Source organism: Haemorhous mexicanus, chromosome 3, assembly GCF_027477595.1.
Source record: "Haemorhous mexicanus isolate bHaeMex1 chromosome 3, bHaeMex1.pri, whole genome shotgun sequence".
Lineage (NCBI taxonomy): Eukaryota > Metazoa > Chordata > Aves > Passeriformes > Fringillidae > Haemorhous > Haemorhous mexicanus.
Window position 1 is genome coordinate 103,397,967 of NC_082343.1, and position 143,290 is coordinate 103,541,256.

The 143,290-nt window shown below is 44.5% G+C and overlaps 2 protein-coding genes across 5 annotated transcripts; one reads left to right on the forward strand and one right to left on the reverse strand.

Moving 5' to 3' along the window:
- Window positions 1-24,110: 24,110 nt before the first annotated feature.
- On the forward strand, window positions 24,111-90,508 carry HPCAL1 (hippocalcin like 1). Of its 3 annotated transcripts, XM_059842870.1 has the most exons (6): window positions 25,634-25,771; window positions 41,339-41,385; window positions 48,742-48,803; window positions 84,668-85,070; window positions 86,188-86,293; window positions 89,304-90,508. In XM_059842870.1, exons 4-6 carry the CDS (start codon window positions 84,693-84,695, stop codon window positions 89,399-89,401), a joined length of 582 nt encoding a protein of 193 aa, XP_059698853.1. In that variant the 5' UTR covers window positions 25,634-25,771; window positions 41,339-41,385; window positions 48,742-48,803; window positions 84,668-84,692; the 3' UTR covers window positions 89,402-90,508. The 3 variants fall into 3 exon arrangements, with proteins under 3 accessions (XP_059698852.1, XP_059698853.1, XP_059698851.1); XM_059842869.1 differs by lacking the exons at window positions 25,634-25,771; window positions 48,742-48,803 and adding an exon at window positions 24,111-24,184; XM_059842868.1 differs by lacking the exon at window positions 48,742-48,803.
- An 18,225-nt stretch (window positions 90,509-108,733) lies between these two features.
- ODC1 (ornithine decarboxylase 1) lies at window positions 108,734-118,532 on the reverse strand. Of its 2 annotated transcripts, none has more exons than XM_059842873.1 (11): window positions 118,352-118,532; window positions 115,295-115,443; window positions 114,955-115,128; window positions 114,614-114,786; window positions 114,190-114,324; window positions 113,939-114,020; window positions 113,527-113,610; window positions 112,190-112,352; window positions 111,989-112,101; window positions 111,500-111,714; window positions 108,734-109,211 (listed from the first exon to the last, which is right to left on the reverse strand). In XM_059842873.1, exons 2-11 carry the CDS (start codon window positions 115,394-115,396, stop codon window positions 109,070-109,072), a joined length of 1,383 nt encoding a protein of 460 aa, XP_059698856.1. In that variant the 5' UTR covers window positions 115,397-115,443; window positions 118,352-118,532; the 3' UTR covers window positions 108,734-109,069. The 2 variants fall into 2 exon arrangements, with proteins under 2 accessions (XP_059698856.1, XP_059698855.1); XM_059842872.1 differs by lacking the exon at window positions 118,352-118,532 and adding an exon at window positions 116,854-117,018.
- Between the last annotated feature and the right edge of the window lie 24,758 nt (window positions 118,533-143,290).

The window sequence follows — 143,290 nt, forward strand, 5'->3', positions numbered from 1 at the left end:
ACCCACGAGCTTTTTGTAACCTGTGGCAAGGAGCTCTAGGGATGTTGTGTAATCAGGTATTTTCTGCACTCTCAAAATTTTGTCCAGCTGGAGTGGATTAAATAAAACTGATAGGAGACAGGCTGAGAAATTATCATCCTGCTTGTCTTCTCTGTCCCACCTGGACTTTGGAGCTCTCTGTGGTGCCTCTGATCTGTTGTCTCACTGGCCTGAGATGACCAGTCTTGAACCTTCCCTGCTCTGCCCTGTGTCCCTCCCAGCTCATCAGTGCTGCTGGAGATGGAGGGCACCTGACTCCCATACCATGACCTGGAGCTGTTCTCTGCATGGCCCCAGCACCACAAGGACAATTTCTTTACTGTTCTTTGCTTCTCTCCTTATTTTTATTATCACTACTTCTAACTGCAACTGTGCTGAACTTTTCTATTAACGTTATGGAAAAAAATAATTTTAAATTCATCTTAGGCAGGATTAGATTTTTTCCATGTGTGTCACTAAGTATTTTTCCATTAATTATCTACCAGCTTGCTGCCCAAGTACTGCTCAATGAGATCCTTCTGAAATTCTTCAATTTTTTATTTCGTTCTAAATAACTCCGTGTCAGCAGCAACATTTTTTGATATCATTATTCAACCTCTTTACAGCTCATTACATCTCTTATAACTTTAGCATCCTTTTCCTGAGTAGTAATGGATTGCTCAGAAACCACTATCATGGAAGTAAAGCAAGAGCTGTTCTTGTCTATTTATCCATATTGAATTTAATTTGCCATTATAGAAAATTATGTTGCTTTAAAAACCAGAAGATATTTATTTAAACCAGATTTTTTAAAGAAGCAAATATTGAAACACAAGGTCTGTTTTGAGATATGAAATTATGAAAAGTGTATTAGGGCAGAACTTGTTATAATAGCTGAGAATTTTAGTGGATATAAATTAAATAGACTATTTAAGAATGATATTGCTTATTTTCAAAGCTAGAAAAAGTAAGACCATAAAGCTCCTAAAAAACACCTCACAAGCACCTGAAACAAAGGGGTTTTTGTCAAAATAAGAAGTTTCACTGTTGTTTCATCTCAGCAGGAATGCAGCAGTGGGGTTTTTTTTCAGCAAGTTCATCTAGTTGAGCTCAAAGAAAAATTAATTGAAAGCTGAAAAACTGTTTCAAAATAGAAAAAAATGAGTGTGAGTTTTCTGCATTCTCACAGAAGTGGGATGTGAGGAGAGCAGTTTTAATGGTTTCAATGTCTTGACTGACCCTGCTGTTACTGATGACCAGTTCAATTAACTTACCACAGAAAATGCCTAAGTTAATAAATAAGAAACTTTTTGAATAGCAATCATGTCTCATTAAGGATTTAAGGACTACACAAACAAAATAATTGTTGTATGATTTTTATTTTTAAGTTGCTATTGTGCTTTATATCTGTATTTTTAGACAAAAAAACTTGATCCCAATTACCTAGGGAAAAAAACACATGCAAAGAATAAATCTTCAGCTTATATTTTAAACCAGGAAATTATGAGCTACAATAAAAATTTGCAAGCCAGATGTACAGATAAAGTTTATCCACCAGTCCTCAGATAGTACCTCATGTATTTCAATCTTTTATTAAGTTTTAAAATGTTGTATCTTGGTGAATGTTGGAAAATAAGAATGATTTGGTTTTTAAATTTAAATAACTTATGCAAGATATGAATAGAATTAATTTGTTTCAATCTGCAGCTGACAGAACCTATTGAAACACGAAAATTGCAGGTGGTCAGAGCCCACCCTTTAGGAGAGAGCTGCTGCCACTGTAGGTCCCCCAATCTCATAATTTTGCTTCCAAGTCTCTGAGCAAGACACCACTAGAGCCAGAGTCACACACAATGTTGGTTTATGGCAATAGGTTAAAATAAAGGCAAGTGGCTGGGTACTTGAGTATATTCTGGCTAAATCTTGCTGCAATTTAGCAGCTATTCCAGCTAAACCTAGTCATTGATAACAGAAGTTTCCTGATTTGGAAGAAACCAGGTATTCCTTTCTTGTAATACCTCTGGTAATGCCTCTGACACACTGAACTTGGGCAAGTTTTGATTTTTAGGGACCTTGGTAGTGACATGCAAATGGCCATCAAATGCTGCAGCTTCTGCTGGGTGAGGTCTGCACTAAGAGCTTCCTTAATTTCCATAGGCTCCTCCTGGGCTCTCTCAGCACCGATCTGGTTCCCAGCCAGGACACTGACTGCAAAGGAGGCCTGGCCTTGTTTATGCACCTGTGTGTTTTACCTCTAACGTAGAAGAAACGTGGTAATTGTTCATGTTGGTAATTGCTCGTTCTGGTAATGGCTGCTCTTTTTCATCTACCCCCTTTGAAGTATGAATTAACTTTCTTGCTTCTTCTCTGGTGAGCTAAACAGGGTGGCCTTCCTGGAGGAGGATTCAATCAACATGCAAATGCCAGATTCTATGGAGAATAGATGACACCTCTGTCTCAACCTTTGGGAACTTAATTCATAAAGCATTGTAGGCAAAATAATTGCTTCTCTTTTGAGTCTGTAATTGCCAAGTACACTATATTTGGTGTTCAGGAAGAAATTATCACTGTGCTATCAGATAAAAATCTGGAGCTAATGGGAAACACAAAATTTCATGTCAGGCAAATACAAAACAAGGTCATGTAATTTCTGCACATAATTGTGATAATGTAAGGCCTAATTCAGTAAGACCATGAAATTCATCCACTGAACAGAAGTCCTGATCAGACAGGTAATTCTGGGAGTGGATTCCAATTTAAATAACCATAGTGAATAACATTCCTAACTAGATTTAAGTTGGGATAACAAGGCACTGTGGTAAGCATTCAGATAAGACACATTAGATTTGATCATAAGATGCATATGTAGATAATAATTTAAAAGTTTCAGGGAGTCAGCTGACTTGTTTTTGTCACATATAGCTTTTTAAAGCAAAATATAAGAGACTGCTGATTAGGGAGATAATATCTCAATTGCTGATTTGAGGCAGAACTTGAGAGCAGATGTTCTCACCCCAGATCAGTGATGTAGTACAATCAGGCAGGTTTCTTTTGACTGTGGTATTTTTGTGGATAGACCAGATCAAGGAGATGGAGCTTCTCTTAAAAAGCAGATTAAACATGTAAAACCAGAAAATACCTCACCTTTTAAGCAAAGAAAATGTGACTAGAACTCTAATGTAAAGGAAGGGTGTTAAATGCTGAAATCTCATGTGCTAAACTTGCCAAAGCAAAATACCTGTAATGCTGTTACCAGCTTCAAAACAAGCCTTGTGTTGGCAGCGTTGCCCCACGAGTTAATGCAGTGCTCCTGCAATAGCTCAGGCAGCAGAACACTGACAAAGCTGATTATTTTTAAAGATGAGATGAGGAGGAGACAAAAAATATCTCTTAATGCAAAACAGGAACAAGAAATGGCATGGGATAAAGTAAGAGGTAAGGACTAGACTTCTGTGCAGGTTCTGCCTCTCTGGGTGGCTTGGAGCAGTTCAGTAAGGACCATGCCCTTCCCTGGGGGCAGCGCCCACCAGGCAGCAGGAAGGGATAACTGGATAATTGCAAGTGCATGAGGATGTGTGGATGAATGTGGGGACAGGTGGAATCACGGCTGTGGTAGGAACACTGCTGGAAACACTTCCCAAGCCCAGCTCTCCCAGCCCTGGCAGCTGGTGGCAGGGAGGGGACAGCTCCTAGCAAAGGGACCAGGCTGGCCACACTGCACATGGCTTGGCCCTTGGGCATGACAAGGTGAAGTGCTTTGCCAGGGTGAATAAAGGTGTCTGTGTGCACATCAAAGGAGACAATCTGCCACAGCAGCTGGGAGCCAGAAACTGAGGCAGCTTGGTGCCCAGTACTGAGCTCACCTGTCTTAGTGCAAAAACATGCTCTGTCCTTCCGTGTATGATTCCCTGATGTGCCATAGCTGCAATCCTTCTGACAGGAGGCAGAAGCACCTCATCTACTCTGCTTTTATTGCCACTTGGTACAGTTCATGGAAATGAGCATGGCCATGCCTTGGACTAGGTGGGGGAGTAAGCAAGCTCTGCCACAAATGCTGCCAACTGAGAGGTAAGATTATCCCTTGGAGAGAGATTTTCATGGCTGTTAGATAAATCTAGTTAGGTTTCCTTGTGCTTATATTTATGAGTATGTTTGAATGAAGAAAAGACATGGTTCTGTTTCAGGATCCCTTGCTGCCTGGGCACTGTGTGTCTCTGCCTGCACCTCACCCACCTGCTGGTACCTGCTGGGAGCAGCCACAGCCTTTGCCAGCTGAAACTGCAGCTTCTCACACAACAGGACCCAAGTCAGGGCATCTGGATGCTACTGTAGGGTCAACAGCAGCGTATGGGTGGAGGTGCACAACATAAAATTTGGGAAAAAGAGGTGTTAATATGGGACATCTGCTACTGCACTCCTGAATTTCAGAAAACAATACCTTCTGCATACACACACAGCTCTGTAACTGGGATTATTGACAGGACTGACAGTGCTCTCACAGCATTGGAGTGACATTGCAGTAATCTTCATCTCTTTCATTACCAACTCCAGAAATAAAGGATATCTTATGTTGGCATCTGCATTATTTGCAAGATGTTCTCACTATTCATCACAATAATTTTGTTTCTTCTCTCTTTCCTCCTCTCCCCTTCTGTGTATAAATGCAGCATATTATCTACGTTCCATGATTTTCTTTCTCTTATTGTTTCCCAGAATTGTATTTCCACATAAGACTGACCATGCAGTCTGATATTGCTTCCTTTCTGGCAGTATTAGATTTCTCAACAGATGAAATATGGACACTATTAGATGGCATTGACTTTTTTAAAGCTGTAAGTAGTGGCTGATAGAATCAGTAACACAGATCATTTTAAGTGACCTTTCATCCTAATAATTCTTTGGCTTTGTCTGATACGGAAATTAATTTTACATAATGTGAGAAGATTTATGTATGGAGTCTTGAAAGAGCATATTTTCTTCGGAGTTACTGAAACTCACAGCTGTAGTTTCTCTTTGAAGTTTGTGTCATTCTTTGTGGTAAATGACTGAAGATGCTCTCTGGCTCTCTGTGTTAAAATTTTGTGCAGTGGAAGATGTGGCTAATGTGCTGTACAGGTATTGCGGTCACATTCTGTGAGTTTTATAACTCTGTGAGGGTCTGCAGGAGGCCATCTGTGGCTGGCCCTGCTTGGCTGTTTGAAGGTGGGTGTTTGCAAGGGTTTATTGTCAGAGACAGCAGCACCTCGACCACAGTGGTGTCAGTAAGGATGATGTTGTGAAGGTGGAGTGGCAAAGGGGCCTCTGCAGTGCTGGAGTCCTCACCGAGGCTGTGACAGCAGCTGGAGAAAGCATGTGTGGCTGAGGATGAGTGTGGTGGGATGAAGCTGCATGCCCAGGGGCTGTGCTGTGCAAAGAGGTCCAGCAACTTGTGATCTTCAAGGAGAAAGGTTTGCATAAAGAGCGGAAAAGAAGGTCCAGCAGATCTGTAACCCAGAGGTATTGGGTTTTCTTCATTTACCATAGACAGATGGGTAGAGTAGATCCCCAAATCCAGAAAAGCCAGTGCCCAGCCTCCTCTGGAAAGGAGCTGCAGGTACTCACTAAGTGGAAGACAGAGCTCCCACTCTTATCCAGAGTCTCTGTCTGCACATGTGAAAGAGGACTGGGTTGGGAAAAGCATCCTGTGGCATTGGGATTGGGGTGGGAATGGAGCCAGAGAGTGCAGTTACTGCTGCTGCTGGAGAGGCACCTGCTTTACCTGAGCCATGGAGGTGGAAGGAGCCAGCTGGGGGAAAGCTGTGCTGGTGGCAGAGCAGTGACACTGTTGACTCACACTGTGGTAAGGTTCAGAGGGCAACTTTTGGGTGTCTCCTCTGTTGAGTGCTGGGTGAACATGTAATTGCCATCAGCAAATGAGAACAAATGTCAGCTTTGCTTTGAGGCAAGAACACCCTTTAAATGAGGGCAAACGAAATCCATGAAAGGCCCAAATTACTTGAAAATATCGAGTTCTGCAGTATGGTGCAGGGTAATACAGAGAAATATCTTTTGTGGTTAACTGAGCATGGATTCCTGAAGCTGTAAATCATGATCATGGAAGGTCTTCCACCAGCTTCTAACTTAATCTTGCATATTTTACTTTCAGAAACTGTAACTGGGCATTTTAAAGGGGCTGAAGATGACTGCTGGCACCAAAATTTGACTTTTTCTATGACACTTGAGATAAACCTTGTTTAGTGTCTAATCTTTTATTTTACTAAATATGAATATTTTTACTAGTAACATGTATTTCATTACCTTTTCTCTGTGCTTCCAGACTCTTGGAGAAGAAAAACATTTAAATTTTCACAGCTATGTGAATTTAGAATTACTAAATAATTTCCATTCTCTACTCCAGTTTTCAGTTGATTCTGCCTTATAAGATTGAATCCAAATTAATGACATATTATACTACCTATCCCAGAGGCTGGTGGCTTTGCAACCTTCAGCAAATTTGATCCATCAAATTTGGAAAAAGCTTAACAAAAACCAGTTTAATTTCCTTAAGTCAGAATTCTTGGAGCTCCTTAGCCTGAACTGCAGTGCCTCATTTCAGAGCAGGAAATGAAGCTCAGTAGGAGGGTTGATTTCCCTCTCCTCAAATCTGGACAAGACATAAACCTCTGAAAAAAAAAAAAAAATCACTATTTCACTTACACTTAAGATATATGGTGCTGAGGGAGAGTTCTCAGGTGATTCCATCTCCAGATTTATGCTCCAGCCCAACATAATCTCAGGAACTCTTCCTCTGTAATCAGGCATGGGAGCCAAGGATGAAGGAGTGCCACACTTGCAGTTCAGGCATATGGATGCATAAGGCAAAGCTGGGAAAAGCAGGTGGAGACAGACCAGGGAGTGGAGAACAGATGTAGAGATAGACAGGGTAATCTGGATGGTAGGAAAAGGAGCAAGGTAAAAAGCACAGTAAGAAGCTGGGATATGAAGCAAGAGAAGACAGTGGGGAGGCGGGTGGGTTGGTAATCAGTGGAACATATGACCTTCTAAGATCAAATTCAGGATGGGTGAGTTTCTTCAGCATGTACCCCAGCAAATGGACTGGGAATAACATCAATTCAAATGTGAATGCCCTCCTACATAGAAGGTGAAGGTTTGCTGCCAGCTCCATGAGCCGAGTTTGAAGGGATCCACAGATCAAAGCAGCCCAGTGGGGTAAGGACTACTTTGGGGTGGAGCATAGAGGTGACTGAGGTGCCTCACACACACAAGAGATGATGGGCTAGTGCATCAGAGGGAAGCAGAAGAGCTTCCCTGAGAATTTCGGTACAAGGTCTCCTCAGGCACTGTGTGGGACAAGCCACCACAGAGGAACACTGCTGCCATATTAAGCAGATGAGTCTCTAGTGATAGCATTTGAACAATACCATCAAAATGCTGGCAGACATGTTTCAGAACACTCTAATATCTTGTATAATATCAGCTAAGGAATGAATTGCTTTTCCAAGCTTCATCAAGAGAACTGGGACAGATTGGCAGAGCACATCATACTGCAGGATGCCTGACACTTTGAAGGAGGGAAGTACAGGAGACAGGATATACTGATTTTAATACCTTTTGTATTAACCCTGACAGCAGAAAATAGAGCTCTGTGTGTTTCTGTGCTAAACCTGAAGTGATCCACTCCCCATATATGCTGAACCCCAGCACTTATTGCCATCTGGGTTAAGGGTCTGCTCCTCTCCTCGAGGAAAGGACTGTGAAGGGTTGACAGCATTTGAGCAGGGTTGATGCAGAGACGTAATTAAAGGACAAGGCAGTATTAAAATGAGTGGGTAGACACAGGGCATTGATCACAGGAAAGTGGCAGTCCTGCAGCTGGAGCACAGACTGAATGTGATGCCTTGGCTGGGAGAAGAAGTGAAAAGCTGGCAAAGAAGTGAGGGATGCAGTGAGTCATGAAGGAAGGAGGATGGGGGGGGTGTGGAGTGCTTTGTGCTTCCATTCAGTGCCAGGGAGATGTGAGCAGCAGTATTTCAGTTGTAAATGACTGATGCAGGCTTGGTTTGAAGAAGTAGCCTTGAATCTCTGCAAAGTATTTTTTGGAGGTAGCATTTGCAAGAGCAGTACATTTCCAATATGAGATCAGTGCTCTCAAATCCAGCTGAGGAGGCTTTTGTGGAAGGTGATTCACCTTGCAGGGAGATCAGGTGCACCCTTGTTGGGGAATGAGGGCCAGGAGACCACTGAGCCGTTTCAGGAGGCCCCCAGAGCAGCCTTGAGGGGCTGTTGGCTCTCAGACCTCTCTTGAGTGCAGTTATGACATTCCTACAGGGAAGGAACCTCTCCTGTGCTGCCAATTATATCCTGAGTTTGACCACCTTGATGGGATGAAATAAAACCATCCCATGGTCACTGAATGGTTGTTTGTAGACTGTTAAAAAAATTATGATTTTGTAAGAGCAAACTCAGTTAATTGAATTTACTCATTTGGAAATTTTTCCTGAAGTCTTGTTTGAGATCTGCATTTAGTATGTGCATATCTCATAAGTGCCAGAAGAAATTGAATATGCAGGTCATGAAACAGACCTTTGGATGGCCTCTCATTTAGGAAATGAACAGATATTTCAAGCAAGACTGAAAAATTTCCCTCCAGGGAGATGCTTTTCTGGCAGAGATGGCCTAAACTGTCCTTTTTGATCACCACATCAGTACAAAGAAGTGTGTTGGGGTCTTACTTTTAAAAGTGGCAGGTTTTAAAACCCACAAATACTGGATTTAGCAGAAGCACATAATGTAACAATTTAATGTTAACAACATGAATTTCATATTGAGCGCTGCCTCATCTGCCCTTGGACTGAGACTAAAACAGAGCAGTTCCTTGGCCCTGTCCCCTTCAGTCTCAGTCCCCAGCTGGAACCAAGCTCAGGGTTTCCCTCCTGCAGAGTGAAGGGAGAAGTTGGCATGACCAGAGTCCTAACATGGGTCTGGGCAATGTCTTGGTCCCTGTACATGCAACAGAGCCTTACAAATATCATGTGTAGGACTATGGGCTTTTTCTTGCCTTGCAAAGATCTGCATTAGAGAAACCAGCCCCGAGACACATTTTCATGGAAGAACTAATGTGCTCAACATACCCAGAGACTTTAGGATTCATCCCAAAGTAACACTTTCCTAAAGACAGTTTCCATGGGATGTTTTCTTTGAATACTAATGATCTGCCTTGGAAATATGATTCTACAACTGTACTCATGTTCTTCATATAAGTGAAAGAACATAAATTATGAGCTTTGGAGTCTGAGTTAGGGCAGATAGGTAACACTTGAGAGGGTTTGCAAACTGGTTCTCCTGCTGGCTGCATCACATTTCTATAAATGCTGGTTTCAGTGCTGATACCATCAGCTTGGGCCTAATGAAGCAACACTGTGTCGAGAGAAGGAAATAGAGAGAGAAGGAAAAAAGCTGCAGTTCAGAGATGAAATTTACTTTTCTTTCTTCTTCTAGTCTCATTAATTTTGTATTACTCATTTAATTCTGTGGTCACTTTTCAAGATCTCCTGCAGGGGATTTTGCCTCCTCCTCTTCCCTGGGTGGAAGGTTATGCAGGAATTTTCCAGCTGTGTTCAAGTACTGAGCAAATATGAAATTTAAAAATGAAAAATCTGTATTTTTAACAGGTGAGAGCCAGACATCTTTGCACAGAGTTGCAGGAAATGATAGATGAAGTTTGGAAGGTTGTTATGAACATGAGTGGTGCTGTTGCCTGATCTATTTATTATGTACTCAATTTGTGGCTTATTTTTAAATGAAGCTAAATGCCAGCTGTCAGTCTAGCTCAGAAATGGTACAAAATCTGGGATTCTGGCTGCAGAACTCGTGTTGCTCAAGGCAACCTGCATTAATAGTCTAAGGTAGCCCATCCTGCTTTTCCTGCAGTACACAGTCAGCCATTTGGGTGATGTATTTGCTACTGTCTACTGTAAGTGTTGGTGATACTTTCCATGTAGAAAATTCCATCAGTGTGACAGATATGCACTGCCAACACATCAAAATGGAAAGCCTGCTGCAATTCAAATAGAATATCCTGGGAGGTTCTCAGCTATGTTGAATTAAGGCAGGAAGAATAGATCAAATGTTTTTTTCTAAGCTCAGTTAACTCCATGAGAACAGGACACAGCTGTGAGTCCCTTCAAGGCAGTACACTTGTCTGCCAAGTTAGAAGGCAATTATTCTTCATAAATCTGTCTTTTTAAATCCAGGCAGATCGATTGACTCGTCCATCCTTTGCCTATGCAAGCACCCAGAAAAGCTCTTTTAGCACCACCTACAACTAAGCACCCCTCTTTTCAGGAGAGCCACACCATGGAGGTGATGGAAGCCCTGGCAGCTCTGCACATTCCTTTACAATGGTGGATGTAAAGGTATGTTCATTTTGCTCACATTTTTAGTGCTTTAACTAAGAAGTCTCTGTTCTGGTTTTAATCATCTTGGCTTTAGGTATCTGACCTCCATGCAAAGAAATAGAATACTCCTAAAAATTTATTGTCTAGCTAATAGGCAGAAAAGTGTTGCAAAAAGACAGGGAGGTTTCCTTACATCCATGTCATGGTTACATCAGTGTAGAGCTTCCAGAGCTGCACTAAAATTGGCTTGGTTACAAGACAGAAATCTCCTAATAGCCTTATTTTGCCAAATCACCCAGGCTCTGAAAGTCAAAATGGCTTCTGCTCTTCCTGGTGACCTGTAATCATGGGTAGACATCCAGCAGATCCAGTGAAAGCAAAATCTGTTTGGTGAAGTTGTAACCAAAGCCTACATAAAAATACACGCTCATTTTCATCTGAGTAACACACTGGTAATTTCATGGGGTTTTTTTCTGCTTTCAGATAGAGAGAATGCTTTTCAGTATTTGCAAAGTGCATTTTGAGATTGTCCTGACTACAGCCATTACTGCTATGGTGTGTCTTGTCTGGCTGACATTTGGCCCTAACACCCCAACAAATGCTATATGAAAGTGAGAGGAGTTGGCATAAATTGTTCTCTCCCATGCTGCAGTGGCACAGCAATGAAAGAAAGGGTGTTCATTTTTCTTCTGTTTGAATTTTATTGATATATATATATCTATTCTGATATCATGAAACAAAGCAAGGAAAGGAGATGTTTGTCCTTATTAACAAGCCTCCAGACAGAATCCAGCAGGAGAAGAGAGACAAAGAGAGATGAGGGGTGGGATGTGATGCAGAACAGATTCAGCAACAAGCCTGGTCCAGCTGCTGGGTATGACTGGGGCAGCCTGGAGACACACCCTAATCATTTGCAATGTAAATACAGTGGAAAAGTATGTTCTAGGTAGGAAAAAGTATGGGAAATTCTGCTGGCACGTAGGAAGTTTCTGATTTAACTCTGCTGGCATCATAGAACAGTCCTCCAGCTCTCAGTCCCACCTCTGATCACAGTAGGACCAACTTAAAAGTTAGGTGATATTGTCCACACCCTCATTCCACTGAATTTTGAAACTCTAGGATGGAAAAAACATTGTTTCCCTGGCTAACACGTCCAGTGCTGGACTATTCACCTTCATGATGAAAATGTCTCTGCTGCATCTCTGACCGCTCTCCCATGTCCTTTCGAGGTGTGTATCCGTGAAGAGGTGAAGCACCTTTTGAGATGCTTTGTCCTTCCCTGTAACCCACCATGCTATTAAGCAGCAGGAGGCTCCTTGCCTCCAAAAAAGCAAATGAAGAAATTAGGCCTAAGCCAATATATTAATAATAGTTTCTGTGAGATGAAAGGCCATGTGAATCTCAATTTGTGAATCATTTCTGCTGCAAAAGCAGAATAAATTCACAAAAGTGAACAGCTTGGCATTGGCACTTCCAGAACAGGAAATTGAGGGGGTTTTCTTTAATCTTGACTTTTAAGAGACTTAGAGATTGACAAGGAATGATGGAAGAAAGAAGGGTTAAACAACCTGGAAGCTGAACAGCAGAAACACTGCTCTTATTTGGACCCATCTGTAATTTGTTGTTTATATTTCAGCTCCACACAAATGGAGAGAAAAGCAATGAGCATTACTTTCTCAGCTCCTGCTGGTGACTTCATGGGGGCTTTGCTCCAAAAGTGGTGAGAAGTCACTGGGCTTAGACAAGAGGGCTCCCACTTTCTCCCAGCATCTCCACTGAGGTGTTGAACTAAATTTTGAAACTGTGAAAATGTAGAAAACTGCAGCTGTGAATCCTCTGATAAATCACAGAAGTACAGGGCTAGAAAGAGTCACAAGGGCTCATTTAATTTTTTCTCCAGCCTCAAGGCAGGTTGTACCACTTCATCATTTCTAACCACCCCCTGTCTGACCTGTATGTAGGATGATGGAAATTTCAATCTCCCTAACTGCTGTTCTTACCTGCAGGATTTTTTTTTTCCAATGCATGCTCTGAATTTTTGCTTGCTTTAATTCAAGCTCATTGCTCCTGCTTATGGTAGATATCCATTTATGACAACATGTTATGCAGATGGGGGATTATGTTTCCCTTCAGGCTTCACATATTTAGGCTAAATCCCTATTCAGTCAGCCTCTGCTCCTGGGGTGTTTTTCAGCCCTGTTTGGCAGCTGGGCTCTCTGCAAGCTCCACTCCTCAAGACCCAGCACATCACTCTGTCTGGTGTGGAAGGGTAATTTCCCATTGTATGGGCTCTTCTCCTACTATATCCACACTAGAACATCTATGCTTTGAATTGCCATTCTGCCCTTTTCCTGCCCATAGCTCCCACCTGCTTTGCTTTATCCATAAGCTTACAGGCATACTTTCCATTTCTCCATCATCTGAACCCTCAGCAGATACTCTTCCCTTTAATTGACCCTAATGTTTTCAGACACAAGGGAAAAATATGGAATGCTTTACCTGCCACCCTCTTTAGAGCTCTAAAAAGCTGAGTTTCAGAGAAATGGATTTTGTTCCCCTTGGAGCAGGAGCCCCACAGCAGAGCTGGATGCATTTTTGGCTGATACAGTAATTCTTGCTTCCTCTCTCCATTTGCTTCATGTTGTTTCAAATAACTCCTGGACTTGCAAACGAAGGAGAGGGTATCTGCCTATGGTACACACCCCTCTTGTGCACTTTGAATGGCAATGGCACAGAGGAGAGCCTTTTGCTTTGGAAGACACCAATGCTCTGAGTAAATGAAGTCTCTGGAAAATAACAGTTCACCTCTATGAAAAGAGCCCTTGTTTGATAATGTGCTAGGGCAGTGCCCAGTAACTTTGTACTGGTAATGAATGATGCCATAGCAGGGAGCTTGTGGGAGCAGGAGCTGACACAGGACAGACCCTCTGCCAATTCACATATGTCCTCAGTCAGGAGGTAGGACTGGAAGTGCCTGGTCCTGTGCCCAACAGGACACTGGACATCAAAACAGCTCCTCTGAAGTAGTGATAATCTCCTAGTTGGTCTGTGAGTAGCCTGTCCCTTCTGGCTTGCATAGAACTGAATTCTCAGGTGATCTGCTGCTGTTACTAAGAAAAAGCAATAGACTCCTGCCTCTCTGTGGGTATGCTCTTTTACCAGAAAACAACAAGTAAAGGAGATTTGGTCTGGGGGATCCTGTGCAGAGTTTAGTGGAGCTCTCTGAGATGCTGAGGGCTCTGGCATTGCATGTCTGCCACAAACCAGTCACCCAACACTGGCTCCTCCAGCACTCAATAAAAACATGCCCAGTACACAGCCTGGCTGCATGTGTTAGCACATAAATTATAAAAATCCCACATCTCCCTGCCTGAGAGGGATGAGTTAAATGGGCAGTCCCAAAGATTCAACATCTAAGTGGGCACAGAAATGACTGACTTTAAACTTAGGAAAATGAAAGAAAACTTCTGTGTTTGCTTGCTGATGACTCAGGGCTCAGGTTTTAATGGTTTCAAACTTGCCATGAAAACTGTGGACTGGAAATATAACTGGTTAGGAAATGGAAGGCCTGTGTCTCCAGGTAACACATTAATTCCAACATCTGGGGCTTTGAAAAAAGCCTACATGTGATATGGTCTGCAAAAAAACTGGGATTTTATGAACTAGTGGTAACACTGTAGACATGGCAGTGGAAGCAATGTAGAAGGGAAACTGGTTAAACTAGCATGTAACAAAATATGTCAGAAAATATCACTCCCTATCTACACCTGGGGCATGAATGCTAACCTGAAACAACTGTACTCCTTTCTTTTATGCTTTCCCTAACAAGCAGTGTTACTTTAGATTTCTTCTCACTTCATCAACTTATCTGGTAGGGGCTGCTATCCCTCCCTGGGCTGAATCCACCCCAGGAGGAGCTGTCTGTAAGACTATGCAATTCTGCCCAGTCTGAATTTGATCCACTATGCTCAGTTGTCCTACTAATGCATCTGTCTTGGGTCTAAGTGCTCTCCTGGCTTGAACTATAATTATCCTAAAACTAGATTTTTCTAAATTTCATTCCCTTGTAGCTTTTTATAGTTCTGTGAATTAATTATTCAGAGCTGTAGAAGTTCTCAGCAGTGCTTTTCCATGGCCTTTATGGACATGGATGCATTTCAGTCATGTAGAGCAGAGAACTTCAGCTGGGGACAAGGGAAAGACTTTGTCCAAATGTTAAACACGCTGAGTTCAGCACGTTCTCCTCTGACACCATCTTCTTGAATCTTTTGAGGCATAGATAATCTCTGAGGCTAAGAGTGTCTGTATTCCCTCCCTGGCTTTTTTAGGCTTTAAAGTCTCCCTTTTCCTGTTACAGGTCGATGGCACTTGTAGCACTGTGGGGCAGGTGGGGCTGCTGTGAGCATGAGGACCAGTGTGGCTGCAGAGCTGAGCACTGCCAAACACACCTCCACATTTTGGCTGGGACAGGGGTGAGGTGAAGCTGGGGTGCAGTGGAGATGGGAGGACACAGGTTTCTAGCCCGGAACCAGAAGCTGGGGAGAAGTCAGCAATCTCATTTTGCTGTTGAGAGAGAGTGGATGTGTGTTTGGGGATGGCCAGGTTCTTGGGGACATGCGTGATGGGTCTCTGGGATGGAGGCTGGGGAAGATGTGTCCTAATGAAACGTAAAGCTTTGTTTGCATTTCACTTGAGCAGGAATATTTGAAGGTTGTGGAGGCATCAAATCACAGACCTATTGGGCTGCTACTGGCACAGCTCCTCTGGCTTGCTCAGGCCTGAGCAGTCCCCAGAGTAGGTGTGGGGGGAGATGTGCCCACATGGAGGTGCTGCTCCTGCCCTCAACAGGCTCACCCCATCTTCCCAGGGAGTTACAGCCCCTTCTTTCATGGACCCTTTCTCCTGGAAAGGGCACTCTGGGGGTTTCCATCCCCTGGAAAGGGCACTCTGGGGGTTTCCATCCCCTGGAAAGGGCATTATGGGGATTTCCATCACCTGGGAAGGGCACTCTGGGGTTTCCATCCCCTGGAAAGGGCATTATGGGGATTTCCATCACCTGGGAAGGGCACACTGGGGGTTTCCATCACCCAGAGCAGGGAAGGGAAAGGTCTGTGCTGCACTGCCAGGCTCTGAGCAGGACCCTGGTTTCCCTGCATTTGGCTCTGCAGAGGCAGCACAGCAGCACCAGCAAATGAGATTGAGCCTCTTCTGCCTCCCACATCCTCCTTTGGGTAAATGCAGAGTGTGTACTTTAATTAGTGATGATACATGAGGGAGACAGGAGATGAAGCAACATTCAAATTAAGTATCTGCAGAGCTGGTGAGAAGGTAAATATGAGCTCCTAGACTTGGGGATTTTCTTTAGTCCCTTCTTTTGCCGCAACTGTTTGAGTTTTAGTTCAAAAAGCAAACAAATTGTTGTTGCAACATTTTTTTTCCACCAAAACACATCTTTGAGGTCCACCTCCACAGGCCTCTGAGCTTTCTGGCACTGCAAAGCCCGGGGTGGGTTGGTGGGGCTCCCACTGCAGCTGGGGGCCAGGCCATTCCAGGCACAGCATTCCATCAGGCAAAAGGCTGTTGGTTCCATGCTGCAAACCCACAGTGAGGGTGGTGGAGTGACACCTGCACCATACCAATCCTCCAGCAGCAGATCTCCTTTGACAGAAGCAAACCACAGCAGGTTTGGAGTTTTTTCTCAGGAGCAGAGGCTTCAGTGGCTCCTAACTGGCCTGGCTCTTCTCTCCCATCCCTTTGCTCTGTCAGGGGAGCTGTGAGGACACCTCTGCCCCCCCTCGCATGTATTTCTGCTCCCATGACCAGGAATCCCCGCTCACAGCTGCGTACTTTGTACCACTGCTCATCCTGGGACACCTGAACAGCTCCTACTGCACACTGAGCATCCTCTTTCCCACTGTCATGGATGGGCCTTCAGACTGAAACTGGGTGGGATGCTGAGCACAAGTATTATACTGGTGCCAGAAGGATAAATGAAGGCTTATTGAAGAATAAATTAACCTTGCATTAAATTTTTTTTGTAAGCGCTAAACTTCCTCTGTGCCTTATATGACAGATTTTTTTTTTTGCTTTAGTAAGTAATAGAGTATTTAATTATTGGACAAAGCACATTTCATAGCAAAACACGTTTTTTAAAGCATTTTGAACTGATAAACAGCAAGTATTCCCACACCCTTTGCTATGATTTCACTTTAATAATGATTTTGGTGTTTCAGTATGAGTCAGGCAACAACAGAGGAATTGCTGAAGAAATTTTGCTAAAACCTCTCTGAAAAAACAGTTATGAGTCAGAGGAAACACAACTGAATTTTACTGGCTCAGGACTGGCTTGGTTGGATCTGTAATTTCAGAAACCAAATTCCACATCTGGAGCTGTCTACAGTTTAGCTATTAATAGGATGTCTGTGTTTTTACTTCAATGCCACCACTGGGAGATGGGACCTGCCCTGAGGAAGGGGTGGCTGCCACCGATGCCAGGCACAGAGAACCCCACCACAACAGGAGAGCTCCTGCAGTGATGACTCAAAACAAGCAGCCTTGTTTCCAGTGGAAAAATGCATTGTCAGTGTGAAAGAAAAACATAATTAGCAGAGGCCAGAAAAGGAAGACACTGGAATACCCCAAAAGCTCCAGAGTCCCTACTTTTGCTTTCTACCCCTGCCAGTGTAATTTGTTCACCCATCTTTTTGTTACCAAAAATTAAATTTTATGTGCCAATAAAGGCTGGTTGTTTCTGACAGGATACCAAAGAAAAGCAGCAGTTGTGTCATTTTTAGCAGTTCATATGTGGAAGGGCAGAAACACGTTCTTTGCCTAGTTGAAGCCAAACTGTATATTAATTAATTAGTGCTGAAACTCTTATAGGAAAGGTGACCCAGTCCAACAATTTTAGGAATACATTGAGTTTAGGAACTTATTGGATGCTCTTAATTATTTCTCAGTTTCTGTCAGCATAAAGGTATCCCTTTAAAACCTCTCTCAGAATAAATTTTGCTCAGATACCACCAGCATGGAGTAAATAGCTGAATTTCTGTTACTTGCCTGGATATAATTTGATATGAAACACCTGGTATAATGATAATATTAAAAATCTGGTGGTATTTGCATGGCATTTGGAGCTCAGAGGAGCTGCTGTGGCTCCAATAAGCTCTGTGCCTTTGAATGCTGTCAGGAGGATCAGCTGAGCGTGGCTGTACCTCGCCAGAACACCAGTGGGATGCTGATAATAACACAGCACCACACATTGTCCAGGATCCTGCTAGTGGGCTCTTTTATTGGATTATTGTCTGTTTGGAGAGGGGAAAATATCCTCTGCTTGAAGCAGATTGCCTCATGGTTTGTGTTGTGATAAAAGGTGATCAAACACCCATGGAAACTGTGAGCCTTTTCAGTTGCAAAGTTGCTGCCCCTCTCTCTGTTGGTTTTATTAAAAAAGTGCATGTTTTGGTAGGGCTGTGGCAAAGGTAGTGCAGGATGCTTGGCAAGGCTGGAAAGCAGCCTGCCCTGGGGAGAAGCCCTGCCATTCCAGCAGGAGCCCCCTGCCCTTGGCTGTCCCATCCTCTGGGCGAGCAGCCCCAGCTGGGGGATCTGCTCCCCTGTGCCTGCCCCAGAGTGGCCACTGTGGCTTTGTGGGATCCCTGTTGGGCACTCCAGTTCATGGGAAGCACACATGGATATTTCAGGCCAGGGAGTGAACGTGGCTGTCTGCATGCTTGCAATTAAGTGTGGTTTTCACTACTTGGAGTCAAAGCTTGAGGCAGGAGAATTGGGACATGCCTGCAGGAGCATGGAGGATCTGGTGATTATCTTAATGTGTAATCAATACCCCCATTTACTTACTAGTGTGCATTTGTCAAATGTCCAACAGTGTGATTACCCTATTTCAGTATTTTCTTCAGGCATAAAGCAACCTTTCCAAAATTACTAACTTTTTTCTCATTGAAAATGTTGTTAATTAATACTTTTAGTGTCCTCCCTTGTGATTTGCTTTCTCTTAATTACCAACATGAGCAATACAAGAGTGCTCCACTGCCAGTGCCAAAATTAAACTGACTTTCTCCAAACTGCACTGACTGATCCACATGGCTGTGCCTTCAGGTACTAAGCAGGAGACCTCAATCCCATGGGAACTGCTGCTCTGTGAGGCACTCTCTTTTCTCAGAACCACAAATTGATTTGGGTTAGAAGGGACCTTTAAGGGTCATCTAGTCAAACCCCCTGAAATAAGCAGGGACATCTTCAACTAGACCAGGTTGCTTAGAGCTGCAATCAACCTGCCTTTAAAAGTTTACAGGGATGGGGCATCCACCATGTTTCTGGTGGATGTGCCAGTGTTTCACCATCCTCATTGTAAAACATTTTTCATTCTGTCTAGTCTGAATATGCCCTCTTTTAGTTTAAAACCATTATCCCAAGTCCTGCTACAACAGGCCCTGCTAAAAGTCTGCCCCCATCTTTCTATAAGCCCACCTTGAGTATGGAAATTAATGTCAATAATAACTATTTCAGGGTGGTTTCATGCAGATGGGAGCAGCATGAGGACATGAGTGTCCCAGCAGTAAGGTTTGAGCTCTGGATGAGAAGTGCAAACATGGTGCAAAGTCCCTTAACCCCAGGGTGCTGGGGAAGCAGCATCCTGCTGCCAGAGGAATGGCCTGGCTTTTGCAGGCTCTGGAAGATGTCCCAGAGCATGCAGGCTGGAAGAGCACTACAGCATCATCTTGTTGGCTCCAGCATCCCAGGAAGCACTGTCAAATCTCTTTCTCTTTTGTTCAGCCATATGAAAAAAAGGGGTCTCAGCAAAACTAAAAGTTGCTGTGGGGAAACACCAGGCTTAGAAGATTATTTTTCATTGCCCTGATTGAACAAAAATACCTGGCTTTAGAGAGGCTTGGCAAGGCAAGAACTAATTTTCATTTAGACACAGAAGTGTTTTTTTAATACTTATTTTCTGACTTTTGCATTCTCCAGTTGTGGTTCAGAATAGAAAAAAGCAACAGTATTGATACTTTCTGCTGCAGTGAAACACTTGAGTCTTCTTACTCTATTTCCCCTTTCTCAGCATAAATTTGCCATGTTCAATGACAAAACCAGAGTTCACTCTGTTACATCTCACAGAAAAGAGTTTTTCAATGGCTACTTCTCTCTGTGGGAACTCATCCATTTCAAGGGCTCTCTGTTATTTTCTGCTCAAATTAGACATGTCATTTTGTGTTTAGAAATTGCTGCTGCTGCCAGCATGAGGAAATAGCCTGGGTGGGAATGCCAAGCCCAGGTGGGAATGCCAGGGTATCATGGGCAGACACCCAAGGCCCTGTGGCTCTGCCCTGATGGTGGATATGTTTGTGCAGAGACCCTGTGGGACAGCAGGGCTGCTGGTAGATGCAAGTGGAAATAATCATGAGCAGGCTATGGAGTGTAGGAAATTCCAATTTTTTTTTGCTAATAGATACAGCTAAAATGCCCCTGGCCCCAAATTTTGTTTGATGATGAATCCCAGCAAATGTTGCAGCAAACCCCAAAGTGAAAATTTCTAGCAAAGCACCATAGCAAGAAAGGAAGCTTTTACATTTTCCTTCTTTAGCAAAGTCTTTCTCTTTTTGCGTAAGAAACTTTAATATTAAAATCTTGTCTAAAACACCTAACTTTAGTGTCTGACATAGCAACTGCAGCCTGGGAGGCAAAATCAGGTCCTTTTTAGGTTTCCATGTAATAAATGGGTAGACAACAGTAAATTAAATGAAAGCGTGTCAGTTTAATTCATAAATTCTTCACCTCTGTCAAGCCTAATTTTTTTTAATATCTCCACCCTCAGTCTTTCTATTATGGGAGAGAAAAACCACGCAGCCAATTTTCCTTTATGTTGGTTTAATTGTTGCTCTTTTTGACTTTGAAAAGGATACCAAGTGTTCTCATGTATGTAAATGTGCCTGATGGCTTTGGCTGTTCAAACACTGAGGGCCCCCCCTGTAGGCACCGGGGTATCCCTGGGGTAACCTTAATACAAATGTAGGTAGAAAGTGCATTTTTGTATTTGTCCAGCTGTGCAGGCTCACATCTGCTGTTCTCAGGCTTGCTGCCAATCATTGCAGCTCTTACCATTTATTTTTCCTCACAGGGGAAGAAAGCACCCAAGACAATCCTGCTAAGAGAAAGAAGAGCAATCATGCAAAGATGGACTATTGACACTATTTTTTTAACTTTCTTTTTTCATCTATCTGATGTTACTGGCATAGTGGTAGGCATAGTAAGTAGGTTGGAGATGAAAAAGCATGCAAAAATTACATTAAATATTGTGTTGTAGCTGCATTCTCTGAACACTCATTTTCCCTTGCTTTATGTTATATTAGTCAAAGTAGACAAAGAGCCTTCGGAGGTTTCCTAGCAGATTTCCTTCTCCTACCTCTCCCCATCCTACAAGGTCATCTAAAATAGGCCAGGGAAGTACACTAGAAAATACTGCAGGGAACAATCTTGCTTTGGCAGGAAAATGCATTGTAAAAGTCTACCTGCTCTTTTTCACTTCCCAGTTTCTGTGATCCAGACGACTGGCAAAACCCCTTGGCATATTTGTTTCGGCAGTACATTAAATACTAGGTCTGCCTGTTCAGGTGATGCTGCTTGCTTGTACAGAAGATAAGAACCATGGATGCAGCTGGCATTTCCCAAGTTATGTTTGCTTGGTTAGTCTGACTTGGAAATGCAAAGGAGCACAAAGAGGGGTTAAAGCTCTTAAATAAAGAGGGGGCAAAGGTTCAAGCCCCAGCATCTGGTAACAAAAATAAGAGGTTTTATAGATGAACATCCATTGGTTTATCACTGGAATTCAAAATCTATCAAAGAAAATAATGTTCTGATAAACAATTTTTCCTCTTATTTCTCCAAGCACCTGCCAACCAGCTTGATTTTATCACAGGTAAATAACACAGGCTCATGTCTCCATTACCGTTCTCATTTGAATTTCTTTAAAGTGATCCCTCATTAAGGGATTTCCAAAAACAAGATTAAAAGAGGATTTAAAAAAACAATTACATTGTCTTTTGAAACGTTGCTTTCTTCTTCATCAAACGCACATTGTGAGGAAGCTCAGTGATGGAGGGGGCCTCAGGGCTGCTCCTCCAACCTCTCCTGCAAGGTTGTTATGCAAATGGCCCAGCCAGGCAGGTGCTCCTTCCCAGGCAAAGCTGCTGGCCAGAAGCTTCCCTTGGGGAAGTGCCTTGTGCTTCCAGGACTGCAGTGTGGGGATGACCAGGATGACCATGTCCCAGCTCAAAGTCAGCAGACATGCTTTTGGCTGTCACTGTTTCCAGAGGAGGCAAGTCCTGGCTCTTCTGGGAGAGGCAGATCAGAGCCAGCCTGACCCACAACAATCTCCCCTGCCAGACACCTGGCCATGTCCGGAGCAGTTTGTCACCTTCAAGGACACCACCAGCACTTTCCATCCCAACAGTCATGACAGATATCAGGATACCAATGGGAAAAGAGGACCTCAATCCTTAATCCTTGCCAGCATTTTCTTCCTTTGCTTTTTGGTGCTGGGCTGGCCAGGTCAAGTCGATAAACTGCTCAAAAAAGGTAAATACCACTTTAATCTCTTCCTCCAGTTAATCATGGCAAACCACAGGAAGGCAGATAGTAATTCAAGATTAGCAATAGCCTTATGAAGCTCACATCATTACGGAAGAAATTTAAAAAGCCACACACCTCAAATACCTTAGTTTCCATCTAATCCTTTGATAATTAAACCAGACAGCAAAAAAAAAAAAAAAATCACACATTATCTTCAAATTCCGCATAGTTGGAATGATGCAAATGAATCAAATTTAATCCTTCTTTGTTTCTCACTCCTAACTGTGGAAACAGAATGAAAAGCAGAAAGAAAAATCAAACAAAAGGTGAGATGCCAGAGCAGTTGTAGATTTAAGTTTGTGAAGGTCCATGCTGGGTCATCATGGGATTATTACAGACAAGCTTAGCAAACACATCCCATCAAAAGAAGAACTTTGAATAAGCCACATATACCCAGTGGGACCAATTTTGCAAATGTTTTCACAGAATCAGAGAATCATTTAGGTTGGAAAAGACCTCTAAGATCATCAGGTCCAACAATTAACCTAACAGGGCCACGTCCACCACTAAACCATCTCCCTAAGTGCTACATCTACGCATCTTTCAAATACCTCCAGGAATGGTGACTATACCACTCCACCCAGGGCAGCCCATTCCAATGCTTAACAATGCTTTCTACAAATAAATTTTTCCTGACATCCAATCTAAACTTTCCTTAGCACCATCCCTTGAGGTTGTTTCCTCTTACTCTACCACTTATTATCTGAGAGAAGAGATTGACATCCACCTAGCTATACCCTCCTTTCCTGTAGTTGCAGGAGGTGATAAGGTCCCCCACGAACCTCCTTTTCTCCAGGCTAAACACCCCATCTCCCTCAGCTCCTCCTCATAACACATGTTTTCTACATCCTTCACCAGCTTCATTGCTCTCTGAGAGGGGAGAAGCAGCCCTCACAAACTCATTGTAGGAATGGATCTGCAACCTCTTTTCATCTCAGATTGTTTGTGAGCAGTTGCCAGCTTTCTATGGCCATTTTTCTTAATTTCCCCAGGGATTTCTGTAACTCAGGAATTGATCTTTAGCAAGCATTAAGACTCTAAATCATCTGTCATCTTGGTGGTATTTCTCTGATTGGCTGTCTATCTGGAGTGAACCAGCTTGCATGCTGGAAAGCTGTGATTCTCGAAGAAAGAAGTTGGACATAAATTATAGCAACATTTCATTTGGATCTTGTTGTGTGTTCCCCAATAGTTGTTGAATACAGAATTATTTTCAGTGTTTATACAATTTCTTGAGGGATAATACACATAACATTAGAGGGTCTGAAGAGAGCAGCAGCCACAGGCATTTCTTAAGTAAGCACTCACTGCCCATGGAATGTCCCTGAGCCTCCCAATGCGGGCAGTTCTGACAGACACGTTCAGAGCTGGGCTGAGCAGGGTGCAGAGCAGCACAGAGACCCATCTGAGGGTCACCCCACACAGAACACAGTACTCAGCTGCCAATCCCCATCGAACCTGGGCAGCCTGGAGAAGAGCCACTGCAGCCCCAGAAATGGCTGCAGGTCTCATCTCAAAAGCTGTCCACCACGGGTCACAGGGCAGTGCCACACAGAGGGTGACAACCACATTGATAATGAAAGTGGGCTTGAGCACCATAAACTGTTTTCTCTCTCCAGACCTGAGCCCTGAGGGCTGTAAATCTTGGAGGAGGCCTCAAGTAGGTACCTGTGCCATTGCCATCTCTTGCTGGGCGGGGTGGTGTTGTCACCTGTGCCAGCCAGGAGAGGCACGGCGAGAGCCACAGCCCCAACCTCGAGTCCTGCCGCGCCTACGTGGGCAATGCTGGCACAGGGAAGGGTTTGCTGGGAAATCAAGGGCATTACTCACATGTCTCCTGCAAGGAGAATCCAGCTTCAAGCAGGTGAAGTTGGCAGTGCTGGTAGTTAGATAGAGTTTTCCATTATATGTTCCTGGTTGAGTTGCTTCTAGTTTAAACTGTTCAAGTGCTTTAGTTTCCAAGTTTGTTCTTTTCCTTGGCTGACATTTTTATTATTTTCTTTTTAAACTGGCAGGATGGTTCAACTATTTTTGAAGGGCCTTGGAGAAAATGATTATTGTTAAGTAACATTTTAATCTCTGCAACATTTTCTTCTCTTTGCATCTACGTATCCAGATTCAAGGTAATCCAGCTTTGTGACAGGTTTGGTTTCTTTGTGTATTTTTGGTTGGTTGGTTTGTTTTGGTGGGTTTTTTTTTATTTTCCCCTGTCCCTATGAAAATCTTTTGGACTTAATGCAAAGATAAGCTTTGAAAAACTGCTTTGATGGTTTTGAAATTTTTCTGTTTGTTTCCCCCCCTGTTTTGTCGCTTAGATCTTTTAGTATCTTTTTCCCAGTGTGGCCTTGATTTCAGCTCTATTCAGTTCTTATCTCAAGACAGCACTGAAGGTGCTCGTGGAGAATTCTATAAGAGGAGGCAGAGTGAAAGCTACCGATAAGGCACAGTGACAACTACATTAAATTCTCCATATATTTTTTACTTGAAAATGTGCTGGGCAGGAGCTGGGAGGGGACAGGTGGGGAGGAATATCCTAACAGGAAGATTCACTTTGTGCTACATGCCGTATTTCTGAGCAATGCTTCCAATCACCTCCCTCAGGAAGCAGATTAGCATCAATCCCTAAATCCCCTCCATTTTGTGATGGGATACGGGGAGAGGCTCTGCAAGTTCATGTCTTGCACAGAACAGTGAGAGAAGGGTGGGCGCCTGTCTCCATCGAGAGGGACGGAGCCCGTCCAGACTCAGCCGACGGCACCAACTTCACCTGTGCCGCTCTCCACCCTCTTGGGGGCCATGCCGACACGGGATGGGGGCACTGCTGTGGCAGGGAGCTTGTCCCATTGCTCTGTTCACCGGGAAGCGTGGGGTCCATGTGCTGGGAGGCGGCTGCGCTCGCTTCCAGCAGTCTCTCCAAGCGGCTGCTGCTGCCGCCGTCCTCCCTCCGTCCCCACGCACCCAGCACTGGACACCTTCAGCCGCGCTACGGGATACGGGCAAGGCCTCGGGCGAGCTGGGGCCGCGGGAGAGGTCCCTGTCTAGCGTTCTTTTGTTTTGGGGGTAAAAACCACAAAAGAAAAAAAAAAGGAAAAAAAAAATAGAAAAAGAAAGCGGGGGGGAGGTGGATGTGAAACCTTCCAACATCAAAAATCAGAACTTTTCCCGCCCTGCTCCCCGTGCCCGCGGTGCCGGTGGAGCCGGCAGCGAGCGCCAGCGGGGCGGGCGCAGCTCCCCGCGGGCGCGCAGCCCCGCGGAGCCCCCTGTCCGCGCTGCCCCCCCGGCCCCGCACTTCCTGCCCGCGGCGGCGGCCCTGGCGGGGCCGGGCAGGGCGATACCAAGTGTCCGGCGCGGCGGGAGCGGCGGCGGCGGGCGGCCCCTGCGCGGGGCTCGGCGCTGCGCACGCCGCGGGGCGGCCGGGGAGCGGCGGTGCGGTGCGCTCCGCCCCCCGGCGCGCCCGCTGCCCCGCCGGGGAAGTTGCGCTCTGTCCCTCGCTCTCCCTGGTCCCTCGGCGACGGCTCCTTCCTCCCCCTCCCTCCCTCCAATGCGCCTCCCGCTCATTTCCTCTTTTCCTCCCCGCTCGCCGCCGCTCCGCAGGCGCGCGGCTCGCCCGGGCGCCGCCGCGGAGTTGTAGCTCCCAGGAAGCCGCCGCGCCCCCGCGCAGCCGCCGCCGCCGCTTCCAGGCCGCCCCGGGACCCCGCTCCGCCAGCCGGGTAAGAAGCCGGGGCTGCTCCGCCGCTGCCCGCGCAGCGGCGCGGAAACTTCGGTAGGGCTGCGGGAGGTCTGCGCGCTCTCTGCTGCCGTGGGGACTGTCGGAGAGCGAAGCTGGAGGGAAGGGGGAGATTCCTGGCTTTTGGCGGGGGTTTTTTCGGGGAGAGAGGGCTCAAAATGTCCTGTGTGGATTGCGGGCGCGGGGCGCTCCGCGCATCTCTCGCATCCCCGCGGGGCGCGGAGCGGGGCGGCTGCTCCCTTCGCCGCCAGGAGGTGCGGAGCGGATCCAGGCGCCCTCTTCGCGCCCGGGGGATGCGAGCGGATCCCCCCCTCTGCCGCCGCGGGGCTGCGGTGTCAGCGCTCGCCTCGCCCCGAGCGGAGGGAACTGCCAGCGTTTCCCCTGCCCTTAAAAAACCCCAAGCCGTGTGTATCTGTGTCCTTGTATGTCTGTGGGTGTATGGATATCTGTACATCTGTGTGTGCATATCCCCGTGCAGCCCGCGTGTGTGTTCGGCTGTGTGTGAGCCTCCCCGATGGTGAGGGGCGTTTCGCAGCTCTGCTTTATGGTGGTTAATGGTTTACCCGGAGAAGTTCCCGACGCATGAATGTTGCAGGGCCCTTTGAGTCAACTCATACAGATCCGGACTTCCTATTACCAACCTTCCCAATCGGCCTTTTAAAAATGCTGGCGTTTGCCTCTGGTGAATTGGCTTTTTTGTCTGTCTCCTCGCCTGAGAGATGTTTGGGGCTGTGCTGGAGGCCAGATGGCTGCGGCCAAGGTCACCCCAGTTCCCTGGAATCTGGGCAAGGGGGGACCCCCTACTCCTGTGAGGTTGTGGCAGCAAAGGCATCTGCCAGCCGTGGTTTGCATCAAGCTGCTGGGGGACCTGCTGGAGCACATGGCTCCAGCACACACTAGCTGCCGAAGCAGGGAGAATTGCAAGAAATAAGAAATAAAACAAGGCAAGTGTGTTTACAAGAAAGTTTCTATGTAAATAAGTTCCTGCTCGGTTTGGGAAAAGGTCACCTAATGCATTGTCAGGAATGAAAGGTTTGCTAAGAAAAACAGCTGGGTGCTCAGTAGGTCTGTGTCTCCTGCTCATAGCTGGGTGATTTATGCCTATGTGACAAAATCCTGAGTTTTTTCACAGGAATACTTGTAGTCAAGCACTGTAGCTGAGCAATGTCCTGTAATCCCATTCGCAACTAAAAATCTGATAGGAAGATCAGATTTTTTCTGTGGGAGGAAGAAAGGAGGAAACAATCACTCCCTCCTTAAAATATTTTCTGTTTTTCCTAATGGGAGCCATTTGTTGTAATTTCAGGTTCAAAAACTCTTCTTGCCTGAGATGAAATTTGAGCAAAGGCTGGGGGACTGTTTCAGCAGCCATTGATATCATGCTGTCAATGCTGGGGTCCACCAGCATTTTTGGGTACTTTGGGCCAGGGAGCAGAGCCAGGAGGAGCCTCAGTGCTTGTTCCAGAGCCGAGTATCTACCTCGCTCCTGACCCCTCAACTATTCTCAGGTGCTTGGATTGAGAACCCTGTGATTCAGATGAATGGATCTTAGAGCTGAGTGTGTTTGCCTTCATGTAGCATGGTGGGGCTTGGGGAAGAAGGTAGATCATCTCACTTTTTCCTTACGTTTGGTGAGGAGGTGTTGGCCAGCCAGCAGGACATGCATCACCTTGTCCTCACACCTCTTTGCATTTCTTTGTTTCTTGCCTTGCTCTGTGTAGAGGTGGAAGTGTAGGAAACTGTGAGGGGAGAAAATGGGTGCCACTGTAGAGTGGCTGTTGCAACACTGTCAGGAGCTCTGCTGAGGAGTCAGCTCTGCTGGCAAAAAAAGTGCTTTTGTTGGCATAGCTTAGTCTGTTCAGGGAATTGCTACAGTGCTGGAGTGGGGTTTGCTCTTGTAGCTGGCTGCTTGCACTGGCAGGAACTTGTGTAGACAAACCTTTCTAGCTCTCAGATGAGGCTGCCACTCTGTCGGTGCAGGCGATGCTTTGCTCGCTGCATGTTGCAGCTGGCACTGTGGTGCCCCCATTCTACCACCCGAGCTCATGGGCTTGGAAGTATCATGGGCCAGTTGTTGGGAGATGGGGATAGAGATTGATTTGTAGCCTAAGCAACATTAAACTTGGATTGTGACTCCACAAAAAAAAAGGCGTGTAACCTGGGTTTAGAAATGTTGCAATTAAAAATACACATGACGTGACTTTTTTTTTTTTTTTTACAAGCAAGGCAACATTCTTCTGAATGTTAAATAATTTGACATGGGGGAGACAAGAATGCTGTAGACCAAGGGGGCAGTGTGGATTAAAATTCTATATCACTGGGTTTTTTACTTCCTTTCAGTGATGTGAAACTGTAAGCAATGATGTTGCACTGTTTGCATGTGCAAGATGCACTGATACTCATGGGAAGAGGATCTCACACTTTTCCAAAGAACTGCTGGTATTTCCTTCAAGCATGACTTTTAGATCAGATTCAGGAGAAAATGCAATGTGTTTCCCAGTCAACAGAAGAAATACAGACTCTTCTTTTAAAATATGTTTTCCATCATGTTCCTAGGATGCTTTTAAATATATAGGATCAGTTCCTTTGTTCATTATCTGTATTAGAAAATTGTTTGTGTCCAGCATCTGCATCTTCATTGCGCTTAACTTGGATACAAGTTACATTTCTTTTGGCAAGAGATTTATGTTACATTGTGTTAACTGTGTTACTGTATTGCGTGTGATCCTACCCATGGATAATGAAAGGATTTGCTTTTGCAAAATTGTTGAAGTTTAGCTTTAATGAACAGAGCTTGTTTTCAATTGGTGCCTAAAATTTCCATTGTTCCAATAACCCTCTACCAGCAGAGAGTGTAAGAAATGCAAACAGTTATCTTTACTACATCAGTCTTTTGCTGTATAAACCGTTCCACGAGTCGGTTTTGTTTTGCTAACCTGCTAATTAACCCATTGATTTCTGCATTTCTCGCCTCGCCCAGATAGATATCCTCTGCCTGTTGTCATGCTCTGCTGGCAGAGTAATTGTGAATCCTTGAACATGGGGGCAGATACTCCATGAGGAGTTCCTTCCTTTACCTCTCAGAGTCTTTCAGTGGATAGGAGAGAATTTTCATCTGACTCTCCTGGAAATGTGACCTTTCTGGAAGTCTGGTGTTGCTTAATGGCTGGGAGACCCACAGGGTCGACCGCAGGATGAATTATGCATTCTCCTGCTCTGATTGTGCTGGAATTAGAAGGCAGGAGCTGAGGGGAGGAGGGCAAATTAGTCTTGTAATCTAAGAAATATTGCAGTTCTTCTGGATTGCACTGCATCAAAGATGCCTTTATTATTATTATTATTAAGAAATGCTGCTTATCACTTGCACTGTAGGTTTGTAGATACCTGTGAGTAACCAGTGTGAAAGAAATGGCAATGCTACTTGGGTTGTTTCAGTGTTTCTTGTCCTGTAGGTGTGTATCTTTTTAAATTCAAAAAGAGTAGCGAGTAATTTAAGGAATTCTTCCCGGTGATCAGTGTTAGTTGAGATACTTGGAAACCCATGCAAAGCAGCATTCTGTTCAAAAGATACCAGCTACAACCTGGCCAGCCTTTTTCTTCCCTTGCATGCAAGGTATTTCCCAATGATTGAGCTGCCTGTCTGAAGGGGCAGAATCTACTTGAAAAGGCAGCAAGAAAACTTGGATGTAGTTGTAGTTGCTTATGCTTCAGGCATCAGCCTTTGAGAGCTTCTACCAGTTTTTTTGGTGACTCCTTCAGATATGTTCTAACAGTTTTTTCTTTTTCTGCCCTCTGTTTTTAAAGGAAATCAGGCTGTCTGATGGGGAAGAGTGCAGCTGCATAATTGCATGTTTAACAGCTGGGGGAAAAAAGAAGGATGCTTGCTAGTATTTCAGTTGCTGTAATCTTAATGCATTCAGAGAGGTGTTTAAGCTGATGGCATCCCTTTAAATATCCACTTGGGTTGGAAAACACTGCATTGGTGACAGAGACTTCAAGGGTGGAAGGCACGGCTTGCACCTACAGAGATACTTGCTGAAAAACAGGCGTACTGAGATCCTGATATATTTGCCAAGAGCAACAGCTAAACTTGGGCAGCTGGTTTAGCAATTAAATAATGTTTTTGTTTTGGACAATGGGTTTATCGTAATGAATTAGCCGGTGGACTAGTCAGAGTGGCAAAGGGGTTTGTTTTTGATTCCCCAAGCATGCAGCATACCTGCTTCGGGCACGTACTTCCCAGCAATGGAATTGCAAGAAGCATTTCACACGAATGGTCTGGGAGTGGGAGCGTGTACACTTGTGTGTCCCTTGTGTGTAAACTCCAGGTTCTTGTAACCTCTTGAAAATAAAGAAGTGATGGATGGTATAGCTTGGGCATGGCATAAGGAAATACATGGTGCCTTGTGCTGAGAAGTTGGCGTGTGGCTCACGCAAAGTCATTTTAGAATAATCGGGGGCGGCGGTGGGAGGAGGGAGGAAAAGAAATGCCTTCAGGGGGCTGGGAGCCAGGCGTGGGCGTGCTGCAAGCCGTCCTCGCCAGCCTTCCGCGCCGCTTCTCATTCACCTCTGCTCCACACAGCCTGGCCTGGCTCTGCAGAAAGGAGCTTTGCTTTGCTCGGAGGTAGCAGGAATTTTTTTCAGGTTTCTTTTTTTCTCCCAAAAGGGCATTATGCGCAGGATGCTCTGTTCTTGGCAGCTCGCCCAGTGTGTGAGGGGAGAAAGCTCGCTGGTTTGGTCACAATGCAGATAGCCACTGTCAAAGCCAGTCAGCATATGCAGGGCATCCTTTCCTTTTTCTCTTAAATAAAGCTTTTTTTTTTTTTTTAATTTAGCAAGCAAATTTAGTTTCTCCTAACACAATCACTTTCTCTTTCTTAAAACTTATCTGGGGAGAATTTCTTTGTAGAGCAATTGGGGGTTGCTGGCTGAAAGCTGCTAGTGTGTGAGAGGAGAGTGGGAGTTCCATGGGAAGATGTTGTGGATGCATAACCATTAGCACCAACTTTGGTTATGAAATGTGTGCTCAAAAAATAAAAGCAGCCAAACTTTGTAGTGCTTAGGAAAGGCCTAGATGCAACACCTGTCCAGTATGTTAGAAGATGCTTGAAAACCTTGTATTTCCCTCACCAAAGCTGAAGGGAAGGCAGCAGCTTGAAGCCTGGGCTTGGGAGCAGGGGCTGGCAGGAGCTGCCTGGCCAGTGCGTGTCACAGGCAGCTGCCTTTCATCATCTGCAGAGTGATCAAAGCACTGTCCTGGAACAAGCTGGGCTTTCTGCTTTTCCTTCTAGTTTCCATCCAATTCAAGGTTCTTTTTCAACAGTCAATACCCCTGTGTCTTGTGTCATCTCTCTGATCTTCCCTCCATGGTGTCCACTCTCCTAAAGCTCTTGTACTGAGAGAGCTGGAGTCTCTGTACAAGGAGGGGAGGGGGGAAGAAAGTGGAATCAGTATAAAGCCCTCCATGGTTAGTCACCACAATTTTTGCTGGGCTGAGTTTTATTGCTCTTGAGCTCATGTATGTCAGCTTTGCTTCAGAGGGGTTCTGGGAGGCTTTCCAGAAAATGGGTGCTCCTGTGTGTAAGAGTTTATTAAAGGAGCCACTTATGCCAAATAAAATGTGTGTTGAAAACACAGATGTTTGACAGTTATGGAATCACATGTGTTTCTGAAAGTCAGAGCCATTTAAGTGGGAATGAGCATGTGCTTGTGTCCAGCCTCTCTAGTGGCGTTGTGCAGTGGACCCTGGATGGTTGCATCCAGGTGGAGGATGGCAGACCAAGACCATCCCTGATGTTTCCCCAAGTCCCATGGCAAATGATTTCCCTTGGCTTAGGCTTGACGTGAAGCAAACTGGCTGAAATCAGTTGTGGGAGACCTTTTAATTTCAGGTGGTTCCCTGCTCATTGGCTGGGGATGGTTCACTGGGTGCTGCACTCTCAGTGATGGCTGAAGCCCCTTCTCTGGATGTCAGGAGTTTGGTCACTGCACCTGCCTGTCCTCCCAGGGAGCACAGTGTGAGCCTGAGGTGCTGTGATCCTCCGTGCCAGGCTCATCCCAGGAGCAGCAGCTCTGCCAGGACAAGTCAGGGTTTCTTCTAGGGTTATCAGAAGATGCATCAAAAGATAATTTTTTTTTAATGGAAATTAGATTTCATTCCAGCTGAGGGTAATTGAAGCAGTGGTAATGGTCTGAAAGTAAATGAGATTCAGCTCTGTAGACTGCAGCCACAACTTTCTGTTCTGCTGGTGTCACGCTTCTTAAAATGGCATTCATTCCTAAATCTGGCCCTAAAGCTCTGTTACAAGGAGCTCTGAGACAGGAAAAGATCATGTTTTAATTCATTCTTTAGCCCTCATCTCTCATCTCCTTAAGGATTCCCTGAACCTGCAGGCTGAATTTCCTGTGGGAAGCCTTCTGACCTGGTGGGATTTGCAAAGGAGCAAAGAATCTGTCTCGTCCTGTTCAGATGGAGCAGCCCTCCAAAGCAGCTTGCAGTTTCAGGCTGAATAATCTGTGATCCAGCAATGCTTCTTTACCAGTCACAAAGAAGAGAGGAATCTTTGTGGGGGGAAATTCCGTTGCTGACCCCTGCTGAGGTACCACTAGACTGTCCAGAATGGAGGATGGATGCAATTCTGAGCCTCTCACAGAGGGGGATCTTCCTGTCTCTCTTCTGACAAAATATTTTGGTATACACGGGGTTTGCCACATCTGGTCTGTTCAGTCACACCAACTGTGATTTCTCTTCTCCCAGGTTTCCTGGTGTTTGACTGGGTCTTTCATGGCCCCTGCTGGGGGCTGTTGGCAGGCTTATCACATGGTGTGTGCTGTAGCTTCCCAGAAGTCCTGTCCCTTAAGTAAGGCACGCTGTTCTGAGCTGATAGCACCAGGAACAGCTGAATTTACTGAGTGCTTGCTTTTATGGGTGTGATTCAGAAGGCACAGTTTGGAAATGAAGGTGCACTTGCTGGCCATTTTCAGAGCTCTGATTTGTTGCAGGACTCATTCAAGGATGATCTTCCTCAGATTTGGCTGAGCCATCACCTTCTGAGCACCAGGGTCTTCACAGCCAGGTGTTGGTTAGTCTCATTTGTGTTGAGACATTTTGAATTAGCTGTGCTGAGCTTTGTTTTCAGATGTTTGATGCCCACTGCTGGTGCTGGGGTCTTCTATGTATCACTAATGGGTTTGATGGCTTTTTATGCTTGGTGGGGACACATGTTTCTAACAAAAACCTCTGCATTGCTTGCTCAGTTCCAGGAAAGCATTGCAAAAACAGTTTGGTGGAAGTTTTGGTATCCTTAAGGTGTATGCATGCAAAAGATCAAGCTGACTATTGAGTATTAATGGCTCTTCAGTGGCTTGTGAGAAGTGAGCCTTGAGGTGGAGTAGCCTCAGATGGAAAGATGGACTGTGGTGTGTGAGTACCACGAGGGGTTCAGTGCTGTGCCTGTGGCTCTCCACGCCAGCACGCTCCCTGTGTCGTGCCCGGTGTTCAGATGCAGTGGGGCCTGAGGAAGATGTGCAGGTGCTGGGGCAGAGCAGTGCCACAGGCTGAGCTACTCAAGGCCAGCCACCACTGCCATGTCTCTCTGTGACTGTGACATCCCTGTGCCAGGTTCCGTGTCTCCGGCCGCAGCCTGTGGCTGGTGTGCTGCGGGGCTTGCAGGGTGCCAGTTTGTCACTGCTGGTCTCCTCTCCTCCCCCATCTCACCCTGCTGCCCACATCAAGCCATGGGGATGCCAGGCTCCTGCTCATGATCTCAGCCTCCATTTAAAGCCATTTCTTGACTGGTAGTCACAAGTGGGTGAAAGGAGAGGGAGAAATCCCTGACTGGAGTAGCAACGGTGACCGGTCTCAAAGACGTCAAGGTGGTCACTGTCAGACTTCTCCAGGAGCCTGGCTTCTTCCAGGTCATGGCTCCCACCATATGAAAAGACAGGGGGACTTCCAGCATTGTTACCCTGGTGTCCCTGTGGCTCCTGAGGAGGAGTTTGCCCAGATGTGCTCCAGAGAGCCCTGCTGCTGGCTGAACCCATCTGCACGTGCCCTGGTTGTGCTGGGACAGACTGTGCCAAGGTCGGTTGTGGGCTGCAGGAGGGCTGCCTGTGAGGAAGGGGCAGCCTGTCCTGGCAAAGCAGGGAAGACCCCCTCAGCTTAGAAAAATCTTTGTCACCTGAGGTTGGTATTTTACAGCTTCTGAAACTGCAATTGATGTGTGCTGGAAGTTTTGCACTTAACGTTGCTTTTCCAGCTCTCTGGAGGTTAACAAGACACTGGTTCATCTGGTTTTTGCTTCGCTTCCAAGATGGTTTTCCCCTTATAAAGATGAGAGTGTGTAGATTTTTTTAAAATTAATAAATGATCTGCCCAGGAGCACTGGTTTGTGATAAACTTAATTTAAATGCAGCTGCGTATTCTGTAGCTGGAGTGTGGTTTTATGTAGCATAAAAGAGCCTCAATATGCAGAGAGGATTAAGGTTATGTGAGGCACCTTGGCTCTGGCATAACAGCTTATATCACTATAATTTGGGGTTTGAATTAATTCAGGTTTTATTCAGTCCTTGGAAAGTTTTTGAACTATTTCAACTATTGATCTCTTATGTCCTTCCATCTGTTTTTTAGCTAATATAAATTACAGTCTGCTGTGATAAAAGGCAGTTGACATTAGGTCCTGTGTAGCTGCTTGGCAAATCTTATTTTAGCAGATACCTCCCTTCCCGTGACCTTCCTCATTCATTCTGTCACTCCCAAATCTTTATTGTGTAACTTGAACGTAATGTTTAGTTTAGAGCATCCTGTGAAGCAGGGAAATGCAACTCAAAAAGGGGCTAAAAAGGGGAAGAGAGAAACTTCCTGGCCAATGAATGTGTAATTGCACAATTTAGTTAATTGTATTGGAAAAAAAGTTTAAGAGGAAATAGAACAGTGCCAGTTATTTATCCTGTCCCCAGCTGCCCGTACAGTGTTTAGCTGAAGGCTGATTGCTAGTGTGCGAGTCAGACCAGGCAGTATGTGGCATTTGTCAATAGTCTTCTTGGAAAAAAACCCGCAACATCTAAGAACTCTGTGATTCAGGAACGGAAGTCTGGGGACAGGAGCCAAAACTGACATAGAATGCAGAAGTGCAATCTGGAAATTTGGGTTGGGGGAATTTCTTCTGCCTTCACCGAGATGAATCTGTGGTGGAGTAGCCCATGATGTGTTTCATGAAAGGCCAGGTTGGCATGCAGGTTTCTCCTTTGCACAAGCTTCTTCTGGCTTCTGCTGATTTCCCTGCTGTTTCCCTGAACCTGGCAGGGATCACAGCTTGTCATGATAACATCAGTCAGAGATAAGATTCTTGTACAGAAGGCTTCAGGCTGTCAATGGTTTAATTACCCCTGTTGCAACTGTGTTCAAGAAATAAACCTTTGGGAATTCTCAGAAGGGGGTTTTGGAGGTGTGGAACCACAGTTAGTCACTGCAGACCTAAGCTACTAATGTAGGTGCTACCATTTTGGAGTCTGCTCCAAGTGTTTTGTGCTATAAGGAGAACTCCAGCAGAGCAGATATGCAATGAACATACACAGGGCAGCATGGAGCATTTCCTAAAATCCCACAGGAAAAATCTAAGGCAAGAGATGTGTTAATTTGGTAGGATTGCTGTGACTTCTGTGAGCCCAACTGGGATGTCTCACAGCTAAGGCATGGTGTTCCTGCTTGGGCAGGAGCATAAGTCACAGCCTTCCAGAGAAAGATGTTGGTCTCTTGCTCACTTGGAGAGTTTAATTTAAGCTCCCAGGTGAATATCTTGTGCTCTCAAGGACTTGTTGACTTACCTGATAGACTGATTGCCAAGGGAAACTGAAGGAAAGCAGGGCAGAGATTATACCACCATCCCTGCAATGCCCAGCAGACCCACTCTCCTTTGTTTTAAACTGGGTAGTTTGTTTGTTTTGGAGTTTTGTTTGGTTTGGTTTTTTGTGGAATTAAATTGTTTTGGTTTTTGTTTGTTTTTTTGATGGTACAATAAGGGGTAATGGTTTTAAGCAGAGGGAAGGTTGCTTTAGCCTAGATGTAAGGAACAAGTTTTTACTATGGCCATGGTGAATCATGGACACAGGCTGCTTAGGGAGGTGATTGATGCCCCATCCCTGGGAACATTCAGGGTGGCATTGGAAGGTGTTCAACAACCTGAGTTGAAGATGTCCCTGCTCGTTGCAGGGATGTTGGGCTGTATCACCTCTAAAGGTGCATTCCAAGCCAAACTATTCTATGATTCTGCCTCCACAATTCTTTGGGCTTTTTTTCCTGCTGAGGGGTGGACTTGGCTTTGCATTTCACTTCACTGTTGCAGGTTAAATTCACCAAGCAGTGCCAGGGTGGCTTTGTGAACACATGTAAGTACCAGTGATACAGCAACAGGCTTCAGGTTGCAAAAATTTTTTTTGGAAGGTTGTCTAAGTAAACTGTGAAGGGAAACCCTGGAGGCAGAAAGCTGGCAGGATTTGGACACCTGCTAAAAATGCAGGCTGCTTTACAGCATGTGAAATCAAAGCAGCCTGGGAGCCTGTTGAAGCTGTTCAGTCAATAGGTGTAGAAGGTGTTCCAAATAAGCAATACATGGCCTCCGAAGAATGTTTTGAACACTTCCCTTTGCTATTTCCTGATACTCTCAGTGCCTGGTGTTTCCTCCATGCTCTGGCATTCTTACTATTATTGTAGTTACTGAGGGTGTTGCAAGCACATTGCTTAGGTGAAATGGTAATGGGAGAGGTGCCACTAGAGGAGTCTGAGGCAGAAAAAGGAGGGCAGCTGTGGACACAGCATCAGTCTCTCTCAGCAGTACCAGCCTCTCAGGTGATGCACAGTCTGAGGTGTTTCTGCACTGCAGCCTCAGCAGGGTATTGAGAAGAACACTTGGTTTAGCTTTTACGCTAGCCAGTGTCTAATTCCCTGACTGTAGCACCCTGGAGGTCAGGAAGGGCTGCAAAACCTGCCCAGGAGGCTGTGCTGGGCTGCAATGGGGTCTGGGCTCTCTTGAGTCAGGTTGGCATTGCTCTTAGGCACTGAATGTCCTTTGGTGGCCAGAGTGAGCTGACCAACAGCTCTGCTGGAATGTAGGGGCCTTGGGGCCTCTATTTCTGCCAGGGAGTTCATTCCTGGCATTGTGGGCTGAATCATGTCGAGGTGGGTTCCAGGCATGGTGGCTTATGGGCCTGGTGTGAAAGATGGGGAGGAGAAGGGGGTGAGAGGTGAGTGGGAAGAGACTGTGCATTAAAGGAAGAGGTCAGTGGGCACACTCCAGAGCAGCTGGTCAGCCAGCACCAGTGCTGCCATGGCTGCCTGTGCTGTCTGGATGCATCCACAAGCATGTGCAGAAGTGAACAACCAAAGCTGAGGTGCAGTGCTGGGTGAGGAGTGAGCTGGCTGGGGGGAACTGGAGGAAAGTTAGAGTAGACTAGAACAGCTCAGTTGTAAAGATCCTACAATGATCATTGAGCCCAACTGCAAAGCGACAGGACAATTAGTTCTTGACTGTCCATGGAGTATTGCTGCCCACACATGAAGGGAACGGCAAAATTGTTTGTCCTACAAGCCTTCTTCAGTTTGTATTTGCAAGAAAAATATTTCAAAAACCCCACCACATATTTATAAAATACCAGAGTCTACTTGAAAAAGAAATTGCAAATAAGGGAGTGCAGAGTCTCAGTGCAGTCCTGCGAGTGTCTCGGCTGCTGCGCGCGGCGTTTGCAGGCAGGTCATGCCACCCACAAACGTGGCAATGTTAATAACAGTAATGATTTTAATGATTTGTCTTAATGCAGTTATGGAAGCTGAACCTCAGAGGTGTGGGAGGGCTTTATTGGTAATTGGCATCACGACTGACAAAGAATAGTATCAACCAAAGGGGAGCAAACGGAGGCTAGAACAGGGCAGGGTGAAACAGTGACCAATGCAGGAAGAAGAGTGGCCACAGCACTTGAGGCTTCTCCATCAAGTAGAAAGAAACCTGCTCAAAATGTAATGCCTATGACTCAAAGTAAAGGAATGGGGTTTAAATCACTTTGAAAAACAAGACAAAAGAAAAGTAAAGGTGTCTGCAGTGCCTTTGGTACAAGCCAAGGCCTGTCCAAGGATTTTGCAGGACATGGCAGAGCTGCAATGCCTGTGGGGCAGGCAGGGGTGGGTGATGTGTGACCCCTCAGAGGGAGTTTTACCCCTGTCAGATCAAAATGTGTTCTGAAAAAATAATTTGTCACCTTGGTTTCTCAGGTCTCTCAATTAAGCTCTCTTTATAAGGAGGATCTTTACACATGATTATTTGGAGCAGTCTTCTTAAGCTTTTTGCTAGCAGCTCTGAAAATAATAGACTGATGCACTTACCTCTTCCTGCCCATTCTCCAAGTTTCTGACATCTCTTCCTTTAATTCTGCTTTGTAATTTAATTTCTGCCATGAGTTTCTTCTGCTAATTCATTTATAGCATACTTTTAATTGTCAGTGAATTTGAATACTGCATGGACTGTAAACATAGAAATTAATGCCTGCTATGCAGCTACCCTCTACTCCTGCAGGTTGGAACAAAGGTTTTTTTATGATTTCAGACATCCCTGAAAGGGATGCCAAAATCCAGCATCTGGACTGTGAAATTCCATTTACTTTGAGCATATAAATATGGCCAAATAATATTGCACTATTTGGCTTGTTGGATGGGGAAAGTACAACAATTTTGTAGCAGCAACACAGAAGAGAAATTAAAAGTTTGTGGGTTGTGTTTCCTATTTTGCCATTGACCAAGTTCAGTCCCTATGTTGTTTTTCCATTGGGGTTCCTTTGTTTTGCAGCTTGGAGAAATAACATCCATCACTCTGAAAGATAAGAATACTGAGTTTTTATGATAAAAAGATGTTGAATCTGAAATTATTTGCTTAAATATTTTTGTTGCTGCCAGGTTGCAACATTTATGAGTGCCTGCCCAGGGATCTCAAGAGTAACAGAAAATTTCATGGTTACAGAATGGTATACTGGAATTTACTGTATTTATTGTAATTAAAACCTGCCCTGATGAGGGAAGCTACCAGGATAAAATAGGAACACAATCATTTAGGGGGCGCACACTTAAGGGGTTTTCTCTTTGCCTTTATTTTTCCTTCTAGGCTTTTTTGGGCCTTAGGGAAGTTTGTTTGAAACTGCTCCCCAGATGATGGGAAGATGCATGTGGGAAGGTTGTCTTCAGTACAAGCCATTCAACCAGCATCACTCACCAGTCATCAGGGCAGAGGGCACCCTCAGGGGATCACTGGTGACCCCATGTCGGGGCAGGATACCCTGACCTCACCTCTGTGACACTTGTTTTGTTCTTGTGGTTTGTAGAAGGAGCTGTATTTCCACTGGCTGCTTGTCTTCTTTTCAATTTCTTCTTGGTGTTTACTTCTGAAAACTCGTGGAGAATTTGTGAGGTTACCATAACAATCAAAAACCAAAATATATAGTGCTAATTTTTTTAAAAGGAGGAGATGGAATTGCAGTCACTCTGACTTTTATCACAGTGTTTTTCTGGAAGTTAATAAATTATTTCCCACCTAGTCATCCTCTGAGTGCTTATGAGTAACAATCAGCATGGGTTAGTTTGGAACTAAATAATGTCAGACGTCCTGATTACTCTCTGGAGCAGGCTAACAAGTCCTAGAAAAAGAGCTGATGATATGATTTACTCCAATCCTATTCAAGTTTTTGGTGATGTTTTGATATTTATAGAAAAAAAAAAAAACTATGTAAAAGAAATTTGGTTGAAACTTATGGATAGTGCAAGGTAGGTGTGCTGACCGTGATCCAGACTTAGCTTCTGTGTGTGATCAAGCTCAGAAGTAGTTGGGTGAGAGTTTCCAAAAGTGGACCCTATGGCATGGGTCATTGTTACTGATGCATTTGATAAAATGCTGGTTGCAAGTAGCACCAAACTGGGGGTATTACAAGTACCTGGGGGGAGAAAGTTATTTGATTTTCAAGTAGCTTTGGACAGAACCAGAAGATGACCTTGGAGGGTCCATCATTCCCACCAAAAGGCTTTTAGTGTGGGCTTGCATTTATCTCTGGTGAATGGGTTGGCTGTACAGAACACTCAGGGGTGGTTGGAGGGCCTCCACTGAAAAGTGTTGTGAGGTCATGGTGGGTCATACATTGCTTTTGCAGCATCTTCCTGCCCCAGCACCACAGACACATGCTTCCATAAACAGGGGGATGGACTTTGTGTCCAGTGTTGGGATCTCCTGGTGCTTTGGCATTGCTGGAGTACTAAAGCCTGCTTGGGGCACTGCACCTGAGGGAAGATGTAAAAAAATGGAAAAGGCCAGCAAGGATCTGAATAACAGGATTCAAGAGGAATGATGGGAAGGAATAAGGGTGTTTGGTCTGGAGAGAAGGTGTAGGATTGGCACGAGGAGTTTGCAGTGTCAGCAAACAGCAGCAGCTTGCTGTAAGGGGAGAAATGTGAAACCCTGTGTCTGTAGGGGTTAGGGCCAGTGGAAATGAATGTGAGTGGTGGCATGAAAAGCAGGAACTCCTCCTTGTAGGGATGGTGAAGTGTCAAAGGAGACTGTTGGGAGGCTTTGTCTGGGATGTCTGTGGCTGGGGTTTGGCTTTGGGCAGACCACATGTGTGTGCTAGGTGTGGGCTGGAGGCACCTGGGAGCTAAACACAGTGGGATTTTGTTTGCAGAAGTTGTAGGGTTACTGGGTCAGACAGGGATCTGGCAGGAAAGAAGTTGGTCTGTTGGGTTGGAGAAGATGGATTCTTCCCTGAGCTTGGCCTTGCTGGTGGAGGAGAGTCATGGCAGCTCTGTGAGAGAGGGAATCAGAGCAAGTCACTTGCTTTCGATTTTCTAATCCACAGATTTTGAGAGATTAGGAATCACGGGAGAAGGTGAACCTTGCTGCTGGTGCTCTTATCTGTGACTCCTTGAAGGCTGATGAACCCTCAGCATTCAGAGCTGACAGATGCTGATGGGATGCAAATTATTTTTTTCCTTGAGAAACATGATCAGTGAAAGAAAAGTGATTTCTAACCTTTCAGAGCAACGCTTAGTGGCTGCCATAAACTTGGAACTGGCTCTCTCATATTCTTCCTTTATTTTGTTCCAGTTTTTAGATCTTGGTGTAGTAATATTCTGTGGTATGAGCCAAGCAAGCCTTCTGAATCTGCACCTGATATTTATTTTGAAAGATGACTTTTCACAAAAAACTATTTAAAATAAAAAGGATGATTTCAACAGATTATTGAACATAAGAAGAATTTGCTGTCTGAATTCAAGATAAATCTGTACATTTTTCAACATGGAAATATTTCTTATTTCAGGACAAATAATAAAATGCAAATACACAACAAAGCTGTTTCCCATTGTAGGGTAAGAACTGGAGCAGGGTTTTTTCATGTTTAGACTATTTCTGGGGGTTTTTTCAAACTGGGAACAGTAGCTTTTACAGGAGAGGCCAAGAGTGTGAAGACTGTCACTTGGAGAAAAGCTGTTATGTAAAGCATGTTTGGTTTGTGCCTTCTCTTCCAGGTAATTGAGCCCCGTGGACTTTCTCTGAAGAGATTCCAAAATAGGTGGTGAGTACTTTGCAGACCCTGCTCCTTTTGAGGCACTCTATAATAGTAATAGTAAAACTAAATGAGAAATAAAAAATGCAGGCTTTTTGTTCTGCATTGAGTGCAGAAGTTTGCATTTGCTGAGTTAATGGTGTGCTTTAATTTTAAAGCTGGAAGGGCTAATCTTTAAGCAGGGGTTGTTGTCAAAATGTTAAGATTTGCACTTAATAATAACCTTTGCACTAAAAATAATTTCCTGAGATTGGATAAGTGAACTGTTACATTAAGGAAAAATACTTGACTTTAGTGATAATCTGTACAAATTGCGCTGCATTTTTTTGCTAAAAGCCTACACATTCCACTGGGGCGGTGTTTTCTGTGTCAGAAAGCAAGCTTAGGATTTTTTTTCCCTTCTGTTTTGTCCAAGGTGTTAATCTAAAGGAATGCAACTTCCAGAGAGTTATATGAGCTGCATAACCCATGCTAATCTCTGCCACATGTGACTGATTTTGTTCTGCCTGCACCCAAGGCTTCCATGTATTTCATTTTTATGCACTTCATTAGGTTCTTATTTGTGAGAAAGTGAAACATTAAATCAGTCAAGAGCTGCAGGAGGATGAGATTGCTGAGAGCTGCCAACTGGTGCCATTACAGGTGCAAAATGCTGATGTCAATCAGTGCAGTTTCTTTCCCTCTGCTGGAGCTGGTCTCTCCAATGGTGCCAGCTGAGACTCTGCTCTGTAACACCCTTTGCTGTTTGTTTTTGTTGTTTCTAGAGAAATACGTACTCTATTTCCTGTTTCAATTCTAGATTTCTTTCCCAGGAGATTAACCAAATTATATAATTACCCATTAATTCCTAAGGAAGTTCATTCTTTTGTTGCCTTTCCCTGGTGCAGAGGATAGGAGCCATTAGAGCTCTTGTGTGTTCAGACTGCCTAATGAACCGTGGCCGAATGCCCCAAACCTCTAATGGACTTCTCTGTCTTCCAAATCTGTGCACTTCCCATAGATCAGATGCCTTTTGATACACATGGTCCCAGGCTGATTTGAAGTGTCCATACAGGTGAAATGTAGCCATCTGCACTGGTAATTTCTCAGGGCAGGAGTTTGGTGTCTGTCAACCTAAATATGGGGAGGATGATGGAGTTTGGTGTCTGTCAACCTAAATATGTGTTCATTGTGCTAGAAAGTGGTTACTTTGTATTTATAAGGGGCTTACCTAACACCCCTTAAATGTATATCTTATCAACTCTCTCAGCCATGAAAACATCCCTTCCTTAGTAAGCCGTCTTGTCCTTATTTTCTGTATTGAGGTTTAGGTTCCTAAAACTTGAGTTTTACAAGCCAGAATCACAAGTCCCATGTGCCTTTCTCAAGAATGCTCTTGTGAGCAGTAGCATATGAACCCCCCCTCTTTCCCAGCCCTGCAACTAGGATGGGATCTGTATTGTACCTGCATGGTTTGTATTGCTGATTTCTGAATTGGGACCTGAATATTCAGAGGATCTTCTTTGAGGGGTTGAAAAATGAAACAAAACTCTTCTTCTGAGGACAGAGAGGAGTATGACATGGATGACAGTAATACCATGTGTGCAAAATCCAGGTAATTTTAAACTGTCTCTTTAAATTGTACTTAAAATTGGATTTTCTTGTTTTCTTGTTTCAGGTAACACCTGAACAGGGCATGAGTAAAAAACCACTTGTTGGTACTCCAGACTGTTTGTTTAATATGTTTTTCTCCTGGGTAGTCTCTTTGGGTACTGCTTTGAAAAGCTCCTGTGGTCCTTCCTGGGAGCTTGGGCTGCTGATGCACTTTTGCTAACAGAGCTTTGAGTTGGGTGGTTGCACATCACATTTTTTGATGCTTCAATGGTCTATATTCCTCACATTTTCAAGTTCAGTTGTGTGCATGATTTCAGTTTGGGAATTCATATGATCCATACCAGAAGAAGGTACATCTCCAGAGCATAGCAGCTCCTGTATGGAGCCTTACAGTGGTCAGGCTGCATCAGTTCATGTTTAACATTGAGTAAGAGACAGACTTGCAGGCAGACCAGTGCTGAGCCTGATGGGCATTTTCCAAAATGTAATTTGTGGCCAGTTGCATATGGATGGCTTCAGAACACAGTATGAAACTAAAATGTGTATGAGCCTGTCTGAAGGTAGCTTGAATTTTACCCCAGCTACACACATCTGGAAGTGAGGGTGCTGGCCATGGAAGGGGGAATTGACATTTGGATGCTCTCCTGCTGGGATACCACAGGTCTGATGCAGCAAGCTGCTTACCTGTGTTTCTGCCTGTAAGCACATAAGCAGCTCTGGGCAGGGAAGACCAGGGAGCCAGACACATGATGGGACATGCACCCATCAAGGCCACCCTGCACAGGACACCCGAATGGACAGCTGGGTCCGGGGCTCCATGCCTTGGCCTGTTTCAGGGTGCTGCTGGGTGGCTGTGCTGGGAGGTCAGAGCTGGGATGTGGTCAGGAGGGCTGTCTCTGTCCTGGGTGCAGGGGGCTGTGCTAGTGGCATTGCTGTAACCCCTGTGCTGCTCTGGAGGAGCACATAAGTGGCTGTGGCCTGTGGCCAGGGAAGGCAGAGGATGGGACATGAGGTGGTGTGAACATCATTTCAGAAATTGCCTGCTGCTAGCATGGACATGGGGCTCTGAGTCTGGCTCTGGCCCAAAGCTGGTGTGTTTGATGCCTGAAAGGGAAAGTTTTTGCAGCTGGACTGACAGATCTGTCCTACCAAACTGGCTTTGAGAAACATTCTATTTTTAAACTGAAAGCTGAGTTAAGACCTCTGCAGCCTTTGTGTTTGTGGGAAGGGGGGTCCCCTTGAATGGGAGGTTGCAAGAAGTACGAGAGGGCTGAGCTTCTGAACATATCTTGGGATCACCTGTGGCAAGACGTGGAAGTCAGGGAATGTTCTTGCCCTTGGTGTTGGGAAATTTGTTGGAAGTATGCTGTATGTTCTGTGCACAGAGCAAGGCCATGGGCATGTCCCCATGATCTGGCTCTGGTCATCGCTAGACATCCCCCCTCACCAGGATCTCCTCATCCTTGAGTCCTGGTGCCTTTCAGCTTGGCTCTGCCTCTACTGCCCTTGTCAGCATTTCTCTGCCTTCTCTACAGCCTACCTGTATCCCCATATCCAGGGTCCCATGGGATCACCCTTCCTGTGAACATTCAGGCTCTGCAGAAAGAAAAAATCCCAGCAGCAGTGCCAGGTTGAGCATTAGGGCAGAGAAGAAGGGAGCAGGCAAGATAAGTGGGAATTTGAGGCTGTGTTCTCCTTTCCCTGGGCATCATCTGCACTACAGCCTTGGAAATCTGCCTTGTTTCAGAACTCAAACTCCAGTCCTCTTGGGGAAAGGAAGACCTTTCAGTTCTGTTAACTCTTCCTGTTACTTCTCTCTCCTGTCTGGAGGGAGCTGTGAGGGCCACATGTCTGTCATACATAAAATCTATCCTGTGGGTACAGGGAGGGGAGATGGAAGTGCAATTAACTGGAAAATGTGTCTTAAAAAAGAACAAATGGGAGCACAATAGCAAATGAAGTACCTTTTGTGAGTAGCTTATGTAACAAAGTAATTGAAAATAATTCATCATGGTTTAATGTGTCTTCAATCAAAGCTTCCAATTTTTTCCTTAGCCACCTTTAAAAATTGCTATTTGAGCCTTCAGCTTTTGCATTTTTATTATAAATAGGTTTTACTGATGTCTCCTCTATTTAGACCTTTCTATGTTGTACTGCATGTTTACTTTCCATATTCACTGTTTGCTCATTCAAGGATATTAAGGAAAAATACCCAGAATGACTGTGCAACACTGCTGTTCAGCTGTGTTTGTTTTTATGAATGAATCTCCTGAGTGCTCACAGGCTTTGGGATTGCTCACTTTTCAAAAACTTTCAAAATTCAAACTTTTTCCTTAATTCTTTACTGTGATGGGGAAAAACTTTTTAAAAGAAAGCAGGCTTTCTTTCTAAAAAAGTAAGCTCTTAGCCAAGATTCCCAAGCTAGTGGGGCTCTGTAATTGCCCTGTTTTCCCCACTGTGCTCCCCCAGACACCACCTGCCTTCTCCATTTTGTAGAGATGTTGCTCTGTGGCATGAAAAAGGAGTGTCTCCTAATGCAAGTATCTCGTGTTGATTCACTGCTATAGAACTGTTCATCCCCTAAGAGTGTGGGATTACAAAGCATTATCATGCTCAGATTGACTCAGGTAGTACTATTTTTATTTAAGCTGTATTAAGGTATCGTTGTGAATCTTTGGTCTTGCAGCATGGGTGTAATACGATTTACTATTTTTATAAAAAATCAACATGTCTGTACAAATCCTGTCTATGGCAAGAGCTGCAAAGATTAGTCATGAACTCAACACTTTTTTTTTTCCCTCTCCTCTAGAGTGAGTTATTACATTTTTAATTTTCCTGTGACCTCTGCCATGTTAGCCAGGCTCGGAATAAAATAAGGTGGTGCCTTGGCTTATGGTGTCAGGGACTTGGCACTTGCTGGGAGAAGCTTTGGTGTAAGTGGGGGCTTTGGTGTTAGAGGGAGCAACGTTTGGGAGTGCTCAGTGGAGTTACCTGGGCAGTCACCAAGGGAGTGCAGTGAGTTTCACCTACCTGAAGCCTTGAGGACCCTTCTAATTCAAGCAAATGAGACCTGCCATGACCAGCAGTTCTGTCCATCCACCTTGCTGGCTTTCATATCAGGCCCCACCAGTCTTAATTTAAAAAAATGGTAATTTAGAGTGGATCCTTACCTTGCTCAGCTCCTTCTCATTACCCTGCAGCAGCTTGGTACCCTGGTAATGCAAAGATAAACATGCATCCTAGGGTAGAGGTTAGCTGAGGGATGCAGTTCAGAAATATCTACAGACAGCATGTCTGTCCAGCTGCATGCCTGCAGGTTGGATAAACTGCCAACCACTGTGTTTCCAGAGGGGAAGGAAAAAAATAATCATGGCCTTTCTTGGAAAGGGAATGCAATGAGATGAGGCATGATTTTCCTCAACTGGGACAAATATGAAGGTGATCAAAATAAGTTCCTTTGCTGAGTGGAGTTACCACTAAAAGTCAACATGGTTTACAAAGATGGTGGGTACAAAAACTGCTTCACTGTCACTGTCATATTTTCTGAAAAATCTCTTTGCCAGGACTTCTTCTCCTGAGAAGCTGGGAAGCTTCAGCTTCTCCGTGTTTTGCACCTCTAGGATGTGATTTGAAGAATTGTTTACCCACATGTAAATTGTTTTTAATTAATAGCCAATCCCAGTCCAACTATGTCAGGACTCTGGTCTGTCACAGGTTTTTATTATCATTCTTTGCTAGCCTTCTGATGTCTCCTTTCTCTTTCTTTAATATAGTTTTAGTATATAATTTCCTTTTAATATAATATATATCATAAAATAATCAGCCTTCTAAGAACTTGGAGTCAATTCTCATCCCTCACCTTGTCCTAGGGACCCTCACAACACTGCAACAATTTGTGACCACACTTCACTACATTGCTTTGGTGATCTAGGAATTTCATAGCAGAGTTACAGTAGCCCAGGGAATATTTCCCTAAAGCTGCTTGGATGCAGCTCCCTTTCTGGGAACTTGGTAGAATGGAGGTTGCCACTCCTAGACTTCCCACCTCCAGGATTCACTGGGATGGGGGCTGCTCCAGGGCTGGGAATGCAGCGCTGCCTCCTGAGGGGGAGTTTCTGGGAGCCTTTCTGGCCTTCATCAGCGTTTGGAAGGAGGGGTGATGGAGAGAGAGGCTGAATGTGGGCATCCTCCTGGGCTCTGTGTCCTGGGACAGCCTGGATGGTGAGCAGCTTAATTGCTGAAAGTGGCTCATGGCACCCAAAGGCAGCAGGAGGCAGCCATGGCTGTGTTGAGTGTGGTCTGCAGTTGTGTGAGTATGAGCATACAGAGAGCCAAAGGGAGCATTTCCATCCCCATCAAGCCTTCATTTGAAATGAAGAGTGCATTTAATTTGGGGGGGGGTTACAGCCTTCTCCTTAATTACCAGGAATGTAGAATAACATTCGATAATGCTTGGCTACTGACTTAAGTAGAAAAGAAATCTGTGGTGATGGTTGGATGCTCCACGGTTCCACGTGGGCAGCACAGTGTCCAGTGAATGGGGGAGAAGATGCTGTGGGTTTGCCAGTGCAGGTCCCCAGCCAGGCTCTTGCAGAGTCCTGTTCCCTACTGACCAGGAGCTGTTGCAGCAGGTGTGGAAATCAGCTGGTCTCTGTTACACCATTTAGGGTAGAGGAACAAAGTGCCAATTTTGCCATTACAAAATAAATGGATAATTTTGACATGGGATGCACATTGCTTTGTTAATGGTTTTGTTTGGCAGGCTTCGTTTGGGACTTTTTTGAGAGGGGGGAGTTCCCCCAGCACCACCAAGGGCTGCATGTACATCTGCTGTCGTGTGCAGACATTGCCCTCCTCCTGCATGGTGTTCTGATGAAGTTCCAGCAGAGCATCAGTGGGGTTGCTGGGGTGCAAACTTTTTGTGTGAACAAAGAGTCTCAGCTAAGCCAGGCAGTTTTGTTTCCTTCTCCCTATGCACTTGTTATTTATAAATATCACCCTTGTGCCACCATAAAATCTGGTCTCTTAGCAGTCAAAATCCAGTTGTTGCTTTCCAGAGAGCTGACATGAATTCCCAGGAAAAGCAGACATGGCCATCAGTCCCTTGTCTAGATTTTGTTGTTGTCTGGAAAGAAGCATTGGGATCTGCAGTTGGACTAGATGATCACTGGCTCTTCTCCCAACTAAACTGCTTTGTTCTATTCAAGTGCAGACAGAATTGGAGAGCTGGAAGAGGACTGGGCTGTAGGTCCCAGCTGTAGCTGTGTTCCCAATTTCATGCAGGAGTGGTGGGAGAGATTTTCTTTGCTAGGTACTTACTGGCTGACTGTCTTACACCCTGAAGCCCAAGAATTCATTATCTCAATATTGAATTCATCAGTAAATTGAGTGTAGTAAATTTGTTACAGTAAAAATGAAGTAGATTAAACTACAGAACTTTTTATTCCACCCAAAAAAACGTATTTGGCCTTCATTGAGTTTCAAAGGGAATATAATTTGTCATTTTATTCAATGAAATGCCACAGGCAAAATAATTTAGGAAAAATGTTACTTTTTGTAATTTGGAGAGGAAATTTCATTTTTGGTATTTACCATCCAGAAATTGTTTTGTGGCACTTTAGTATAAAGACATATCCTTATGGGTGTATATCATGTCTCATTAGTTGTTAATTAACATTACTGCCTATTTGTCAGAATAGTTAATTATCTAGTTGTGATAATTTATATTGGAATCACTAAGGCAGCTTGTTTTTAAATCCTTTTTTTTTCTAGGTGAAAATACCTTCTCTCTGCATGAAATATTTTAATGCTGCAACAAGGAGCACAATAGATAGGTATGTTAATACAAGTGCCTGAAAATATAAAATTGAGAATGTAAAATCTGTGCTCACTGGTTTCAGAATATGCCAGGAATACCTTCCCCAAGTTTTCACATGCTTTGTAACTGTTTTGAATCTGAAGAAAAGAGCTTTTTGCTTTCATTTTAGTTGGTTATTTGTTTTAAGTTTGACAAGTAGAGTTCATAGACTCAGCTCTTCAGTCGCTGAATGAGGTAAGAGGATTGGATGGTCCCTGTTCTCCACTATAGAAATAATGGGAGGTGAATTTACCTGCAAAGTGGCAGCTGAGTGGAGGACTGATAGAAGATAGCAGGTGCAAAAGGAATTTCACACCTGACAGGTGCTAAATTATGCATTTTGTTTGGTACCTGGGAAATGACTTCTGAGTGTCCTCCTGAATCTGTGTGTTTTAAAGACCATAGCCTGGGACTCTAGAAAAAAGGTTTGGTTTTGCAGGTCATCTGGTTCTTCAGTTGTTTCCAGATGTTTAACAAGTTTGTGGTAGTGTTGCCCTCCAGCCATATTTTCTCTGCACCCTGGATAAAGAGTGACTTGGTAGGAGAGTGGGCCTTGTCATGGTTTCCACCCCTTCTGAATCCTTCCCATGATGATACAGAATATCTAAACAAATGTATAAGTTTTGGTTTGTTTCTTGTTGCATCCTTCTCCCAAGCTCTGCAGGATGCCCCAGCTGTGGATGATGATGTCCCTGCCTGGACAGCCAGGCATCCTGGGGGAACTGAGCAGCATCTGCCTCCATGACAGCGCCCACGCAGAGCACAGGGTTGTTATGCCTAAACACAAGTCAGAACTTGTAAGAAGTGGTTTAATAATGGGAATATCAGCAGACCCCTGAGTATAATGCTGCTGCTGTATGCTTTCATAAATCTAAGGTTTAGGTATGACAGTTAGGATACATGGCATTGGGAGTATGCGAAACAGCAGTCATTAAACAAAAATGAGCTTTTAAACTAATGACAGCTGCCTAAATGGCTTTGCAATGAAACAGATTCCCTGAGGCTAACCATTCTTCAAATAATACAGGTCCTATTGATTTTTAAAAAAGGCAGGAAAATATTTTGTTTTCATGCTGCAGTACTGCTTTTACATTCATCCCAAAGGTCAAGCTGTGAAGCATTGGCTAGGCTTTAAACTGGAGGTGTTAGAAAATAATGAATGGCAATATTTCCCGTAATTCATTCACTGTTATTCCCCTGAATTAAGCCATATGCAATACCAGGGATTCACACCTGTTCCAAAATGGGTTCAGAAGTATGGGGACACTTTTCTCCATCTAAATTCAGCTTAGTGTTTAACTCATTAGGTAGTTCTGCACAATATCTCTGTTATACAGAATTTTATCCAAATGTCTTTATCAAAACCTCCTCCAACTCCTGCTGGTTTAAAATTATACACAGTAAAGCAGCCTGTTGCTTTGTCTCCTTTGAGGACATCATTCCCAGCCTAAAGCCAAAGGCTTAAAGACGCATGTTTTGTCTTTTCCATCATGCCAGATGTCCTGATGGACCATGGCTACCTATGTCTGAAATGCACTGGCCAGTTTCCTTGAAGACACATTTTAAGCAGGTTGATGGTTGCAGAAGACCAACCTATTCTCAGTCAACTACTTCCACAACTTTTTAACTTTGGCTTTTTCCCTGCCCAAGTTTGTTTTCTTCCTGAAAGTGCTTTTTTGGCTTCTGTCTTCCTGTTCCCCTCATTCTTCACCTTTATCAGACCTCATGGGTTTTTTGTTCCTCCTTTTATTACCAGGGATAGAGGAGAGGACAGAATAACCCATGCTGTGAAATTTGGTTGTTTTGCAGAATTTGGTTGTTTTGCATCATATCTCTGCATACCATACACAACTTGGAGGCCACTTCTTGCTCTATAAGCCCAACTTCAGTCTGGGGCTGCCCTTGCTTGCTGAATAACTCCAGATAATTCCAATTTTTTATAAAGCAAGCAGTTCCACTTCAAATGTATGTGAAATCTCTTGAGAGCAGTCAAATTTCACTTTCTTCCCGTCATGAGATGGCAATTTAAAGCTGAATGTTGAAATGTTCTCTGATGTTCCTTGGAGCCCTGCAAGACTGAGCAGAGGTTAAGAAGGCTGGGATGGAGGGTGGGCCAGAGGTCTCCTGACAAGCCAGGGATGTTGTTTGCAGTTTTCAGAACCTGACAAATTCTCTTGCAAACCTTGCAAATTTCTCACCAGAAATCCTGGCTCTCTGCAGGCTTTGGTGCTCCTGGGAGGCCTGGATAATACACTGCTCTTTCCACCACTTTTCTTGTTTGCCTCTGTAGCCTGTCCTAACCACAAACCTGCTTTCTGTGGGCAGCTCTCCGTGGAAGAGGAGGGCTGTCTAGTTGTGGTGACTTCAGCCATATTCTCTCCTAGGGATTTGTACTCTCATCTTCCTAGGGAGTATGCTTGAGTCAGGAGAGAAGAGTGGAAGCAGAAGAGTTATATTAACTAAAACACGAACATTTGAACAGATGGCTGACCTCTGTAACACCAAGAACTGTTTAATTTTAGAAATTTGCAGGCTGTTTCAAGTTTGTCGTGCTCCTTACAGCCATCTGAGCATAGATATGCAATGATTTATTAGCTTACTGCAAAGCTTTGTTGTTTAATTTCCCTGCTATTTGAAACACTGAGCTTTAGATTGAATAAGCAAGATCCTGGATCATCAGTGGGATTGGTTCCCTTTGTGACAACTTCCTTTAAACCATTGAAGGCTGAGGGAGAAGAGATGCTCCTGGTCATGGTGGAAGGAGCTCAGCTCCTCTATTTTTCTCACTTCCCCAGCATGCTCAGGCCTAGCACAGACAGGGGCCATGGAACAGTTAATGTGGGCAGGGAGGAGACAGATGATCATCCTGCCCCAAATCACTTAAACGCCTTAGGAGTCTACCCTTGCCTGTCTGAGCGAGCCAACTAATCTTTCAGTGAGCTGCACAAGTGGGCACTGAGTTATATATGGTACAGACAGGGAGATGACACAAAATGATCAAGTTCCCCTATCCTACCTCTACCACCTGTGCATCCTTTGCTTGCTTAGTAGTAGAGGAACATCCCTGTTTGAAGGAAATTGTTTCTGGCTATGGGGGGTTCTCGTGCTCTGGAGGCTTTTAGGTCAGGGTTGCATATCTTTTGAAAACAGGTGCTATAGGCCAAATGGGTGGTGACTGGGTGCCAAAATTCTTGGAGAAATTATTTGAATAAAAAGGTATTGGACTAGATCAGTGGTTCTCAATGCTTTTTGGAAGATCACAGTGAATTACAAAGAATTGTGCTTCAGGAACTTGTTTGGCAATTTGAAGGAGCAGTATCTACTTGGTGACCACACAAAAAGTCTTTGGTGCTGTCCTGGAGACCTGCTGGGATGAATGATGCCAAGAGTCCCATCTGGGATTCAGTGAGTCAACACTGGAAGAATTACTGAAGGACTTGAAAAATGTCTTTATAAGGAGTGTACCATGTTAGTCCACCAAAAAGTGAAAGAAAAAATAAATCTGTATCAGTGCAGCATGTATTTCTTTTATAGAGATCTGGCTTATCACTATGGTTGGCTCCTCTTAATTACTGCTAATGCTTCTGAAGGCTGTGCAGTTGGAAATGGAATGTGCTGGCCCAGAGTCAGGGCACAGGAGCTTTTATCAGGGCCACTCAGAGACAGACCATCTGCAAAATGTATTTATTTTTTTCTTAGTTGTCTTCTCTAAATAAAAATGTGATGCTGTGAGAATGTCCATTCCATCCTATTCCTACACTCCACCAAAGTTGCCATTTTTTGCAAAATTTTTTTAAAGTTGTATTTTGCAAACGTCTGTTTAGTTAATTCCTCTCTTGTCATTGCTTCTTATCCATGAAGCCCAGATCTCTTTGCATCCAAGCTCAGCTGTAGCTCAGCTCAGAGTATTCTTTAAAGTGTAGCTTTATGCTCATTTGGGTTTTTTTAGCTCCCTTCCTTTGGCAATGGGGGAAGTGCAGGCACTTCACACCTGGTGCAGGCAAAGCTGGTACCTGCAGAGCCAAGGGCTGTTAGGGAAGGGGTGACACTCCCATGGTCAGGTTCCTTGCTTACCCCAGGTGTTGGAGCTTCAGCACCCCTGGCACCCCCTAGCAATAACTCAGGAGTTGAACAGGGATTAGCCTTGCAGGACTGAGTGTCTTCTGCCTGCAGAAAAACGTGTGAAGGTCCTGCTGGCTTAGGTCTGTAGCCAACAAAGGAGACTTCGTCATTACCATCAAACGCCTTAGGAGAAGACAATAAAATTGTCTTTTCAGGAGAAGACTTGGAAGAAGTAGCTCTTTTTTCTTTTTCAGAAAGTATTTTCCTTAGTCTTGGTGCCCTCTCTGCTTGGGACACTGGGTTTTGGTTTAGAAATAAAATAGCCCTTCATGATAGAGCTCTATTCAATACTGTGCTGTTCAAATCAGTGGGTAAAAAGGGATAGTCCCTCTGTGACACTGATTTTATAGCAATTTTTTTAAACTGATAAACTTAAGGCTTTCCCTGAAAAAAGCTTAAGCAAATCATAACATGTTTTCCCCATAGTTACAGTGATGTAATCCAGCTTTGGCCATCCTTGCCTGGCAGTGGGTGTTTCTGGAGGAAGGTAGAGAATAGGCACTGTAGTTAGAAAGGCAAATGCAATTGCAAGAGCAAGCAGTTGTTTATATCCTATAAAATTGGTACTCATTGCTCTCAGGTTCACCTTTCTTGCCTTAAGGTTTTCTCATTAGAAACAGTTTCTGTAAATACCATCTCTTCCTTTCCCCTTGGAGAGATCTCAAAGAGCTGGGCTGGAATTAGTGTCTGGCTAATCAATAAACTCTAATCTACATGATGGGATTTTTTTCCTTTAAGTTGGTTCTTTCTGTACTGGAGAAAACATGTCTAAAGCAAATGTAAAATGAAGAAGGGTTGGATTCAACTTGACTCACTGTTACTATATGTGCTTACAATTTTGCAATATGAATGTCTTCCAAAACAATTAGAGTTATTGCAAGGTTGACAACTAAATTATTAATCTACTACCAGACAGCCAGTGCAGTAGTGTCTTTGAAACAATTTTTGTGCCTCTTTCCTGCTGTTCTTTTCCTCCAAGTCTGATTTAAAGATAAAAGACTGACCATAAAATAAATGATGGTGTGTGGCCTGCTTCTTTTTCAGTCTTCTCATTGGCTTCAGCATTGTGCTTCTGTCTTGCATTGAAAATTGTGTAATGAAAGGATCTGAAAACTGCCCTGAGCCAGAACATCTAGTCTTGTATTTCATTTGAGGCACATGCCTAAATTATCTTGGGATTGGCTGGATTTGTTTGTGCACTCAAGTGCAAGCGCAGTCTTAATCCAGGTGAATAATGATACTTCAAAGATTTTGTTGATGGGAGGTCACAAGTGTTTTGCTTTGTGCCAGTGGCGTAGGTGCAGAGCAAGGGAAGATATTCATTGGTTATCTCTTTGTCTGGAGCAGCCCTTGTAAGGGGAATTCCTGCCTATATTCTGGTTTTCTTCTCAGGAGGTCTCTGCTTTTGGCTACGCAGTGTGGAGGGAGAACTTTTCATGCTTAGTTAAGGAGCTGAATCTGCAGCTGAATTTGGGGAGGTGACTAAACACTGTTAAATCCAATCATTTGTGAGAGAAAAGTCAAGACCACAGAAAATATTCCAGTTTGGTTCTTTATGTGTTCTACAAACTTGTACATTTTTAACATTTTTACAGCTACAAGTCTTAACACCGTGTACTATGCTGCATTGAGACAAGTGACTCAGAGGAACCCTCTCAACACCTGTTGATGCTGTGGACCTGCCTCTGTGCTAGTTCTGGTTTTAATTGTCTTCCTTTTTAAGAGATGTCCTCAAATGTGACCTGAGGTTAGGGGCTAAGCTGTTCCTCATTACTCTGAATAGCAATGATACATTTGGTTGTATGCCCCGTTGAGCCAGCTTGGAGCCAAGGAGCAGCAGTGGAGCTGGGCATAAGTCATGGAGTTACTCACAGCTTCTTAACATTTTCCTTAAGTTGTTTTGGTTAATAATACAATGTAATAATAATTCTGGACAATAATATGTTTGCTTCTCTGGCTTGTGTGATGCCAATTCTGTTGTTGTAGAAGTTTTGCATTTAGCTCTCAATAAACATCAGGCACAAAGCCACTTGCTGTGTGCATGGTTGACCACAACTTGATGAAGCTATAGCACATTTTGTCTGCACTTGGAAATATTTTCTTGTCCCTTAAAGCCAACTCTGTGCTCTGACAGTGACACTTTCATTGGAGGATGAGAAAACGTTGACACTGGCTCCTACTGTCCACCTTTACAGTCGCAGCTTTCTCAGGTGCATGAATCACCTTTTTTAATTCCATACAGTGGAAGAAACAGTCCTGAAGTGCTCATAAATTGTGATCTTTACATTTGCTCAGCATGCTGAAGTTTGGGAGTGACCTTCAGGGAGATATCTGTGCTATGTTAAGGTTATTCAGAACAAAGCTTGATTCTGGTCTTAATGCCTTTGCTACCAAATTTTAGTAGATAAAGGTGAGACAGACTGCTCAAACCCAGCAACAGATTATTATTGTTTTGTGGGGCAGCTTTGGTGACTCTTCAGAAAGGACTCAAATGACCAGTGCTTATAAATAAGCAGTCTCCCTTCCTCTCAACCTCCAAGTTTGGGAGACCTGTGCTGAAGTCAGAAGAGGGATGCAAGGGGACCATCAAGAGCATCCTTGCCTCTGGGTGCTGTGGGATGAGGCCACGAGTGGAATGATCCCATTTAACCTCATTTTGAAGATATTTTGCTACATTCTCATCATCACACTCTCATCATCCTCTTGTTTAGTTTTCTCTGTGAGGTGGTTGTGGTCAGCACGTTTCAAAATAGCAGATTTCATGAGGCTGTGTTGATTGCAAAGCCCAGTCTCCTGTAGTTACAGGGAGCAGGGAGCAGACTCCAGCCCAAACAAATTGTTCCCCTCTTGGATGTTTGCCCTGGGGATAGGCTGTTCACCTTCACCCTGACTAGAAACACTTTCAGTTTCAACTTGATCATGGGCTATTTAATAGTTTGAAGGGTTTTTTTGTTAGCACTGTGGGTTTATTTTTTTCCATCTGCTGCTCCCCATCCTGATGCAGTAAAAATAAAAGACCTTTCTGCTTTTGTTTTAAGATACATCAGCCAAATGCTGCTAGTTTCCACTTTCTGTACTTCTTTTTAAAAAAATTCAATCATTGAAGAACATTTTGATCTTTGCTCTTTATTTTTATTTGCATGACCTAATTCAGCTTGACTTTGGCAATTTCTCTTCCCCCCTGTTTCCTGACCTCTGACACAGCTGCCTTTGATGAGCAGCCCTTCTTTTCCATTCCTCACAAACACTTTGCTTAGCCCTAAAAATCCCTTTTTGGTGGTATTTTTTTTCCTCCATTTAGATCAGGACTCATTTCCTAGATATCTCCCCTACTTAGTTTGGGGTTGCTCAGTACCAACATTTTTTTTTCTCATCTTTGCCATACAGATATTCTAAGCTTCTTACAAGTGTGTTCCTGAGCACTTCTGTCCAGCCGACTTCCATGCCGAGTGCCTTAGATTCCTCAAAGCTTATGGGAAATTAAAAAGATGAATTTTTGTTTCCCAAAATCACTTCTCTATGATTTCTGTTGCCTCCAGAGTTGCTTTCATTGATGACTTTTAGCTATTTACAGTGTCTAAATTAGAGCTGCCCTTTTCTAGTTCAGCATCTGGAGGATTACAATTGTCTTCTGCTTCCAGGAATATCTGTGGTCAGCTCTTTACGTTAATAGTGGGTTCTTCAGTTGAGTATTTTGGGAAGTTGCAGTCCCACAGAAAGATAAGCCCTGCTGGCACTTCTGTCTTGCTGTGAACCTGGGAATCTGCTCTGCACTGCCATGGAGGCAGTGGTAGGGTGTAGGATAACCTGTGATGTGGCCCCTCCTTCTTCAAGTAGTGTTGACCCCATACCACTGCAGTCCTTTGGAGTTTCTTATTCTGCTGCCTGAGTTTGCTCTTGCAGTGCCCTTCCTCTTGGTATCAGTATGTTAATCCATGCTCTTGTTTCTTACTCATCATCTGTGAATTCTGGCTAATTATCTAACATCCTATCTGACTGCTGCTATTAATGTTCATATGCTCTTTGCTCTCCCAACTTTGGGTATAATGTGCTTTTTTGTCCACATTTACCAATCCCCCCGTCTGTTTATTAAAACCAGATGTGGGAATTAACTGATTTTCCTGATTATTCTGTCTCTAGAGGTGTTTTTTTCTGTAGTTTAAAACTCCTGTCTGTGCCTGCTGTCATCACAGAAGGACACATCTCATACGCAGAGAAATGTCCTTTTTTTCCATGAATGCCTTCTGCTGGTGGAACACCCTAAAACTTCCTTTCCAGTGTCAGCTCTTGAACCATATGGTTGTAATAGCTTTTCTTTCCTTTTGTAGCATCTAAAGGTCCTCAGGGATGATGCTCAGAGTCTAAGGCTGGTCTCCCCAGACTCTCTATAGCCTAGAGGGAGGCAGACACCACCAGAGAGCATCTAAAATAGACTTCTGCTCCAAATTGCCTTCCTGGTCTACAGGCAGAAAGACTATCCTCTTCTGGGCTAAATTTAGCCCTGAGCCTGGTTCATGCCTGTGGTTGAGTTCTCCATCTGCACACTGAGACCAAGAGCCCTTCTCTTACTGGAAGGCCAGAGATAAACCTCTAGGGGGAAAAGGAACTAGAGTACTCTTAGTAAGAAGAATCAAGTGAAGTGGTATAAATAAACAGAGCTGAGGACAGTACAGTGGAGCAGCCAGGGGTCACAGAATGGAAAAGGAGACGGGGAACTGGAATATGATGGATAAGTCAGGCCTCCAACATGTGAGCTGTGGCCTTGCAACCAGAAGCAGCTGAAAGAATTTCCTGGTGCAAAGACATCTTGCATCATCTCTCCAAGCAGGAAAAATGAGTCCAGATTGCTGTGTCTAAAGAATTTTTGTTTTATTTCCCATTAGGAGGGTAGACACAAAATCAGATTTCCACTCCAAGTTGTCTTATATTTTTAGCCTGTGATTGGATTGCAAATGCACACTGGATATTTACATTTCTGGAAGCAGACTCTGGTGCTGTTGTCTTATCCAGGATCCAAGTTAATTTGCTGAGCTTCCAGATGGGAGCCATTTGTTTCTCTATTACACATTTGCAGGAATGCTTGATTTAATCTAGATTTTCTAGCTCAGTAATTTGCCTATTTTAGCATTCAAGCATTTTCCCTACCTCCCCCTCGGCTTTTTTTTTTTCCCTTATCCTTGAGATGAATTATCCACTGTGCAGAATAAAGAAAATGGGGTTTGCAAAAGGAGCCACCTGTCCATCATCCATCCAGTGTGGAAGCTCTTGGGGAGCTGATTGTCCTTCCATCTCCTACAGAAGGTTTCCTAAGAGGTGCCTAAGTGCAAGGCGTAGCTGGTGCAGCCTCTTAGCCCTGTTTCACTTGGTTTGTTGAGGCTTATTACATTTTGCTATCGTCTTTGTTTTAAACTATTTAATGATCACCTTATTCTGGTCTAGTCCTTGTGCTGAATATAGATGTTGCTACACTACATTGGCTCTTTTTATGTTGTGGGTAGATAAGGATATTTGCAGGAGGAGGTTCATAATTTTCCTTAGCAACATTCAGCCTCCAGTGCATTGAGTGGCTTGTGATTGTATTATAGCCATTTCTTTAATGAAATTTTGAACTACATGACTCTCCTGCAATCACTTCTGCCTGGGGTTCTTAGATAGCCATGCAAGCACTATGTGTATCGTTGCTGTGGCATACAGGGCATACTGAAGGAGCAGATGAGGTGCAGACAGGTAATGTTAGCTCATGAGCCAGCCCTTTTCTTCCCTGATGCATTTTCCATAACAGCTAAAACTGTGGTAGGAAAAAATGATGCACCATGTTCTAGCTACTTTAGTTTCAGAATGAGTGTATTGAACCAGCTTGAGGTCAACTTTATTATTTCTTCTTGTGTTACAAATTCCCAGTGCTCCAAATAGCCAAATGTCATTCCAGAAAAACACAGAAGTGCTGCACAGAGAGTTTGCATCCCTAAGCCCTGGAGACACAGCATGCCCAGGGTGACAGGCACGATTGAGAGCTTGTCTTGAGCAGGTTGGGTCCACCCTGTGTAGTACTGAGCACGTGGATGGATGTGTACATTTGTTCTCTGTGGTTTCTGTGTTGCTTTGGTGATGGAGCCCCTGAAGGAAGCTGGGGCTGCCAGGGAATATGCAATAGGCAGCTGTCCTAAATCATTCCTTGCTGAGGTAAGTTGCCTGTGAGGCAATGATGATGGGAATGATGAGAGGCACCAGAAAACATCTTTTTATTCTTCATCTGTACAACATAAAGTCTTGCTGCCTCCTGGTCTGGGACTCAGGCCCCAGGATGCTGGGGTGATGTTTTCAGCCAGGTGCCCAACCCTTGCAGCTACAGTGCAAAGTGGGACAGCTCTCTGTGCAGTCAGGTGCTTATAGCCAGGCCCTTGGTACCTTGACCTTTTGGGCATGAAAGGGTCAGCATTGGCTTTCTCCACAGCACATGAGCACACAGGTTTTGGAGTGCTCTATCAGGTGATGGAAGAGATGAGGCAGGGGAGGTGAAGCAATACTGTGGCTGTACCCTGGAAGGTGGCACAGGCTCAGCAGCATGGCTCATCCTCAGGACCAAGGGCAGGGCCTACATCTGGTACATGCTCAAAGGGTCAGGGCAAAACTTGGACACGATTCCCAGCACCACTGGCAAGCTGTTAAGCACCATGAAGGCAAAGGTGAGGTAGTGGAAATTTTATAGCAAAAGATTATTTTGTTAACAGTTCTTGGGTCAGCCTGCCAGGTTAACCGACAGTAACTCAAACAGGGTGGGATTTCTTTAGAAGGAATAAAGTAGTATAAGAGATGTTTAAATTCTTGTCTTACATATTTGAAGACAATAATGAGCCACTAGTGGGAGAACTGGTTTAATTTACTTTCAGGAAGTGAAATGACATTATGTATTTGAACAGGAAAATAATTTTTTACATTATTTGATATAAATCTTATATATTTTATTAGAACATTGTTTCTTATCTCTCTCTACCACTGTAAAAAAGGATGAATATAAAGAAGAAAAAAATTGCACTTGTAGTAAGTTGTGATGTGTAACTGGGAGATAAGCTTGCTGCATGGAAAAGGCCATCCTGGAAGTTTTTTCCTGCTTATGCTGTGCATGCAAACTCATTACAACCCTCTAGGAGTTTCTCAGAGTCTTTTCCTGCCTCAGTGTGATCAGAACACTGAAAACACAGGATAATCCCCTATGCTCCCCCCAGTCACAGTGGCATGCATGTGTTGTGAAAATGGCTCAGCAAGGCTGCCCTGCAGCAGCCCAAGCTGGTTCAGGCTACCTAGGAAATCCTATTAAGTCACAAGTGTCAATACAGTATGCACAACTTTGGTGCAGAGGGGACTATTTATAGCTTCAGTAAGAGTATTGTGTGCACAGGGCTTTTTTTTCACACCTAATCAGGGACCTTGACAGACTCACAGTCTCTTTTACCTGCTCAGCAGCTCGGGTGCCAGACCTCTGAGAGCGCCAGTGTTTTAGCTGGAAATCCTCATCATCTCCTAAGAGCAGCTGAGGGCCATTGTGGAGGAGGAGGCTGTGATTTTCCACCTGCCTCTCTGCACATCGTCTCCTCTCCTGACTCACTGGGTTCAGCCATTTGGCTCCTGGGGCATGCAGTGCCCTGCTGTCACCATGAGCCTTGCTGGGGGAAGAGGAGGGGTGCCATAGATATGTCAATGATGTCATTATGTTTCTGAAGCTCTTCTCAGTCATGAGTGAGCTTTGTGGGGTAAAGTGTGTAGGATCAGGAGGTTGGAGGGACATGGCAGAGCTGCAGTGTTGGTACCAAGGCAAGGTGCTTGGCCTTCATGGGAAAGATGATTTTCGCACCCCACCGGCAATGTCAGTTCATGTTTTTTTTAAGTCTGACTGGGGAGATAGGAAGGACTCACCTATAAGAAGTTTCCAGGCTGGAATAATCCAGTGGTGGAGCAAGAACTTCACACTTGTGAGTGTGTGTTCACACTCCAGTTTTAAGCTTTGGCATTTAGCAAGCACACTAATAGTATGTCAAGGAATTAATATGAATTAGTTTCAAAATAACGCAGCATTGAGTGGAGCACAAAGAACAAAGAGGAACAGTTTCCTTCCAGCAGCTGGCCTGTGCTGGGGTCCCCCCATTGCTACCAGCCCCCTGAGATCTGCCACAAAGAGCAATCCAATGTGTTAACAAAGTGTATAAGCTTTCTGCAGGCTTACTGCATCATATCAAGCGAGTTGATTAGAGAGACTCTTGATTTTCCTGGGTTTTTATGTTCTTATTGGGAGCCATTTGTCAGTCTGCACAGAAATCTGATTAGCTGAGAATTGCTGGCTCTCTGGTATATGTTGACCTATAACCTGAAGGATGCAGCAATAAACACAGTCAGCTGGGCTACTGGGAGAATCTGTAGCATTCTTTGGAGGCTGGGAAGGAGACACTTGTATGCTTTTCCTTTGGGAACTTGATGATGTTTGGCCTGAGGGTTCTGTGCCAGCATTCCTTGAGGGGGCTGGCAGCATGTTTCAGCCCTCTGGTGCTGCTCTGTGGGGTGTCTGTGTCCACCCCTGTGGTGAGACAAGAGGGAGCTCCCTTGTTAGGGCAGGGGAGCGGGAGGCTGGTGTTACTGCAGTTTCAAATCTCCCCTGCTGGCAGAGAGGTGAGGCAGAGCCTCAGGCAGTGGGAAAGGTTATATGCTGCTCCTGCAGAGCCAGGAAATTGTAGCTGACTGTGGTGTTTCTGCAGTGCTAGCTAACAATAAGCACACTGCTCTTTGCACAGTGTAGTTAGTTAGTTAAGAGGTTTAAATTCAAGGCTCCTTCAGGAAATGGGGCACAGTATAAGGCTTTTTCTTCACCCAGCAAATACACCTCTCCATCGCTCCACAGAAAATAACCTGCAGCTCTTAAGCAAGGAGATAATTAACCTTGGCACCAGGCACCTTGGTGCATTTTCAGAGGGTGCTGGTTGGGCACAGTAAATAATTGGATAAGGCATGGACAAGGTGGCTAATGGCATGCACAACAACCAACAATGGGCTGGTTTGAAAACCCAGTTTGGCTGGTTGAGATGGGCCAAGAGGCCTGAGCAAGAGTGGAGCAAGGGATGGTTATTAGCTAACATAATCTGCTGTCCTAACAGCTTACCACGTGTTTGTTAGGTTGGACTGGGAGATGTTCCACTTCAGCTCTGCTTCCTAAAATATACAAAAATGGTTGCCAGCTTTTCCAACAGATTTTTGAATTAATTAAGGTATTGGCAGGGCTGCATTGAATCTACTTTTTATTATAGTGTAGAGCACAGTGGTTGGAGTCACCCAACCTCTTAGCTTCCACCTTTTTATGAACACAAACATATTGTTTTTGTTGAGGTTGTGGAGCAAAGTTTATGTCTTCAAGTCTTGTAATGCTTGAAGTTGTCCACTCCATCCTTGAGCTGCTGTGCAAACTCACCAAATTCTTCTTGTCTTGGAGGTAAAAGTCAGTAGGGAGATATTAAAATTGAGGCAGATGCCTTCTTGTGATTTCAAGTGCCTTGTTTTATCTCTCAAGTTTGCTTTCATCAAACCTGATGGCTTACACTTGCTGTCCAAGCAGTATGGTATTCAGCAAGTAGTGAGGACATTTTTCTGCTTGGGATGAGGCATTGCCAGCAATCTCAGGGTGGTGCAGAGCTGGCGTGGCGTTTGCAAATGATCACTCATAAAGCCAGTGCTGTGATTAATTAGTGTTTTCAGAGCTCTGAAGCAGGCATTTCTGCATGAATAATGTTCATGTCTAAATGGCACTCTGCTGGTATGGAGTTTCTCTTTGAACAGAAGTTGAAAACAGGTAATTTTGCCATTACAGCCTGAATGTAGCCACATCAAACTGTGGGCACAAACTGGGCCTTCTGTTAAATGTATTTGCTCCTTGGAAGTTTTTGTCACTTAGATTCAGAAGTCTTGCTGCTGAAGGTGTAGATATGTGTGTACTGACCTAATGCCTCCCTTCCTTTTAAAGAAGGTGAACTTTCAGTAGACATTTGGAAAAAACAGGGGATCTTTCAACTTTTTATTTTAACTTTGAGGGAAGCTAGGTTCTGTACCAAAAGTTCCTAAGGTGAATGGGTGGTTTCCTCCTAGCTCAGAAGTTCAACCTGTTGACTGTAAAACTGTCTGCTGCTGGGAAATCCTTTAACTCTTTCTACCTGCTGCACCTCTGAAACTAAAGTTTGAGGAGTCACTTGAGATCCTGTAGCTTGTTTATGTGAAACACTCCAGGAAGTTACAAGGAATGACATCTGAGGAGCTCCCGAAGAGAAGAAAGAGCCAGCTTCTAGTTAGTAGGGATTCAAAACTGTGGTTGAACTCATGGGAAGGGACTCACAATCCCACACTAGCTCTTCTTTCTCCCAAGAGTCAGCAGTGAAGCTTTGTAAGTGTGAATTGCAACTTCTGCCAGTCTTCCTTCATGTCCTGGATGGTTTTTGAGAAGGAGGGAAAGGGGGAGACAAGGTGAGAGCAGTCACCCTCACTGACCTCTCTCTTCAGGCTTTGCCTACTTCATGGGGAGATTTAATTCAGTGTTTGAGAGACTCTTATTTTGCCAGTGTATGACCAGGGGTACTGAGGGGCATAATGGAAATCTGTGGGGTGATGGCTGCTCTACATCATTGCCCAGGAATTTCTGAGTGCTGTAAGGATGCGAAATGTAAAACTCGTCGCTGGGTGGAGTGAGCACGAACATGTGGTTTATGTGTGTGGTTTTGCTTTTTATTTAAGGGAGAGAAAAAAAGCTAAAAATAAACTGCTGGCTCGCCTCTACTTCCTGGTTCATACAGGGCTGTGAAGGAGCAGCCAGAGGGATGCGATGGCCAATCCAGCCTGGAGATCCTCCTCCTTGAGCCCAGGGCATCTGGAGGAGTGAAGTGAGGGGGTGAGTACAGGGCAGCCAGCACCCTCTTGGGCAGCCAGTGAGGAGAGGGGGCTGGCGATGTAGGGCTGTTCCTTCTCCAGGTGCTGGGGGCTGACGCTGCAGTCACTTGGTGTCTGTACCACCTGGGATGGCTGTGCAAAGCTCCTCTACACCCATAAATATTTGTTGTGGGGTGAATGTTTAGGTCCTCCATCAGTCCCAAGTGTATGTTTTGGCAGTGAGGGAAGGGGTTGGCTTTAAACCCTAAATTCCAGAGAGTAGTTTAGAGGTCTGGAATGGCTTAGAGGTCTAGGTGAAATGGATGAATAAGCAGAGAACTAGTGAAGCCATCAAAAATGTGTAATGTAGTGGCAGCCCCTTGTGCCAACGCAGCAGTGTGGTGATAGGGTGGTGTCACTGGTGCCAGAGCTGAGCCACTGGGCACTGGGGACACCAGCTGTGCCAGCTGCAGAGGGCTTGGCTCTCCAGCCAGGGAGGAGCAGTGCATGCTGGGGTGGTTTGCTGAACCAGTTCTGGGAGAGCTGCAGGGAAGGAAGAAAGGCATCTCCTGGCTGAAGGGATGGTGCAGCTGTGTTTGTCAAGAGTTGCCCTGGGAGTTTATTTTTCCATGAAGGTTACTACATTTTGGTTGTTTGTTTTGAAAGAAAACCTAATGACACTGTGTAGGCAATGCACAGGTGATTAAAATGTTCATAATACAAAGATGTTTATGAATAAGTTGACAAAAGCAATAGGAAGTTGCATCGTGCTCTCTGCTCTTTACACGCAGGATTGAAATTCCCCAAGGTTGTCATCAGTAAGGTGTTGTGGAGCCTGGTTCTGGCCCAGGCTGCCAGCAGAGACATTTATGTTATCTGTGTGAGCTAAATTTGTTTTACTCCACCTTGTTTGAACCTCCATGAAGCTGTCTTACTTGTCTTAAATCTGGTTTGGAAAGATTTGTCTGAAAATCCTCCTAAATTTTATCAGTGATTTCATGTCATTAGTCCTACCAACGTCTCTGTATTTACATTGCATATTTATACTTCACAGCTTGGTAGTTCTCAGAGGCTTAGAAACCTCCTGGAAAAATTTGTATCAAGCAGTGAAGCAACCTGATGGGTAATCAGTGGCTTTGGTCTTTTGTGATCTCAGTTTTCTGGTCTATATTAATGTATTTTTCCCACAACCTGGAGGAGAGGGTGCTGGCAGCTTCAGCTGTGGGCTGGTGGAGTGGCACCAGGGAGGTGTGGGCTTGTTGAGCAGTGGGTTGCACATCTGGGGTGGCTAATAAGAAGAATTTTAAAAGCATCAGAGGATAATGGATATTATGTCTGTATATAAAAGGTACTTTAGACAGTATCTGGAGGGGTTGCAGATTACCCATCTAGCTGGCAAAGCATCTGAATGTCAGAGCTGCATGGAGAAGCATCTTGCCATACTTGGGACTTTTCTAAAAAAGAATAAAATTGATGAATGTAACTTTGTGGAAAGAAAAACGTGGCTGATGTGGTGCAATTGGGCAATCTAGGTTTCTTTCCACCTATTTTTTCTCTAAAGCAAATCCCAGCCCTGTTGGCTCCTTCTCTGTTGCATGGCCCTGTGGGGATGCTCTGGGCTGTGGCCACTGAGCACCAAGGCACCCAGGGAAGAGATGCTCCAAGGGATGAGGTGATCCTGCACTGGCTGGAGCACTGGCACCAGGGCCAGGAGTTTGTTTGCCATCACGTCGTCCTTGCTGTTGTTGCAGCCCGGGGATGGCTTGTGGCTTTTTATGAGCTGCAGGGTGTCCATCTGCTTGGTTTGCCTCGGTGGGGTAAGAATTTATTCTAGCACAGGGATGCTCCTGGAGTATCTGACAGTTTCAGCTCGCCTTGAATTTTGTGACTAATTGCTGCAGCAATTAAATTTGGTGTCTGAAGGCAGCACTGCAGTCATGCATGATGGGAGGGGACAAAACTAATTTTTCTGTTTAGCTTCTTTGAACACTGATTTTAATCCAGCCAGTTTGGCCAGTTTAGTTGTTGGGTGTTTGGTTGGGATTTTGTTATTTTGAGGTGTGTATGTGTTTGTGGTTTTTTTGTTCTTAAGAAAAAAATAATAATCTCTTGCCTCTTTTATGCAACGTAATTAGACAGCAGAGCAAACTATTGAATGGCTCTGGCTAAAGCTGTGAAAAAGTATTTTTAACTTCATGCTGTTGCATGAAGGGTTTTCCTTTTTCTGCCTTTATGATGCTTACTGCCCTTTTATATTTTAGCATCTGTTCCTGTAAGAATGTGGAAGGAAATGAGCTGGCTCAGCAGAAACTGAAACCCAAACTAATCTCATGCTGTAGTAAATTCTCAATAGTCTCATTGTCCATGGGCACTTCAGCAGCGAATCTGGGGGTGGGGATAGCAAAACCACCATTAAACCTGAAATACATGGCAGAGAAAGCACCAAAGCCCTTTTGTTGTTTTCCCTGGCATCCCACAAGCTTCGCTCTGTGGGCCATGAGTGCAAAGGCCAGCAGCAAAGCACCTGTGTCTGTGGCTGGGGGTGCTGGGCTGGGCCCTGCTGCCAGGGTGCTGGAGCTGGCTCCTGTCACCTGCCCCGCGGCGGGGCAGCCGGGCGCTGCCAAAGCTCCTTATGGGCTTTGCCAGGCTGGCTGCCACGCGTCCCGCAGAGCCCTGCTGTCCTTTCACCCCGTGCTTCCCCCTTACATAACTGCCTTAGGCATTACACTCCCTGCCCTCCTTGCCGTGCCTGCAGCACTCCTGCACCTCTCAGCCTCTTTGCTCCAATAAATTGCTTTCCAGCCAAGTCACTCCTTAGGTGAGGCTGGAAGTGTTTTGAGGCAGAGGCACCAAGTTTACATTCTTGCCTATTTTGTTTTGCGGGTCTGTTTCATACCTAAATTCACTGGGAATATTTACTGAAAGTATATGGAGAATAACATCTCTCATTAAAAAAAAACAAAAACCTGGTGGCTTGTGAACCCATGGTGCTTTCTCTGGTCAGAAACTGAAAGTGAAATAGATTTTTTAAATTGCTTTATCAGACTGAGGGAAGTGTGGAGATTAGTAGAGCATACACAGAAGGAAGTAAAGCATCTCTCGAGTGTTTTACTGATCTGAGTGGCTAATTTGTTTAGTATGAGTTGCCACTGAACCTTCATTTTGGCACTTAGGGTTTCAGTTTGTTAAATAGAAGTAAATAAAGCATGGAAATGGAGTTTCTAACTATTGTGGCCCAGTGTAGCTGTGCATGTATTCTTCAGTCTGTCGGGCAGGTTTGCTCAATATGTGTTGGCATTCCCCAGCTGGGCTTTTCTGTGTGAGGTATTGACAGGTATGAGGGAGGTGTTCCTGACCCTCTACTCTGATGGGACCTCACCTGGAGCACTGTGTCCAGCTCAGGAACCTTCAACACAGGCAGAGGCATGGACTTGTTGCAGTGAGTCCAGAGGAGGGTCATGAAGATGGTCAAGGGGATGGAGCTTCTCTCCTTTGAGGAAAGGCAGAGAGTTGGAGTTCAGCCTGGAGAAGGCTCCAAGGAGACCTCATTGCAGTCTTTCAATATGAAGGGGCTTATAAAAAAAACATGGAGAAAGGTGAGGTATTTTCAGGGGCCTGTAGTGACAGGACAAGGAGCAATGGTTTTAGACTGAAAGAGGGTAAGTTTAGATTGGGCATAAGGAACAAATTTACTGTGAGGGTGGTGAGAACCTGGAATAGGTTACCCAGAGTTGTGGATGATCCATGTCTTGAAGTGTTCAAGGCTAGGTTGAATGGAGCTTTGAGCAACCTGTTCTGGTGTAAGCTGTCCCTGACCGTGGCAGGGGGTTGAACTGGATGATCTTAAAAGGTCCCTTCTGACTCAAACCGTTCTGTGATTATGTGATTATTTCAGTCTGATCTGGTGCCAAAATTTGCATCTGTTTACTGGCAAGGACTAATATTTATACTGTACTTTAACAACTGTTGGCACTACTGCTTGATGAAGGTAAGCAAAATTCCTCTGAGTGGAAAAAATGTTCTTCAAGTTTAAGACATGAGACCTCTAATATTTTCAGTCAGGGTAAATGTAATGATATTTAATGGACTGGGAGGCAGCAGTAGGAAAAAGGACCATAACCTTTTGCAGAGAGAAAGCCTTTTATTTTTTTTTAATTATTGCTTGCCAAGCATTGTTATTTATCAGGCAGCTCCTCTGTCTTTAGCCCATCTTTAGACCTGGTAAGGACTGACTTGAAAGGGCTCTCTACCTCATCAGTGCAGGGTGATGTTTGCTGCTGCAAAATGTGTTTCTGCAGCCAGCTGCCTGGCAAAGCAGGGAAGCCCTATCAGCTGCCTTTCAGCTTGAATTACCCACTTTTTGGCACAGCAACAGGCTCTTTTTGGCCCTGAATATAGTGCCTGGCACAGCAGAAGCAAGATCTCAGCTGCCACTTCTCTGCATTGCAGCAGGAGCTCTTCAGCATCTTGCTTTTGTTTTGGGGCAGCCACTGGCAGGTGTTCTCCCTTGCAGAGCTGGAGCAGTAGGCTTTGCCACTAGTTAACCTTAACTTGTACTTGCCTGGGATGTGCTCTTAGTGAAAAAATGGGAGCTCCCACTGTTTGTGTGGATGCTTGAAACCAGGCTACTCGTATCAAATGTAGCGCGGTCCAGAGGGTGTGCATGCATTTCCATGGATTTCTCCTGGAAAGCTGCAGGCTTGGAAATCCTGGCAGTAACACCATCATCAAGAAATTGGATGTGTTTTAGTGGGGTTATTTGTGGGCAGAGAGTGGTGCTGTTTTTGAGGAGCTCTGTGAGCTTTTCCTGAGGTGCTGCCAGCAGCCCCTGTGAGCTCATGGTGCAGCCTCGAGGAACGTGCTGCTGCAGCTTCGTCCCTGCTGAAAAGAGCACACAGTGGAGAAGCAGTCACTTCCATAGGAAAAGTCAATATGGGGGTTTTATGCACACACAAATTTTATTCAGTGGCGTGCTGAGACATTTTTAATGAGTCACATGTCAGCAGTGATGGACCATCAGAGTGAGTACCCAGCTGAGCAGAGCTGTGCCTGGCCAAAGATGCCTGCATGCCCTAGTGTACATCCAAAAGCCATTATGGCATAGCCTGAAGCTCTGGCAAACTTGGGGTATTTTTGCCCAGTTTCTCCCCATTCATTGGCTTGCACAGTGATCCAGTCCAGATGGACTTTCTGGTTTGCAGAAGGTCATGTGTTGCTCTGGTACAAATGCTGCTTGGAGCTAGGGGAAGAGTTGTGCTAGATCCCTGTTGGCCCACCCATGGCTTTGAGTAGCAAAGACACATTTCTTTCGATGTAAAATTTCTTTAAAAAGGGAAAAAAATTGCTTTTATCAGCAGCAAGTCTCTCATTAGCTACAAGCATCATGGATCTGTAAGTCACACAGAATCACTATTTGCTGAATTGCTTCTGCTGCCCCTACAGTGGATCCTGAAACTCCTCACACTCCAAGGTGCCTACAGCCTGCTTGTAGCATTCAGGGGTATTTTCAGTCACCTTTTCACAGCTTAGTGAGGGGGGATTTTTTACTGTATTTTCAGACCAAACTGCCTGATAGACTTTCTGCTTGTTTCAGCTATTCCTCAGATGTGCCAGATCTGAATCTCACCCTTTATGAGGAAAAAAAAACCCCTTTACTTTGAATAAAATAGAAATATATATGTATGATACACAGATCCTGAATAGCAAATAGAGAGTGATTGTGGTCTCCCCTAGTTGAGGGTGTGGTTGCATTTGGTTCCTTGGTTGGCTTTGTACAACCCTACTGTTTTGTTTTTAAAACAAATAGGCTATTATTCCCTGTTCATGCACTGGATGAGTGATAAAAGTGATCCTCCTCATTCACCCGTCACTGAGAGCTAGAGAAGATACTGGAAAAATCCTTGTATGACTTGCACTACTAGGTTTTACATGTGGAGATGTTCCAGTAAAATGCTGGATCACTTACATCTTGGCATTGTTTTTCCTCTGAGCTTTACATCTCATCCATTAGACCTTCTCAGCAGATGGGTTTTGAAGCTCCACATTCAGGGGTGCACAGGTCAAGTATCTGGTGCCAAGACACTTCCATTTGCCAGCAGCTTGGAAAAAGATCAGGATGTCATTCTGAGAGAGCAGGGCCCCCCTTGGATGGCAGGAGCAGAAAAGGCATGAAACACAGGGGTGGTCTGTCCCTGAACAGGGGAGAAGCTGCTCTCTGGAAGTGTGGAGGAGAGCCCAGGCAGAGCTGAACAGAGATTGACCCAAGGCACTAAGGTCAAAAGGCAAATCCCCTTCTTGGAAGAGTTCCCAGTGCAGATAAGGAAACTTGGTGTTGAGATGGTGCGTGCGGTGCCAGGGGTCAGGAGGCTGTCACTGCACAAAGTGCAGGGGAGGATTTCTGTGACACGGGGAAAGGACACTGTGTGTCTGAGAGGAGGCAAGAAGAACCTGCTCAGTTAAACCAGGAAAGCCAAAGGTGATGTGGGAGTGATGGCTCTCTATCCCTGTGTGCAGCAGAGGGAAGGTTTCAGAGAAGATGGTGTTGGGACCAGAGTAAATGTGGTTACCAGCACTGAATACATTTCAGGTCAAGTTAGAAGTTGATTTTTGAGCCAGTAGAGGAATGAGGCCTTGACTGGAGTGGTGGGAGCAAAGCTTGGCTGGCTTTTGGGATAAAGCTCAGGAAAAAAGTCAGTGACTGACACTATATCTGCCATATCAGGGCCTGAACATCATTTTACTGAGAGGAGCAGCTCGTCTTCAGGAATACTGGAAATAATGAGTAATGACTGCATTAAAGTATATTAAGATACATCCACTCTGACATAGCTCTGTACAGAAGCCATTAGGACAAAGCTGAGTAACAAAAGCTAGTAGGACATTAGGACAGCTTGGAAACAACAAGAAATAGAGAAATAACCTATAAGAGCTGTGTTGAATTTGCAGGAAGTGTGGCAATCAGCATCTTTGCTTCAGTGTATGCCAGTGGTGGATATGCCTTTCCAGGGCTGGCACTTGAGCAGGACTGCCTCACTCTTGTCTGCAAATTTGATGTTGGCATGGGCTGCTTTTTACTGCACTTTACCTTATTTCAGCCCAACAGAGTCACCCCCCCAGTGGAGTGCTAGCCAGAGTGCCATGGGGTATGAATTAGCAGGGAAAATCCGAGAATTTTATAAGAACAGTACATTTATGGAGAGCAGTTTGCTGTCCAGTGAAGCCAGAGCCTAGCAGATAATTGCTACAAGCAGTTTTGATTATTTCACTCCTTTGTAAAGTGGGACAGGAGTTGAGAACTTTCTCTCCCAAATTTAAACCAAGTGCAGTTTCAATGGCTGTCTTGGCAGGTCAATATCACAGATGTCTGTTCCAAACTGCTGGGTAGTTGCTTTGTGCAAAGCCATTAATGAAATAATTGTTTTCCTCCAGGAATGTGAAATTTGCTTATTCGATCCCATTGCAGTGCAAAGCCATTTCTAACTGTAGCAGAAATGTATGCACAACTCAGTTCTTTCTGACCTGCCTGTAGCTTTGTCTTTGTTGTGAGAATATAATTTGGAGTATTTTTTTTCCACATTGCCTCGTAATCTGTCTGATATTTTTCAGACCCGTGGTTACCTTCCTTCTCTCTCTTATTTTCTGGTTTTAAGTCTTCCACACCACTGAAAATGTCTGAGATGTAAACTCTAGCAATTTTGGCACAGCACAAGTGTTCTTTTGGGTTATAATCAATGGATGCTCTAGCAGACTAAGGACAGGTTGAAAAACAACAAACAGGCTTCTTGCTGTGGGCTGATGCTCAGGATGGAGAACAGGGAAGATGGAGGTTATTACAACTGAATATGTACCCTAAAATGGATGGATAAGATAATTGATGTGGTACTGTACGGAGGGAAGATCTGGATGGTTTGCAAGTATGTATTGCTGTATTTAGGGTCTGATTCTGTTACATCCAAGCAAAGTAAATATTCCATTGGTATTTGTTAGGAGGGGGATGGTTTTTTGTCAGTGCCAGTCATTTTCTCATCAGTATTGCTTCCAATCCTGGCTCTCGTGTTTATGGTCTGTGTGTGGGACCATGTGAGAGGAAGGAGAGAGGCAAGGCTGGAAGATCCCATGTAGCTGCAGAGGTGGGGAAGGTGGAGAGGAGCTGAGGGGGATGGAGCAGATTGAATGTCTCTGTCCATCAGAATAAATGTGCTGCTGCAGTCTCATAGGCCATACGAGAAAGGGCTAAAAGGTAAATGGGTCTGAGAAATGGTATGATGTTGGAATTGCTTTACAAAGTGTAAATGTACACTTTGATATACCTTTTTCATCGAAAGATGTGCTTGATGGGCAGGTCTGGCTCTGCACCTTTGATGGCAGAGCTGAAAGCCTTGTCAGAGGTTCTACAGGCTTTTTTGTCTAGTTGATGCCAGTCACAATGGAACTGTGGGCAGCCCTCCCCCACTTCCCACCAGCCTGTTGAAAACTGCAGCAGAGTTCCCTAGGAGAGCCTCATCAGCCTTCAGCTGGGTCCCAGTCAGACAGGAGTTTCTTTCAGCAGCAACCCTTTTGGTCTTCAGCGGAGCTCAGGAGGAGGTTTATTTAAAGCCCTGGTCCTTTCTGTATAGGAAGTAGGAAGCGCTTCCTCCCTGTAGATCTCTATCCAAAGCTTTTGTCTACTTTCTTACAGTCCCACCCTGCTTGGAGTCGCTCCAAAACTCAGCACGCAGCCAGAGCTGTGTGCTGTTGTTCAGCAGGGTCATCCTTAGCTGCAGCTCCTCTCCTTTTCTAAAACAGAGTTTGGGCACCAAATGCTGAAGACCTCTGTCCTGGGCTTTGGCATGTGTGAATGCCCATCTGTCTACTCTGCCCCACCATCCTCCTGCAGTTGGAAATGTCAGTTGCAGAGGAAATACGGGGGTCGACCTTCCTTTGGGAGGATATTTGATTCTTGCCACTGACTTTTAGTTGTCTTGCACTGACTTTTAAGTTGAGACTTTAAAGGAGGTCTCAAAATAGGTCTGACAAGTCATGATCTCTGCAATAGAGGCTCAAGAAGCTAAAAAAATAACGTTAACCACAAGAACCTAAAATGCTTTTATTACAAGAGCCTAAAATGCTTTTATTACTACTGCTTACTCTCTTCAGAGTAGGGGTGGGAAAATGTGGGATTATTTCTGTTATGCTGTATTTATCTCAGAGAAGCCCAGCAGCAGGATCATGCCTGTGTTTGCAGGGGGCTAAGAAGAGTCTGAATGACAGGCTCAGTCAGGGGAGAGTGTCAGTTGGAGGATTTACCTGGTTCTTCCATGGTCCAGACTCGCTTCAGCTGAGCAAATAAAACTTCATCTTCCTCTGGCAGGAACCTCTCCCCCAATGCCAGTGTGACTCCAAACCTCTCTATCAGTTGTAGAACTGACTCCTCTGACCCTGAGGGTGGTACATTTGCTGGCCTTCCCTTTTTTAAAGTATATAGTGCCAACAAAGAGCTGTTAGCAGGCTTGAAGGCAAAGGGAAGCAGCCTTGCTCTTGTGCTGAAAGATGATATGTGCCCCCCCCAGGAGAAGGCATCACTTCAGAAACTTTCAATTCCTGCACCGTCCTCCACCATCAGAGCCCTCCTTTTAACCACTGCCACAGCCTTTAAACACTTTTTTCCTGTTCCTTTCAAGAGGAAAAAATAAATGATAAATTATTGTGTTGATCTTACGCAAACGTTGCATTTACGGAAAGATCTTGTTGACATGGTTTCTCGCACAGGATACCTTCTCCTCCTGCAAAAAAGTTGCTGAAAGCTTCCAGGGAAACAGATAATGTTATCCTTGGGGAAGGGAAATTTAAAAAAAAGACAAACCAAAAATGCCAGCCTGGTGTGTATCTAGTGTGGATCTTGGTTTGCAAAAGACGCAGAATTTGGTTTAGTAGGATTTTTTAGTCCTGTTTGAAGTGGAGCAGACTAGTAGTTGATACCAGGTGTAGCTTAGGGTCTTTTCAGAGACCAGAGTGATAAATTAAGAGGTTACAAAATGGCTGAGGTCAGTATCCTGACCACCTGCTGTGGCCATACCCAGGAAAGCTTATCTGTCCATGGCCTGGTATGTTAAAACCTTACGGATTAGACGCTCTTTTTGCGTTTGCTAAAATGAAGTTCATGAAGATCCTTCCACCTGAGAGAGCAATTCTAAGGGAGTATCAGGAGCAGATTTTGTCTCTCATCCCCTTCTCCTCATGTGAACATGAAAGTCCATCTTCAGCATCACTGCTGAGAGAAGATACGTTTCCTGTTTTTGCAATCGAGACCTTCACCGATGCGGCACCAAGGCGGTGGGACAGGATGTGCCCCATATGTGATCTCAGGTGCAGGTCAGCTCTTCTCATCCCACGCTGTTGGGATGCTTCCTGCTTCAAAACTATCACATCTCCTTCCTGTTAGTATACCCAGCTAGGGAAGAAAATACACTCATTTGGCCTCTACTGGCATCAATTAGATATAAATATAAAATTCATCTTGATTTGATTTTCCATTTGTTTCTTACCCAGCCTGCTAACAGAGGCTCAGCTCCAGGCAGCCCTCACCCACAGTGCTCAGAAAAACACATTTGGTGTGGGTATTGCTGGGGCTGGAGCCCTGTGGTGGAGGTTAATGAGAAAAGTGATGTCTTGAGTGCAGATTGCATGATTTTCTTCCAAGATGATTTGCATTGAAGTGTTAAACGCTGAACAGAAATACCAAAAGAAAGAAAGGATTTTCATAGGGCTGTTCTTGGTGCCCCTAAAATTACCAACATCTCTTCTTTCTCCTCTGATATGGAGCACTCCCTTTCTTGGAGACAGACAGTCATATTGTTCTTCTGCATAATTTATAGTGAATGCACTTAAGACCAAATCAAACTCTTGAGTGTTCAGGATTAATGGAAGTTGCAGCTACTAAATGTCTGGGCTGGGACTGAAGGTGTCCTGCCATGCTGCTGCACAAGCCTCCTCTTGCCTTGGTATTGACAGCTTGGAGAGTCCAGTCAGTGCTGTCTCTGACAGCTCAGTGAAGGGATGGTGCCCATTTTTGTAGGGATTTTAGAGGAACAAGTCAAAAGATCATATGGTTTGCTGTTTTGCAGAGATAACTCTCCCATTTCTAATGATGGAAGCTGAAGTGAGAGGTGAGAGAAGGTATTATTAGATCCCTGAGCATCATGCATGGCCAGAGAGATGGTCTGTCATATCATTGATGCTCAAAAGGGCCCATTATGTTCAGGATCCACCTCACAGGAGCACCAGTGCTCATCCCTGTGATCATTTGGTCTGGAGTTCACACCATGAAGGCACTGCCTTGGGCAAGCACCCACAAGTGCCCTTGCAGGTGATTGCCTGTGGGGAGCCACCAGCCTGCTTGTGCCTTGGCATGGGCAGTCCTTGCCACGCAGGGAGGACAGCAGGACATTGCAGGACAGCTGGGTGTCCACATCCCACCATAAATGTTGCTATAATCCAACACAAGGTGCTTGCCATTGTGTTCTAAAGGCTGCCCTGAAAATAACCTGAACACAAAACTTGCATCATGTTCCTGGTATGACACTTTGTCCAGGGTGTGTCATGGTGGGTCCATGGCTTTCCTGCACAGGATAGTAGTCACTGTAATTTTGGCTCCCTGATTATAAAAATTAATTTTTAAAAATCCCTGTGAGATTGGTACAGTCACATGCACCAACCTGAGTAATATCCTTAGCTATTCTAGAGCTTGGGCTGATTCTTACCAGCAGATTTGGTCTTCTGCGCCTTGAATTGCTGCATCCAGCAGAACCAGGTTCCTTCCTTATGAGTGGGATGCTGTTCTCATGTAGTTATTTCACTCTCAGTCTTTTATTCACATCTCTGTAAGGGGAAAAATCCAGGAAAGTTAAACTCTAGGTTTGCTATTAGATTTGAAACTTCAGTGTTTTTTTCATTCAACAAACAGGAAAATAAAGCTGTGAAACAATTTGATTACTATTATTTACCACTGAAGGGGAAATAAAACACTGGTTTGAGAAAAATTTTGTTTTAGTGGAGTGTATTTTTACAAGGAATTTAACTAGTGGCTTTTGTGCTATTTTGAAGTCATGATCAATTTTTTAAAAAAGGTACTTTAGAAACCTAGATTAATAAAATAAATGGATGCATATATATTAGATGTCATATTTTTGGAACAAAAACAGCCTGTGTATTAGCAGTAAAAATTGTTAGCCATAGCTGTGAATTTGGAAGTTGAACATGTTGGTAACAAACAATCTTTCTCTTTTGATTTTTTCCCCCCAGTATATCTTAATACTTTTAGTTAATGTTGAATTTTTGTTAGAGGTAGCTGGTTGGCATATCTCCAAAGCCACATTTTGTAGCATATTTTTGATGCCCTAAGTTTTAGCTTTCATATTATCCAGATTCTGTTCTGCATTAGTGTGTAACTCTGAAGTTCATATAAAGTGTTAGCAAGTTCTCCTCACGGTTTAGTCAGATACAACAATCCTTTCCCAGCCAAGAACCAAGGACACCGTTGGAGCTTTGGGCCCAAAAAGTGTAAAACGGAGAGAATTGAGGGCAGACTGGGAGGATGGGACTTCATAACCTGAAACTGTAATTGGACAATTAACCTCAGTATGTAAATGGACCAAAACCAATAAAAGTGTGAAAACTCGTGACTTGGAGTCCATCTTGGGTGTAGCCTCAGCTGGGCTCTTGTACTGTCCAGGGTGTATTCTTCAAAGGCCTTTTAAATAAATACCTACTTTATTCCTTTAATACTGTCTAGCTTCTGTTCTAGGTAGCCTCTCAAGGCATCATTTTCACTAAGGATACACTTGCTAAAGAAAGCTTTTTTAGTTAAATAAAAAGGTTTCTTTCACTCTTTCAAAGCAATCCCAACTCTCTTCCCTGCTCTTTTTCAAAGTAGCTACCCTAAAATCCCCTTGATACCTCCAAGCCCCATACCTCAGCACAGTACCTGCAGCTGGGGAAGGAAAAGATGTCAGATCTTTTCCTTGTTTTATTTATTTAGGCATCATTAGCAGTGAGGATGGTCTTGCAGACCATGCCTGAGGGCTGGGTATCATCTGTCATTGTCTAGTTAGCCAGTGTCCTTGTCCCCAAACTCTCCATCTTCTCCACAGGAGTGGCTCTGATGCTGTGGAATTTGCTCAGGTACCATTGGCTGGCTCTTTTTACTGCCAGAGTTTGACTAATTCTTCTGAAATTTAATCTGGATTCCATTCTCTCAGGGCTGTGATTATTCTGTAGAGAATTTTTCTGTGATTTATCTTCATCAATTAAATAAATGCATCATAGGAAACATCTAAAATCTAATGACAAAACAGCCCAACTGTGCTACTTCTGTGGTTTAAATTATATTAACAACACAGTGCCTTGTGCTATTTTTTGTCACTTTTCTTCTCTTTTTCTAAAAATGTTCTCTCTGATTTCCCAGTTCCCATCAGGAACCTTCCCCTATCCTGCAGGCCAGCACTCAATGAGTTTTATTAAAAATTATGTATTACAATACTATATTCAGTGAACATGGCGTGGGTTTTTCTTCATACAACCCAACCTTCTCAGAAAAAGACCTTGTGCACTAAGACATTGTGCAGACATGTTTTCCTTGATCTGCAATATTGTGTAAACAAACTGTAATTTTTTTAAGCCTTGCCAACTTTGCACAGCATCTGAAAAAAATAGGACTGGCTGCTTCTCCCTTGGTTTTGTTTAAAAAGAAAGGACAAAGGGAGGAGATGAGGAAAATCCACTCATGATTTTCTTTTCCTGTCTGCAATCACAGGCTGCATTTCTGCTCAAACTGCTCCCACCCAAATTGACCCAATTTCCTAATTTACTCAAAATATTTCTGTGCTTTTCTTACTGCATTGGGAATATTTGCCCTTTACACTAATAAGCTCTCCTCCCTGAGATGGAGCATATCATGGAGAGTTCCCCAAAGAACTGCCACATTTCTGGTCCCGGCATGGGTCTCATTTATTACTCACTAGCAACAACTCATGGATGTTTGGGGGTAGTTTGTGATTCTTTGGCTTCTTTTCAGTAGCTTGTAACCATACCATCCATGGCAAACTCTCCTCTGCTGGTGGGGGTCAGTGTTGGTGGGCACAGTGGGCACAATGGATGCCGCAGGTGTCAGCATCCCCCTGCTCTTGGCTGTGACTCCAGCACCTGGGAAGATCCTGCCACGGGGATCTGCAAGCACCTCTTCACCACACGCTTGTGATCCAAATGTGAAATGGTTCTCAGGTTAATGTACTGATGCTCCATGTCAGTGACTAACTGATTTTTCCCTGTAAATCAGGAATATAATCCTGAATAAAGTGACTACAATAGATGGGAGCAACTCAGACACCTGTAAGCAAATTTATTCTGTTTCAGCCTTTGCAGCTGACTCTGTGAAATGAACGTGCCAGCCTTTGTCTCACATAGCCGTTTGCAAGTTTGGAGTATTAGCAATTACATTGTTCTTTGGCAAGGTGAGGGGTAGGTGGTTATTTATAGTGGGTTTTTATCCCAGACATGGAATCAGGTTTTCAAGACCATGTAGTTCCTGGGGATGTGTTTATGGATAAACTTACACAGTGAGGTGGCTCGAAGTCTCTTTACCATTTCACTCTACCTTTCAAAGGACATTCAATGAGCATATGTGAATTGTTACTGAGTTTTCTGAAACTGAAATGTGGGTGGTACATTGAGTGGTCCTTCCCCTTCACCCGCTGTTTTTAATAAACTTCTGAAAAGGATTGAACTTGAAAGCAAGTTGCAAATAAGCAATGTTTCTTATATAAATAAAAGCAGAATTACTCGCTGAAAGTGAAAAATTTAAAAAGACCATTTATTTATTTAGACTGGTCTTTTCTTCACTTGTCAGGTTTTGTTTTTCTTTCTGTTTCCCCAAAGGCAGCAGCTTCAGACCCTGTTGACGGGAGCCTTTTGCATCTCAGACTCTGCAGGGTTTGAATTTTTTGCGGCATTATTGATTAAGGCATTTCTTTTATCTCTCTGCTTCTATTATTAGCTTTTCAAGAGCTGAAGATACTCTTTTTTGCAATTCAGACTTTATCAGAAGGTGTTACTTTTGGGCCCGTGTCTGCAGCCTGGGAAAATGCGACAGGTGCTGTAGTGGCTGGTATGTGGGTGTCGGCTTTTGCCGCAGGGCAGGAAAGAAGTTCACATGAGTTTACCAGGCAGGACCAGATATCTATAGCAACGTATTTGTATATCCTGTGCCTTGTCTGTTGCAACGCTCGTTGCTTAGGATACTGACATTAAAACATGTAACAAAATCTGCTCTTCACTCTGGAGTTCATTATATGCCCCAGCCCATGTAACTGCGCATTTCCCCCTATCCCCAGCTCAGACCAGAACCCCTGACCAGCCCTCAGCAAGGCACGGTCCAGAGGATGTTATAATCCTGTTTTGCAGCCTGTTGCTTCATGATCATTTTTTACCTAAACATTTGTCACTAGCTGGGGTGTGTGGGAGCCCATCTCCCTCTTACAGCTTGGCCAGAGGGAGCTGGAGGCTTCCTGCTCACATCTGTGTGTGGCTGAGCTGGTGTGAGCTGGTGCTACCCGTGCAGGAAATGTACTCTCAAGGGCGTCTCCTGAACTGTGCCAACACAGATCTTCAGTGGCTCAGCCTTGCCTTTGGACTGCCTGTGGGGAGTTTTTTGTGGTGTTTTGTTTGGTTGGTTTGTTTTGTTGTTTGTTTGTGGGGCTTTTGTTTGGGGTTTTGTTTACTTATTTGTTTGGGGGTTTTGGTTGTTGTTGTTTGGTTTTGTTTGTTTGGGGTTTTTTTAATACAAAGATCAAACTTTTAGAGATAGAGCCTCAGTGACAGATCTGATGCTGTAAGTATTTTTATAAAAAAATATTCCACTCCTGTTGAAATGGTTCTTGTATTTCAGACCAACCCAGAGCAATGTTTGCTGCCTGGCTTATGCTGTTCATTTTCTTTGGGCTCCTGCAGTCATGGAGTCACTGTGCTACAGCTTCATGACTGTAATAGGTTTGACACACTTATTCTGCTTTATAAGTGAGCACTGCAAGAAAAATGGTGCTACACTTCCCCCCTGCAAAGCAGATAGCTCAGATAATATGAAGAGTATTTGTTCTGTTTCTCTGTGCACTGCCTTTCTCAGCTGGAAAGCACCTCTGTCCTATAGACAGGCATTTCATCAATTTTCCTCTTTTTATTAGCACTGAATTAGTATCCAAGGGGGTTTGCACAAGGAAATACATCTCTAAGGAGTTATTCCTCCTTTTGCAGCCGTAACTGATTCACTGAGAGGATCCCATCATGAGCTCATTTCAAGGCAGTTTTGCTTTCACAAGCTTTGCAGTAAAAAGCTGGTTTGGTCTCTAGCTTTCTGGGTTACATGGTCAAAGCACACTTCTACCAGCTGTGACTGGAGGTTGACAGAGAGCTCTTGTGAAAGTGGGATGCACTGAGCTTTGTTAAAGTATTTCAAGTACTTTAGTGTGTGGAAGCTGTCAGCCAGTCCATCTGTTGGTAAAAACACAGAATTGCTACTTTAGCTGTTTCAGACTTTGCTGCAGTTACTCACCCAGTGCTGCACAGCCCAATCTTGCGGTTTAACCCAGCCCCCAGTGGGACGAGGATGAGAACTGGGGGATGAAAGGTAAATCTGTGGGTTGAAATAAGAACAGTTTAATAACTGAAATAAAAGAAAATGTTATTATTATAATGATGCTGATAACAATTGTAGTGAAAAGGGAGATAATAGAGAGAGAGGTAACATCCAAGAGAAACAAGGGGTGCACAGTACAATTGCTCATCGCCTGCGGACCAGTGCCCAGTGCATCCCTGAGTGGTGATCAGCCACTCATAATCCCCCCCAAGTTTTATTCTGACCATGACAGGATGGAGTATCCCTTTGTTCAGTTCAGGTCATCTGTCCTGGCTGTGCTCCCTCCAAATTTCTTGTGCACCTTCTCACTGGTGGAAACTGCAAAAGTCTTTGACTTGGGGTGAGCACAGCTCAGCAACAACTAAAACTTCAGTGTGCTATCAGTGTTATTTTCGTTCTCAAATCCAAAACACAGCCCTGTGCCAGCTACCAGGAAGAAAATGAACACTGCCCCAGCTGAAACCAGGACACCAGTGTGTGTCTCCTCCTCATAAAAAGACCTTTTTGCTCATTGCTAGGCTTTTGCTATGAGATTATTGCTGATTTTTTGTAAGCCTAGAAGGACAGAGTTTACATTTAGGTGGCAGTTCTCTAGCAGCTTGGTTTTGAGCCTGGCTAGAATTAATTAGAATTAGAACAGGCGCCACATAATTTTAACAAAAATTTTGGTGTGAAACTGGAACAAAAGTGCATCTGCATTTCCCCCTGTTTAAGCCTTACATGGCCCAGGGTCTCTTTCACAAGTAGTGATTGACTTGTTAAGGCCTCAGCTCTGCATTTAGATAACCAAGATGCTCCTTGTCTGATCACCTCAAGGGCATTCCTTCGATTGTTTTTCTTACTGCTGTGATAGTGCCAGATGCTCTGAGGGCTTTTGCTCATCAAGGTAAGCAGGGACAGACCTTGCTGCAGTGTGTGTGGCTTCGCTTCCCTGGATTTCACCCTGGTGTGATGGGAATTGAGGGAAAGGCAAGCTGTGCTGCAGTAGGTCTCTGCTAACTGCCCAGGGCAATGTTGGATGCAAGGATGTCTCTTCTGCTTTGCTTTCTACACCCACTGCAACAAGTGATTTATCTGGTAAATGCTCATTAAAAAAAAAGGCAACAAAACATGGCCCTAATCACAGGACTGACCAGAGCATCCCAGCCCTGCTCCCTGTGATTTCCATTAGCAGCCGTCCTCTGAGTGGTCTTGTGGCTAAATCAGCTGCTGAGCCTCTGGAAAGTGATTTGATGAAAGCATTTTATAGCAATCGAATGAAATGTCAGTTGGATGCCAGCAGCAGGGGTTGCTGTCATGATTAATGAGATATTTAGGCATTTCATTTTGAAGGAGCTACCTGCAACACAATTTACATCAAAGCTGGTTTTTTTTAGATGGGCTTTAATAAATTAATGTTAATGTTGGTTATTTAATTATTCACATGAATTTGGTTACAACTGCAGTATTGCATTTGGGCTGAACACGTTATGAAGCCTTTCAGAAAGCTCATATGCAAAAAAAGGTTGTGTTCAGAGCATTGCACGTCTTCTGATATAAAGCAATGTGAAAGAGGAGGAAGGGTTGAAAGGGCCTGTAATCTTTTGAGTTAAAAGATTGCTTGAATATAAAGCTTTTGAAGCTGATATTTAATGAGCATCTCTTCAAGTAACAGGATGTATCTACCACTAGAAGAAGTAGTGTAATCTAGTTCTAGATTCATTTATTTATTCTATTAATCTAGAATTATTACCTTACCTCTCTGTTGTCTAGGGGTGTCTATTTTTTAAGGGAACAGGAATGATAAAGGTATTACAGGAATAGGGAGAAATTATATTAAACCTTTTCAAACCTCTTTTAACTACCAGTTGAAAGTTTTGCATTCCTCAGCCCCATGAGTCAATAAAGCTGAGACAATTTCTGCTTAAAGCCCAGCTCCTGTGTTAAGTGGGCTCTGCTGTTCCCCCTGCCCCTCTCCCAGAGAATTCTGAGGCAGTGGTTGGTGAGGCAGGGACTGCTTTTCGGCCCAGACACTAGATTTTACAAAGCACCTGGGAATCATGAAGTTAAGGGGTTTACTGAAGGCTGGAAACTGCAGGCATCTCCTCACCCAAGGAGTGGAACATACTATTACAATTTCTGCTCTTTAAAAAAATGGATCACATCTGATCTATTATTTGCTCCAAGCTGCTCTTTTCTGCAATTTAACTTCAGCAAACTAGAATATTGCATTTTCTGCCCTTGGCATTGCAAGGATGACTCTCTGGAGCAGAGAAGATTTGAAGATGGAAAGGCAGTGGCAGTAGCTGAGAGTTAGTGGTTTAACTGGAGGGCAGCCTGATGCTCTCCTAGGGGTGATGCTGGCAGGGACCAGGAGCTGTAGCATCCCTGCACGTTGGGAGTAAGCAGAGGCGTGTCAGGTATGTGGAGAAAACTCTGCAATATAATGGAGAAAAATAAAGCTTTGGAGTTGAAGTATTGGCAGCTTTTCTGGAAAACAGAAGTGCTAATGATAACACAGTTGTCCGTTAAGCCCAATGCACGGAACTAACGAGCAGCTGTTTGTCTCTGAGCATTAAGCCACAGAGCAGGATGTGGATTTTTTACATTGCTGAGGCAGTGCACAGACTAAATGGAATACAAATAAAACAAGCTTACATTCTGCTGTAGAGCTGCTTATTTTTTGCTGACCTTTAGCATTTTAAATTTTTTTGGGTTCTTATGCACGCTTGGAATTTTTACTCTCTGGGAAGTGCTTAGCCCCTGTTTTTCCTGTTTTTTGCATGCTTTGCAGCTCAGCTCTTGCAGTTTCCAGGTAGTCTGCAATGTTGGCCTATTACTAACCTGTCTTCTGCATTGAAGACATCTCTGAGCAAACCCAACAGGCACAACAGCCTGTGCAGAGAAACATCATTTATGCAAACCAGTCACAGGGGTTTGTTCACACTTGTGAATAAACTTCTTGAATATGAGGAAGGACTTGCAGCTCAACTTCTAGCTCAGCAGCACAGTTTGATATTGCTACTAGGTAGCCATGAAAGACTGCAAGGGATAAAAGTAAGAAATTATCAAGGTTTTTTTTTTTTTTCCTGTTGTTGCTCAAGTGCAGATTGACCATCTTTCATTTTGCTGAAGGAGCTCTCCTATTGCTGGGCAGTCTCACCTTGTGTGGCACAACATGGGCATTGTCAAGAGAGAGGACAGACCCAGCCCTCTCCTGGTATCCTGATGAAATCCTGGATTTAAATATGATTTGGTCCTGGTGAGGGAATATTGAACCTACTGAATAAGCTTCTCTAAAAGTATAAACCCATATAAACCTGAAAAGAGTTGCTTTGCCAAACATTTTTCTTTAAAAAGCCTTATTCTCTGATTCTCTGGGAAGGCTGGAAAGGATGAAATCCCTTGTGCTGCTATTGCAATGATCCATCTGCTCATGCTGCCTCCACGACTGAGAAGAAGAGGGAGAAGTCTTTTGGGGTGCCGCTGTTGAGCATGGGCTGTGCTGAGCTTACCTTTCCTGCACCCTCCTGTGACCCTCAGGTGTCACAAGGACAACCAACCAAGCCCCACCATACAGGACCAAGCTCCCACTGCTGTGGGGCAAGGGATGCAGGGAGGGAGGAGAAGCTGTATAAGCCAAAATGTTTGAAAGAGCATCTGGACAATGCAAGTATGACAGGCACAGAGCCACCTGCCCTTCTTGCTTCTTGTTCAGCTGCATTTACTTTCACTTTTGAATAGATGGATTTTTCTTTTCATCACTGCTGCTGTCCCTGCCCGCTCCTGTTCAGTCATCGCAGCAGATCAGCCTGTGTAGGAATCCAGAGCTGGGCATCACAAGCCATGTGATGGAGGAGTGGGATTGCCGCACAAAACTAAAATACTGAGCTCAATTGTTTACCATATAATAAGGATTAATAGTAGGAATTAATATTTCCCAAATACTTCCTCCTGAACTACGTTCCCCTCCGCAGCATATTTGTCACTGAGAGAGCCTAGAGGAGAGGAAAGGAAGCCAAATTAAATGAGGTCTTTCCTGGTGATTTATAGCATCCTTTTTCTCCTCTTTCCCCCTTGCCCCAGGGGGACCCTCTGTTTCTAGCAGGGTTCTACCTCAACCCCAGCCTCTCTCTGCCTAGTGTGGCTGGAGCTCAGGCAGATTTTCTCTTGCTTTGCAGCTGCTGAACCCAGACCCAGAAGAGGATGGGGAAGCAGAACAGCAAGCTGCGCCCCGAGGTGCTCCAGGACCTGCGTGAGAACACTGAGTTCACAGACCACGAGCTGCAGGAGTGGTACAAGGGCTTCCTAAAAGATTGCCCCACGGGCCATTTGACTGTAGAAGAGTTTAAAAAAATATATGCAAATTTTTTTCCCTATGGCGACGCGTCGAAGTTTGCGGAGCACGTCTTCCGCACCTTTGACACTAATGGCGACGGGACGATCGACTTCAGGGAATTCATCATCGCCCTGAGCGTCACCTCCCGGGGCAAGCTGGAACAGAAGCTGAAGTGGGCGTTTAGTATGTACGACCTGGATGGCAACGGGTACATCAGCCGTGGGGAAATGCTAGAAATAGTGCAGGTGAGGCATTATCTCTATTGGACATCTCATTTGTGTTGCTGTAACCTCTTCACCATGAGAAGAGGTTACATCACCATCTCCATGAGCTGGAGCTGGAGATGAGGGATGTGCTGAGCTGGGTCACTCCTGCCCCAGGGAGGCTCCTGAGCCCATGGTCTTGTAGGACCCATGATGAGGAAAGGGCCTGAGATATGAACAAGGCACTTGTGCAGCTGGCCTGCAGCCAAAATTCTTCAGCTCTCCCTGGGGGTTTCTTAGTGTGATGTTCACAGGATCAAAAACCCTAAATGCAAATTCTGTTGACCTGATTAATCTCAGAATTAATGTTTCAATCTTCAAATCTGAGTCAATGTGAACTCCGGATGAAAGGCTGTAGCATGCCTTTGTGTCCCAAAGGCAGAGGACATATGGACCACAGGCTGTAGTGGGGGCAGGCAGCACAGTCCCCTGTGCCCCTACTTTACATGCTGGCAGGGGTTTGGCCTCGGCAGTGGCTGCTTGTCACCCACTGTGCAGCTGAGATATGTGTCCTGTGCAGTGCAAGGCAGTCATGCACCAGCCAGTGCCCTGACACTGGTCCTCATGGCTGGGGTGGGATAATTTAGGTGGAAATCTAGGACTGCAGACGCTCTAAAAAGGCCTTATCATTGCTCATGTCCTTGTAAGTCAGAAGAAGCATTTCCTTACCCATCCACAAAGGCAAACAACCCCTATTGCTGTATATTTATATTCAACATAATCCATGTAGCACCTCACATGCCTACATGTAACTGGGTGGAGGGTGAGAGCCAGACAAACAGGTGCTGGCATAGCCCTGCTGCACCATTGTCTCCTCTATTTTTGCTCAGTCCTGCTCATACATTAATCTAGGCACTGACTTTCAGTTAAACTGACCCAGCTCTTCTTTTGAAGCACAAATGAATACAGGAAAGAAAAATAAAAAAGCTGCAGTCAGAAATTCCCATTCATTTTGGTTTATAAAGTCCTGCAGCTGCCTGCCAGGGTCAGCTGTCTTTTTTTGTTGCTACAGGCTTAAAATTCATTTCTCTGCCCCATGCTTTATCATTTGGGTTGTGTTTTTTATATCTCTTTTTTTAAACTTTTTTTTAATACTCAGGCAATTTACAAAATGGTTTCATCAGTAATGAAAATGCCAGAGGATGAATCCACTCCTGAGAAGCGAACAGACAAGATCTTCAGACAGATGGACACAAACAATGACGGTAGGATTGCCACTGGCACCCCTTCCTAAGCTCTAGAAATAGAGGTTTTCCAGCCCAGCCTTGGTAGATGGCAGAATTTTGAGAGTGGGGAGAAAGGGTAGGAATGTCCCCACTGGTGCTTCTGGTCTCTGCCTGGCCTTGTTGAGCATCTCTGATCCATGATAAATAGGGTGAATAAGTGAGCAGTGAATAGAGGGTGAATTCTCCTGCTGGGTGGCTGACAGGGGAGCAGTCCTTCCCTGGCATTTCATAGGTGAATCCCCTTCTGCAAAGGCTCCTCTGAAATTCCCATGTCTTTGGGTTATTTTCTCTGGACATAGCACAAACTTGGCACAAGATTTTGTTCCCACTGCCCTTGATAGGGTTGCACTCCTGGGTTTGTCATCAGTATCACTAGTCCTGAATGTGGCTAGGCACCTGAAAGCAAAAATTCCCCAGGTCCATAACATTTATTTTCTGTATGTGTTTATGGCATGTATACATACATGGTCACACACCTCTGTTGCACTATGAGCATTAGGGAGTTGTAGCAGCTCCCAAGCCAGGTTGTGGAGCTCCTTGATAAATTATCTGACAGTGTACACATCACAATCCCTCCACCTGTGCTGGCTCATTTCCTTGGGTTTGAAGAATACAGGCAAAAAATGATCAATTTCCCCTTTTCATCAGCCCGATGATGTTTCCTCTATTCCCATTTGAGGTGGAGCTTTTGCCTGGGAGTTACCCTGTCAGAGGCTGAGGTGGTAGCTGCCCACATCAGTCAGGAGCTGTGTCCTACTGATGTGCTTGGTGAGAGCAAAGACTTGATTCTAGCACTGAGATATGGAGACCTGAAAAAATACCATCTTATCGACATAGAGGGTTTTATTTAAGAGGATTTTATGGCTGCATTTTGGTGTCTGCTGCTGCAGTCCCCAGGGCAAATTCCTGGCCTTGCTGAAGTCCTCAAGTATTTTACCTTTGACTTCATCAGAACTAGCACTTCATCCCCTGGCTTGACATGTGGCAGGCCCTGAAATCACATGATTTAAGTATTTTTGGTCTGTGGAAAGTAGCAATGCATGCAGATGTGTAACAGAGTAGTGATCCCAAAATCTGCCATATATATGCGTCCTCCGTCTGTTGCACTTTGTTGCTGAAATAAAATCATCCTCTTCCCAGTAGAATATCAGCCCTGCAATCCATGCAGTGCCAAGGAATAACATCTGCATGTGTGCGTCTGGTGGATGAAAATGTTTCTTCCACCTCTGACTGCTGGGCATTGCAAATAGATTTTGATTTGGGCTTTGCTTTTAAGTAATACAAGGCAAAGGGCAAACCAATAAATATCCTGATAATTAGGAGACCTCTGCTTTTGTTAAAAACGCTTGGTTTGGGAACATTAGCTTAAAAGCCAGAAATTAGTGTGCCACAGGTTTTTGAGCTTCTGTAATTTCTACAAGAGGAAGACTTGCTCATTCATGGAATCATAGAGCTATGTCCCTAAGTGCAACATCTACACATCTTTTAAATGCCCTGGGCAGTCTGTTCCAATGCTTGACAACCCTTTTGAGGAAGAAATTTTTCCTAATATCCAATCTAAACCTTCCTTGGTGCAACTTGAGGCCATTTCCTCTTGCCCTATGGTGTGTTACTTGGGAGGGGAGTTCCTCCCTGTTCAACCTGTTTTCAGTGCTGGCCACCAAGGTCATTGCTCTTCCATCCCCACAACAAGCTGGTATCATCCTGGGGTTGGTGCAAACTGGCACAATGAGCTGGTGCCTCTCTCTCTTTGGGTGCATGTGGCCAAAAGTGGCAGCAGGCAGGTCCCAAGTGCAAGATGTTTGTGTGTGGGTCCTGTCTTGAGCATAGCAGTTTGGGGTGGGTAAGGATAGCCTGGGGGTATTGTGTGAGGGTAGGGTAGGTGAGTGCACAAGCTAAATGGGAAATCACTAGACATGGTGTCTGGGGTGCAGCAAATGCTTGTCTCCTCCTTTTCATAGGGAAAATTTCATTTTTCATTAATATTGCCGTGTCCTATTTCTGCTGTGGTTCTGAGTGCTGGAGCAGGGGAGTATTGGTGCTAGCTACCTGCCAGGGGGCGGGGTCACCCCACCATGAAATCTGAAGGACCAGATGGAATATTTCCTCCTTGCTGTACCATGCCATTCCATGGGACTGTTGGAGCCAGGGGACACTGGGGTGGTTGCTCCTTCAGAGATCAATTTTCAGACCCTCAGACTGTTACGAGGTCCATCCAAGTCAGTTCCTCCAGCCTAAATTAAAGATATTTAAAACAGAAATGCTCAGAAGCAACGCATAGCAGTAGGTGTGCCCCAGGGTTGGCTTTGCTTGTAAAAAAAGAAAAAACAAAACCCATCCTGTTCCTGTACACCTAGAAGGGCACAGCAAGTGACTTGAAGTCATGGAATCATGGAATAATTTAGGTTGGAAGGGGCCTTTGAAGGTCATATAGCCCAACACCCCTGCAATGAGCAGAGACATCTTGAACTAGATCAGGTTGCTCAAACCCCGGTCCAACCTTGTAGGTGTCAGAGAAGCCATGACTGCTCAGCCCCACATGTCACAAGAAACAAGAGGACAAAGTGGGGATATTTGGAATATTTCGGTTTCAAGTGTTGTAGTAATGAAAGCATCATTTCAAAGCTTACATGTGTTCAGGTACCATACCTTGTGTTCATGTGTCATGTTATTCATATAGCCTGGTTCTGAGCAAAAAGCTATCAAATGGTATTGGAACAGTTGTTTTTAGATTTGGGGCTGTCTTTTTAAATAAAGAAATAGTAATTATTATGCTGGATTGGTTTGCAGAAGAAAAATGCATTTGGGCTTAAAGGCTTGAGTAGGATTTAGCTGCTGTACATTGCGCTAAATTCCCCTCAATGCCTTTGTGATAGATTAAATAGATGTTACGTTGCCTCGGTGAGGAGGGATTCTCTGTTACAGCGATGGTGACAGGAACAACTGACTTTTAAAAAACGATTTCCATTTTGCTTGTCCTCCCTGTCAGGAAAACTGTCGCTGGAAGAGTTCATCAAAGGTGCCAAGAGCGATCCCTCCATCGTGCGGTTGTTACAGTGCGACCCCAGTAGTGCGAGTCAATTCTGATGAAAGCGGACAGTGTGCTCAGAGAACCTCGGCTTGTGTCCTTCAAGCTTTGCTCGCAAACGGATGCCTTCTCAACCATCCCTCCACACTTCGCGGATAAGACCCCGTTGCCAGATTGTGCGTGTGTGTGTGTGTGTCCGAGCGAACCAGCCCTCGCTCCCCACTAACACCAGTGCAGTTCTCCTGCGGCAGCTCCGGTTCTGCTTCCCTGTAATGTTACCATTCACTCTGCACATTTGAAACATTATTTGAAAGGTTTGTTTACATGCAGCTACGAGAGAGTTCAATGGCTGGTGAGATACCACTTCACTTAGTCCGTGAGAAAGATGATGTTCCTGTAGTTCCCAAGAAGATGCTAGGTAGGACTTTTACCCAAAATAGCAGATGGTAGATAATTTATTTTGCTTCAGAAATTACTATGTTGGAAAAAAAAAAAAAGAAAAAAAAGTGGACTGAATGGAGTAGAAAGTTAAAAAAAAAAAAGAAAAAAGGAAAAAAAAAAAAGCAGCTTTCCTGGGCATGGTTCCAATTTTCTTTTTGAGGAAAATTGCTTGCACTTATCTAATGGTCTTTACTTTCTTTTAATATATATATAAATTATATATATATGGTGAAGTAAAATTTTAAATATTTAGGTCATCTATTTAAGGCATAAAATAGAATTCAAGCTTTGTTTCTTCTAGTCGTCTGTGATTTATTCAAATCTTGGAGATTGTTTTTTTGTGATATTTATGCATTAGCAAATTGCTGTTCCAAAAGAAATGCATGACTAGCAGTTTGTGGATATTTCACTCTGTTTAATTCCTGAATGCAAATATTTGTTCATTTTTACTGTCAGTCATTCCGGTATTACTGTATTAACAAAAGACCTGGAAGGAGTTCATCCTCATTTTGTATTTCTCAGTGGAGTCCTACTTTCTGGTGGTTGCTGCGTTAAATGGCTTTGAGTGCCCCAAGGTGACGTGACTGGCACTGCTGTTCTCAACTTGGCTACACCTCCTCCCTTTTGCTGTCGATATGTTAATAGTCTTGTGCATTCCAGTGTTATTTAATATCTGCCTAATGCCAAGAAATATTAATTGAAATAAAAGACTACTTTTCTTGTCACTGCCTGTCTTGATCTAAGCCATGCACCAAGTTCCTAGTGTCAGGTATTTGGGGAAGTGCAAGGATGGCTCCCTGCACAACACCTCTAAATCTTGTCTGAGACACATTGCATTTAAATGCATAGGGGTTTTGGGAGCTGGCTTTTGTGGCTGGATTAGCACAGTGGTGTTGGTGCCTGTGGGATCCAGCTCCATCCCAGCTGAATCCAGGGTAAAGATTGCAGGAAGGTGAGGACTCAATTTCCGCTGGATGCAGAGCAACTCAAGGCAATGAAGGAAAAGCTGCTGGCCCTGATGGCTGGGCTACTGTGACCACAGCTTTTTAAAATAAAGTTCCTGTCAGGTACCAGGTACTTGCTGGATTAACATTTGACCTTAGTAGCATGGGAAGCAGTTTTCTCACATTCATCAAGTCTGCCAGTAGCTGCATAAGCCTGCCCTCTCTGCAAAATAAAGTATCAAAAAATTATTTGGCCTGAAGTTACGTTGAGCATGTAATGAAGGGATTTTTGCTGTGTAGAATGTTCTAGTAGTGGTGAACTAGAATTTTCTCGTATGTGATAATACTTTAATATTAAAAGAAAGAGAGAGAAATGTTTGCAGTATCCAAGTGGAAATACATTTAATCAGACTTGGTCTACAATACAAACTTGTGTCAGTGCTGCCAGGAAAAGACCGTGTTCATTTTTTCCCTCAAATTCAAATCTGAGCAATTAAACCAACAGCCCTTTCAACCACAACACCCTGCTGATGAGGCAGCCCTGAGAGGGATGTTAATCAGAAGCCTGCCTGCTTTCCCAGGGCGAACATAGCAAAAAAGCCCAACTATTGAAAAAAATGGAATTCCACAGCAGCTGATAGTCTGTTTCCAGCCTTGTGTTCAAGCTGTCAGTCTGTCTGCCTGGAGATGCTGGAGTGTTAGATATGCTGCAGATGTTCTTACACTAATGACTCTTCTTGCATGGGTTCAAAAGCAGCTATTTAGATGTGAACTGGCCACCATGGGCTTTGTCATTCCTGTATCATTCTGAGAGTGTGAAAAAATGTCATTGACCTTGTCCTGGAATGGTACATCTGAGGTGGACCACAACATTTGAATCTTGTTTCTGCATTCTTAAAATGAGTCAGGCATAATCAGTCAAGCATTGCATGATATCTTGGGTAACAAAGATTTAAAAATTGTTTCACTGCAGCATTCATAAATGCAGCAGCTCATTTTCATTTGCTTCTCTAAGTGGAAATTTTACTGCCTTTTCCCGGCATCTCACTACTTCTGGTTTCCTTTGCTGACTGTAGTGAATAGCAAGTTTAAGTAGCTGTTTAATAAAGACCAAACTCTTTTCATGTGAAGAAAAAACATCTCCTTACAGAAGCTTATTTTGATAAATAAGCTTACCTTGGTTTTGCAGAAAGAAAGTGAAAGAACCTAAATTTTAGAAGTTAGAAAGTTCCCATTTATTTGATACAATTTTTTTCTCTGAAATGTGCCAAGGTATCCATGACGGAGTTTGCTGCCCGCTGACAAGCCCCTGCACAGCCCTGTGCAGACACTGGGATTGTGTCCTGCTTCATCAGACCAAATTTCTTCTGTCTTTGCCTCTTTAAACTTTCCAATCCCAGATTTGGGGTTTTTTCCAGTTATCTCTCGCTGTTATCATATCTTTTAAGGAGTTTCTTCTTTTCAGGGCAAGATGATTTCATTTCAGACTGGGACTGACACAAATGTGAGCAAGATGCTCCCAGCTTGCCTTCTGGGAAGAAGTGAAGATGCCCAGGAAAGGTGGTCATGCATGGCATCCCAGGGAAAATGAGAGATGCTCTGAAGCCCAACTAGGCTGAACTTTTCAAAAGTGGCTTCTGATATGGGGAACCTTTTAATTAAAAGGCCAACTAAGTACTGGAAAGGGTTTTATCTGCTGCTGCCAAGCAGCTCTCTTAAAATCAGACCTGCTTCACTGGCTGAGGTGCATTCACAGTCACTGGGTGACTTTGATCATCTTGGCTGTGCTTGAGCAGCTCCTCAGAGGATGTCTCTGCTTTCCTGGCTGGTAACAAGGACTCAGAACAATTTCCAGGCTCCTCCTCCAGGATGCCATTTGCATGTTAATACAGGCAAAGTTCAAAACCAGATGAGAAATCAATGAAAAGATAGGAGAGCTTTCCTGCTAGTTGGGCTCCCAGGAATGTCTTTCATAGAGAGACTGTTGTGCAGAGGTGTTAATCATTTGGGAAATCAAGTCCAGGTGATTAATAGGAAACTTCAACTTGTAAAGTGGTTTAAGTGTTTTTGTGAATTGTATTTTTAATCAAAAATGGAGTCAAACTTAGCAAAAGTAGTTTAGTACAAAAAAATCTCATCATTGTGTCCATTTTTACCTCACTTTAATAACCTATGTGATTATTTTCTCGCCATGGAGATATTGAACACTGAAAGCTCTGGCTAATTACTACATAAATTCAGGCTTTTCTGTATGAATTTCAGGTCTTGTTAAACTAATTCAGAATTATGTAATTGTCTTTCAGATAAAGTCTGTCTGGTTGCAGCCTAACTCCAGCGTGGTTGGCAGAGGTGCTTGGGTTCAGTTTTGGGTGTCTCCCTTGCCAAGTTTGAATTGGTCCTTTGTTTTTAAATCAGGTCCTTTGCAATGTATTTTTAGCATTAGCCTCTGAGTAATAAACTCCTGTGAAGAACAACGTGAACATTTCTGCAAGCATGGGGCAGATGGTCTCCATGGATAGTCCTCAATCCATTATGCAGGGCTCTATTCATATTTAAAGGTTAGGAACAGCCATCGACTTTAATGGTCCAGTGGGCAGACTGGCATTTGAGCTTCCTGTGCTGCACCATGGCAGATACAGTGCTGATGAACCTGATAATTGCTGTTACCTCTTTTGGGAGGAGAGATGCTTTATTGAAAAGGAAAAGGGTGGGAGAGGAGAGCAGAGCATCTCTGTGTAGGAGCTTTGGAGACGTGTCTGCATCACTGGGAGCAGTGTGCCTGCAAGCAGACCTTACCTGTTGCCTACACATATCCAGTGTGGTGGTTTGGATGCAGACACTTCTGAACATGTTCACTGTGGCTAAAGGGCAACCAGTGCATCACCAGAGGGACAGGTTAATCCCAGGCTTTCAGCCATGTCACACAAGTCAGAAACCACTGCCAGAAGGAGGCAAGGAACTGTCATGGCAGCAGCCTGGTGTCTTTGGGGACAGATGGGCAAGGTCACCACCAGTTGGGTGGGTTATTTTGAGAGCTAGCTGGCTCTTCTTGATGGAGGAACAATTTATCACTTACAAAATCTGTATTGATTGGGCTGTCACTAGAGGGAATTATCTCCCACATGAAGGTGAAAAGAAGGATCCCCTACTTGCTCCTCTCTACATACATTCCCACACCTTGGTGTTTGGTGTTGCTGGAGCCTGGGTGGGTCATGATCAGCTCCCTCAAATCCTCCCTGCCTGTGGACTGTAGCTTTGAACACAGCTTTAGTGTCTTCTCTACCCTGTACCTGGCACTGGGAGCTGTGTCACTAAACCTCTGACCACTGCCACTTCACAGCTGTGCTTCCAGGGCACCCATCCCAGCAATTTTTTTACCTTTCCAAAACAATGCAAATCCTTTGCCCGAGACTTTGGCAGGTTCCTTAACATTTTTTTTTCTTTGAATAAACTGTTCCATGAAGCAGTATGGGAACTTAGTGCAGAAGGTGGGTCACACTCTAAAATCCAAGATGGTCACAGATATATTACAGCAAATATGACAAATTACATGCTGGGTGAAATTTGCCTCTGCAGTGTCACCCAGGCCATTCTGCAGGAAATGAAGTGTAAGCAAGGGAGCCCGTTTTTCTCTAGCACTTGGCTGTACCTTCTCTTTCCCATCACTGGAGATGGGTTCTCTGCAGCAGAGAACAGGAGCAGGGACAAGTCCTGCCTAAGGGCCCATCATGTCAAAGTCACCCACAACATAAACTTTCATTGATTTTCCCAGGTCAGGACACAGACAACCTTCCAGTCACTATTTGCATTTTGCTTTTTAGTTTCCAAGTAAGTACTATCCTTACAGACTAATGTGGGTATATACATTGAGACAGGATTGAATCTAGATTTTCATCAGCAACATGTGGAGAAAAGTAGCCTGAGAGAAGACCTTATTGCTTTCTACAACTACCTGAGAGGAGGTTGTAGCCAGGTGGGGATGACTAACAAGTAACAGGATGAGAGGAAATGGCCTCAAGTTGCACCAGGGGAGGCTTAGGAGTAGAAGAAAAAATTTCTTCACTGAAAAGGTAATCAAGCATTGGAACAGGCTGCCCAGGGAAGTGATTGAGTCATCATACCTGGAGGTATGCAAAAGATGTGTAGATGTGGCGTGGTTTAGTGGTGGACTCTATGACCTTACAGGTCTTTTCCAGCCTAAATGATTGCATAATTCTGTGCTGTGGCTGTGCGTGCTTCTGCTGCAGTCTTTTCTCACTCACAAGAGCAGCCATGTATTAAAACACCTCTAATCCTTCCTTGACTTGTTTGCACGGGAAGATGCAAACTGCTATTCCCGCCTGGTGTCTCCATTTTGGGTACATGCAAGGAGAAACACCTTGTTCCTCCCATGTGGGGTTTGGGTTGTAACCCAGCCCATGTCAATACTGTGCTGAGCCTGCACCAGTGGTCATGAGCTCCAAAGGAAGTATCTGGCAGGCAGCCTCTCCTTTTCAGCTCTGTAGGACCCTTGTTCCTGCTTCTAATAACTGTTCTACAGCATCTTTGAATTTTCTTACTGCATCTTCACCGTGGTGGTGGCTGCAGGGACAGCCCATCCCACACTTTCTACACATAGCCATGAGACTGTGCTGGAGATCTGCAGAGCAGGGCTGGGGTGTTCCTTGCCAGGTCTTACACCAAACATGAATAATGAGCAATAAGAGAAATCAGGCTTGTTTGAAGAAACACTGAGATGCCCAGCTCAGAGGACAGTGCCAGCTAACTCACTAGGATATTGGCCCATCCCCTCTTATGGAGAAACTGAACTGAGTAAGGGAGAAACAGAGCTGGTACAGATAATCTTCTGCCTGAAGCTGGAATTTGTCTTTCTTTTGGGTTGTTCGGAGCAAGATGTCTTTGTGAATGGTTTTTAAAGTCTTTTGGGAGCAATCTGGGGAAATGCCATGTGCTGAGCATCACAGCACGGAGCTGGGAGCATCATCCTCTTGGGGACACTGAGCCTTCATTTGGTGCAGCTTATAAGAGCAGCAGGCTTCCCATCTCCAGCTGCCTCTGGGTTGCTGTGTGGGAGCTTCAGCCTCCCCGCTCTGGTGCAAAGGCTCAGTCACAAAATGGGGGTGGGAGAAGAGACCCCTCCTCCCAGCAGACCCAGCTGGTGTGAACAAACACCCCACTCCTGGGGCTGCAGCAATGACTGAACACATGTGTTTTTCCTCTTTATTTTTTTTTCTTTAATATTTTCCTGGACCCGTTTCAGGGCAAATTCCACTGCTTAGTGGATGCACGGGCAGCAGGCGTAGTGCTGGCAGCTGGTTCCTCAGGGACAAGGTGGGTGTATGGACTGTGCCTTAATACACTATTAATGATCAGGAACAAAACACAAACATTACAGACACTTTCCTTGGAGAAAATAAAATAAACTCAGCTAATTTAGATGTTAGTGTTGCACAGCTATGGTTATTCCTTTGCTGCTTTCCTTATGAACTATTAATACATGTGAGGCTCATGACAAGCAGGTTTGATGCCTGCTAAAGGACGCAGGCAGTGCCATTGCATGTGTGTGGTGACTCCGAGGAGCAGGGCTGCCTGCACACTGTGGACAGTGCTGGTACTTGAAATGGGTTTCCAGTGCCGGGGTTTACCCCCCACTGCACCATCCTCCATGTGTGCAGAGAGGCCTGGGGGTGCCACTGCTGGTAGACAGCCTGACCACTCTGGAGAAATGTGATCTTTGGGGAAAGTGGCTTTCATAGCCTTGCTGTGCCCCACCTGGGCAGCCCTGGGGGCTAAAGATAACTATGTGTAAAAGAAGAACTTCACTTTTAAACAGGAATGGCTTAAGTCAGCTTTAAAAGCAGCTGTTGAACACTTCTGAATTACTTGGCAGGGAATTCCACATCCACTTTTCATTGAGCTGCTGGTACTTCAGGCATGTCACCACAAGTCCCCTGTGGGACCTGCAGACAGCTGCAGGGTATAGCAGGGCTCCTCAAGCAGCCCCCTGTGGGACTCCAGCTGTCCCATGAGGATCCCAATGTTTTTGGGATGAAGGCATCATGGGCCACATTGATGAAACCTTCAGGACTACTCTTAAGGAAACTCAACAACTCCAAGTCTGCTTAGACCTTTAATAACTGCCAGCACTGCTGCTAGAAACTGTGAAAAAAAACAAACAAAAAAACCCCTTTTCCTTTGAGTGTGATGCTTTCCTGGAGTGCCTGTGAGGGAGATGCTGGCCACCCTGGCTGCATCTCCATGTGGCCCCTCCTGTGCCCACCACATGATGCTGTCCACACAGCAGAGGCCAGGGACACCTCAGTTGCTATGGAAACACAAAAAGGGAGCCATGAGTTTAATTTTTTTTCCTTTCATAGCAAAGCAACTTGCTTGAAACCCCACTTTCTATTTTGGGTGACTTTGCAGCCCCTCATGTTCACATTCTCTGCACAGTTCACAGCATCCAGACTGGGCAGGATGCTTGAAAGGAATAAAACATCCCTGCCCAGCAGCATGGCACTCATGCTGCTGGGCAGTATGTTTCATTCCTTTCAAGCACTGCACAACCATGCATGGGATGGTCTGGCAACCAAGACAGTGGAAAGGACCCAAGTCTTCTCTTTCTCTTCTCTGATCTAGCAATTGTCTGGCAAAGTTACTCTCAAGGCACTTGTGCTTTGCACTCCCCTGCATTTTTGGTGGAATTTGGCATCACCTAGAATACAAGGAAAGGGACAAAGAGGACTGTGAAGGACAATTTTGATGAATTTCCATAGTCTGGTAGCTGTTTCTCAAAACAAAGCTCACAGCACCAAGCCTGCCAGAGTCCAAGAAGTGTTTGGACAATGCTGCTGAACACATGGTGTGAGACTTGGGAATGGTCCTGTGCAAGGCTGGGAGATGGACTTGAGGATCCTTGTGGATTGCTTTCAACTCAGCACATTCTGTGATTCTTCCATCAACAAGCAAGATTTGTGCTGTTCCTTGCATTTAGACCATCATTTTTCTAATTTTATTTTCTTCAGTGCCAGCTGCCTTTGTTAGGCTCCTTCCACCCAGTAACAAGTTTCAGTGCTCTTACGTGGCATGTGTTTTTAAACTTCCTTTTTATGCTTGAAACAGCACCAATTGATCGTACCTCCCCCAGCAGCCCATGCTTGCTTGCTTTGGGTGTCCCACAAATCCCAGCAAGCCACCTCACAGCTGAACTTGCGGGCAGGCAGCAGACACTGGCGGCAAGGGGGCTTTCTTGAAAATGTCCATCAGCTGATGCCACCAGCAGTGCACAAAGCTGATGGCACTGACAGTGTGGTTCCTTGCTGCATTGCTTTATGCTCACAAGTACTTTCCTAAGGACAAGGCTAAATGCCCTGCCTCTGGGGTTGCCTTGTTCTTCCCTAGAATGAGCAACTCCCACCTCTGTCCTGAAGTCTGAGTGACTTCAAAATTTTCATCTCCATCAGCACCACAGCTCTGTCTTAAAGGCTCTTTCTGAAGATAGACTGCTGAAGTTGATTCCTTCCTCAGTAATGTGATTTAAATCACCCTTCAATCACTAGTCATTTGCTCACCTTGTGGCAATAAGGACAAATTAGCAGCTTAAATAAGAGAAACCTGCTTCTAGGAAGTGGGTTCAGTTTGGAATAGGTTTTTGAGAAGTGGCTGCCAAGTTTGGATCAGTTGGTTTCTCTGCTGTGGGTGTATGAAGGAAAAGGGCACAAGCAGGAAAAACGGCACATTCTCATGTTGTGCATGACAATGATGCAGAAGGAAAGGGTTTCTGAGTGCTGTAGGGGGGTGCTACTGGAGCACTGTAGTCATCCCTGCCTGCGTCCTCTCTTCACCTGCACCAGAAACTCATTGCCACAGTGGGTAGATTTTTCTGGGTGGCCCAGCACACCCTGAAAGTCAGTGCTTAATCAAGACCTGAAAGGTGAGGGACTCTATCCCACTGATGGTATGTAGCCACCTGCATCATTGAACAGCAACGAGATTTACCCTCCAGCTTGCCTCCAGGTCATGCCTTTTCCTTAAAAATAAGGGAAAATTATTTTTAATATGACAAAGAGTGGTGTTGGGGAGGTGTTAAGATCCAGCTTCAGGGGTTGGTAGGGTGGGCTTGCCTCTGGAAACAAAGCTCAAAGTTCACTTGCTCTCCCCATGGGATTGAGAGGATTATTGGTACTTCAGAGAATTGACCACAGCCTTACCAGGCTGGCTGGCCATCTTGGATGACTAATTAGTGATTTACAAGGAGTTGGAGCCCATAGACATGCTCTGTTGTGTCCTGGAAGAAAGGATGGAGTTGCTCAGTGAGTACCTGGGTAAGCTGGGGTTTCATAAAGGTGAGAAGAACTGAAGTGAATGTATTTGACCCAGGCAGGTTTTTAACTTTGTCCATGTATCTTTAAGTAACAATCATCATCAGTAACATCCCAGAATAGTGATATTTTACTCTTTATGCCACCAGCATGATGGTGAGAAGCCAAGCTATTTAATTACTTTCCCTTAAGCAAAGTTGCAACAACTGCTATGGGTGACAGCGACCGAGGCTCAGGAGCTGCTGTCACCTGAAATGCCACAGGAAAAGCTTTCCAACAGCCTGCTAAACTGAACAGAAAGAAATTGCTTGGATCAGGTGGTAGCCACCTGAGTGCACCCGAAGAACAGAAGGATGAGAGTGTAACCTCTTTCTAAACTCAGCCTCCAGCAGACATGATACCAAATTATTAGCTGGGGTTTCTTTTAGTCACTCCAGGGAATGGTCTAAGGAGCTCCAAATCAGTAAGCCTCATATCTGGACCAGAAAAAATCAGTAGAAACTATAGCAAAGTACAGACACTGCAGATGCTAGATAAATGTGATGTATAAAGGGAAGAGATAGAAAGAGCTCGTACAAATGGAAGCTGTGCCTCATAAATCTGTGATCTCTACAGGAATGAAGAGGTAACACATTCTTAAATGGTCTGAAAAGGGAGGAATAGATAGATAGATAGATAGATAGATAGATAGATAGATAGATAGATAGATAGATATAAAGAAGTTTACTGGTGATACAAGATTGTTTAGGATCATTAGAAATTAGCAAAATATTGCAGAAGTTTTTCTCCCTATTGATTCTGAGGCAGCAAAGCTACTACCCATTAACTAAAGCTAAGTTACCTAATATTAACTAAAAGAAAAAAGGTCTCTAAAAAACAGTAGTTCTAACCATTCATACACTTTAAATTCAAAATTTAAATGGTATTGGGATCACTTTGGGTAGACTGAGTACTCAGTGCTCACCTTACAAGACAAAGAAGCTTTTGGAGAGCCTTACAGTTTAGGATATTACTGACCTGGGTAAAATGGCTCCCTGGGCATTGAACTCATCATATGGGGTTACACTGGCCTCTAGGACCTGCCACCCCTGCTCTGGCACAGCATGTCCCCCCTGTGCAGCCTGCATGTCCATGTTTCTTTGCCTTTTGCTCTTTGCTTGACAATTTAAACTCCCTACATGGCAGCTGGTACCTGGCTAAATCACTCACAGTGTCAGCCGTACCCGTGCAGAGCAGTGGCAAGAGGCTTCCCAGCTGCCTAATGCAGGCAGGGAACATTTTGATCAGCCCCTCTTGACCCCACAGCTAATGCAGGACAGAGAATCTGCCTTGGTAATTTGTATACCAGTCTTGTACCTTTGGCCTGAGGCTGGAGACGACGTCAAACATCTGCTGCTGGACTCCTAAGGGTGATGTCAATGCTCTTTTGTCCTAAGTCTGGTACCGGCTCGGCTGCATCCATTCCTCCCAAAGATAAATTGTACTTTATTGTGTGGTACTGCTCAGGACAGAAAAAAATCATTAGATACCAGCAATTCAGCACTTTACACTCATAGTAATAAATAATGATCAGGCTAGCATTTTTTCCTCCTTTTCACTTTTTCTTTCTTGTCTTCCTTTCTTGCTGGTGCACAGACTCTCAGGAAGAATAGAGGAGCTGGCAGGATGGCAGAGGATGCTTGCAGAGGGTCCCTATGCATTACTGGGGACAATATTAATAAGCCAGGGCAGCAGAAATGTGCTCTGCTTTGCTGCAGTCCCACTGGTATCCTCTGCCCAAGCAGGGTGATTTTCTGCAGAGACAACAGCAGTGGGAAAAACTCAGGGCCTCTGCCAGGGCATGTCTTGGGGTGCATCCAAGGGCACACCCAGATTAAGCTGTCCAGCCCTGGGTAAGGGGTGACCTCCATGCATACAATAGGCACTGTAAGATACCTGTCTCCACCCTTCCTTGAGCCATGGGATGCTTGTCTGGTCAGGAGTGCATGGAGCTGGGCGAGGCGGGACTCATCTGCTGCAGAGGTCTTCAGGGAACCCTCACTCTTCCAGCCTGCCCTTATCTCTCAATGGCTGCAGACACTTCAGGGAGTCTCTGCTGAGTCCCACAAACCCCTGGACTTGGTGGCAGAAAAACTCCGGGAGCTGCTGGCAACCCACCTGGAGGGATGCACCCTGGGCAGGAGTACTGGGCCTCTCTGCTCTGACCTCTTCCCTCTCCACCATCTTTCCCCGAGCTCAAAAGCCAAAGGTTTAAGGACTTACGTTTCCCCTGCAAGCTCTGTTTCCCTCTCAGCTTGCTTAAGTGCCAGTCAATTTATTTGCTGATAATAAAGAAATTTCCTCTCTTCTCCCAGAAATGTGGTGTGCCGGCAGTACCCGCAGCCTTGGGGTGCTCCCGGAGCCGAAGACCTTGTGCGGCTGAGGGGCAGGCGGCAGCAGCCAGGCTCGCAGTGTGGGGATGGATGCGGCGGGGCGCGGGGGAGCCAGGCCCTAGCGCGGGCCGCTGCTGCCATCTAGCCATGCTGCCGCTCAGCCCTCACCCACGCCGCCTTCTTCGGCTGCGTTCTGCCCACGCTACTGCTTTGCTGCAGCTTTCCTCTTCTGAGCCACCGACAGAAGGCATCTTTACAGGTGTCTTCGTTTGGCCCACCCTTTCCAGGAGTGCAGCGGTAGCGGCCACAGACGTGCGGGTCGCTGGGCCCTGCTCCCCGCAGGCTCTGTGCGCCGCATCCCTCCTCCCTGACATTCGCCTCTCCGGGGGGAGGACACCCCCGTGCCCTGCTGCTGGCATGGTTACTGGATCCAGCGGCTATCCCGCTGTCCTAAGGACACCAACAGTGTCTTTAACCTGAGGCTGGGAAGGCTTCTCAGATTTTGAAGCCATTTGCTCCCTCCAAATGTCCTCAACTCTCCCAGGAGGAGGAGCAAACTGCAGTCAGCACCTTCAGCTGGGGACACAGGAAAACTGCTTTAGGAGGGTGAGAGGCCACCTCATAAGGGTCAGGGCTCCTGGGTGAGGGATCTTCTTTACACCATGGAGCAGGATGAGACTCTTCCCTTTGTCCAGCAGTGATGCTGTGTCTTTGGTTCAACATCCATTACCAGTTCTTCCCCACTACTTTTTCTTTTTTTTTTGAGGCAGGAGTGGGTCCTCTCTCTTCAGCAGCTGTTCAGAGGCTGCTGCCCAGTTTAGATCCATTTTAGCACGGGAGCACAAACCCTCACCAAGCAGAGCCCCACAGAGAGGCAGGCAGCCAAGGCTGGTAGTGCTGGCAAACCCCGTTGCTGAAGTGAGGGAACTGCTCTGGAGGGCTCAGCCCCATGGCACTGCCAGACCCACTAGGGAGCAGGGTGATGACAAGCACACTAGGGTTGGGAGGGACTTCAGGAGGTCTCTAGTCCAGGCTCCTGCTCCAAGCAGGATCAATTGCAAGATCAGCTCAGGGCTGCTCAAGACCTTGATCTGTCAGGTCTCAAAACCCTCCAGAGATGGAGCCTGGCCAACCCCACTAATCCTGGCTGTTCCCATGAAGCAAGTTTCTCCTTGCATCCAGCCTGACTTCCAGGTTTCCAGCTTGTGTCCACTGACACATGAAATCTGCAATCCTGCAAAGCTGCTCTTCAGAAGGTGGCATAAATCAGTTCCATGCATTTACTCAAAAAATTAAAACAAAACAAAACAAAACAAAACAAAACAAACAACCCCCCCCCCCAAAAAAAAAAAACCAAAAAAACCAACAATCAAAAAACCCAAAAACTCTGGCAACAGCAAACTTAAATTAACCCCAGCAAGAGAGAAGAATAAAAAACATCACAGAATTAGCTACTGAAAGAACCAAGCCTCAAACTGGGCTCCAAGCAGGAGACTGGAAGTGGACAGGACATTTGAGTTAACAGCCTTACTAAATAATTAAAGAAACCCCAGCTCTTTTTGAAGTTTTCTGTGTATTAAAACCCTCACATCCTCTCTTTCCCATCTCTGTGAATGGATGGGATGAGAGCTTTGGCTGGGGCTTTTTTGACCTGTGCAATAGCTTAGTTATTACTTTGTATATACTTTTTCCGTGTACTTTCTTATTTGCATTTGTTCACTCTAGTAACATCTCATGATGTGCTCTAACATCGGGAGAGTGGAATTCATTTGAAAGCTTTCTGTTTCACTCCTTTACTCCTCCTTCCCTGGCTCTGACCGGCAGTTTCTTGGATGCATTTTTTTTGAGGTGAGCTCCATCTTGTGGGCTTTTCCGTGACTAATTAGTCACCACGTCCTTATCTGCGGGAGGATCTCCCTTGGCTCTGGTCACAGAGGAACATCTCCCAGCTTTGCTTGCGGCCAGCTATAATCATAGATTCAATCACAGAGTTAGAGAGTGGCTTGGGTTGGAAGGGACCCTTAAAGACCAACACCCTGCCCCTGGAAGGGACAGCTTTCCACCAGACCAGGCTGCCCAAACAACCCACAAGGGAATGAAACCCAGATGACAGAGGAAGGTGAGTCCCATAGTACCTGATCAGTGAGGGGTTTGGGAGTTATTCTGGTGGGGTGCAGGAGCAATCTCCCTCCCCAGAATGAGCAGTCTCTGGCAAGTTGGATTTTCTTTTGCTTTTCACTTCAGTCAGATGCTTTAATTGTTTAATGCATGAAAAGTGGGACAACCATTGCTGAGAAAAATTTATTGAGCTGTTACTGTGACATGCTGTTGCTACTGATGAACTGTAGTTAACAGCAAGTAAATGGAGTTCTTAAGCAGGCTTTTTTTTTTAATCTAACAATGCAATAGGTTATTTTCTTCTTATCCTCACAGTAAGGGCAGCAGCACTTCTTACTGAAAACTGCATCCATGTTATCTTGTTCCAAGCATTATCTTCATTTTTCCAGCTAGTGAGCTTAGTTGCCAAACATAAAAGGTGATGCTTATGCCAACTGAATGTCCAAATCCTGTTCTCACATGGTAGGGAAATGCTGTCTCAAGGTAGCTTAAATAATACCTGTAAAATATTTTGGGAATTCTTTGTACTGAGTTGCTACGGTTGCCCTTTCTCAGCTCCTTGCTGAGAAACTCAGAGCTTGCTGACTTCTCAAGGTACTCTGAGCCTCCTCATCCCTAGCAATGATAAGGTGTTGGTAGCAGCCCAGTTGGGAGCACTGGTCTCTGCATCACTGTTCTGAAAGTGTGTCTGCCTTTCTCTCCCTTCCTGAACTGCCGCACAGCCTTGCTGGCTGCTCTCTGGACTGGAACATGGCAGCTGGCTCCATACCACAAAAGCAGGCTGAACCAATTAGTCCTTTGCAAAGCACTTGAGAGCATGAACTGAAGAAACTGTAACTGGAAGGCACTTCTTTTTTGTGGGAATACTGTGGGTAAGACTGGGATCAGCTCTCTAAAATGAGTGAGAAAAAGAAGGGTTGGATTCAGCATGCTAATGCTTTTGTCTTCAGGCAAAGACTAACACATAGAGGAAAATTGTTGCTGCAGTATAAGCATCAAGAAACACAATCAAATAAGGGTCTAATATTTACTGGACTGTAGCAATATTTGCAAGACTGCATGGACACACAAGACTGCAGTGTGCTCCCTTGAGGGAGCTCCCTTTGTTTGCCAGTGATCTCCCTGTAACACTTGTGACATCTCTGTACTGAAGTGGAGGGGACTCAAGGAGCCAGTGTTGTTCATGCCCAAAGGGCTCACCTTCATCCTCAGACTCATCCTGCAAAGGATATCTTGGTGGCTGTTCCCCTCTGAGTGCTCATCATCAGCTTTCAAAAAGTGGCACCACCGTGGTTGAGTTGCTCTATGAACCTCCTTTACTGAGAACTACAAAACCAACTGAAGAGCAAGAGCAAAGCTTGCCAAAACCTAAGTCCCAGCTCCAATATATGCTCCCTACTCTCAATGTATTTTTAGGGTGGTCAAATACAGTGCTTTAATGAGCTTAAGTCAAATTTGAATTGTAAGCATTTGTGACCATGGGTCCTGAAACCAGACCATGACCATGGAGGCACCAACTGCCTTCAAATTGTAAAGAAAGTCAGATGATGCAATCAAAGCCAGGAACACTCTCCAAAGAAAGTCTCTCTCACTTATCTTGGTACTGATCAGTGCTTCTTTCAAGAAAAAAATGAAAAATAACAATTACTGCAATGATCGATGATATTTTTCTTTTTGTCAAATAATATTCAGCTAAGCTTCTCTTGCAATACTTGTGGATAATGATTTTTTAACTTTTTTTTTTTGTGGAAGAGGGCTGGTTTTGCTCTCAAAATCTTGCTGCAAATTGATGCTGTGTTTAGCTATAAAACACTTATTTAAAGGATTAGTAGTTTCTGGGAATGAGATCTGTGGCAGAAGAGCTCCCTCCAGCAGCACCAGGTTTGTTTCTGCTCCTGCAGGTGGAGTCATGGGGACCCTGCTCAGTGCTGCTCCCAGCTCTGGAATTCTCTGCTGGTGAAAGTGAGGCAGCAAAATTGACTCTGCCGTGGCACTAACACTTTGTCTGCAAGGCCTATGTGGTAGCCTAGAAGACAGCAGCTTAAAAAGTAAAACATGAATTAAGTGGTCATGCAGTGAGACAAGAGATCTCTGCCTCGTGGTACACTGCCATCAGCAACTTCCCCTTGTGTCCCTTACCTCCTCTCTCTCTCTGTCAGTATTCTCCAATCTCTCCTAAAATATTTCCATCTTTGATTTTCCATCTGATGTAACTCCAGAGGATGAGTGTTTCTCAGCTTTTTTTGGTATATGAAACTACCTCTGCACCAAAGAATGTCAGCTGAACTCCAATACAGGACATGTATGGCTACATGGGGACTAAACACAAGGTCTCAGCTATACCTTAAGTTAGATCTCAAGTATCTTCATTATATACAAAAGAGAAATGGAGTGATGAGAAGCCATCTCAGGCAGATGTCTTGGTATTTTCCTCAGATATTACTTTTGTTTACATGTGTGATCCCAAGAGAATCTACATCGCCATCACTAGTGCCAGCGAGTGGAGTGAGCACCAGGGACATTTGAAGCAGGGATACCACAGTCCCTGCTAATGTGCTAGCAAAGCCCACAGTGACACAGACAGAGCACCACACAGAGCAAGGCTAGCAAGGAGCAAGTGGAAAGGCATAGGCTATTCTTGGCTCCAACTTTAATATTTGTTGAGCTAATTACATCAGACAGATGCAGCTGATCTCAATTTTTCTGGCATGCAGCTCCTCCCTTCCTCCTGTATCAGACAAGCCTGCCCCAGGGAGGAATAATTAAGATGTGCAGTTAGAACAACTGGATTTGATTAATAAACACAGCAAAACAGAGCGAAGGCTCTAATGACCCGAAAGGCCATCAAGGGGAGGTCAAACTAAACCATAGGAGCTCACTGCTTACTTTGTTATGTCTTTGCTGTCCTACATGGTCCCCACTCCAGCAATAAACAAATTTCCTTATTGTGGATTGTAGGGAATACCCACAGTAACCCTATGACCAAATGCTGTCACTTGGGGTATTTTAAAATCAATTAACAAATGGACAACTAAAATTCAGTGGAAACCAGGAGCCAGGCAGCTGTAAGATGAAGTATCCCAAAGCCCAGAACATCTGTTTAGCATAACCTGAGAAAGTTAAGTCTTGCTTAAAGACACACCAGCATTACTGTAAACACTTATTACTCCCAGCAAGTACTAAAAGTCCCTTGGCAAAATTTATTTGGTTTTTTTTATACATAAGATGCTTCAGATTAGCCATTTTTAAACAGTTGACACACTTGTTAGACATGGCTTAGAGAACATCAGCCAATCTACGACATACCTGCCATAGGAGAGAAAGGTATAAAACTATGGTCAGCTACATCTCTTTTGGGGAGCATCATATGGATTGAAATGCCGGTTTAGTATGCTTCTACAGTCCTGGCCTCCAGCAGAGATGTAAATTTTGGATTTTTGATACAAAACCTACTGAAATCAACCTGCCAACTTCTTCTCAGTGAAACTCACTAATTGTTTCCACAAGTGACTGCCTCTAAACTACCTGCTGGACATGATCTCCACCAGCTGTGAGTAGGGGAAGACAGGCTATGCCACTTTCCCAGCAGGACAGTAGGTGCTAGTGCAGGTATCACATAAGGTCTTACTACAGCTGAACTTCCTTCTGACACAAAACAGCCCCAGCCTTCAAACAGGTACTTTGATAAAGTAGCTACATGTCCTTTAGTCAACTGCAGCTCCTCAGAGTATATTTTCTGCACACCTGTTCAAATGCACTTAGCTTTGGCAGAGTAAGATGTAGAATTGTTACAGTATTAACATTTGTTTACCATTTACTACCTCTGTTTACAGAGGTAATGTAAGAATCATTACATTTCCAGTTGAACTTGGAGTAGCTAAAGGAAACCCTGGTTTGGATGCAGTGAGCTTCTATGAGATTAAGGCTAATGCTCCACTATGTGTCTGTACTGAAGTCTGCCATATGCAAAAGAATAAAGGCAAGTGTTATTTTAATCACAAGCTTGAAGCTGGGAATAAAGCAAATAAAGTCACTTGGGATGCTTGAAGAGACTCGGGAATGAGGCACCATCACTCTTCTTTACCCTAGTAATTCAGCTAATGGAGAGTTTCTGCTGGAAGCCAGAATGGAGGTTAAACACTGCCTTTAAGAGCTGCTTGTACACAGCTAAAAAAACAGCTTTATTTCTCTTCTTGCTGGAGTCACTGTTTCTATCAGCAATGCCAACCTTAGGACAACCTTTCAAATTTTAACACTTACTCCAGCTTAGATCTTAATGTATTGAGTAAATACTTAAAGCTTAAGCTTTCTCTTTACACATCAGGCGTTTGCTATGGCTTGCCTGCAGTCTAGGATCTTCTGGCAAATAGATCAAATCCAGCTGTAGAACCAAATAGTTTAATCAGAAACATTCTCTAATTTTAATGCAAAAAGTGGCAGCAAACTAGCATAGGTTAAGCATAAGTCAGAATTCTCTGTTTCAATAAGCAGACTATTTTATCACCAATACCCCCTGTATTAGATGACACTACATAGTAAATACTAGGAGTTATCACATTTAATCTAAAGGCAGAAGGGTGGCACATCTTTTCATAACATTAAATAAGCGGTTCTAATCATATCGCACATACAAAAGATCTCAAGTCCCATTTCTTATCTCTTTTATACTAAAGCCCTAGGCAACACAGGTCAGAGAGCCTGTCAGCCACAGGCTGACAGCTTCCTGGGTTTTCCTGCACCCTGTTTTAGTTCTGGCACACATAACAAGCAGTGTGCCACCCGTGAAGCCTGTGCTCTGTTCTCTCATTAATGACAAGATGTGTTTATAAACAGCCAACAGTGCTGGCCACAGCACTTGCAGACTAACTTGCAGAAAACCAGCACTGCACTGAACCTGCAATATGCAACTTGGTACACACATGTTCAGCACTGAAAAACAAATGTGAATTCACAAGAGTTCACACAGTATTCCATCTGTTGACAGTCAGCTTTCTTCTAATCACATATGAAAAAAGACAATTCCATTTCCCTATCCATTGAGGGGGTTTCCTTCACTTCAGCTGAGAGAGCAAGGGTAGGGGAGATCCATTTATTAGTAAGTTCTGGGTTTGCAGCATCTGGTCAGCCCTCACATATGCTCTAAGAGCCATCTATGACACATTAGTTTTCTACAGATTAATGAAACACGGGGCCAGTTATTTCAATATACTTTATTTTAAAACAGGTAGGTCACAAAGCACTAAGCTTAGCCCGTTCTGCCATACACAAGCTACAAATACTTGTTTGACAGTTGAGGGTCAGTCTTTAGTAGCATACATGAAAAGTGAATAAAAATCCATATAAAACAATATTCAAATAGTTTCCATAGGAACACAGATAATTGTGACCCATCTCCTAGTCATTTTTCTTGCATTTATGCCAAACCTAAATGTTAAAAAAAACACTTAAAAATTCTACCAAGAATTAAGTTAACAGTCCCCCAAATGCCCTAAATTCAATGACTAACCTTGCACTTAGTTACTAAATATTACCTATACATTAATACTAGCTGAAGCACAAGTTGCTGGATATTCAATTCCACTTTCCCAGGCACAAGAGACTGGCAGACTAGCAACATCCTGCTCCTCCACCTCAGCTAGGAACCCCTGCTCCTTGATCTGCTGCATTAGTTGCCTAGAAAGAAAAAGAATAAAGAGTGAGTCAAAAACTGTTTCACTGCAATCTACCTAAAAATGTACTTTTTTTAATTGCCAGTGAGTATGAAATTAATTCTTTATGCATCATCTGCATTCCTGATATTATCGTAGAGGGAAAAAAATTAAAAATAATAAAAGCAGAATCCATGCAGGGCACTTGTGGCTGGCTAGGCTTTAGGGTAAGTGCTAGTACCAAGCTGATTTTACCATTTCTGTGTAGGATTTAGATTTGCAAAGATGCACCCATACAGCTACATCATTATACCTCATGCTATACAGATTTACTGACTTAGTGCTCAATAGTTAGAATTTCAGATGTGAAAATCCCTGACAATTTGACTGTCACTTATCCCACACCCTCACATTACTGGGTAACTTGAATCAAGAAGAAGTATGGATAACAGACTAGGAATATAAAGGAGCTGACCAGACCAGTAAAAAACAAGCAACTCCTTCCATATTCAGACAAGAGCTGTACTGAAACACAGCTCATAAGAACTTCAGTTAACTGAGTTTTTGGACTTAGGTTGGGATGCAGCCCAGGACACATTTGGCTTTCTGGGCTGCAAGGGCACATGGCTGGGTCAAGTCCAGCCTCTCACCCACCAGCACCTCCAAGTCCTTCTCAGCAGGGCTGCTCTGGATTTGTTCATCCCCCAGCCTGGATTCATACCAGGGGTTGCCCCCATCCAGGTGCAGCACCTTGCACTTGGTCTTGTTAAACCTCATGAGATTCCCACGGTCCCACTTCAAGCCTGTCCCGGTCCCTCAGGTGTGGGGTGGCATCCCATCCCTCAGATGTGTCAACAGCAACACTCAGCTTAATGCCACCTTATAGTTCTAGTCATCTTAGGTATGCAAGGCAAACAGTTGTGCCACTGCATGGCTCCTCATGTATTACTGGTTTTTACTTAGACATATGTAATCATCTTGTCCTTGATCTTTCACAGTTTCTAGTCACAAATTTAGTTGTTAACCTCTAGACTATGTAGATGACATTGCAAAAGACTTTTGCCTGTCCTAGAAAGATCTGCACCATAATCTCATTGATGCATGCCTCTCAGTTAAAGGCCAGCCTTTATCACAGAATTCTCTTGCCAAAACAGAAAACACACATAGGCCTGAAAGAGGGCTGTGCTGTGGCCTTACAGTTATGTTTGCATAATTAAGCTCAGCATGCCTCAGACCAAGTATTAAATTTTAACAGCAACCTAGTGATACAGAGAGAAAAAGCAAATTATTCACCCACAGAGCCATTTTCAGTTCAATTAGACACAGTTTTGGAGTGTAAAGGGAAGTCTAGAGGCTTCATGTGTTTTGAAAAATGCTTCAATTGACTGGAGGTTTCACTAAAGGAAAGAAAAAATAAAAGCCCTGCTTATACTGGCAGGTTTAGGAGAAGAATAGAGGAAGCTTCCTCTTACTTTTATGTCAGGAATTCCCCTGAACATAAAGATTTTCAATAAATTAAAAAACAACCCAACAGCAGAGCTAGTCATGCTTTAGGGTAACACTTCTGCCCAAAAGTCCTCTGCCAGTTCAGCAGGCAGATACCAGTAGAGAGGTAAGGGCTTCCTCTTACAGGAAACCCCACTTTTATAGAAGGCGCAATCCATTAACCTGTGTTACAATGCAGAGCACACAGGTTACTTTAAGCTGCTGTTTAAGTTGCAGTTTCACAGTATCCTTGCACTTAAAAGGTAGTTCCTGCTTTCTTTACTTACCTGCTAAATAACTTCCCATGGAGATCTAGCACTCTGCACTGAGCACTGAGCCAGAGCTCAACCTAAACCAAGGAATAGCTCTCAAACAAACATAGAGATCATACTGTGAAGCAACACTTGAATATCCCTGCATCCTGCAGTCAGGATTTAGTAAGCTACTAATTTAGAAGACAACATATTATAACTGTGATTGACTGGTCCCTGATTACAAGTCACAGAAGCTAAATGTAAAGAATTCATAATGATTTTGTATGTTGTGCAAGAGTGACAACACTAGCTAGAATCCAGATTAATGAAGTCTCCTAACATTGCCTCTTTAAAAGCATCTTTCCTACAAGTATGTACAACAGAGAAAAGTAATTAGTAGCATCAGCATTTTTCTAACCACACAGCAAAAGCTTTCAGAAGCACTGCCTTCTTCCACAACAGGAGGCTTTACAAGAGCTGTGGCACCAAAACTACCCAGAGTAGCCAACTGATAGGAGCTATTTATTACAGTGATCTCAGAAGTACTGATAGATCAAGAAACTTAGTTACTAACCATGCTGGTCTTGACATCACATAGTGTATTGTTGGCCTCTGGAATCCATTGAAAGTAGAAGCTGCAGCAACAGTATAGGCACCCATGTTTTCAAACAGGATCCAGTCACCAACTTGCAGCTCGGGCATATTGAACCTCTCAACAATCCGATCTAAGCCATCACACGTTGGTCCCCAAATGCTGCAGGAGTAGCAGCTGTCATCTGGCTTAGGCCGCTAAAGAAGAGAGTGCAGTTTAATCAGTTGACTATAAAAACAGAGCTTCCAGAAGTAATATCACAGTGTAACATTCCCCCTCTGAAGAAAAGGAAGAGCTGCTTGCAGGTTCTTCACCTCTGGCTTTGAGTTCATGCCACTGTGTGCATTGTAAGTTAAACGCCAGAGTCTGGCAACATGAAGGGAGCAGTGAACTGAGAAGTGACTGCTGTGACAAGGATTCTCCTACACTCATGATACATGACTAGTATGTGATATTTCTGAACAGGCATACCTTTTGCAGGACTGGCTTAACATGGGCATGATCATACAAGATGCAGTTGAACGATCCATAGACTCCATCATTCACGTAGTACATCAGAGTTTTGTCATTTGCATCATCTTCATCTGGAAGAAGTCAAGACACCAGTGAGAAAAAGTCTTGGAAAGACACACACAGTTGGCTAGATCTAAGTCTAGGGCTTGATTTACATACCATCAGAACCTGTTTGCTCCTTTAACACAATTTTCTTTGCAATGATGTTGACTGCCAGCGTGAATGCTGACGCAACATAGTATCTTCCTGGCTCTGCAATAATATTTATTCCAGAATCTGAAGGGAAGTATTTATCCAGTGCTGGGTTGATTACACTTGTGATCTAGGGAAAAAATCAGATGCCAGTATTAGAATTCCAGCAGCTACTCAGGTGCTACCTTAGAAGTCTGAGATGAAGTAAGACACTCAAATTCAAAATTATATACTAGTGAAACATGCAACATCTATTAACATCTATTGTAATTTCTATTGAATGCTTTCATTTTTTATTCAAAACCTCGTTTGCAATTAAATTTACTATATACAGAGCAACAAAAGCAGACACCACTTGCAGCTTAAAGTATAAGTAACAAAGCAGGTCATGTTGGAGGCTGAAGGAAATCATGCACTCTTCCACAGCTTACTAAATCCTAAAGATGCCATCTCATGGGATCATAAGCATACAGAGGGCTTTACCATCATACTTGAAATTCATCTGCCTTCATGAACAGTTATTTCCAGGTTCTGAAGTTATCTTGAAGCTGCCTCCAACTGCAACATGACTGTACCTTGCCATGGAGCCCAATGACATAATTTGCTTTTGATACCTCACACATGCCCGTACTGCACTATGAGAAACCACACTTCATTAGGAGGTACCAAAAGGGCTACAATGTTAGCTCACTATTATAAGAAAATGTTTTATGTAACCTGCTGTATCCTTGTATTAACATGTAACATTTAACACCTCCTTGGGTTAGAAGGCAAGGCGCTCGGACAACACTGCTTTAAGTGGAAGACCCGGCAATATTCAGCCCCCTTGCCTCTTCCAAAAGCCCAGTCTGCTTTGCCTCAGCAATAGCTGTAAAACACTGAGGAATTTAATTATCCAAAAGCTAGTCCTAAATCAAATCCGACACTGACCTCATATGCTGCCACCCCGAAGGGCAGTAAGGGTTCAGGACTACCCTTTCAGCCTACATAGGAGCAGTGCCAATCTATTCAGTCTCAAGTACAGCACCAACTGGAAGTCTATGCCAGTAAGAATCAAGCCTATAGTTAAAACTGGCTTTACTTTTTTGAGACTTCTGCATGCTAGTGCAGTCATTTAGCTATGTATCTAATGAGCTAATCTAATTTTCAGATTAATTCCTCTTTCCCTCTTAATTACATTTCTGACCAAGCAGACATTTTTGCAAATGTGTCTGCATACAAACAGAAAAAGCAAGATTTTATTTAATCCAGATCAACACTCAAAGCAGATTCCACAACCTGAGAACTTCTTAGCAAAGCTATACCTCTTCAAATTTAAGCTTGACATCTTCAGAGCCAGGGAAGCCACCACCAATGTCAAGCAGATACATATTGAAGCCAAGTTCAGCCTAAAATGAAACGAACAGCAACACTGTCAAAAAAAGTTTATAATTTACATCAGTTTATAATTTATCATTTTAGCTTAAAAAGTAACATGAAGTCATTTCATTAACAATTGAAACAGAGCTAACACATGTTCAAGTAACAGTAATTTGAGTTTTAGCTGCCAATTTTAGTTCTGCCAAGCTGGTCAAAGCAAGCTACCAGGACCTAAAAAAATTCCAACATCAAGTCAGCGGACTTAGCTAGCTTTTAACCCCATAGCAGTTGTACACTTCATTCAGTTTTGCCACAACAGTTGAGCAGTAGTTCCACAGAAAGCAGAACTTGACTTACTCCCATATCAAACACACAGCGGGCATCAGAAATGGCTTGAACAAAGGTCTCTGGGTCTGTACATCCACTTCCAACATGGAAACTAGAAAAAGATACAAAATATCAGTTGCGATTTGGCAAATTACTCAAGAAGTTTTGTGTAAACTCATGTAATCACATAAAAAGGCATCTCTGTTGTCAGGTAGACCTGACAATAGAGAAAGGAAAGGAAACTTATTTAGTACAACTGTGTTTTGATACTGTCAGCTCACCTAACTCCAACAATGGCAAGGTCAAGTTCTTTTGCACGCTCCAGAAGAAGCCTGCTGGTCTTAAGTGTAGCCCCAAATTTAACACTCAGACGACAGACTGCTTTGGAGTCATCGGTGGTAATGCGCAAGACTAACCTAGAAACAGGACAAAGTGAGGAGTTAAGTTTCAATATAATAGACATCATCACCAGGCAGGTATGATCTCAGAATGAGACCAAGCTTAAAGATACAAGCTGCTCTGTGTATCTCTTCCTAAAGTGCCAGCAAACTCTACAAGATTAGATTTCACTAGTTAAAAGTATGCTTATTAGTTCACAGTTTTGCAGACTACCTTAAACTTATGAAAAACAAGTTTCAGATAAAGCAGATATTTCTGTATCTTGAGAACCCATGGAAGAATTACAGAACAATTAGCATTACTTACTTGGCTTTTGGATGGGCCCTTGCAACTTTCATTAGTTCTACTTCACTATCAAATGTCATCATCTGCACACCGCTGCTGGCAGCATGTTTGATTTGAGATACTTGTTTGCAGGGATTTGCATATATTATTCGCTCAGGAGGCACACCAATGCTTTGTACCAGTTGTATTTCAGTCTGAAGAAAGAACAGATTACACTTGTAGAAGATATTTCTAGATAGGTGATTAATGTAATCAGAATTACAAAAGCAAAACCACTTGGTTATGCTGAATTTTACACAAATATGGCTTGTAAGGCTGCACAGATACCAGCATCACAGATCAGAAGATAGTTGAGATCTCACCTTACTAGCACAATCAAATCCTGCCCCAAGAACAGCAAGTGTCTTCACAACAGCTTTGCTGTCGTTGCATTTTACAGCATAGAAGGGGGTCACCCGAGGAAGGGCCTTATGCCACCGCATGTGCTTCTTCACAATGTCCCCGAGGTCAGCAACATAGAAGGCATCTTTATCATCCTAGAGCAAACACACATCTTAACCTTACAAACAACAGATAACAGGATAAGCCTAGAGGTCAGCATTTGAGGGGGCTGTCTTGTGGATCATTTGCAAGGACAACTTGTTCTATTAGTTTATAAGTTTGTAGCATCATGAAATGTAGTGGTTTTCCTATCATACTTACAGAAGATGACACTTCATTTATTTTTTGGTCAAGGATATCCTTGGCAGTAAAGCCTTCATCAAGGAAGGTCAGCTCAAATTCTTCTTTGCTGAAGTTACTCATGACTTTCAAGATTTCAGGTTTATGTGAAAGGACTTGAGTATGAAGTGCTGAAAAAAAAAGTTAATTATTAAATTTGAGTTCATATAGTTTACATTCAATACTTCACTTAGATTCATATAGTCATTATATGACCACTACTTTGTGCTCATATAATTTACAATTATACAGCTCCTACAGTGATCACTAATAGCTGCATAGATTAGACACTTGCATAATGACAGAACAGATGTAATCAGAACCAAGGAGGCAGGCCAAAATAATCTTGCTAGCTGGAAGGCAAGTTCTCCCCTGTTCAACAATTCTATGATGTTCTGAATCTGCTCAAAGTAAAAAGCAATCCAATAAATACTTTCAGTTATTATTAGTCTGGCTCTCTGGAAGTTTCTGCTCTCTTTTCCTTTACCTCCACATCAGAGCTACTAATATTATGGCTAGCATCTACTTATGAATTTTTTTTTTTAACAATTCCTAAGCACTATTTCAGCTCACCAGTTTCAGAAGAAAGGGTTTACTTGTTATTGCCAACAGAATCCAAGACTTTACTGACTTCTGAGTAATAACAACTCTCATTAGGTCCAAGCCAGGTAAATATCTGGATTCTCAATACAATTCAGACTATGCATAAAGCCGACATGAGAACAGGGCTTTCCTTGAAGTTGCTCTGTTGGCTACTCATGATCTCCAAGCTACATGAGAGCCTCAGCTGTCATGAGTGGCAGATACATACTTTGAGACTGGTTCCTAACTCTGACCTGCAGAAAAAGTCTTAACAGGGATCTCAATTAGCACTTCAGAACAAAATTTTACAAACCTTCATTGCTAACAGAAATCTACCTGCTAAGAAGAAAGTCCCTTGAGAACTACAACTAAAAGAGCAAAAGCACACTCCTCTGCCATCCATGACCCATGGAGTCCATGGGCCACCTTTTCAATGGGTAGTCCAAATATAGAACAACAGCATTCTCCATCAAGCTGTTAAGCAGTGTGTGCTACCTTTCAAAGACCTCAGCATTGCAAGCCACTCATGTAACGGGATCCAGCCTCCTTCCTTCTCTCAGCAATTTTCACACTCAAACTAGTCATGCAGACTAGGACTGAAAATTATGCAAATGCTGATTTTTTTCACTAATATTATGCTACTGTTTCCTTTATTTTCAAAAAGTCTGGCTATAAACCAATTGAAAAAGGATGTTTTATAGCTGTCACAGTTTAACAAGACCAACAGAAAAAACCCAACAGAATCATTAATTCCATATATGTGTATAACAACATGCATTGAATTTTATTGAATAACTTTGAAACATCAGCAATTATACTTCATTTCAACCTTGAGAAACATATGGCAACAAGAACTACTTCATATCTTTTGATCATTTCTCACTTATCAGAGACAAATCAAATTTGAGATTCAAACTAGATTAAGCTTTGATTCTAATAAACCAAACAATCCACTGAACCTCATTCTCCTTCTGCTCTCATTCACGTGCAGTGGTAATTCTACCACAAGCTGGATTAAAGTCTTCTCTTTAAAGCCTCTTTGAAAGGACCATAAGAAGCAGCAAATTAAACACTTCTCAGGAGGTTCTTGTTACTAAGGAGAAGTTGCATCTCATCATAGACTTGCAGCTTTGCAGAATGCAGTTCAGGGACTTCAGCTGTGGTTAAGAGATGTGAACACCATCAGGAAAAATTTAGTTTAACCTCCCTTCTGCAGAGAGCTGCGTGAACAGCACTCTTCCTTTTAACATGTAAAAGGGAAATTACTTTTACTGGCCACAACAGATTTTGTTAAAAAGTTTTTGCAAGCTTTCCATCTCCACCTCATTGCACAATTTTAACTACAGTGTAATTACACAGCATACAGACAGAACACGATCATGTAGGTGCAAACTGTAGCCTCCCAAAGGATGTTTCTATTTGGACTGCGAGCAAAGTGTCGGCAGCTCCCCAGAAGAAAGGCAATTTACGCTCATTTAGAATTTGTTCTCCAGAGCATTTCCCTATTTAGCAGCTGTACTTAAAGCTGAGTCATGCCTGCAGGCTCGGTACTCAAACAGCCAAGCTGCGTCTAGAAAAGGGGCCCGAGGGGCCCCTGACTCCGGAGCCTGCAGAGCGCTGCGGGCTGCACGGACGGAGCCGGCTGCCCTGCGCTCGCCAACGCCCTTCTCCCTGCGAAGCCACACGGTTCCGCAGCACAGCCCGACGCGGCCGAGCTGGAGCTGCGCCGCCCGGCTCGGCTCCGGGGCACTGCCCAGCCTGACACTGCGGCTTCCCGAGGAGGCGCCTGTCAGCCCTGGGGTGCATCTTCATTACAGCTCACATCACCCTGCGGCTCGGCCCCCACCCCGAGACGCCCGGGGAGCAGCGCTCTGCGGGAAAAGGGCTCGCTCCCCATCCCTCGGGGTATTCAAGGCCAGGTCGAACGGGGCTCTGAGCAGCCGGGTCTACTGAAGTTGTCCCTGCCGTAGGCAGAGTTAGACCTGTATGGTCTTTAAGGTCCTTTCCAACCCAAACTACTCCGTGATTCTCTGCTCTGCTCCCGGCCCAGGCCAGTGCCCGCCGGGTGTGCAGGGGGGCAGCGCCCCGGCGCCGCTCGGCCCAAGGGCGAGCCCGGCCGCCTCAAACCCTGCTCCTGCCACGCACCTGCCTTTCCCCACCCCGGGAACAGCCCGGCGGCCACGGCGGGGCCGTCCCTTCCCCCGCTGCCGGAAAGCGCCGCCAATGCTCCCCAGGCGAGCCGGTCTGGCCCGCTTACAGCCGCCCGGAGCTTCCCGCCTCCCCACCGGGGCCGGGGATTCCCCGTACCCGGCGGCAGCACCGGCGCCCAGCCCGGGCCGCGCCGCTTGCCAGCCGCCCCGCAGACACGTGGCTCCGCGCCGGCCGCTTCCGCCGCGGCCCCGCCGCCCGCCCGCTCCGCTCCCCGGCACACCCGGCACATCCCTCCGCCCGCCTCACCTCGCAGCGGTGGCGGAGCTGCTGTCAAGCCCCGCGGCAGCCGAACCCCTCGCTCCGAGCCGCCTCCCCCTCCTCCTGCGAGCCGGGCGCGGTGCGCGGAGCCGGGCGGGAGCGCCGGACCGGCTGAGGAGGAGCGGGGCTGGCGGGGCGAGCGGGGCGCCGCAGCTGACAAAGCTTCGCCACGGCCGCCGCGCTCCTATTTATAGCGCCACGGCGTCGCTGTGGCAACGCACCAGCTCAAACCAGCCGCGATCGGCTGGGACCGGGCGCGCTCCCACCGCCGCTATTGTGACGTACGGCCGAACATGCGCACGGCGCCGGGCGCCCCCCGTCCGCCCCGCCCGGCCCGGCCCCTGCCCCTGCCCGGCCCCTGTCCAGCCCCTGCCGTGCGCCGGGCGTGCCGAGCCTCTGCGCGGGCTGTGTCCCTCCCGGGGCCCCTTCCCCCGTGGGGCCGCCCGGGACGGAATCCACCTGCGGGGTGATGTGCGCGACCCCAGCGCTGCGGGCTGCCAGCAGGTGCATGGCCCGCCCCGTCCCCGCCGCCGGTTTGGTACCCCCGGGTCGGTACCGCAGCCTTAGCGTGAAAAAGCGGCTGCAGGAGGCCGGAGGGTTGTTGGCTTCAAGCGATGCCTTTGGCAAATGGAGGAAAGCACTGCTGAGCCAGGGAACCCGGAGTGTGTCACACCCGGCGTGTCGGTGGGGCGACAGAGCCATACAATTTGTGCGGCTCTTGCAGCCGCTCTGCTCGGCACTGGCTGCTGTCCGCAGCGATGCTGCCCCTGCCTGCATCTCTGACCACCGAGGGTGTTATCCAAAACACTTCCCGTAACACTGACCGGAGTTTTTCCATCCGCTCTTGTTCTGACACTGGTAGTTGTTTCCACTGTAAGGTTATTTTGTATTACTGGCTTGTTTTAGAAATGGGCGTCCACGGAAGGTGTAAGAAGTTATCAATTGATCCTTTCAATGCAGTTTTGGTTTAGTCCTGAACGACTGTGCTTTCTGCCCTTGTCAGGACAGACATTTTCTGCCCCTCTCCCCCTCTCTTTAAAAAGTTTAAGCCTCACCCCATGGTAGATGGACTGAGTCCCTGCCCTATGGACCGAGTTCCTGCCCTGTCAATGTTTGTAGGAGGATGGAGCTGCCCTTGCCATGCTGAAAAAGTGATTTTTACACCCAGCCACCTCTGGAGCATTTATAAGAGAGGCGAGTAACCTTTCTGCAGCCCTTGCTGCAGGGCAGATCTCAGGGTTCTCCTGCTCCCCATCTCCAAGTCACCAAAGGCTCTTTTAATGGCTTTATGAAAGTAGGCATCTGGCAGCCCCTACCCTCCTGCAGAGCTGTGAGTGAGCGTTGCAAGGGAGAAAACCCTCTGTCCCTCATGGGGAAAAGTGATGGGAAATGCTGGCTACTGTGGGGGGTGGGATACTTTGTGGAGGTATCCAAAGCAAAAGGTTGTGCTCACTGGCCTCAGAGTTTCCATCCTCCCACCTCTCCCAACAAGCTCAGCTGGAAAACGCATTGTATTTCAGGCAGCAGCAGATCAATGGGATGTCCTTGCACACCCCATTATCCCCTGCCTTCTGGAGCTGGGTTGAGGGTGGAGGGCACCAGGCTGGGGCTGCAAAACAATACCTTAAAGGATCGAAATAAATGGAAACACCAAGCAGGTAATGAGCAAAATGTGGATTGGGACACAACCAAAAGAAATGTCAGGGGACAGAGGTGCTGGTTTTGGTTAAAATAATTTAATGAAAGTAAGAACAAAATATTCTAAAGTACTTTAAATATATATATGTGTATATATATATATATATATATATATATATATATATATACACTTGATGTATGTGTATGTCATCACACATCCAGGCATCAATTACAGAAAGTTTTCTAAATAAGAGCAAGGAGTGGGGAAAAACCATTCCAGTGTGTAGCACCTACATCAGCTGGTCCTAAGGACACTACCTGCCCTCAACAGTAATTCTGCTGCAGTGGGGCCACTGCACAAGCATTGTCTTTGCTGAGATAACTCATCAAAACCCCTGAGGAATTTCACACCACCTCCCCTGCCAGTTAACAGGGCAAATAATAGGGTTCACATGCCTCTAGATTTGGCTCTGTGGGCAGCAGATATAATTTAATTTCATTTTTCTTCTGCTGACTGTGAATAAACAGGGATTGCAGAATCACAGAGTAGTCTGAGTTGGAATTAAGCATTGGAAAGGCAGGCAGAGAGGGAAGGGAAGGGCTGTGCTACCACCACAGGAGCCAGCTGCTCACTGAGCTGGCTCAAAAGCAGGGCCTGTGGCCCGGGTAATGACAATGGCCAACACTTGGCCCCAGCACTCCAACTCTCCACCTTCTCCCCTCTGGCTGGGGCTGGAGCAGAGCCTGTGGCTGTCCCCAGGGGTGTCCCAGTTGACTGACCTTGGCTGGGGCAGGGGGACAGGGGCCAGTGGATAGCCACTGCCCTGGTGTGAAACAAAATGGAGCTGTTCCCGAGGCTGGAGAGCAAAGGCTGGACTGCTCCAAGGGGAAAAGGTGACAAAGACAGCCACAGGATGCAATTACCTGAGGAACTGATGCATTTTGCAGATACTTAATAGCAATGTTTTATCAGCTCCTCAAAATGATAGGATTACCAAATACTTCATCCTCCTCCCAGTTCTTGTCTCTGGAGGATCCTTGAGAGCTAGTGGTGGCGAGGGCTGGCTTTCAGGAGCATAATGTTTGCAGGAGGTGCTCCAGTTCAGGACCCCTGAGTCCCTGTGCCAGAGGACAGTCAAGGGCATCTTTCAGCTATATCCAGGTACAAAAAAGGAGGCATGTCCTTTGCTTCCTCTTTCCTGGCTAGTGCCCTGAGGGTCTGGCCAAGCTGCTCTGAAGGGCATGAGCAGCTGCCCAGCTCCACCAGTCACAGGGGCAGAACAGATCCTGGGTGTGAAGAACTGGGGGATGCTCCTGCAGCTCTTGGCAAGTCGTCACCAGTCTCAGACTACCTTATATGAAGCAGTTGCTTGGGCCAAAAACGTTTTCCAGAAGAGGGCACTGGAAAAGCATTTGTTGGTAGGAGATTGTGACCATATTTTCCTGATATTTCTCCTCCTCACTTTCTCTCCACGTAGGGCTCTTGCTTCTGTGGAGGGACAGGGTATGGGGAGGACTCTCCAACTCCCTATAGCTGTCAGTGTCTCCTACATCTTGCAGTACAGCAGCAGCAGCCTGGTGGACCCTCACCCTACTGAATGATGGGTGTCCTAGATCTTACAGACCCCTAAATTGGGGGGAGCTGGAGCCAAGCCCCAGATTCCTTGAGCTTTGGCCAGGTGGGAAGAGCTGCCCAGTGGGAGAGAGACGAAGTGGCCAGCACCACCACAGCAGCTGGAGAAAACCTTAAGGCAATGCCTGTCATTTCTCAGCTGCTTTCCTTTGCTCTGAGTCTGTCCAGGGTCTTTGTGCTTCTCAAGAAATTAAGCCCTGTGACAGATCGTGGAGGCTGGTAAATAGTACCTCCACTTTGTGGGTGAAAATGTGACTCAGAGGAAGATTCAGTGACTTACCAAGGATTGCAGAGAGGAAATTCCTGATAGGGGTGTGCTGAGATGTGGGCCTATGTGAAGTGGAGGTAGTGTGTGGGCTGTGGGATGCAGGATGTGTGCATGGGGGAATCTCATGGGGCTATCTCCAGCTCTCTTGGGGCAGCAGCTCTTCATTACCTTTCAGTCCATTGACACAGAGAAAAGAAAACCTACAAATTGTCCCTGTCATCCAACAAAGACTGTTAGAGAAAAAAATGTTTCCAGGATGCATTTTTCATCATCTTTTATTACACATTTTCTAGGCATTTGTTTCTTGCAACTCAGTACTACAATGTGATGTTGAATCCTTTTGAGTCAGAGCATCCAGCTTGAGAGCCAGTGTCTGGCCGCATGCCCACACATGGATGGAGAGCAAGAACAAATTCTTCCTCTGCACGCAAAAAAAAAATCCCAAAAAACCTAAACAAAAGGAAGAAACCCATCCTGGGAAAAACCACCTCTGACAACTCAGATAACCTCTGACAACTAAAATAACTCCTTGCAATGGCTAAATTAAAGGAGACAGAGTAACCAAAATTCCTGTGAAGTGACTGGAAAACTTTGCTTTGCAGCTCAACTCCAGAAATGCTTATGGATCTGTTTTCTGATTTGCCTTTTTTGGGCTTAGTAGCCCAGTTAAAAATTAGTTCAAAACCTCACATGCCATGGGGTGAAGCACATAACTCTGACATTACTGCACCAGTTTTGTGCCTGAGCCTTGTCTAATCCTTCACAGTTACAAATTTGAGACAGATATATATGAAAAATAAATTTTAAAACTCAGTCCTCTTGTGTGCATGTTGTTAAATATACTTGATACATCAAGGTGTTTGAGTACCATCATCCTCAGTAAGAGCTCGGCACCAACCAGAAGTGAGCCAAATAATGAGATTTGACTCTAACATTGTTATAGTTAATTCGTGGATTCTGTAGGCAGTATATGATGGTATAGCAGAGTTTAAACACTTTGTATTTTAATAGACTCCTCATCTTGCTCTCGACAGTGTCATATTCAGGGAATGAATGAGTTGTGATCTTACCTACACACTACCCACTGCAAACAGCCAAGAAACAACTCATATTGAAAACCTCACATTTGGATTATGACTGGAGTTTAATTTGGGATTAGTTTAATCTGATGAAGAGCAGTTTAAGAGGTGATTATCTCAATGGTAGCTACAAAGTTGGTGCAAAATTCTCAGCATTGTCAGACATTATAGGGAAGAACAATGGCCATAATTTGTGCCACTGGCAGTTCTGGTTGGTTATCGGAGAAACTTCTTCTCCAGGAGAGTAGTGCAGTCTTGAGACAGAGGTGGGATGGTCATCCTTGGAGGTTTTCAAACTTCAGCAAGAAAAAGCTGTGGCTGACCTGCTCTGGTGCCTGTTGATTGTCCTTCTTTGGGTGTGAGGTTGGGCAGGAGACTTCTTTTGCAGCTGGTATTTCTGGCACTGTATTCTGCTCTCAGATAAGCCCATGGGTGATGCAAACAAACCTCATGACATTTTTTTGACTCGGTCCTCTAATGGTGTGAATTGAGGTGTCTGCATGCCAGAGATGTGGCAAGGAAGGCACAGAGGCATGTTGGGATGGAAGATGGGTGGCCACTTCTCCCAGGACCCTGCTTCCTGTCTGTTGCACAGCCCCTGTGTTGGACCAGTGCTTCAGACAAGGACATAGGCCAGGATGGTCAAACACCCTTGCAGGCAGGGGATGGGCAGTGTGCTGCTTCAAGCCTGTGCAAGGTGGAAGGAAGAGCAGAGAGCTATCTTTGGGAGAGGGTCATGGGTCTGCCAAGACTGTGCAGCTGTGGCCTTGCTCCCTGCAAGGGGTAGTCCTTTAGCAACTTGTGCCTGAAAACCTTCGCTTGCCAAATCACACAGGGGACAGGGCCAAAGAATCACATCTTATGTGTCAGGAATGATATTTCATTCTATATCCATTAGTGGGCTTTTACCTCCCTTGTTCTCCAACAGGTTAAATAAACCTCTGAAAACCTGAGTTTTGGAAGGGTTAGAATTCAGATCCAGATTTTGTCATCTCTTCAGTCATTTCATTAATAAGATGGAATAACTACTGACAGCAAGTAGTGGTTTTATGGAGTGAGACAGAAAGTTGTGCGTCTCAATGTGAAGCCTGGAGGCATACAATGATCCTTTCCTAAACAAATTGAATCCTACAATTGTGCCATTGATGGGACCTGCCTGAAGTCAAGGGCAGCTCTGTGCATGAAGTGGTAGAGCAGTAGGAAGGATCAGGCCTTCAGAGGTACATTTTCATCATAATGTTTGAAGATTTACGTGTATAACTACGCAACTCAGGGTGAGACTGTGCCTCTAAGGCAAAATATATGAGCTCATATAAAAAATTTATCATTATAATAACAATTTGCATTTCTATAGAACCTTTAATCTTAGGATCTCAAAGTGCTTAACAAACACAAATTAATTAATCCTCACAACTCTCCTGCAAGGTAGACATGTATAATGGAGAGTCGCTAGCAGCTAGCTTTCCATTATAAGTCTCATTTTAACTACCTCCTAACTTTGCCAAAACTAAACCAATACACAAAAAAATTTCACAAGAATGATCTTGTCCTGGGGTAGGATCTTTTTAGAAACTGGAGCAAATAGGATAAGATAGTTTAAGATAAGTAGGTTAAATGGGGAAACCAGAAAGACATCTCTGAATGAATTAATGCTCATAGTCCATTAGTCCAGAGGGGAGGGAAATACAGAATTTGGGACAGACACATGTTTCTCCATAACTTGCTGGAATTGAGATTTCAAGGTGATAAAAGATTATTCATTATCCACTCTATTATTTACAAAACTGGTCAACTAGATGAGTTCAGGAGGTGATCTGCTTTATTAAATGGAAGAATCCTTTACCAAGAGCTTCACTCATCCCCAGCTACGAAGAGGAAATCACTGGGAGTGACATATTTCCTCCTTTGGAGAGTTATTCTGTAAAACCTTTGAGAAAAGGCTGGATAAGCAGACCCAGCCATGGTCTGGTGTTGTAGATGGAATGTTACCTTTAAGGAGAAGGCCAAATCCAGCTTGAGAGCCAGTGTCTGGCAGCACACCCACACATGGATGGAGAGCAAGAACAAATTCTTCCTCTGCACGCAAAAAAAATCCCAAACGAACTAAACAAAAGGAAGAAAACCATCCTGGGAAAAACCACCTCTGACAACTCAGAGCTGCTCAGACCTGAGGCCCAGGCGTGGAGGAGAGAGCCAAAGTCTTTCCTGTTCCCTTCCTTCCAAAACAGGAGATTTGAGGTGTAGGTGGACAATAGGGCGGAGGCTTGTCCCTTGGCCTCCAAATGGGGTTTGCTCTGGCAGGTTTACATGGATAGCAAATTGCTGCCACTCCCAGGAGGAAGGCGGAGGACAGGGGATTATGACTCAGGTGTTTGTAGGGTGGTACAGCCTCCAGGGATGCTTCCTCAGCCGACTGCCCTATGCTTGCTCTGGAGCTCCACTGAGCACCTCATCCCCACAGAGGCAATCAGTGCAGCACCGTGCCCTGTGATGCTTCCCAGCTACACCTCTGCCCTCCCCCAAGGTGTGCTGGATGACTCAGATGCTCTGTGTCCGTGTCCCTGCCACTCACTCGTGCCCATCCTTGTCCGTGTCACTCACTCGTGCCCAGCCGTGCTGCTGCCTTGGCTGCAGTCCTGCTGTCAGTGCACAACTACCTGGCTCAGCAGGTGCTGTGCTTTGTTGACTCTTCTTAAATTGCACTTGAGAAAAATAGTCTGAAAATAATTCAGAAAGGTTGTGTAAAATCTGTGATGAGCTGGTTGCTGGAGCATTTTTCAAAAGTATGTGGTTAGAATGTACAGCAGGTAGTACCTGCAATGTTGAAAACTTTTGATATAGAGCCATCAGGGAGATCCAGTGGTCATTTTTTATTAAAAAAATCGGATTTTACTCAAAATGGGGAGTGAGACAGACTCTGCTCCTAGTACAGTCCTTTAGATATAGACAAGAGGAAGAATCTTTGCAAAATTCATCAAAGAAGGGAGAAGAGAGGTAGAAAAGAAAGTACAGTTTGCCTTCTGCAGGCAGGTTGGTCCCCTGGCCCAAGCAAACCTGGAGCACTGCAGGGGCCATGCCAGCAGCCCTCAGCAAAGCCAGCAGCAGTGTCTGCTGCCAGAGCAGAGCCCGGGCTCCTGGCCAGGGTCAGCCTGGGGCACCCCAGATCAGCACTGCCTCCCTTTCACCACTAGAAGATTGCACAGATCAACCCATCGATACTGAAAAGAGCTCCGGAGGTGCAGAGATAAGAATTATTTATGACTAAACACAATAGAGCAATGGTGTTTCTTTCACAGCAGTTCATAGTCCAATGCCAGGACTTGGCTGTTATCAGGCCACACATTTAGCCAAATTCTGGGCATGTTTTCTTCTACTGTGACCTTGTCCTTGCAAAGGCAGGTAACATTTGGCCTTCATTTTCATTGCATTTGTAGCTGTGTAACAGGTACAGCACGTGGCCTGTTGTTATCAGCCTTGTTACAATGCTGTTACCAAGAGGCCGTGGAACTGCACTTCACTAGGAGACCGAAGTATTTTGTATTCTGAGGAATGAAGACCTTGAGTACTCTGCTCTTACCCGTGTCAAATTGTAGCTTGTTCTTCAGACAACTTTTGGCTTTCAACAGGATGAGAAGATAATCTAAATATTCACTTTTAATGGCTTTAAAATATCCTTCAACGCTTGCTTAATTTTTCAGATGCATGTGCGATTTCATACAAAAAGGCATGGAGAATAAAAATGAAACATGGGGTTATTCTCTAGTAGTCCTTCTGGTCAGTACTGCAGTGCCCTGTGAAGCTGCACACATCTGGCCTGGGGCAGTGGCCTTCACTGCATGCTATTGTTAACAGGTGCTGGGAATACAGCCTCAGACACAGAGAGGCACAGGAGGACAAATGCCTTGAGTTTTAATCCATGAGTACTAACATACTGAAGCAAAAAGTATGAGAGAATTGATCAGAATAAGCAGCTTGTTCTGTACAGGTAAATCATACTGCAGTTATCTAGTTGCTGTTATTTTCTTGAGTCTTTCCATGGGTGACAACAAATTAAACTGATTACTGTGATATAGTTAAGCCTTGGATTTACCTTTATCTTTTTCTTTAACCTGAGAGCATTTTGAGAGTTTTCTTCCCAATCCAACCTCCTGCTCAAAGCAGGCTGAGATATGGTGTTAGAGTATTTCGTTAGACGTTTACTTTTCCCTGTCCCCAAACCATCAGATGAATGCCCTGATCACAAGGCCAGAGTCAGACTTTCTCCTTCCTGCTTTCCCTGCTCTCATATTTGGTTGCACAGTGACTCAGCCTCATTCAGCACCTGGGTGTTCCCAGGTGAGATAGCAACAGCAGAAATCTCTCATGGCACAGCATCAGAGTTCTCCTTTACAACTTCACAGAATCACAGAACAATGAGGCTGGAAGAGACCTCTAAGATCATTGAGTCCAAACTTTGCCCTAACCCTCAACTAGACTATAGCACCAAGTGCCATATCCAGTCTTTTTTTAAACACATCCAGAGATGGTGATTCTACCCCTTCTCTGGGAAGAGCATTCCAGTACTCTTATTCTTTTGGTGAAAAATTTTTTCCTAATATCCAACCTACACCTTCCCTGACATAGCTGGAGGCTGTGTCCTCTGGTTCTGTCAGTTGCTGCCCAGTGGAAGAGACTGACCCCACCTGTCTACAACCTCCCTTCAGGAAGTTGTAGAGAGCAATAAGGTCACCTCTAAGCCTCCTCTTCTCCAGGCTAAACAACCCCAGTTCCTTCAAACGTTCCTTGTAGGACATGTGTTCCAACCCCTCACCAGCCTTGTTGCCCTTCTCTGGATGCACTCAAGCACCTCAACGTCCTTCCCAAACTGAGGGGCCAGAACTGAACACAGCACTCAAGGTGTGGCCTCATCAGTGCTGAGTACAGGGGCAGAATGACCTCCCTGCCCCTTCTGGCCACACTATTCCTGATCCAGGCCAGGTTGCCATTGGCCTTCTTGGCCACCAAGGCACACTGCTGGCTCATATTCAACCCGCTGTTGACCAGCACCTTCAGGTCCTTTTCTGCCTGAACACTGTCCAGCCATACTGTCCCCAGCTTGTAACGTTGTAGGGGATTTTTGTGGCCAAAATGTAGAAATTGGCACTTAGACTTATTAAACTTCATGGTGTTGGACTCTGCCCATTCATCCAAGTGATCTAAGTCTCTCTGCAGAGCCCTCCTTCCTTCCAATAGATCCACACAAGCTCCCAGCCTAGTGTTGTCTGCAAATTTACTAATGAAGGACTCGATGCCCTCTTCCATGTCATCTATAAAAATATTAAACAGAACTGGTCCCAGTACAAACCCCTGAGGGACACCACTGGTGACGGCTGCCATACTTCTGCTCCACTTGGCTGCTGTGTGGGAGAACACTGTGCTGTCACTATCCATCTAACTTCTGAGGAGTCTCCAAAATTAACTCATCTTGGCTTCAAGTCCCCTGCACAGATGGACTCTTAGCGCTATGGAAAAGTGAGAGCTCTCCAAACTGGATATGGACATCCAGACAGCTGTCAGACCAAGCATGGATGTGCCCAGTGAGTTTACCTGCATGTAGGGTTACCCAGTCCAGAAATCAGGCAGACAGGATTGCTGGCTACAAGGCAAGTGGGTTTCACAACCCATGTCCCAACTTTGGGGGCATCTTTTTAGGCTGGATGCCTTTCAGTGTGCATAAATGCACAGCAACTTCAAAACACAGCACCTCTCTGCAGGTGGATTGTGAGAATCCTCTGTGCACTTTACATTTGCCTACACTAACATTTGTATTAACACACTGACACTAATGGTAGTATGTGTGTGCAGAATTATATTAATGACTCCACTCTTTTCTCTATTATGAGTATCATGTTTCTTAAACATTTCCTGTGTGGAAGTTGCAGTATTTAAAAGATACTTGTAATAGAATTTATCAGGAGAATTACAGTATAATGAAGGTCCAGGAAGGAAAACCGTATCAGAAACACACAGGGAAAACCACCAGATCAGCCTGTGCTGTAGGTGAAATCAAAGGTAATAATGCTGATACCCTCTATTGTGAAATAAAAAAAGGCAATTAGGGAGACTGTGATGATGTTTGGATTACTTTCACAACGGAAGACATTAATTCAAGGACATTTCCACAGCCAAAGACAGTAACACTTCATGATGATTCATGACCAGCAGCTGATTTGCACTGTCCTTGGTGGAAAGAGAACAGGCTAGGTTAATTTCTTGTCATGACTCTGGCTGCTGTGGACTTGCAACAGGAGAGTGCAGGTTAGTTCTGCTTCCACCTTACTTCCCCCACAGAGCCATTGTCAGGGGTAACATAGCAGTGGGGAGATCAGGTTTCTCAGATAAAGTACTTCACACAGGATATTTAGGAGGCTTCAGAGTATGTTGAGTGCATGTTTCTTTCAGTAATTTATCTACTATACCATCAGGCATAGGCAGGCAAAAATTTCTCTACCAAAATCCAGCATTAAATCTTGTCTACACAAGGACCTATGTGTGAAGGTTTAACCCCTAAGAGCAGCCAAGCCCCACACAGCTTCTTACTCCCTCACCCATCAGCAGGATTGGGTGAGGAATCAGAAAGGCAAAAGCTGGAAAACTCCTGGGTTGAGATAGAGGCAATTAAGTAGGGAAAGCAAAAGCTATGCATGCAAGCAAAGCAACAAGGAATTAAATCACCACTTCCCAAGGCCAGGTGTTCAGCCATCTCCAGGTGAGCAGGGCCCCATCACACACAACAGTGATTTGGGAAGAAAAACACCATCACTTCAAAGATCTCCCCTTTCATCCTTCTTCCCCCTGCTTTATTATACTGAGTAGGATGTCTTATGGTATGGAATATCCCTTTGGTCAGTTTGGGTCACCTGTTCTGGCTGTCTTTCTGACTAACTTCTCATGCACTCCTACACCCCTTGCCAGTGTGGCAGTATGAAAAGCAGAAAAGCCCTTGCCTCTGTGTAAGCCCTGTTCAGCAAAAACAAAAACATCTCTATATTATCAACCCTGTGTTCAGTACAAATCCAAAACATAGTCCCATACCAGCCACTGCAAAGAAAATTAACTCTACCCCAGCAAAAAGCAGCACATCATGCTAGCCTGGCAGCCAGGGTAATGCTGGAGGTACACCTCATCATTATTTCAGAAAGAAAGAGGTGTCACACAGAATGAGGGTGTGAATCAGGAGCTGGGCTCTGTTTCATTCTCTGCTGTTGAACGAGTAGAAACCAGGCACAAATGATTAGGCTCTAGTTCATCCCCCAGACTTTAGATTTCTGACAGCAAGGCACCAGAGGACTCATGGGTAGCAGGGAGTCACAGAGAGGACTTGTCCCTTCCAAAAAGGGACTCAGATCTCCTTGCATGTGCCTATTTTGCTGTCTTCCTTCACTGATGGCAGAAGGCTCCTAGACGCCTGAAGCTAGAAGGAACAGCTTGGCCTTTGTCTTTTTTTCCCTGCCATAAAGGGAGGATAATGATGATGACCTTTTTAAAGAGCTTCTGACATCCCCAGATAAAAAAAATAAAACTTGCAAGGGATTATTATTGTTGTTATATATCTTTGAACAGAGGCAGCAATGACGTTGCTATGACATTTTATAATCCACATGAAATGCTGCCATAATAAAGATAATGACACGTATGGTGGACAAAGTATGCTTAGCTGTGGTATTTGGCAGTGATCATTTGGCTTATTTCTTTTCCTATGTATTTTATGCAGAAGAAAAAGAAGAAAAAACATTATCAGACACCTCTTGCAAATCCTGCTAAAATCAAAACTCTGATGAATTGAATGCATACAGAACTTTTTCAGGCTTTAGAGAAAATACACAAGCTATTTTAGAAACATGTATTTGAAAATGGAATTGTTGATCTTTGCGGATGGCACTGTTATTATGCTGGTAAGAATGATGACCTTCCTGAAGCTGACCCTCCTGCAGGAGCTGGGTGTGAGTACTGTGCTCAGCTGCATAATTCTCCTTCTTGACTCTAGGTGTGATGTTTTGCCATCTGCCTTTGAGTGGGCTGGGCACTGCAGAGGTCTCTCAGGAACAGTTAGCCTGGGCTCTGCTTTGCCTTGTGTCTCCTTCCCGCGTGCACACCAAGCAGACACTGACATTAGAAAGGACCTGAAGTGTCAGACCAGTGATCCACACAGCCAGGGTCTGAGGACAGCAGCAGGAGATGCTATTCAAGGAGACCATATGAGCATGGTCACCTTCCTGGTTGACTGCCACATTCAGGCCTGCAACACCATCCAGCCATTTTAGTATCCATCTATGGACCTCTTACCATGAGTTCATCAAACCCCTTTTGGACCCTGTGGCCAGTACCCCTTTAGCTCTCTATGATGGCACAAGAAGTGAGTCTGTGGATTAAACAAGATAAAACCCTGGCACAGGTTTCCCAGTGAGATGGTAGGTGTTCCATCCCTGCAATCATTCAAGGTCAGGTTGGATGAGTTTCTGAGTGACTTGATCTAGTTAATCCCACTCATTTTAAAGGGATTGGATTAGATGACCTTTAAAGGTCTCTTCTAACCCAAACCATTCTGTTTTGGTCCATGGCTACTAATGATATGGTTTCACTTTTCATTCCTTTTGTAAGAGTTTTTATTGGCTGTCTTCACTCCCTCATTTTTCAGAACAAGCTTAGCCAGGCTGATTTAAGTGGTCAAGTGAACCAGGATGTAACCAGATCCTGAGATCCATTGCAACTGACTCCATTAGTGAGGCTGAATGTTGTACATGGCCACCGGTTCTGTGGCTGGAAAGAAGGCACTACAAAATGTCAATATGACACATCCCCATTTAGTAATAAAAAGGAATAAAAGTTTTCTTTCCTCAAGAGTATTTGGCAAAAGATTTCAGGAAATAAAAGACAGAGGGCCACCACTGGATGAAGTAAATATGAAATTTAATATTCATATAACAGGCTCAGTAATACTGATTTTCAGTATTTCACTGTCAGAACATATTAGAAAAAAATTTTGAGGTTAGATTTTGCAAGAGAAGCTCTCATGAAAATAACTGTCCTCAAATCCAAGACAAAAACTTTGATTTAAAGTTAAAAACAGTTAAATAGATAATGTTAAAGTTAACCCTGGCTTAAACACTGAGTCCTAGTCTTAACCTAATCTGTGTTTTGGATCTGGCACACCTCCAGCCACAGCAAGACTTGGAAAGAGGCAGCCCACTGCTCCTGACACCCACTGCTGTTTGGAATGAAACATTCTAAGGGTTTGGCAAACAAGCACTTCACCACCAGACATTGTGAAAACCATACTAAAATTCTCCACTCATGGAACCAGACAGTCAAGAATGAGGGGAGGGGGAGCACAAAAGAATGAACCTTTCCTCTGCAGAAGCATCAGCAGCACCTGCACTGGCAAAAAAAATGGGCTGTGGGTTTTTTGGTCCTGAGGCCAACAGAAGGCAAAACAACTCAAGTCTCTGAAAGAGAGTCAGGTTGACATTGAGAGATCTGCTGTTGGTGTTCCTTGACCCATACTATCCCCTGGGCTGGGCCTGGCCACTGTTTAGGACATTACTGGATGTCTCTACCAAAACCACTCCAGGGACTGTGCCAACTGCATGGGCAATAATAAGCTAAAGCCCAGACCTGTCCCCGGCTCCTGTTCCCTTTCTGAGATAATTGTGGCATCTTTCCCACCTTTGGGGAACATTTCTGCCTCTCAGGATGGCCTGCAGATGAGCTACAACAGGGCTGCAAGAAGGCAAATGCAATTCTTAGGTGTGACTCAGATAAAATATTTGACCCTCCCATAGCTCACCTCTCAAGTGCTCAGCTGCTTGTGAGAGGGTCTGTGGGAAAAGGAGAAACAAAAGGACACTGACTGTTTTTGCTTCTTCCTAAAGTCTTCTTCCTACTGGGCTAGCTGATAAAAATACCTTTGCAGTTGTCATCCCCAGAGCTGCAGGAATCCTGGGCACGTGGGTGAGGCACCATGAGGCTGCTGGAGGGAGGTTTGGGTCTGCGGGTGCTGCTACGTGTTACAGCGTTTCTGGCTGCAAAGCTACTCTGGGAGATGCTGTCCTAGTTAAAGTCATGGCTCCATTGTGCACCAGCACTGGTGCTTTCTGCCTTTTGAGATGAGCCACCATAAATGTCTCTAAGGTGATCCACAGGGACTGAAAGAAAAAAAAGCAACATTTCTTTGGAAGAAATGAGGTAGCTAGTTGAAGCAATCTTTCCTTTTTTCTACCTGTTTAAAGATCCCAGTGCAATATCTGCTGTGAACAAATTAATCCTCCATTTCTAGAAAGTATCAAATATATCATTTTATCTTTAAATCTTATTATGTCCCCAAGAGCTTTTTGTATATTATCAATAGTGGGTAACTAATTTCAGTGCAGCTCACGTGAGCACTACAGTGACTATAAAAGTAGTAGCCTCCTGACACCCACCCATGATTTTCACCTCAGAATCACAGAATCATCATGGTTGGAAGAAACCTTCTACATCATCTAGTACTGTAAACCCAGCAGCACCATATCCCCAAGTGCCAAATCCAGACAGCACTTGGACACTTCCAGAGATGGTGACTCCACCACTGCCCTGGGCAACTTATTCCAATGCTGACCCCTATTTCAGTGAAAAAAAAAAAAAAATCCTAATATCTAATCTGGACCTCTCCAGGCATGATTTAAGGCCGTTTCCTCTCATTCTTTCACTTGAGATGTGGCAGAAGAGACCAACTCCCACCTCACCAACCTCCTTCCAGGTAGTTGTAGAGAGCAGTAAGGACCCCCCCTGAGTCTCCTCTTCTCCAGAATAAACAACCCTAGTTCTCTCAGCTGCTGCCCATAGGACTTGCTTCCTAGACCCTTCACCAGCTTCATTGCCCTTCTTTGGACATGAAGGCTTTCACTGAGCTGCATCCTGCCCTGATATATGGACACCAGCTATAGAGCCATAGTCTTGGTGCAGAAAAGTACTTCCTCACATGTTCAAATTTAACCTTCAGTTCATGTCCTGCAAGCTACTGTTCTTTAGCACACTTGTGGCTGCTGGTTTGAACTGGGGCCTGAGATCTGAGCCTAAAAGACACTGGAGAAGGTCACCTTCACAATGGCTTCATCAACCTTTGAAACCTTCCTTGCTGCCCAGTCTGATGACAGAGTCAACCAAAGCAGATTCTTCAGAGGAGCCAGAGTAAGCATGCACCAGTGGGGCAGTTTGAGTTTTATCTTGGGATGGACATCAGTGCTACCTTCTTTCCAACTCCTCCTGCCTGCAATCTGACAGGAGCTCTAAATCCCCCTTGGTCTGGTGGCCGGAACTGTGGGAAGGTCCTGCATCTGTGCAAGTCCCTTCACACTGCCAGGGGATCTCCCTAGAGTATGGCTGTACCCATGCACAAAGCCAGGTGCCAAATTTGGACTATACATTGCACTCCCCATGGTGCAGGGACCTTGTAATCGGGGAATTCTGTTCCCCACCCAAACATCTGCAGGATCAGGCCCTTAAAGTGCAGAGGAGATTAGGATCTAGTTCTGTGTGGTATTGCTTAGAGGGCTGTGCCCAACTCAAATTGCACCTACCGTTATGAGCTATGCACTCACCAAAGGGAAATGCCTGTCTTGAAATGAGCTCATGCTGCTCCACTGTGTTCTGTGCCTGTCAGCACTTTTGTGGACTCGCATGTTTGCAGATATATGAATTATCCCTTGGCGGATGGCTGGTTTCCCCCTCTTCTATTCACACATGTGCTTAAAGTGAATATAAAATCGTATTCACTGTAAGCTTTTCATTCATAGCCTTCTTCTTTAGGTGGATAAGAAAAGAGGTTTCTACGCATGTACATTGTCAGCCCCAACAAGTCATTCTGCTGGGCAGGATCAATGAAAATGTACTAGGTGATCTTCTGGGGTTCCTCCAGCCTAATAATTCTCTGAAAAGACCAAGGACAAAGCTGATCTCATGGTAGGTTAAGTAATCACAGTGTTTCTATTATGTTGACTCCTAATTGTGTAAATTAGACATCTCTTGATACTTATTTTTCATATTCCATGTAAAAAAAAAGCACAAATATGATCTGTCTTTGTACACAGATGTGTGTAGGTAAAGGCAAACACAATCAGTAAGTTGAAATCTTACCACTTCTTAATTCTGCTTCTGTATATGACTTGATCAAGGATAATTCACTTATTTACCACAGGCTATAAATATATTTTTAATATTTACTTATGTATTTATTTGCATTTATAAGGTGGGATCACTTCTGGAGCCTGGATTTGCCTCCCACTTTGGCTTTAGCCTGACTTTATGCTACCTGAGCATTCTCCCATTTTGTGCCCAGCTCCCCTCAGGGCTGTGGGGGAACTAAGCTTTTTCCCTCCATGCAGAACATGCTACCCCACCCTGGGCTGGCATCCCTGCCTGTGAATGGACAGGATTCACAGGGGCAGGACACTCTGGCACTGACAAGAAGTACAAGTGCATAAAGTGATAGAATCATTTAGGTTGGAAAAGACCTCTAAAATCTTCAAGTCCAACCATTAACCTCACATTGCCAGGTCCACCAAGAAACCACACACCCAAGCACCACATCTGTGCAACTTCTGAATAATACCTGAAGGGATGGGGATTCTACTTCTTATGTGGGTAGCCAGTTCTAAAGCTTGGCCACCCCTTCCATGAAGAAATTTTTCTTAATATCCAATTTAACCTCCTCTTGTGCAACTTTAGACCACTTCCTCTTATCTTACACTTGCTACCTGTGAAAGAAGACTGACCCTCACCTGACTACAACCTCCTTTCAGGTAATTCTAGAGAGTGGCAAGAACCCCCTGAGCCTTCTTTCCTCCACACTGAATGACCCCAGCTCCTGCAGCCTCTCCTGTAGGTCTGTAGCCTTTCACTGGGTCCTGCAGAGCACAGGATGTGCAGTGGCACGGGGTCCCTTTGCTAGCAGGAAGGGAGCCCAGCTGGCCCCGAGGCACGTGGGCGCGCTGTGCGCGGGCAGACTGCACAGCACACACCCAGTGGTGTCCTGCCGAGCCCATTAAATTGTTTACGGGGGAAAACAACCCTTTCAAACATGAGGCACTAATAAGAGATTAATCCACCCAAGAGAACAGTCATAAACTAAAATGGCTTATAAAATAAAACACATCATTAAGTACAATTGAGGTATTAAGTAATAAAGTTTGGAATACAGGATGAAATTTTTTCCTGTTTGCAGGGTCAGTGACTGCCCCTTTGCTCCACACTGGGATTGGCAAATGGACCAGGAGGAGTTTTTGACCTGGTCAGAGGACTTCATACTCCAAGTGTCCCTTGGGACAGTGATGATCATTCTCTTGTCACTGAGTTTTGACACAGCACCAACTCTGCTAAAAATTCTGTTTGCAACAACATGAGCAGGTCTCTGGTAAATAACAGGCCAGAGCGCATTTTCTGCCAGGGTGCAGTCCATGGTGCCTCTTCAGGAGATCAGTGTGCGGGAAAGGTGATTGTACGGTTGTAGTGTCCAAGAAAAGCAGCCTCACACAGACAGACACCCCAATCACGTTACTGGTGATGACGTATTTGGCAGTGAGAGCCCAGGTGAGCTATGGGAAGCTAAGTCAGGTGTGCTGGAAAGGTGTGAGGAGATGACACCACTTGTAAATCCAAGCAAACTGGTGAAGTCATTGAGACCTCTTGGGTGAACACTCATGCAACCCTCCAGCTTTTTAGAGCTGTATGCTAGATAAGAGCTGTATGTGTTTGACTGGTTCTTACTACCGACATGTATTTACCCTTCCCTAAGATAATTCTATTTCGCCTTTTTTTTTTTTTTGACACTGTTCAGGCAAGTAGGCAAAAGACCAAGATGGCTATGCCTTGCAAAATAAAATAAATCTGACTTGCTTTTTTTTTCTTAAAAGACTTCTATCCTGAGCTCTGGGTGCCCTGGAAAATATTAAAAACAGAGAGTGGGATTTTCAGAAACCTTATGAACTGCTTGTCAAGTTGCAACTGACATCTGCTTGAGTTTTTTTGTCTTCTGTGATTCCTTATGTCTCACCTGATTTTAGAAGCAGACAGTGACCCACTATGGATAAACTCCTCTAAAATTCTCCAGTCCTCAGAATTATGATAAAGTTAGGGAACACTAGAAATCTCACTTCACAAAACTAGACATTCAGCAAGGAACTGTCCCTACCTCCATCACTGAGTGTTCATGATATCTTTCTTGAGGGACTCTACATCACCTCCTTTCCCTAAAATTATGGGATTTGCAGCAGGCTAAAAGGCAGGACACGGGGCTTACTAGGTATGAGTGAAGAAAGGTATGGGTGCTCCCTCACACACCTTCCTCTTTTGAGTGGAAATTTTAATAGATGGACACTGTTTTTTTTAATTGATGGATCATCTTGACAGGGAGGAGAAGCAAGGCAGAATGCAGTTATGAATCAGCTGGCAGGTCTGTGAATGCAAAAAGGGTGGAATATTGTGAGTCATCATCAAATCTATTCCTCGGCTCTTCTGTAATCAATCTTTTTGTCTCTTGCAAGCTCGACAATGACTCATTCTTTGACATGCCTTTAAAGAGCTGCTTAGTGCACAGCTTGCCAGCCTCCCTGGTGCTGCTCAGTCTATCTGCTGCACATTGCCAGCAGAGGTTGAAAAACACCTGATTGCTTCAGGATCACTTCAAGAAACAGAGTAAATTGCTCCTGTGATGATGTAGGTAGGGAGCGTGGTGGGACAAGGACTTGAATAGTACTTGGTGCAATTCTAATGGATTTCTAAAATGTTCATAAAGCGTCGTCTCCTTGAGCACCAGCAGAGAGGAAGATGATGAGTGCTGAGTCCTCCAAGGTCTGTGGCCCAAGAGGCCCTGCCTCCCTCTCTGCAAAGCCTTGCTGTGCACCTCTGAACTCTGGGCACTTTGCACCAACTGTGTTTTGCCACCCTCCTCAGTTTCTGGTTGAGCTCTGCCCAGGCACTGCCACTCTTCAGGTTGTGCCTTTCATTGATACCGTGTGTTCTATGCTGTGCTCCTTTGGCCCATCCTTAAAGAAGTCTGCTTGGCATTGACAGTAGTGCTAAACAGGTCTGAGATTGCAAATGGCCCTGATTGCAACATTAATCATAATACTGACACATTCAGCACAGACTTCTCTGGACTGGAGCTAATCTGAGACTTCCCATCCGTCAAGGCAAAACTGAACTCTGTGTCCCTGTGGATGAAGTCTCAGGGTTTGGCTGCTCTGTGCCTTCCATGGCACAGGAAGGCACAGTGATTGTCCCAACCAAAGAGAGCCACGGGGCTCACCTGTCCCTTGCTGCTAGCTCAGTTTCTGAGTACCTTGATGCAAGCCAAGGAGGACCACAGCCATTTGTATGCAACTTCTCTGAAATCCACTCTCCCTCTGCTGCTGCCTCCCAACCTAGTCTCAGGGCAGCCTTGTCTTAAGCTCCCCTTCCACCCACCCCACAGTGACCATGGTCGAGTCATCTCAAGGGTGTTTGGTCTGCAATTTTCCTCCCTGTTTCTTTACACTTTCCTTGGTTTTTGTCATCTCACTGCAAGGAGTGACAAACCTGCCCAAGAGCTGTTTATCTATCTTATCTTTACACGCAAGATGAGATCAGAAAATGAAAACTGACATCATCATGTTCATCATATCTGCTCTACAGGTGCCATACTCACGCCAAAATAAATGTTTACATCACTTTTTTTCTTAGTTACGTGGCAAAGCCAACTTAGCCAAGACAGAGTAAGTGGATTTACCTCCTGCAGAATCACTTGTTTCTTTGTCACTGGAAACAAAGAGAGACCATTCAGAAATGGGAGAGTTATCTAACCAGCTTGCAGAAATGGCTAAAGGGAAAAGTCCTTTTTTATTGCATTTGCAAATTTGCAAATTTAACTTGGTCTTGTGAGTGTCCTTTTCTCCACCTGTGATGGTCATCATTTTGCTGTACTAATACACTCTGGATTTTTGCCATTCCTGTTGCAGTGACTGATAAGGATATAAAGCATTCCCATCTGAATTCTTATCCTCTGTAGAGTGGCTTCTCCTTCAGGCTCATCAGCTTCCCACAGGATACATCTCTCTGCCATCCTCTTTTTAACCATTTTTTTTTCATTCTTTTGTAGTTATCTCATTTGGTGCAATAAAAAAAGACTTTATTGAAGTCCAAGTAGACTAGATCTGTTGCAGTTTCCTAAGGTATCATTTGTTTAGAAATGTGTTAATTCTACAGTCTTCATATTTAGATGAAGCATTTTTTCATTTCATTTGCCTACATGACTTCAATTAGCTTTTCAGTCACACTTCTAAAAAAATGTATTTACTTCTGTGTGAGACTAATGGCTCAAGTTTCCCAGATGGCTTTTCATCCACCTTTCAAAGCACTATGACTGCAACCTTACAGCCAGGATGTACCAAGCTGGATTTGGTACCCTGACTCTTGACTGAAACTGCAATTTCACCTAGAAGCTCTTTAATATTGCTGGAAAAATACAATGAGCTCCCTTTGGCATTTACACAGTGAATCCTTTGGCTTTTGCTTCCACCACACTGCTGTAGTTGTCATTTATATAGAGAACCTTGTCTCATTAGACAAGGTGTCCTTGCATACAGGTTTTACCCTGGTGTCCTTGTGACAAACTTAAGCGAAGTACTCATTCCATTTGGAGCCAAACCTATATTATCTTTCATCTCTGCTGCTTTTCACTGCAAAGCAGAACCATTTCCTCTTCCTTGTTCTCCTTTTATTTATAGAGCAAAGAAGTCTGCCATTTGTTACAATCCATTTTACAAGGCAGAAATTGGTTGGGTTTTGGCAGTTGTCCAGACCCTGTTTTCCTTGTTGATCCATGCTTTCTTCCATGCTTTGCAGGCTTACTGCTAACTCCTAACACCATGTATCTCATCTAGTCTGGCATTACGCTTGACAGATCTGTGATTTACTCTGGCCACCTGTTAAAACTGGTTATCAAATTGACTCCCAGAACAATTTATGTGGCAAGCCAGGATACTTTGCTGTTCTCTGCAAACATGAGAACAACCACAGCCGAAATTCTTCTTGGTCAGTAGTGCCCATTTATATAAACCCTCCTTTTGCTTGCCCACATAAGTCCTAGTTTTTTGATATCTGTTTTTAATTCCTTCTATCTACAGGTCACTCTCTGTCTCCATAATTTCTTTCTCTGTTATGCTGGTGCTAGCTACATTTTTTCCAACTCTTTCTCTTCTTTTACTGCTTGGTGTCTTTATCTTTCCTGCCTTTTTTATTTGCATGCTCCTGACAAAGAGATGGACCTGGACAAGGAGGGTATATGCAACACCACTACATATGGAAAAATCTATTTTGTGTAAAAGATTTCTTTAGGATGAAAGAAAACTATTGAGGTAGATTTAGAAATGGACCAAGGAAGCAAGGTGATAAAGATGAAAATCACATCTTCAGATTCTTGTCACGCTTCTCTCCTTGTCTGCAAGCGTCCATGTATCCCAAAGGTCTTCTCTTCCACTGACTTTATCAAGCAGTAGCTAGACAGTTTTGGTGTTTAAGCATAACCACCAGATAGCAGGTTCTATATCTAGCCAACTTCATTGTTTTCTGTCTTTCTAGGCTCCTTTCTGAGACTGCCTCAGTAGTTGCCATCAATTTTTACCGAATGAGATACTTGTCCCCCTTATTTTTGTATTACTCATCCTAATGGTTATGATAACATACTCAATACAAGAAAAAGGTATGTAATCATATACTATGTCAAAAGCATTTGTGGAACATGTGTGTCTTCTATGTAATGGTGGAAAGATCCTAGCTTAGGGTGATTCCTAGAAGGAAAGAGGCAACACCAGAATTCAGCTGACTTTCAAACAGGAATAACGGAGCAGTGACATCAGTGGAAATTACAGAATATTATGGCAAATTGTTGTTTTTAATTAGGCTGTCAGCACCAGGCCTATGGGACTGCAAAACAATTACAGACCCACTTACAACAAAATTAACAGGCATCAGCCCTGCTGACCTTCTGCTGACTTCAGTGCACAGACATTCACCAGTTTATTGAGGCAGATACCATCTCACTCTGAGATACTGAGGGAAGATTGCAAAGGAGCTTCCTTTGGGATAAAGGTATTTTTGATGGGGGATGGTGGGCATTTGACAAGCATGAGTGGGAGGCTGTTCCAGGGAAAAAGGAGAGATGAAGCATGGTGCCAAGTCAGCAGTGAGACACAAAGCCAAGGGAGTGGTTAAAGCAAACACGAGGAACAGGTGAGTGTGTGGAAACAGGATCAGGCAAGATCGTGTGCCAGTGCTGATCCCCTTGACAAAGACTGATAATTGACTCACAATTTAGTATTTGACTGACTCCTTACATTCAAACTTGAAAAGAAATGGAGTAAAAATTCACTTCTGAAACACCTGATTTCATACTTTTCCAAACAGAATGGGGTTATGTTGATGTAGTGAAGAGTTCACAGCAACAAGAACACATGAAGAGTTCTTACAGAAGCTGCAGGTGGTCTTTCCATTCCACTTACCTCTTGTCCTTGGGAATTGTGGACCAGATTTGCACAGGTACTTTAGTGCCAAAAGGTGCAGTGGATAATTAATCATAGCTTCAAAACCAGCAGCCCAACCTCAGTAGAATGTTACAAAAGGTCGGTATTCAGCAATCTATTTTTTGAGCTACTTAAATAACTAGGAAATGGCTTCAGGACTTCATTTTATACAGTCACAACTGAAAAAAGAAATACTGGAAAAATTCCTTAAGGTTTATTTCACTAACAAATGAAGAGTTTTTTGGGTTGTGAGAAGAACCTTTTGTGAGGTTGTATTCCCAAACAGTAAAACTAAACTAAACATTCTTCCTGGTAGCCTCTGGATAAAAGGGCTCAGACAGGACATTTTCCTTCTAGAAATATGCTATCTTGCTTTGAGTGTCTCAATCTACCTTAATTCAGATATTAATTATGGCCTTTCAGATATTAATTTCTAAGGGAGTGGCAGAGATCCCACTGTTTTTAATGGAGACAAGATCCATTGTAAGCACTTCCACTGGAATTAACATGGCTGCAGGGGACAAGGGAAAATGGGGAAAGACCAAGGAATAGCTGAGTAATTAATGCAAACTTTGACTTTGCTCTCTGGGATCAATTCAGGAGAGCATGAGGGTTGGCATACATCCCCTAAGTTTCAGCAAAATTAATGATAGATATCAGAAAGATGATGATTCTCAGTGAATAATTAGTAGAAATGGTCTTGACACTACCACTGCACTCAGTGACTACCTGGCAAAGATAGGTGACTCCCTGCTTGATCTCATGGTGAAGGAATGTCACCAGTTCTGCACAGCCCAAATGACACCTGGATTTACCTGAACAGCCATAGCAGGTGGGTGACATTTGAGCTTTTCCAAAGTGGTCTGTGAGGATTTTCCCAGCTGACCTGCAAAAGACATACAGGAAATCTGCAGCAGAGCAGAACCAAACATCCTGTCCCCTCTATGCATCTGCCCCGTGCACCCATCTCTTCATGTGCCTGTAGTAACTACTGCTGTGATTCCCAGAATGGCAAAGCCTGTGGAGATGCTGTGCACACCAAAGCAGTTTTAATCTATGCACCTTTATTCTGTAATCACCAGGCATGAAGCAGCACAATGCCTACAAAAAGTGCTTTATTTGCATCCCTACATGGATACAGCCTATGGCAGATATTCAATTCCTGTAATCTGCCAGAAACATCAAACCTTGAAGGCAAGCTCAGATAGGAAACAGGTCATTGACTCACCCTTCTGGCTTGATAATAATAACACTTAGCACTTATTTAATTCTTTACACAAATTAAACAATAAATCAGTCTTCACTGGGTGACTGTAAAACCAACAGACATCCCAGTTTTAGAGATGGAGGAGCTGAAGAAGAGTTCAGAGCTTTGTCCAGCAAAGCTGATGATGATTCTACCATTAGCATTCCTGTTTCCTTGGTGCCATGTGAGTTTGGGGGCTTAGAGAAGTCTCAGAAGCATTAATTATTTAGAGCTGGTGCTCACAGTGGGAGAAAGGCCATTTCACAGTCATGGTTAGTCCTGACACTGCATTTGGGATCTGTATAAATAATCTACACTCTAAATAAAGTCACATGGCATTGAGATTTCACTGTCTGTTTTTCACAGTAGGGAAGAAGGGGCAGAACAGTTAAGTTAATTATGCCATACTCAAGAGAAACTCAGCATCTAAACCAGAAGAGCTGAGCATTTCTTCCTTTCCTTTGGTAACTGAATTCTGAAAGAAATCCCCA

What these genes read in the sequence shown, in the direction of transcription:
- HPCAL1 (XM_059842869.1), top strand. Translation starts at nt 84,693, where the DNA reads ATGGGGAAGCAGAACAGCAAGCTGCGCCCCGAGGTGCTCCAGGACCTG. An exon ending in AAATGCTAGAAATAGTGCAG is followed by an intron (nt 85,071 to 86,187) that starts GTGAGGCATTAT and finishes TTTAATACTCAG; the next exon opens with GCAATTTACAAAATGGTTTC. An exon ending in GATGGACACAAACAATGACG is followed by an intron (nt 86,294 to 89,303) that starts GTAGGATTGCCA and finishes CCTCCCTGTCAG; the next exon opens with GAAAACTGTCGCTGGAAGAG.
- ODC1 (XM_059842873.1), bottom strand. Translation starts at nt 115,396, where the DNA reads ATGAGTAACTTCAGCAAAGAAGAATTTGAGCTGACCTTCCTTGATGAA. An exon ending in AGGGCCCATCCAAAAGCCAA is followed by an intron (nt 114,325 to 114,613) that starts GTAAGTAATGCT and finishes TCCTGTTTCTAG; the next exon opens with GTTAGTCTTGCGCATTACCA. An exon ending in TTAAGCCAGTCCTGCAAAAG is followed by an intron (nt 111,715 to 111,988) that starts GTATGCCTGTTC and finishes TCTCTTCTTTAG; the next exon opens with CGGCCTAAGCCAGATGACAG.